This window comes from Calypte anna, chromosome 2 (genome assembly GCF_003957555.1).
Source record: "Calypte anna isolate BGI_N300 chromosome 2, bCalAnn1_v1.p, whole genome shotgun sequence".
In the NCBI taxonomy this organism is placed as follows: domain Eukaryota; kingdom Metazoa; phylum Chordata; class Aves; order Apodiformes; family Trochilidae; genus Calypte; species Calypte anna.
Genome location: NC_044245.1, coordinates 94,757,548 through 94,887,073, shown reverse-complemented (window position 1 = coordinate 94,887,073; position 129,526 = coordinate 94,757,548). Strand labels below are relative to the sequence as shown.

The 129,526-nt window shown below is 35.7% G+C and overlaps 1 protein-coding gene across 1 annotated transcript; it reads right to left on the bottom strand.

Moving 5' to 3' along the window:
* Window positions 1–15,319: 15,319 nt before the first annotated feature.
* RTTN (rotatin) lies at window positions 15,320–97,996 on the bottom strand. Its single transcript, XM_030445430.1, has 49 exons — window positions 97,923–97,996; window positions 96,922–97,109; window positions 96,212–96,410; window positions 94,560–94,637; window positions 93,348–93,426; window positions 90,817–90,931; window positions 90,155–90,305; window positions 89,250–89,415; window positions 86,921–87,102; window positions 83,258–83,373; window positions 80,451–80,621; window positions 78,898–79,110; window positions 77,537–77,649; window positions 76,462–76,588; window positions 75,035–75,160; window positions 73,020–73,136; window positions 71,103–71,242; window positions 70,698–70,869; window positions 69,585–69,684; window positions 65,701–65,789; window positions 64,770–64,887; window positions 64,384–64,480; window positions 63,526–63,594; window positions 62,947–63,135; window positions 61,629–61,868; window positions 59,158–59,302; window positions 57,353–57,507; window positions 55,946–56,165; window positions 53,574–53,702; window positions 51,047–51,154; window positions 50,272–50,430; window positions 48,362–48,433; window positions 45,090–45,282; window positions 43,321–43,403; window positions 36,936–37,048; window positions 35,557–35,748; window positions 34,484–34,574; window positions 33,392–33,545; window positions 33,054–33,191; window positions 31,896–32,107; window positions 28,563–28,668; window positions 26,168–26,262; window positions 22,586–22,663; window positions 20,909–21,035; window positions 19,543–19,742; window positions 18,978–19,245; window positions 17,724–17,827; window positions 17,299–17,368; window positions 15,320–15,664 (listed from the first exon to the last, which is right to left on the bottom strand). The coding sequence occupies exons 1-49, from the start codon at window positions 97,951–97,953 to the stop codon at window positions 15,582–15,584; spliced, it is 6,681 nt and encodes a 2,226-aa protein (XP_030301290.1). The 5' UTR covers window positions 97,954–97,996; the 3' UTR covers window positions 15,320–15,581.
* Between the last annotated feature and the right edge of the window lie 31,530 nt (window positions 97,997–129,526).

Genomic DNA, 129,526 nt, shown 5'->3' with positions numbered 1-129,526 from the left:
AGTAAGGTGTTAAAAAGCTCCTTAAAACTATAAATTCTTCTACTTTTATAACTGGAAGATAATACTAAATTTCTAGTCACATTTTTTTGATAATTAATCTATGCATTTTCATCCAGTAATAACACAGAAGACAGTATCTGAAAGCCATGAAAGAAACTGATTCACAAAGGAGGCAGTAAATTATATTTAATGTACTTATCCAGTGTGGTTGACCAAGCTTTCTTCTTTCAGCTTAGTTCTTGTCTTCCTCTTGAAGTTTCTGACTTCACTAGTTTCCAAAAAGTTTTATTACTTGCAGAAACTTGAAAGTTTCATTTTAATAAAAGGAAAAGAAATGCAGAAAGGCTTTCAAAGTTCTCATACAAATCCATTACTGGGACAGGAAAAAGACCCTTCCATTTCAGAGCACAGTCATTCTCATACACCAATTATTTTTCCTGAATTATTCTTTTTCTGGTTCAACTTTACTTTTCATGTTTACCATAAAAAGAAAAAAAAATGTTGAAAGTCAGTTTAGAGAAATGAAAGTTGTTGAATTTTTATCTTTTGGTGATGGAGTCTTACAGAACTCTTTTGTAAACAATACCCACAAATAGTCTGGATGTGAAAATATACTGCAAAAATGGTTCATGTAAGTTTGAAGCTATCCTTAATTATATGATGTTGTCAGTCCAATCATGCCTTCAAGAAAAATCTGTAACTTATATGGCAAAGAAGTTTATGAGTTTTAAAATGGCCTTCAAAATCCAGGGAAAAGCTAGAAAAAGCAAACAATGTATATGTATATATACATTTTGTATATGGCATCTTTAAACATTTTTGCTGATGCATCTGACCTGATGACCTGACACAGGCCACCTTTTTAGCAAAGGAAGTTATTTCATGTGTCTTCTTTATCTTAAGGCCTTTTTTATGCTCCCTTACTGGGGGGGGGGAGGTTGAGGAATGACCTTGGAAAGAAGGATTAAGAAGGGCAAAGAAACCAGGTAAAACAACTACATTCTACCAAATCTTTACATCTGTAATGAAATGGAAAAATCAACAAAACCAAAATAAATAATTAAAACCTGTTCAACTGTTATGAATTAAGGTTGGTTTTGGAGGTTTTTGAGGTTTTTTTGTTTTCACTCTACACCCCCATTTACTGGTACATAACCATTCCTCAGCTCAAAATCCTTTTCCTACTAAAATCTAGAACTAAAATCAGTGTTTTGAGTGTGCCATTTCTTTACAGAAGTTCATTTGCTTAGAAAAAGCCCAACAAAACAGCAGGGCTTTTTCAAGGAAGGTATCACAGCTAGCTCTAAATTAATGGAACCAAGAAATATCTGGTGTAATCATTTGTTTTAGTTGAAATAACATAATAGTACCGTAAACTCTTGCCTAACCCACTACAACATATTACATCTGTTTTATGCTAATGTAGTTCCAAGGAAATCAATGATATTTATACTGACATAAAGCAGTAGTGAGTACTATTCTTAATTAGGCTCCAGTTCAAGAAGGAATATCAGATATTTTTATTCATTTTCCAAAATTCAGCCTACAACCCTGTTCATAGATTTCTAAGGACCTGAAAGTCTAATTACTTCTATAGAGCTTCTGAACACCCACTACAAAATCATAATTTATTTTATGAGGGTTTATTTTTATAATTTAATTATTGTGACTGCATATTTCATGAATGTGTTCAAAAAAGAGGCACCGATCTCTGGCAGGTTTGTTTTTTTTTTAATTATGTGTGTGTTATATAGGAATCATGATATACCTGTAAAGTAGCATATCTGCTAAAAAAAGGCTTATCAAATATCCTAACAACTATCTCAACATATTGATTCGGGTTGACTGAATATCGATTGATCAGAAATAATCAGAGACCTCAATTTTGTGGGTAGTTCATCCCTAAAGAGCTAAAGGTGAGGGCTCCTCATGCACACACAGGACTGTCACACATACAACTACAGGTTTTGAATTATTCAAGCTAATAGCCTAGATCAAGATCTCCAAGGTCAGAATGGCATTTATCAACTCCTGTGCAGTAGCATTTACATCCATTATAAATTGTATTCATTTTGCAATGGGAAGCCTGTATATATAGCATTAACTTTTGGGTTGTTTTTTTTTCAAAACATAAAATGACAGATACAGAATATTGTTAAGAGCTGTGTTTTGTCCCTGACTGAGACTGAGAGCTTTGTTTCTGGCGTTTCTATCAGAGATTATGGCAAGTGATGTTCCTTGGATATTATGTTCCAGTCTCAATGTTTGTTATTTTTTTCCCAACTGAATCAACTGTATTTTCTATTAAGCCTGAGATGAATATATATGCGTCTCATGTGTCTCCCTTTCATTTAAGTAGAAATTCTATTTCTTAAAATAACATTAATAATAATAATAATAATAATATACAGAACATGGCATCTTGATTCATCAAATGATGAATAAATTCTTAAGAGAACAAAGCTAAAGATTTCCTGTCATTCTGATATTAGCCATTCTTTGTATAGGATGGGTAGCATCAAACGCATCTTAAATAGCTCTCAGTCTGCTTTCTGAAAAGAGTTTGACAGCATTAATTAGTTCTGCTAACAGAAATTTCTGACACTTATATGACCTGCTACATTTGAAAAGGCTGTCATGTCTGGTGTATTAATATATCTCATGAAAAACCCCAGGAAATTAAATTAAATTAAACCAAATTAAACATTTCTTTTTGCAAGAAATAACACAAGCACAGAACCCTACTCCTTTCCCCTTGAGGCAGCCAGCCTGGCTTCACACATGGGTGAGCTGCTCACGATTTGCCCAGGTTAGAACGTGGTGATGGGCTTGTGTACCACTTCACTCTCTTCTGGTCAGCATTGGATTCTAAAACAGACTGTGCTAGTCCCTGAGAAATCAGAGGAAAAAATAGTAAAATTCTGACTAAACCCAAAAAGAATTTCTATCAGAGTGCAGGAGAATGGCAGGATGGTGATGCTTTAAGCAGAATAAATATAGAACTGCCAAAGTAGATAATTGGATATTCTTCTTATTTTCCATGGACAAGATCATGGGCCTTGCTGTGCATGAAACTTGTACCTTTACACTGCCATGGTTAGAATAATGCCATAATCCTCGTACAGGTATATTTGTACCAATACAGAATCTTCTTTATTCATCACTTTTGGCTTCATGCACATATGAGAAGGTGAATATACTAATGGAAATCAACTATGTAGTATATTTTTAATATTTCTGAGACAGGCACCAATAATATTGTTAGACTGGATTAAACAAAACAAAACAAAACAAAACAATCATACTGTGCTTGTTAGTAGAAAAAGGTCCAACATATACGTCCTTGGCACAAAATCTGTTGATGGATTGCTAAATGCTTCCTTGGAATTCATAGGTAATTCAAAAAAAGTTTCTGCAGCTGCAGCAATGGAAAATATTTTAAATTAGTCATTGATTAAGAAAAAAAAGAAGCAAAAAAAAGCAAAAAAAAAAGCTATTTCTTTCTCTCGCTTTCTCTCTTCCCCTCTCTCTCTCTCTCTTTCTTTTAACACACAGGTTCCATTAGATTTCAAGCCCTTGGTTTCACACTTGTCACCCACTACATTTTACAGCTGGCCATTTTATCTCTTACTGGAAATAAAAGTATGCCAGAACGCTGGGGAGAAGACACAGAATATTTTAAAGAGTCATATGAAAAAGTGTGTAGGCTGTTAAGGATCTTTCTCTTGATACGTTATTGGAAATGTACTCCCAGCACAGGGTAAGGAGATTTATTACCATTAAGAGATGTTTCAGTTCAGAAGGAGAATAAAATAATCCATCCTGAAGAGCTATGTTCTGGGTGATTACATTTTGACCTCAAGTCCTGCTATATTCTCTTGTGGATTTGTCCATACAATAATTTTTCCCCTGCTAGGACCTAGTCAAACATCACCTAAAGTTAGATTTTCTGTTGATTTTTATGGTTTTGGCTTCTTAAAATCAGTTGTTGTTACATCCATAACCATTTTCCATGCTTACTATTCTGTCACGAAATACTTTTAAAAGTATACTGGAGAAACCCCACCATGTTAAACTGCTTGTTTAACTACATACAGACTCTGAATAACAGTCATGGAAGAATAGAAACTCTTAAAATTTATTGCTGTGCTGTATTTTTTTCCTCATTTTTATTCTTACAGGATGCAAACTTCCTGTATCTAAGAAAGTCAGCTTTAAACTTAATATTCAAAGGCATTTTTCTGATTCCAGTCTCAGTTATTTTGCCATTTAAAACTGCATAAAATAATTTCTTTATTCAAATCATGGTGGAGGTTCTTCCCTGTTGATGTATGATAAATGCAATAAGTGGGAACAATACAACACTAAATTACTGTCAAGAAACACGTAGAGTGAGCAAAAAAAGTTTTTATCCTACAAAACCTATATGCAAAAAAATTGTAATGGATGATTTTTCTAAGCCATCATTAGATTTGCACTGAATACCACCACTCATTTTCAAGTAATTTTTATTATTTTGGCTGCTGCTTGGTTGCTGACTTTGCCTCCCTCTAGCACAGGGCACAGACAGGGAGAGAGAGAGAGATGCTACTGAGGCAGCCACAGGCTTCACAGTGCCCAAAACCTCAAAACCCTCCCAACTATTGTTGCTCCAGCCATGCCTTGCCAAATGCCTCCACTTCGTCTCTTGCATTAACACACTTTTTGTAGAAATGCTTTGCAAGCCTTTAGTTATTGCATGGTAATGTCAGACAAGGCAAGATTTTTCTCTCAAGTGTAGTATTTTATTAGGTCAGAAACCAGCATGTAGGTGAATTTAATATGCCTTTTTAAAACTTATTCATATGCTGAGAAATGCACATCTTGCAGGTGTGATGCATTCACAACAAAGGGTATAAGATACAGTTTCCTGAGTTGTGGATTAACGAGCAGCTGATGTCTTAATTTATGCAAACAGATTAAAAATCACACAAAAAGTTTCACAAAAAATGTGAATTCCAATGAAACTGCTTCTACCTGCAGGGGAAACTTGTGCCAGCCCTTGAAAGCTCAGGGTTATTTGCCACTTATGAAAACCTTCACAGTGCAGAGAATGTAATCATAAAGTCACTAAAACGTGTGTGTAGCTTCAGGATTCACCGAATTCCATGCTCGGGAAGGCTCCGAAATTCAGGTAAAGTAGCTAAACTCAAAGTTTTTATTCAGGTGCAGTTATTCAGCTCTGGAAGACATCTTTCTGAAAAAAATCTTCTGATGGGCAAGAAAATCTGCACCTGATAAACAGTAGTCACTGCAAAATAGTCACACTCCAGCTGCCACATTGATGGGGAAAAGAACCCTCTGAAAATCTTCAGCTACAGAGTCCTAGAATGAAAACCAAGACGAAAGACAATATCACCTTCTCTGATTTTGTAAAATTCACTTTTGAAGAGGAAGCACTTTGAGCTTTTCTACAGCATCCTAAATTTGGATTTATGGGATGAATACTGGTGTTCTGATGCTAGTGTTTTGATTGCCATTGGCACAGTTGAGAGAGCATTTTTCTCAATTCACAGTTGTGTACAACTGTATTCTTTCAAAAGGGCTTTTAAAGAGGGGTTTGTGTTGCTTTTCTTATTTTGTTCTCAGTATTGTTCAGGCTTTAGTTTATCCTTTGGTTTAATGATTGGCTCTAACCCACACTAGCTGCTCTCTGAAGTCAGTAGCAGCCTGTGATGCAGACCCAAGGCAGGAAGTCAATCTGAGGAGACAACATCTTTTTCTTAAAGTCAGTCTGAGGAGACATCATCTTTTTCTTAAACTCAGCTAGCAGGCATCATCTAAATTGGGTCGCAAATTTTTAATAACACACATTTACTACTCCTGGATCTAAAACAAGGATACAAGTGATCTTGTGACTCCTGGTATGTGTAAGATACTGGGCCACAGGCAGTGCAGGCATCCCCTTCCTCCTGTTCTAACCCATCTCCATGAAGCTCTTCACTTCTACTTGGGGTTACTTGAAGGAGTGAGAATACAAAGTATTTGGTTTTAAAAGCCACTTCTCACTGATGACAATCTCATACATATTTTAGCTTCAGGCCAGTTGCCTTCTGAAAATATTCTCAATTAGGAAGCATTTTCTGAAACTGTCTTCTTAAAGAAAAACATGTGCCTTTGGAAGGGGGGGGGGCACAGGGGTGGCTCCTGTGAGAAGCTGCTGGGAGCTCTGCTGTTCCCAAACCTGGCCCTGCCGCTGGCCAAGGCTGAGCAGAGATGGGAAGCTGGATGTGACTCTGTAACATATTCAAGAAAGGGGAAATGATATTGCAAAAAATATTAAAAAAGACCTGCAGAACAGAAGAGAGGAGGAGGTGAGAGGGCAATGCCAGAGCAAAGACATCAAGGTCAATGTGGAAGGAGGGGTAAAGGAGAGGAGATTTACCCCCAGCCCATGGTGAGGTGGCAGCTGTGCCCCTACAACCCACAGAGCAGCACAGGGGATCAGTCCCTGAAGGAACACAGTAGAGCATTCTCAGAAGGACCTCGGTAGGGTAAATCTGGATTTGTAGCCCCTGAAGTGCCACAGGAGGACAGATTTGAAGAAGCAGCCGGTGCAGTGTCACAGAGAGGGGCAGATGTGGATCTGCAGCCATGTAGGACCCCGTGCCAGGGGAGGTGACTGCTCCCGCAGCAGCCGCGACCCTGTGTGCAGCCCAGACTGGAGCAGTCTGTGCCTGAGGGACTGCACCTGTGGGAGGGACTCATGTCGGAGGGGTTGTGAACGGCTCTGCCATGAGAGGGACCCCGCGTTGGAGCAGGGGAAGGCTGTGAGGAGTCCTCCCCCTGAGGAGGAAGGAGCGGCAGAAACACTGTGTGGGGAACTGACCCTAAACCCCCCCCTGCCCCTCCCCTGTGCCCTGAGGGGGAGGCAGCAGGGAAGGGATCAGGGACTGGGAAGAAGGAAGAGGTGGGGGGAATCTGGGGGATCTGGCCATGTTTTGTCTTCCCAAGTTGAACTTGTCTGGTTTTTGCCCCTTATTGTAACTGGGGAATGAAAACCTCCCTGATATTGTATTAAGGAGCCTTTGGGTGGATTTTCTCCATTCTGTCCCACAGCAGGGGTGGAGGGTGAGCGATTGGAGGCCCAATTGGTCCCAGCTGGGCCTAAACCATGACACCAGGCAACACCACTGCAAAATAAAAAACCTTGTATTAAATAATCTAGGGAAGAAAATCTTAACTACCTGAAGCACTGGGAGTTGCTAGCCTGTATTCTGATGGCATTGAATGCATCAAACATTTATCTCACTAGCAGCGTTTCTTGTGTTATGCTATCGTACAATTTGTGGTGTTTTTTAAAACTTATAAAAATATAAGTTTTACACGTCAGTGAAAAGTAAAAGTTTTTACAGAAGGTATGTAGGGGTAAGTATTGCTTGTGGTTTTAGATCTGGTTTTTATTGGTCATTAAAACCTGCTCTGACTTAGTCCTGCCTGGCTGATGAGAAATTGCACATACACAAAAATATTTTCCCCCCTAAATTTCCTACAAGTCTTTTCACTTTTAGAAATTAATTTTTTTCCCCTTACTTCTTTTTCTGCTGCTTTTGGAAAGTGGTATGTCAAAGACCATACTAAAATTCTGTTTTTAAACTGAAAGTTAGCTATAAGTAGAAACTAGTCATAATACTTGTGATTTGGGGTTGCTAACTTCCTGCTTTTCATGACAGAGCATCAGCTTTGACACTAAAGTCTAAAATTTCTATACAGTGACTGTTTTGAAAACAGGCATTATTTGGCCAGTATTAATTGTCAAAGGAAACACAGCACATTTTCTTGACTCTCTTACTGCATTTCCAAAAATTCTGTCCCGCTGAGCCCGTATTGCACTAAAATGGCTCACATATCAAAACTTACCTATCCCTGTCAGCAATGAACCAAGAATATTTAAGGTACACCTAAAGCAGCCTTTCCCTCATTTTCAGACAGAAGCAACAAAGAAATTGAAATTTTGTGACTTTTTTCCTTCTTATCAACAACGTTAGAGACTCCGTTAAACCTGAGCTTTCTTGGTATAAGTGAATAAATAGTCTTTGACCAATGTGTTCTCTTAAGAGATGTGGATGAAGGCAGAATCTCCTGTTGCTTTGAAGGTTCAGTTCTGTCTCCTTGCAGCTTGTGATCTCAGTGGTGCAAGAGTTGGGATGGTTCTCTCCTAGCATAACTTGACTGTGAAATAGCTACTGAGTTTTGAGGATATTGTTTATTTCAGTTCTGGATGTGGTTTGTTTCAGGTTTTTTTCCACCATACCTGCTAGAGTCTCACAGCATCTGAGTAAACAAAACCCCATGCATGAAATAGTAGAGGAGTGTTTCTAAGAATCGACATTAGCTTCCACATTTGGAAATGTTTTGTTTGCTACAAAATGCTCATTAAACAAATATTCCAATAAAAACAAAGAAATCTTGCTTACAGGTTTAAAAGCACTGCATGCAGCGCCGCATTGGGGTAAGCAATTAGAACACTGCACTATTGTTAATATGCATAGTTTAGCATTAATAAAATATTATAAAATGTTTGCACTTGTGATAACTATTTTACTTAGTCAAATTTATTTACTTTCATATTTTCTTGCACTGGATTTCCAAGAGAAGGAAGCAAGATTAGTGGTTTTAGTTTTTCACAGAAAAAAGTATGTTCTCTAAGTTGCAGTGTGCATCGATGATGGGTTAGAAATCCAAGAAGGGGCTTCAATGCATCACTCATGCTATGTAAAACCAGAGACCAGTGGACACCTACTAGAGCTGCTGAAAACTCACTAGCTGCATTAGTGGCAGGAATTACTGTTAACCTCTGGGATTTCAATAAAGTCCCATGAATTCTGGTCTTAAATTGAGGAAAACAGAACAACAGATGCTGGTTAGAAAAAATAGAGAGTGATAAAATAAATGTAATAATGCACACACTTCAATAAATCAAGAAGGAATACTGAAATTTTTTTAGTTCTGCTTTAAATTTAAAAAAAAAAAAACATATTTCACACTAGTTTGAAAACAATGGCTAATAATTTAAAATGTTCATGAATGAATAACTGTTCATATTGACAAGAATTAGAAATGCAAAGTAAAATTTAGGGTTCCTGTGTCTGATAGAATCACTGGCTAGAAGAATTTACATTTTTAGGTTCTATATAATGCCTTATTGTATTTAAAAGGTAGGTAACGTTGTGTCAGTAATCTGCAACAAAGGAAAATACAGAATAAAAACTGAAAAATATTGTGGAAGTTACTGAAAATGTATTAGTCTGAAAAAATATAAACCTCTAAAAGATTTATAAAATTTAAAAAAATATTAAAATTATATAATAACAAAATAATTATTATGAGTGTCCTAAGACTTTTTTATGAAGCTGGTTATTTTTCTTTTCAGTTCAAGTGGAAAAGAAATGATAAAACTTTGCACAACAGCAAAAGGAACCTCTTTTCAAACAGTTCCATCATATACTTATAAAAAGCTCTTCTAATTCCAACTCTCTCAACATTTCCATTTTGAATAAAATTATAGAATAGTATGCAAAAACCACATGTAGTAATGATTTCCATTAAAATTATATTTCTGCTCTGCAAAAACTTACACACATGTACTAAGCACTGATAAACAGGATCTAAAAATGTCATGCTTCATAGCACCATTGGCAAACAATCAAGAAGCTGGAAAAACAGTTTAACATCTGGATTGATCATAGAGTCATAGAATCTGAGGTTGGAAGGGACCTCTGAGATCATCAAGTCCAACCCTTGATCCACTACTGCTGCAGTTCCCAGCCCACGGCACTGAGTGTCACATCCAGTCTCTTTTAAAATATCTCCAGGGATGGAGAATCCACTACTTCCCTGGGCAGCCCATTCCAGTGCCTGATCACCCTGTCCGTAAAGAAATTCTTTCTAATGTCCAACCTAAACCTCCCCCAGCACAACTTGAGACCGTGCCCTCTTGTCTTGTTGAGAGTTGCCTGGGAAAAGAGACCAACCCCCCCCTGGCTACACCCTTCTTTCAGGGAGTTGTAGAGAGTGATGAGGTCTCCTCTGAGCCTCCTCTTCTCCAGGCTGAACAGCCCCAGCTCCCTCAGCCTCACCTCACAGGACTTGAGCTTGAGTCCCTTCACCAGCCTGGTTGCCCTCCTTTGGACCTGCTCCAGGACCTCAATCTCCTTCCTGAACTGAGGGGCCCAGAACTATACACAGGACTCGAGGTGTGGCCTCACCAGCACTGAGTACAGGGTCAGAATCCCTTCCCTGGACCTGCTGGCCACGCTTTTCCTGATACAGGCCAGGATGCCATTGGCCTTCTTGGCCACCTGGGCACACTGCTGGCTCATGTTCAGCTTCCTGTCAATCCAGACTCCCAGGTCCCTTTCTGCCTTGCTGCTCTCAGCCACTCTGTCCCCAGCCTGTAGCGCTGCATTGATCATTCGGAATTGGTCCATGTTGTAGCATCCCAAAGAATATTAGTTTCAAAAGAGCCTCCCTGACAAAGTGGACATTGCACTCAGGTGGAGGCCTCATTCAGGAGCCATCTGGACTCTCTTCTCTCAAGGAGAGACCCTCATTTGGGTACCCACCCTGAGAAACAGGATCCTGTTCTCACAGGAGCAGCCCCTCCTTTAGTGTTCATCCCGATGAGCTGAACCCTGTCCTTGCAAGGGGAGCTCTGTCTGATGCCACCCTGACAGGCAGGACACTGTCCTTACTCCACAAGGGACAGGTGCAGGCAAGCTGTGCCCTGCAGAGGCAGAGTGACGTCTTGTGTGTGCAGCAGGTAAAGGCACTGGAGAGGGGGCATGCACAGAAATAAGGGTTATTGCTGTGTCAGCCCATCTGGAGGGGCCCAAGTGAACATCTGGATGTCCAACATATGCCAAAGCCTCCCCCCAAAAGATGGGGACAGGTGGCATAAGAGACAAATGCAAAGTATTGGGTGTGTGCCCACCATCCAAGGACCACAACTTCCTACCAGATCATTGCTGGATCCAAGGGTGGTGGTATCTTTACTCTCTCTTCCTTTTCCTTTTTCTTTCTCTCTCTCTCTGTTTCTAACCCTGTCTCATCACATAAATGTACCATAGTTTCCAACTTTCACTATCCGTTGCTTTGTCAAGTTTTGCTAGTCGCAACCTGTTGTTTTGACAACTTCCTTAAACTTTGCTGTATGTAATCCATTGATTTGAAAGTACCGTAATTTCTAAATTTACTAATTGTAATCTGACGTTTTATATTCTTTTAATTAAAATAGTTTTTCGTACAAACTTCCTCTTAAGAGTACCACACTGAAATTAATCTCATCAAATGAATTGCTAAAAGAGAGTAATTAATAGAGGAGGATTGGGCCCAGCCACACCCAGGCTCCTCTCTGACAGAGTTTAGGAAGCAAGGGGGTCCAGTCCAAGTCTCCCTAGGTTGACCCCCCCCAACTCCAGAGAACTCTACCCATGGTCACACTGTGGGATGTGATATTTGGTTTGGGTCCCCACCTCTGGGAGCTGTGCTCACTGTGTGAGACGTGACCGTGCGGCACCCACGCTGTGGGTTGTGACACACGTTTATGAAGAATGGGCACATTTGTGAACCCGAGCACATTTGCTTGTTGTAAATCACTGGACACAGGCTGACATTCTATTTTGGATGCAGGAAAATGGGTGCTGTGAGAATCATCTTTTCCAGCGAAAACAGGGCCAGCTTTAACACCGTACACTGCTTTTCTTGTAAAGGTGTGGTGGTTGAGGTGGTTGGCAGGGGAAGCATGCAGCTGAATACCAAGCTGAATTGTAAAATCCCTGCTGTTAAGTCTTCAGCACAGAAAACAACCTTTAAAAAGGCATGCCCAAGAGTAGCTGGTACTGAGGCTAGAGGGCACAGACCGATTTTCATCAACGAGGTCAAACCTTTCTGGGCTACACGAGACTAATCAGTTGTTGGGATTTCCCAGGAGCCATGCAGAATTGCTAGATGAGGTTAGGGAAGCACCAAAACTGAGGTGCTGGTGATAAATGAATTCATATCTACAATTTGGGCTATGAGTGAAAAGTTGAGTTACAAAGGTCTGAGATGCTGTGAAATTATATTTACAAGTCTTGCTCTTCTGTGATTCTACAATAATTGTAGCATGCCTGCTATCACAAAGGCATAGCTGTAAATGATTACTCTAGGAGGCCATCTGGAGGAAAGATACGAAGGGATCACATTTATTTTTTTTAACAGCCATAGGAAAGCTGAAGTGAATTGCAGTGTCCCTAGACTCCCTAGAGACAGCTGTCTTCAGGTGTTTACTGATCAATTTTTTTTCCTTGGAAGGTAGTAAAACACTTCTATGAAAGGCAATCAGACTTCAAAAGCTGTCAGAGTAGCTTTTATTTCACTGTGAAGGGAAATCGTTCCATAAAGCTGGGTTAAAATCTCAGTCTAGAAAATTCCCCTCCCCATTCTCATCAGTACTGTTTCATCATTCCACTGAAGTCAGAAGCCTGGAATTGCTGTAATTTGCAAGTTTGACATGGAGAGGAACCAATGAAATACTCCATGAGGGGCTGTGTAGTTCCTATGAGGAAAATCCATACTTACAAATGGAAGTAAGAAAAGTAAAGTAGAAAAGTGAAAAACAGCACCTCTCTCAGAAATTAAACCTTTTCAGAGATTTTTCAAGTAGGCTTGAAAATCTATTACTCAAAGGTTTTAAAATTTCATCAGCAACTCATGACTTTTATGACTCCATTTGCATGAACACACACACACACACACAATCAAACCTCATTATTTAGGTTTGATCCACATTTTTTTAGCACTCAAGCAAAAATTATTTCTTTTAAAGTTTCGAACGTGCAAAAGATGACACATCAGTCTTGAAAAATCTGAAATCCTCATTTATAGTGGATTTTACGTACATACCTCTTTTGAATTTAAAATAACTTCTTTCTTGATTGCAATCTTATAATAAAAGAACAAAAACAAACAAGTAAGAGCATAATGTATCGGCAGCTAATGCTAATGGTAATTGTGTTCTCCTGGATAAGGATTTTCAAGAGACTCCTAGCTTTCATGGCTATGCCTTTTATTAGAGAAACAGATGCATGCTTAATATAAGCTTTAAAATTCTGCAGTCTATTCAGGGAATCCATCTCCACTTTAATTCCACTTTCCTCTGTAGGAAAAGAAATTATTTTACAGCTCTTAAAATTTGAGGATTATTTTAGATTACATTTTATTTGAAAACCAAAACATGATAAATAACACTTCACTGAAAATAACATGCCTCTCCAAAATTCTGAAATTAAGCTTAACTGTGAATGAGGTCTTAATATTTTGATTTTTCTTTCCTGAAAACTATTAAGACTAAAGGTTATTGTAAGGCTAATTGTGCTACTCTAAGTGCCAGTGAAAAAGAAATGATAGGGTCATTGCTGCTTTATAACCCACCTCTTTATTGACATGCAGGGAGACAGGATGCAGCTGTTCCATGTCCCTGATTGTTGAGGGAAAATGTGATGAAGACAGTCCTGTCCTGAAAGTAATTAAATTCCTCTTCTGTAATCTTGAAGGAGAAAAGGTTTAAGTATTCTTTGAAGACTTTGGACAGAGAGTGAATATAGACATTTGGTGTACATGAAGGACAAAAATGGCTTTGATTTTCCTGAGACGCAACACCAAGAAGAAATATTTACTTAGGCCATTGCTACAATTCCTACCCACAATTGTAAAATAATGCAAAATACTGAGAAAATAGGGTTAGATCTATGCCCATTTTGGGATAAACACAGCAGTTGCACTAAGGCTTACTATAAGTACAAATTCATCAGCAATTTATCAGGATTTTTAAGAATAATTTCTTCGAGAATTTGTACAGCTCAGTAAAATAGAAACGTTTAACAGAAATCAAGCATCCAGTTCTTCTATGTTCTTCTTATATTGTATTTGTATTAATGATGTCATTCAACTATGCAGCCCTATTTCACCTCACTAGATTCATGTGTATTTCTACACTTTGAAAGAGCCCTTGCCACCTTTGCTGAGTGGTTACTTCCACTAGAATTAATGTGGTATTGAGTGCTCTTATCTTTTGTCTCTCTGGAGAAGAAAGCAAACTGGCAAACAATCTGCATTTTGACTTACAACCTGATTTATGAGATAAGTCATCAGGGTCAAGAATGCTGAAACATCAATCTCTGAAGAGAACCAATACTTGCTAGTCTGAGGAGATGAGACACCACCAAGCCCAGACAGCAAGAAAATGCTGACTTGCAGAGCTGTCTGCTGTGGAGTGTGCTCCTGCCCTGCAGCTTTCTCTTCTTCAGCACTATGGGATGAGCATGACAGCACTTAATAAACACTTTGGAAGATGCAATAACTATGCAATGTATCAAATGGAAAAGAATCATGCCCTGGTGATCCTTGATTTTTGTTTGGTGGAGGAGCAGGAGGTAAGCTGATAATTACTTTTCTAGCAATGATGTAATCCAGGCACTATAAGCATAACACGTCAGCTGAATTATATCAAGTCACACATTACTGATAAGCACTGAAAAACAAACAAAAAAAATCCCCTCTGTCAGTGGAAAATACTTTCATCATCTAGTCAGGAAAAAAATATTAATTACAGGTAGACATGGCCTTGGTACAGCTCTCAGTGATATTAACCAAGTTTATGTATTGAGGGAAATTTAAACACCCTGCTAGGCATTTCAGAAGCACGTTCAGCAAAACTGGTATGTGTATGTGTTCAGGCATCAATGTATTTTTCTCCCAAACTTGTATAGAGAGAATACTGAAAAATTTATGACAACAGTTACATGGCAGCAGGTCAAGGAAAATGCAGGCCTGCATAACAGAATGGTTTTCCTCAAGGAAAAGATTTGAACTGTTTATAAAATGGGAACCAACAGATTGTGTCTCAAATACTTTCTATGATGATGTAACACAACTAAAACTGATGCATATACGTCATACCCTGAATAAACTATGTTAACATAAATGTCACCTGTAGTATCAGCAATTCAGAGCCCTCTTTCAATTGTTAGCATCTAAAAAACAAAAAAAATGTAGCAGTTTCAACTGAAAACTCCACAGAACTAAAATGCACACCTTGCTGTTCTATATCTAATATGTATAAGACACCATGACTACCAATATTTTCATTCTTGAAACTAAGTTGGATTTCAACCACATCAACAGCAGTACAAATTACAATCCACTGACAACAAATGCTGATCTCAATTAAAAACCTCTTTATTAAGATCAATCCAAAATAGCAATTCTAATACTTTATAGTAACAATTTCACATCCTTTTCCTCTGTATATTCCTTCTTCTGTGTACATACTTTACATAGTAGCATCATTACAATTTCCCATGGGGATTACACCACAAATAGTCTGAACTGCATTTAGTGCAATTTCTTTGGTTCAAAGTGATGAAACTCCTTCCTCAAAAGCTTCATAAATTTATTCCATAGAATGTGTGCTGCTGTCACATATCCATGAATTGGAAGTGTTTTCTTTAAAGTTCAGGCTCCCATTGAGTACGATGTCCAATATCAACATTTAAGGATCATTAAGAATCAAGAAGCTGCACTATATTCTCTAAGCATCTTAAATAGTAGGCATGTAGTTCATTTTCTTCTGGCTGTGGAGCAGCTAAAAGAAATTAAAAAAAGCAAGATTTGAAATTCTAGTTGATTCTTAATACAAAATAATTTTTCAAAGACTGCATCAAATTTCATGATATTTTATGATCTTAATTGATATGCCTGATATTTTATGATCTTAATCTCTACCTTATGAGAAGCAAACCAAGTACTAATACATTATGTTTCAAAGTTTGGATTTTTGGGAGTTTCTTGTTTGGTTTTTGTTGGTTTGGGTTGGTTTTGTTTTTGTGTTTAAAGCTTTTTAGCAGGTTTCCAAGCCCCTAATTAATTGTAACAAATAAAGTGAAAACTTTTGATTATGCTACGTTACAATGAGGACAAAGTGGAAAAATAGAAAATACCAACAGCCATTTTGAAAAATTCTCCTACTTGTACTGAGAAGAACATCAATTTTAGTCTAATTAGCACTGTAAAATGATCAAAGTTTTAATAGGGTAGGCTATTATTCCTTAATGCAGGAAACTATAGGTGACAACTTCACATAACTGTCCTGTAACAATTACAGTTTAATGAAATCTTTCACACTTGATATTTTGATATTTAAATGTTTATTGAATTAAAAATCAGTTGTTCAGTCTAGGACTTTATGTTCTAAAGCAGTACGTAAATGGAATCAAAGCTACGAAGTGTTAGTATGTAAAAGCTGTGTATTTCTACCTTGTTGAATCAACATAATAGTTTGAAAAGCAGTAGTTATGCTATGAAGAACAATATAAACATCTATTTATTAACACACTACCAGTATATAAAGTGTTGTCTTATGTAATGGTTAATAGTTGATTTAGTAAAAGATAAGTTTGAAACAACAAACTCCCCCTTATTAGGATCAGTTCTCAATGCAGGCAGAAATTTTGTGACAATTCTGGTGTGCAAAATACCATTGGAACTCAGTATAATAAGCTACCCAATTGATAAACCCATTTAAGTATAACTCTAAAGCAATTAAAATCAGTAGGAAACCTCAATGACTTAAAATGAAACATTTGCACGTTTTTGCAAGATCAGAGTCTTTACGTGACTAACAACCAACAAACCCCTTATTAGCTACTGAAGCTCCAGCTGCAGACCATCATTTGAACATCCTTCAGTATGAATGCTCTTGAGCTGAAGATAGCAACCTATCATATAAAAGCTATTTAAACAATAGCTAGTGTTCAGTTACTTGAGTAAAAAACCTCAAGTTTTCAGAAAGTGAGTTAACTCAAAGTACTGTGGTTTAAGACTGGCACAATGATCTATTCTGATCCCTTCAGAAGTGAAGTTTAGCACTATTAAGCAAAGTCAGTGCTAAATGAACAATTTTCCTTATCACTGAATTTAAGAACTAACATGGAAGCACATTGTGCAAAGAAAGCATTTTGCTGCAAGCAAAATCAGACTTATTCTTATACACTTAACCTTAGCAATTACCTGAGGTCTTATCTATAATTTCTTAATCAAGAGCCACTTTCCATCCGTATTTATAAGAGGCCTAACCATAAATAGCATTGCCACTCATGATTTAGTAGACAAAAGTATCCTTTCAAAAACTAGCACAAGAAGAACTTACTGCAGTTGTATAAATTGAAATGCATTCATGATCTGTCTGATTTAAAAAATGGCATTAGTTGGAAGACTTACTTTTCTTCACTAAAGAATATGCCTCATCTATTCTTCTCCTTATTGATGGATTCTTCAAAGTCACTTTTGCCTGTGGCACACAGAAAAACCAAATACAGTGACTTGACTTTCTCCTGCACGTGTTCACATTTTGACAGCAAAGTTTAGAAAATTGCAATCATTCAGTAGAACATGAGATGAAGGAATTTTAGAATTAGCATATGATTGTATTGTTGCACAGACTGCATTTATAGAATCAGGAGCAAATCAGAGAAGAAGCTACTTCCTTATCACGTTGCTTAACCTCTTAAGCTGAGCAGCTCTTATTTTAAATAATAAAATAGAACTGTTGCTGTAAAATTAATTTTTATTTAATTAAAGGGTATTGTATTTTTTATAGCACAATAAAAGTAACATTACATTTTTTACATTTATCAAATACTAACCTTCTGACAATTATGGAGCAAAGCCCAAAGCGAAGCTGCTCCTATTCTTTGAACAGCACAGCTATCACTTTCCAAACAGCCAGACAGTACTGCAATTGCTTCATCTAATGAGAAAAATTATTAAAAAAAAAAACAAAAAAAACCCCAGAAACCAAACACTTCATAGAAAATATCATCAAAAGCACACAGATATATTTAGACATCTCAATATTTTTGATGCTTGCACTATACTTATTTCTGTGACAAGTATTGATATAGTAGAGGGAGTACAGAAACTTATTATCAGATTAAATTTAAATACACTCACATTGAAAGAAGTGTTAAAAAGAACATAAAAAACCCAAACCAAGCAATGCTGAAAATTTAAGCCATCAAGTAATAAAACATGCATGTTATGTACAGCAATCAGCTATGTACAGGGACCAAGTAAGCCATGAAACTGTTTTATAACTCCCAGTAGCCACAATTAGAACCACATCAGGATGGAAATTAAGATGTTTCTATTTTCCTTAGTACTTATTATGTAGATGATTTGCAGCCATTGAGAACTATTTGCTGTATCACTGTAGGTGCCTTAATTTCCTAGCCTTGGTCTGAAGCCAGACTCTTCAAGTCTGCTTGTATACTTCATAATAAAAATTCACAGATTATGTGACTGAATAATGTATGCTTAATTAAGGCAGCAAATCAGCAGGTTGGGAAAAAAAGGGCTCTACAGAAAATCTGCTGAGAACTTTTAGCAAAGACAGGAACATTCTGCAGGTAAATGGGGAAAAGAAACATGCCTTTTACATACAACCAATGATAAGTTTTGTGCATTTATTACATTAAATATATATGCCAAAACAGAATTTCTTAAATAAATTATTTGACTGACACAAGGAATCCTTCAGCCTCCCATCCACTGCCCTCCTTCCTCCCATGCCCCCAAGCTGTTCAAAGCTAGCTGTATGAAAAAAACTGCAAAAATCTTTCACTCATAATGGGTTACTAGATTCAAATGATCAGTCTTACAAAAAAACTCAATCTTTTTAAGAAAATCTACAAATTTGCTTCTCCTATATGTTCTCATTTACTCACTCTTCTGACAATATATATGTTCTATAATTACTCTACAAAATATTTTTTATAAAAATGCTTTTCTAAACAATACTGAGTTCTTGGTCAGTAATCAAAATTGCAATAAAAATACAGTATTCTGGATGATGCAATATTCTCAGAATAAAATAGCTTACATATCCTCTAGCTACTTACCATTAGCTAATATTTTTGGTTTATTAGTTGGACTAAAACATATATTATGTAGAACGAGAAGTGCTAGATGTTGACTGTTCTTGTGCTTATATTTACACATTTCCACAATCTGGTCTAAAAACCCATTTATCTTCATAATCATCTGCTGTCCATCTTCTCCAAGAGATATGTTTAGTAGTAGCTTTAGCCAGAGAATAGACACAGCACCAGGATTTTTATGACTTCCTTTTGGTAATGAGAGAGACAAAAAGTTCTGCAGGAAGTTACTCTGTCAGAAAAAAGAAAATGAATGTTAGAATAATATTCTGTGGTTTGTTCATGGCCATTTGAACTTCTAATTTGCATACTTGACCAAAAACTAGTACTAGTGTTTCATTTACGTATTTCAGGGAACCCATTATAGGGATTTTTGAAATACAACTGAGAAGACATAATAGTTTTTATTCCTATGGAACCATCTCTTTATGAGTATGAACTCAAGAGAGGCCACATTGAAATCTGAAGGTTTATTAAAAAGGAAAATGTACCCAGCACATTGCTAAAATCAAGAATATTACCTACTTACCTTCTGAATAATTCCTTTACAGTCATGAGACAGAGCGAGGTTAGAAAGAAGACAGAAGACCACCTGCTGAATAGGGCTGTTATCATTTGACACTTGGGAAGCCAATTTCAAGATGTTATGCATTAAGGAGTTGCCAGCTGCACTTCGTGCAGATGGAAGTGATGATTGTCCACCACTGGCCCAACAAAGTGAAGCACAACCTTTAAGAAATGAAATGTTTTTTGTAGGAGAAATGCACATACACATCAAAAAATAAATAAATCTACAGAAAGAGCAGCCTAACAGCTCAAAGATTGAGACTGGACTTCTGAAATAATAGGAGGTTTTTTCTCTGAACCGCAGTGAACATGCTTTGAATAGAGCCATGCCTGAATGTGGCTGTTACAGGAACGTGTCTGCTGTTCAGAGAAGTTATTGCTCCATCTCAGAAAGTCTCTTCAAAACCAGAACATTAAAGTTATTACATAATTATTTGGCATCAGAATCTGAAGGGACTCTCTGAAACTGGTTCAGAGTTAAACCTGTCAAAGATCTCTCTTTGAAAGGTTTACCAAGTTTCCTAAAACATATTTTTCTGAGAAATAGAATTGCTGCCTGCATATGTCATTACCTTGTACAACAGTAGCATGCAAAATCCTAAGCTACAGAGCTACAAGCTCAAATTAATACAGTGCAGGGAACAAAGCTACCAACATGATGCTTATGCACAAATATGCATTTGTACCTTTTTACTTAGTGGCATTTGCCATCTACTACAATGATTAGTTTCTTACATGGCAAAAGTGAAAAAAACAAAAGAGATGGGTTTTAACTGTTAGAAAAATTTAGGTGCATTTCTTTGTCTGGACACATTAAGGTGAAGTGGTTAACCAGTGCAGAGTAGGTAAGTGTCAGTCACCTCATAAGTCAACCATTCTGAACAGAAAGAGAAAGCATACTTAAACTCATTAAATTAATTACTGAATACTTCCAAAACAAATCTTCTCAACAAAGGTTGAATTACAAACTGTACAATGGTACAGATAAAGTGTTCTCTGTGAGAATTCCTAGAGTAGTGTTTCTACATAACACTATTCTGTTTGGCAGGATTTTCAGTGTAACCTTCAAACATAATAGTTTGAATTAAATACTATTTAATCCTTTAATACACTTGTACTCTTGCTAAATCCAACAAAATGAAACAGGATCTGAAAAGAAGTCTTGAGTGCATTAAACTCAAAACTCTTGACAGACTTTGGTTATTACTACTACAAGAGAAAAATATAATAGCACTGGTCCATCATTCTTATCCCTTCATTATGCTTTTCTATTTTAATTATTCTGGTTAAATATTTTGATGTGTTACATCACAGAGTGAATCTCATACCTGCAGGATAGTTTGCAGTGTAGACACAAAGTAAATGAAGAGCTATTTGCATTGAAGAGTCGTCTAGTAAAAACCAAGGCCACAGTGAATGCAGAACAGGAACAAACTGAGTTTTGAGAGCTGCCATCTACAAGAGCATGAGGAACAATTTGAACTATTATACTATTAAATACTTTGAAAATTGAGTATTAAAAAAAGTCACATTTTTATCTTATTGCATCTCAGTGATTTGCTTCAAAAGATTGTAGGGAGAGAACTGACACACTCATTTCAACATGAATGAAATTAATTCCACCCCATTCAAAATCAATCCACATTTTAATTCTTGAGACACATGCAAACAAATAAAAGAACCCCATAAAGATTTATTCATTCCAACTATGAGTGTTCAAGAGTTTGCTATTCCAAAGTTTTATTCTACTCAAATTTATTATTGGAACTTAAAAAGCACAGAACTAGAAGAATTCAGTTCTACAGAACAAATGATAGAAAACTTTAGCTATCATCAGCAATTTCCTTCTCTCCTGCAAGCAATTGGTCTTGTAGACCCCTGATCAAAACAAAAAAATATTCCACAATTATCTGAGATTACGGCACAACCTAGTTAGGGATAACCAGATGGCTCATCCAGGCCCTTAATTTTTGTGGTCTTCTGTATAAAAAAAGCATGCTACCACATGCCCTTAGCAGGGGTACTTCTGGAAGGTCTGGAAAACTTTGGGTTCTACTACAAGAGGAGTGGTGCTTGAGTTAAGAGTTTGCTATGAGTAGCACAAGTTGTATCAGAATACCAACACAAGCTGCAAAAGAGAAAATGGAAATAAGTGTGCAAAAGGTATCAACAATTAGAGAGGATGAGTAGTGATCACAAAGAAAAGAATTCAGGAAGAATGACAAAAGTAATATAGTATTTTTCCCATGGAAAAGATGCAGGGAGAAGAACTGAAGTAGAAAATAATCTGAAAAGCACAGAGATAAGGACCAAAATGTGAAATGAGAGTTTAAGACATTCAAACCAAGATTCTAAGAAAGAAAAGTGATTAAAAAAAAGAATCAAGGTGGGGAAAAAAAAAAAAGGTACCTTGAAGGATTAGTGGAATTTAACTCAGATAAAAAAAAGGAAATGCTAAATTATTACTTAGGGTTTAGTTGTTGGGTTGGGGTTTTGGGATTTGGTTGTTCAGTTTTTTATGTCTTTCAGAAAGGAGAAGGAGGGGAAGAAAAGAGAGGGGGAGGAAGGAGAGGCACAGAAAAAAAAGAAGACAGGCAAAAAAAGGAGAGGGAAAACTACTTGCCAAGATTCAAAGTATCTCTTACACATCTTTCTTGCAGCCCCACACTTTTCTCCACATCCATTATTTAAATTATATGCTTTGAGAATCAGAATTACTGATTAAAGCAAAGCAGAAGTGGGTATAACAGATGATAGCCATCTGGAGCCTTTGGGAGATGATGTCTCAATGTGTACACTAAGTTCCTACATCACATATAAAATACTCTTAAAAGGTGGGAATAATAATGATATCTCAAGTACTTGTTGCTTGTTAATATGAATTTGTTGCTAAGTTAATATGAAGCTTAAATTAGCAAGATTGGAAAAAATTTCTAAGTAGAAAAAAAATTCTCTTAATTCTTTAACTGAATGTGCTCACATTATTTCAGTATAAGTATACTTACTTTGCATTCTTCATTTTGAAAGAGGCAGTTTCTGAGGAGCTGCATAGAATGCCTTAGCTGCTTGATAAGGTTATCCTCCTATCCAGAGAACAATATTTGAAGATCATCAACATAAGATGGAAATATTTTGTACAAGGAGGAAAGAAAAGAGGTTCAAATCTAAGGGTCACATCCCTTCAGCAGAGTTTCCTTCTGATCTCAGGTAGGATTCATAAGAGCTAGCTTTGAACATGTACAGAGAAAACAGTTATAACAAATACTCAGTCATCCTCATCTCTATAACCCAGAGATACTATTTTCTAGAAGCACTGATCTCACCACACGTAGAGCTCTGTAGTGAAGAGTTCCATTACTTTTACATCTAATGAATGGGCAGGAACACTTCCTGGGTATTTGTTAAATTCCAAAGCAGACTTATAAAACAGGTCAAATGAATCACTCCCTAAACCCATCTATTTTTCTTCCTTGGATAAAAACAAGGATAAACTAGCTCTGTCTTGCAGAACTCTACATTTGGTCACACCTATTCATCCTTATATCCCTAATGTCTTACTTCTCTATACTTAATAATGGCAATAGTTTTCAATGTGGTAAGAGTATTACAAGGATAAATGGACATCTGGACAGAGAGGTACTATACTAAGATCCAGTAACAAGTAAACACAGTCTCTATCTTCATGACTGTGCTATGACACTAAAAGGATAACAGTGGCTGACCAAACTGCTATAAGGTTGACACACTAAGCCACATCTGAAAGATTATCAAATTCCAATATGTTTGTTCACCACAGGAGACTATTTCTGTATTATAAAGCATAAAAGAACTAAAATGTAAAATAGGACTCATGCTTAATCTCAAACAGTGTGAAGCAACAATGCTTGATTATAAATCATATCATGTACACTTAATGACACTTAGAGAGGGACTAAAAGTCTATCTCAAAAAAGTTGATGCAATTCAGGTATAGTAGATGAAAAAGAAACACACAAGTCATGATTACAAATGCATTTTGAGTGGTTTGTCTCATTTTTAACTAAATTTAATACTAACCCTAAGAAGCTCCTTCAAGATCTTCTATACATACTAATGTATTTAATAAATACAAATAGCACAAAATCCCATAAAATGGTACAAGCTACAATCTACACTTACTATGTAAATTTCTAGGAGGCTGAAAAAGATAGATATGCTGATGGCATTGCCTGTATTTAATTTTTAATCTATCCTGATTTTTATTAAGATACTATTTGGAGGGTTGAGGTTTCTTTTTGAAAGCTTGGTTATTTGTAAATAATTCTCATGCCCCTTGTTAACATTACAGTAATTATTTTGAAAGAAAAGTAATCTCAGGTAAGAGTTTCCCTGAGGATGAAGCTAGGTTAAACACATTTTTCCCATTAGCTTAAAGAAAAGAAAGAAAAAAACCAGAACCTCTGATAACTGGACTTTGAGAGCTGTGGCCTGAGGGGCAGTCTTCTGAATGATCTGCTAAAACTGACTATGAAAGCAATGTTTCAGTTACCCTTATGTGAAACTACATTTCTTGTCCTCATGCACCACTTAAGATGAACAGCATGCCTACATATAATGTAGTAACCTGCAGTCCCAGCTTAGCAGGGAAATCTGCCACAAGGAGTTTTGCAAGTCTCTTTCAAAGAATTCTTAATTAAAACATAAACAGCATTTCTGATTTTCCTCAGAGGCTTCTTTCCTTTCAATTTCTTTGAATTCCTACTACATTTAGAAGAGGAGCAAATGTACCTAGCTTCCCCCTAAACCAAGAAATATAAAGAACTATCTGACTTCAACCTCACTGGACATGAACAGGGCAGGAGACCTTTCAGCCTCTACCCCTTGTAGAAAAGTACAAAAAATGTGTTTAGGAGATTAAGAAAAAATATTGTAGCCTTCAAATGCCAGGGTAAAACTCAAATTCTTTTAAGATCTCATTGCTATAAAACAAAGTTCCACACTCTCAAAAATCAAGGCTGATGTCTGTTTGTGCCAATGCCTCAGAGAAAAATACCACTGAGCTCAAAAAAGGCAGATATATCCTGCAGGAAGATGTTTTCTGCAATTTCTGCTTTATGTGGGAGTGGACAAGATATGAAAATTGACAGCAGAGGTTATTGTTTGTATTTTAACAATCCTCTTAGGTGAAAGTGGTAGAAAACAAGCAGATTGCAACAAAGATCTTATGAAACTGTTGTATGATGGTGAGAAATAATCTATGCCTAGAGGTAATAAGGAAGAGCTGGGTGAAGTTAAGAGGCTGAAATAACTGGAAGGTTAAAAAAAGGCTAAACAAAGCAATCGTGAATGTGGAGAAGAAACTAGGAGTACAGGCAGCAGAAGGAACACAAATATTAGGTTAAAAAAACCCAAAACCCTCTGATATTAAGTTAAAGCCAGGGACAACTGAGTCTGATGACAAGAGATTGAGATGTGCAGACCAAGCATGCAGGAGGATTGAAAAAGAATTAGAATTGGAACGCAGAAATATGAGAAGGTAGAGAATAAAGAAAAATGACTTACATGTGCAAGCTGACTGGAACTGGCTTTAGGGTGGTAGGGAGATGACTGGTACAGGAACAGAAAAAAATAAAATGGCTAGCACTAGCTTAAGGTCATTAAGAAAGAAAACATTAGAAACAGAAAAATTATTACTGTAGAAACAAGATGGAAAAATTAGCTGGATTGCATAAGAACATGATGTCAAGGCTGAAAGTCCAATCATGTCTGAAAATAATGCAGTACTTTTAAATATTGTTGTAGGATAAATAAATATCATAAATGTCACATACTGACAGGTAACAAGTGGATGAACATGCATGTGGGTGAATGTCCAAAACTGAACTTTTGAACTTTCAATCAGAAGCCTGCTAGTTGTTGGCTTCAACAAGAATGAGCTTGTTGCTGATCCTGATAACCTGAATTAAAAGTGTCAAACCTGGAATCCTTCAGTTAGCAAAAAGACATGAGACAGAACCACTAATTCAGAGGCTTAACCTGTGTTACTTCACACACATTATTTTGATTAAGTAAACAGGAGTTTAGAGTTCTGGAAAGAAAAACTAGTGATGAAAAGAAATGGGTTCCTGAAAAGAAATGGTCTCTGAAAGAAAGAAATGGGCCCAAAAAGAAGAATGTGAAGATCCTGGCTGCAAGAACAAGCCTGCAAGTGGGTGAAGATCCCAGAGACTAGAGAGATGCATGGAAACAAACACCAACACATGCCCAGGGGCTTTTGCCAGTACCACTGGAAACTGAGCAGCTGCAAAGTATGAACTCATGTAATTTTCTCTGATTTTTCTGAACCAGCAGTCATCTCCATGCTTAAAAAAGAAGGTGAGACCTATTGAACATAAGTCAGGGTGAGAGAATGAGTGTGTGAGACAATCAAGTTGGTAAAAGCTCTAAAATAATTGACTCTTGAAAGTAGTCCTGATATTCACAAGGATTTGCCATCTACTCTGTTTCATTTGTGACAAATACAAACATGGTCTGCCTCTAGAAAACAAGCCACAAAACCAGAGCTAGTTAGTTCCTTATTGTATCAGTCTCTAGGTTTTCATGGTTACCTTTTTTTTCTGTGCTTTCCCAGGCTTTAGGAAATCCAAATTCAGCTGTGCATAAATATGTTTCATGTCTTCTATACAGCTGTCTATCAGGTCAACTGGAAGACAAAAAATACAAATATTTAGATGTTCATTAACAATCAAAAATATTTTAGGAAACATAAAATATCTTCCTTGCAATGATCTTGATTACTGTTACCCTCCTGGACTCAGATTTAAGGATTTAGATGTCCAGATTCTATGAGTTCATAATATATTATATTCTTGATAACAGGAAGTAACTAACAGTCTAGGAGATGAAGTGTTTCCAGCTGACCAATTTTGAGAAGAATAGATTTGAGTGCTCTTGCAACAGAGTCCTGTGAGAGGAATGCCCAAAGGAAGGACTGATAATATGAAGAAAAGAGGATGATTTGGGAGGAAGAGCATAGCAGCTCATAACTCTTCAAGATATCTTAGAGATGCTGCCTAGAAGACTAAAGGCATTTATCTCACCCAGCTATTCCCTAACAGCAACATATTTGCTGCATCTGAGGTGAGACAAGAGAAAGCAAATTATTAGGTAGCTCAAAGTGCAAAATACTGACTTAGGCTCTTTTCTTGGTATCTAGAGTCTTTTATTTATTACAATATCAAAGGCTCATGAGACAACTGAAGTTGGAAGAGATGGCCTCCAGAGTCACATAGTCCAACCTCCTCCTCAGAGTTAACTATAAGATCAGATAAGGTTTACCTGCAGACTTATCCAGCTGGGTCTGTCCAAAGAGACTGCACAGTGTGTCTAGCCAACCTGATCTACTGCTTAAGTGCCTTCAAAGGGCAAACACGTCTTTACAGACAGTCTGAACCTTACCTTTCAATTTACGACCATTCTCTCCCATCCTCTTACACCATGCACTGTCGTGAAAAACTTCGCTTGATTTTCTTTGAAACATCATAGGTTTGAAAAGGCTGCTACAAGTCCTGCCCGAAACCTTATTTTCTTCAAGTTAAACAAGGTCAGTTTTCTCAGCCACTCCTCTAAGGACAGGTGGACACAACTACCTTGGTGGACCTCTGCTGAACTTGCTTCAGTTTTTTTGTCCTTCTTGTACTGGGCCAAAACTGATTGTATTATACCAGGTTTAATCTAACAAGTGCTAACTAGGTAGAGGAAAGACAAACCTTTTCTCTCAGGCAACTGGCTGTGTTCTTGTTAATTACAGCCCAAGATGCTGTCAGTCTTCTTACATTCAGCTTGCTGCCTACCTAAAGGTCCTTTTTGGCTTCCCAGTCAGCCTATACTGCTGTAAGAGCTCATTTCTGTCTAGGTACAGGACCATGCATTTGTATCATGAAAAGCAATTCTTAGGAGCTGAAAAGGTGATGTTTTTTCTCAGATTTCCTCAGAACATTGACTTGAGAACCCATCTTTCAACTCTCTAAGATTTGTGTTGCATCACAGCAAGAATGACTTGAAGAATGCTCTAGCACAGAACGTGATGCACCTCATGCACAGTGGCTTCACAGGGAGTCAGGTCCTAGATGATCTAGTGGGTCAGAACAGAAGAAGAACCCTGATAGAAGCGAAGGCTGAGACCACATGAGACCACTGGGGAAGAGCAGAAAGTAGGTATATAGCATAGGATTTGAAGTTTCCTATCACTGTGAGCATCAGACATTGAGTAGGAATGCCTAGGCTATTTCAGTGCAATGTAGGTTTAAAGGTACAAACCAAGAGTGATGCAAGTAACAAGAAAACACCCAAGGCACAGTGTACTTGGGCTGATCAGCAGATGTTAAATATGTGATGCATGAGAAATGCAAATAAAGCAAGTCTCCCTTGTGTTCTAGTGGGCACAAAATATTTGATTCTTTTTTCTTTTGTTTTACTACTTTGAAGTAAAAAACTTAGGTACAAAAGATGTTGTATTGCAAGGACAGAAGGTTCTACTTAAAATGTAAAGGGGCAAGAAAGAAACAGAGACGGGGAAGAACAAAGCTGAAAAGAAGTAGCCTTTTCTTGTCCAGATACAGCCAAAACTGACTACACAGGGCATACTTTTACCTACAAGCCTGCAGTGGCATAGCATGAAATGAGAAATGAAAGATATTACCAGTGCAGAATCTCCAGTTTAAAATGGATGAATATCCTACTAGCAGTAAAAACCTCCTAGGTCTCTTTTCCCTCTAACAGAAAGCTTTGACTTCACCACAAAAGTTTCGACTGGCTACAATGTACTATTTTATCTGTAGCTGAAAACATTATTAATAAGTTTTCTTTGTAAAAATCTGCAAAAAATGTCACTGAAAACTAGCTCTTTTCTTTTGGAAAAAAACCCCACCACATTAATTTAAAAACAAACACAACACCTGCAAGCCTTTGCTTTATAAAGCATATACATTTTTAAATGCTCACCTTCCAAAGCACATTTCTGGGCATTTTTACTGACAGCTAACAGAGACAGCAATGCATTTGTAGCCACTTCTTTCAGCACATCCTTTGAAGATGTTCTTTCACAAACCTACAAATAATGCAATTTCATTACTGAAATGAAAAAGTGACCATATTAAACGTATTATTCATAACTATAAACATGTTGTTATAGTCTACATTTTCATTTGGAGGATTCACTACTATATTCCTGTCTAGAGTCCTCCCTCTATGTATTAATATGTATAGTTTGTCAGCATTGAAGTGTTTCCTAATTTCTTTTCTAACTTAAATATGCTTTTTGGTTTGCTTTGTTTTTTTTTCTTCCAAGCCCACTTCTTTTACTCAAGAAAACATTCTACCTTCCTAAAACAGACTCCTAGCCCTGGCATTTCACATCTTTCCTAATGGCATAAAGCTGAATGGAGGGAGGTTGAGCTTAGATAGCAGGGAAAGGTTTTTAACCCCAAGGGCGGTCGGGCACTGGATCAAGTTCCCCAGGGACGTGGTCACAGCATGAAGCCTGCTTGAGTTCAAGAAATGTTTTGATAATGCTCACAGGCACATGGTGTGATTCTTGGGGTGCCCTACACAGGGATGGGAGTTGGACTCCCTGTTGGATCCTGATGGATCCCTTCAGACTCAGCTTATTCTGTAATTAATATTCAGCTTTGCTATCACAAATTCACTGACAGGCCTTTACTGCAATCTCACAGTGATACAGAAGAAACATTAAATACTGGTGAAATTCTTTAGAATAAAAATATCATTGACAGATGGGTAATATTTTTAGATACTCTTCCAACTGGAGAAAGCTGGTAGATTGTCTTATGTTTGTGAGGCCTTTGTGAGCATCACATTATTTCTAATAACATAAATATAATCTCTGAGCTTTCAACAGAATATGTATTTGGAATCATATAATAAGATAGCTGAAAGATGAGAAGCTTTCTGTGCTTTATATATTATGCACTAGAGAATTCTGCCCATCTTGCAATTTTCTCTAAAATAGCATTCCAATACTGACATCCAATATAACAGAAAATCGTACACAATTTAATCAGAAGAATATAGTAAAAAAAAAAAACCAAACTGTTCATAGAATCATAGTAGAAAGAAAAACATATCTTAAATTTAGCCAAAAATACAGCATCCTTAGAAATACTTAACACTTCAGACAGAAATCTCATGAGTGCTTAGCCACAGGGCCTCATAGATTTTACACCTCTACATACATGGCATCTATCACTTTTTATTTGCTTTAATCCTCCAGATAGTAATTGCCTAAGAAATTTTTCAAATTTCAATATGCAGTAAAACATCAACGTATGTTCTAGCGTTATCATTTATTGAAGTGTTCAGTGTAACCAGGACTAGGGATGAAGAGTAGTAAGTTAATAATTTAAAAAAAAAAAAAAAAGGCAACTGACACAAAATTAAAGCTCCAGAGCATGGATTACATTCTGAATTTATAGCTAACAAAAATTACACATTTAGGCTACAAATGGTTTTATTAGATCCCAGACAAAAACTTGAAGTTGTGAACAAAAGAATGTTCTAAGTAAATTAATTATTTTTCTCTATTGATAGGGGGTGGCTTCTTTTCAAATTTAAGAATAAAGATGTTTGAACAGTTAAAAGTTTTAAAAGCTTAAAGCTATTTTACACAAGCCAGGAAAAAAAAAAAGTTGAATTCTGTCAATCCTACACAACCTAAAACTTAGATTTTGTGATTTATCCTCTCAAAGGCTTTTGCCCTATTAATTTTCTAGATGTTTCTATTTTTTCTTAGTATTTAGTAATATTTTAATAATTAATTTTTTTTTTATCAATTGCTTGGGAACTTTACTTCAATTAAGTATCTTGTGGCTGATTAGAACTGATTAAATAATTAAGGTGAGTTGTCTTGTATTTGTATCCTTTTAAAAACATTTTCATTTCCTCTTACTATTTTCTAAATTTTATCTTCAAAAATAGCAAAATTCAATTCTTTCTTGAAATTCATTAATGAAGTTCATTTCATTCTTTCTTTTCTGTGTTATTCAGTTATTTGCTTGAGTGCTTCTCTAGATGAATGATGACATTTAAACCTTTTGGTTTTGTTGCTTGGTTGTTTTGGGTTTTTTTTTGTTCACTTACTTTTTTTAATAGCTCTTCCTTTCCTAATGCTGTTATCTTTTTTGAGGGGATCAGAGCAGCTGTATCCCTTTCACATATTTTCACATTTTTTCACATTTTAAAGCCTCAGTCATCATAGGTTAACTTTTGAGCTCTTTTATGAACAAAATGCAACGTATCTCTAGGTATCCAAACAGTTAAAAAGGAAATTAGAAGTATCTTATGATACCCAAACTATTATAGTTCTTTCATTGGCCTGGCTGCAGTTAATTCTTCACTGTACATTTTCTGCTGTCACCATAAAAATAATCACTTTCTGCTGCCAAATATTTGTAATCAGTTATGTATACTTGTACAAAGTACATGAATATTACTTATAACACATCTTTTCTGACATACTGTCATGCAATAGCTTTTTTTGTGCCAAAGCCAAGGATTTCAGTTTTAGACACATACTTCAAAGCTTTAAATACAAAATCCTAACAGGATATTTAGCAAATTATGGGATTTCAGTGAAGCTCCCTCGTTTTGTTGTCAGAGTGTCTGAAAATCATGGCCTCACAGGAAATCTTAATGCACTGAAATTAGTTGTCAAAGAGACAGGGCATTATATTTTTAGTGGGCTATAGAGCAACACCAAGAAAGATCCACGTAGGAAGATTCTCACCCCGAAAAGGCATCAGGTTTTCAGGGGTCAGAACTCTATGCCCCAATAAATAATAAAAATATAAAATATTAATAACTTGGGAGAGTACATAAAAAATAAATAAACACAATGACATTAAGTGAAGACAGAACATTCAGGATAAGTATGTAAAAAAAAACAAACTCATTTTGGTTCACAGTGTTTACAAAGACAGCTGTTAAGAATAACAATGCTGTCACTTACATCTCAAATTTTAAGTGCCTCACTATTTGTTGGAAAGGCAGAAAAAAAGGAAGTGTATCAGTATTTGGCCAAACATATTTTCATCTATGTATCATCTTTTCTACGTGGGATTGCCAGGCACTTCACAGTAGTTACTTCTTTTTGTAACTTTCCAGCTTATCACATGTCTTTCAAAAATGAATGTAATATGTCTCAAATAAAGATGTCTTGATTCATAACTAGAAAGAATTGATTTTTTCATTGCATACAAATGGAATGGTTTTTAGCAAAATACAATATATCAAGCAATCACACTATGAAATTTTAAATACCTGAATAATTAATGCAGTAAGTTTAGTTACTGATGCCTGGCATCCTTCAACGTGATCCAGAAGAAAGCTAATAGTTGGATTCTGACATTTATTATCTTTATCTTGGAGTTGTCTTCGTCCTTCTTCATTCAAAAGGGCAGAGAGAAACTGTAAACTAGCCATATATAAAGCAGGATATGTGGCTGATAGATGAATACACTCACAAATGGTATCTGAAAGGTTAAAGAGAATAAAAATTTCGATATTTCATTCTGAATAATGTGCTTCAGAACTTAGAAAGCCTTATAAAAGAAACTGTGTGAGTCAAAAAGCGATTATACCTGTGCACTGTACATGGAATTCTACAAAGTCTATTTGTAGACTTGTATGCTTTTAAAAATCTAAAAAAGAAAATTTTGAGCTTTATAGCTCAATTTGAATTTTAATGAATTAATGGCTCCGCATTAATTTGACTATAAAACAAAAAAGCAATTTCCATTTGCTAAACCACTGATTCGTTCAACAGCTTACATCAACCATACTAACAGTATCCATCAGTTGCCTTATAAGCAATACGAGTTAGATTTACCAGGTCATATAACATGAACTTGGCTGATTTCACAAGCTTGAATGGACTATTCTCATACTTCAGCATGGAAAGATGACAGAGAATCTTGGTGACCTAGACTCCTGACTGGGCAAGTAACTAATGAAGGCATATTAATAAAAAAAAATAAAAAAACAAACAAACCCCTCAAAAACCCTCTATATAATAATCTTGACATATTATATCTCTTATCTCCTCCCAAGACTTTACTTTCCATCTATTTAAGGTTTAAAAATCCCAAACACACAAGGAAAAAAATTAAATGCTAATGGGTCATTTCAGGCTCTGCTCATGGGTGCCATATTTGGTTAAGATTTACAATTAGAATAGGTGACCCATATAGTCAAACAAAACAATTCAGAAGTTTGTCTGGTGATAAAAGAAAGAGTTATAAAAATCCAATTAAAGATCTTTAAGGAAAAAAGTCTGTCAAATTCTGGACATATTTGGTTTTCATTCTGGATATGCCATTGGTAATTACGTAGTAGAATCTTTACAGGAATGTCTCTCTTCTATTTTTTAATGTATTTTATTAGTTGTGAGGTTAAAATACATCCAGGAATAATTATTACCAATCACTGCTGTACAATGATTTGCAAGGGCTGCTGTCACAGATGAAAAAGACACTTGGCCACTCTTCCACAACAACGTAGACAGAAGGCTGAAAAACTCTACCCATGTTTCATGAAGTGTAGATGTTAACTCAGTATCTGCAAAGACAACATAAGAAAAAAAAATTCAAAAATAATAATAAAAAATAATAATAATAAAAAAAAATCAAAGCATTGAAGCATTGATACATGCACAAGCCTGGACAGCTAAGTCTGACAACTGTCACTTTAAATGAAGGTGGTAGATAAATGAAGACCTGCCCCTGTCTGGCTATACTGGAAATAGAGTAATTCATTACCTAACTCATCTTTGGAGTTGATGGCAAGAATCATGAAGGTATTTCCCAGAAGAGGTTTCAACAGTTCATCCTGGGCTACAAGCTGAGAGTCCACCAACAAACATGAGTTCAGAAGCCTGGACACAGATGACAAGTACTGAAGTAGTAATAACACCTGTTAAACATTTAAAAAAAGATATGAAATAAAGCCTCCCACTTTTTTTTTTTTTTTTAATTTGAATACCCACATTACCTCAACTGTTCCATAACATTTTTAATTAATATACACCATTTAAAAGAAATAATAGGATGTAAATTTTAAAAGGCTGTCTTAGTTGTTACTGTAGAACATGAAACAGAATTCCTAGTTTGGGATCACGTGTGACATCAATTTTCTAGTGACAAAATAAAAAGGTCCTCGTGAGAAAGTCATGTTATACGTAAGCATCATTCTCTGGAAGGTCACAAAAAAAGACAAAGATAGCAACATTGATAAATATATGTGTATTTCCTGAAAACAAAAGCTCAATTTGAAGCTTTGGGGAAAAACAATACACATATATTTATTTATTCATTTTTTTCTAATATTGGTTTTCTTTATTATCTTATTTATAAAAACATTTATTCTCGAAACACTTCTGCAGAAACACTTTTTAAAACAGCCTAAATATCTTTCTTCAAAGTAGAACTGAATGCAAAGCAACAGAGGCTTTAAAATAGTGTTCTGTCATGAACACAGTATGTTCTTTATGCTGCATATACAGAGTTAAATTCAATACAAGAGTAGTTTCATGTTCAGTGACCCTGTATTTTTTGCATAGAACAAAATTAGCGGAGAACTATGTAACTGTCTGTCGGATAAGTGTCTGCACCCAGTTTTGTTGAAGAAAATAAATATAATACTCATACTTCATAATGCCTCATACTTCAATAATGTACAAAGAAATTCTATTACATGATTTCTGTAACTGCTAAATTTAATTCGAAAGCAGAGATAGACAAATGTAGCTTAAAGCAGTTTGTGTGTGGATTATGTTAATGCATATGTACTATGCAAACATAATTAATTTCATCATTTAAATACGTCAGAAAGTTAACAAATGCTTCTCTTACCTGAGCTTTTACATGTTCTTTATGACATGGGTGACCCAATGGAGCTTTCAGTTCCAAGATACACCTCTGAACCAAATTAGCACTTACAAGGCTAAAATAAAATAAAATAAATTGGTTAGAAATACACCTAAATCATGAAGTGTTCTATTAACTTCACATTCAATAGAAGAGAAAATTTTAAATAGAGTGAAAATAAATTATGAAGCACTTTCCCAAAATAGTGAAGTAGAGCAGTAAGTCCAGTGCAATGGCAACCATAGTAGCAGGAAGTTGTTTCAAAATAGGCTAACATGAATTCCAATGTCTGTTACTGCACTGGTAAAAACTGTTTATATTTATTTCATGGCTTATTTTATTTCCTGTAGAAGAATAAATAGCTCTGTAATTTAATAAACTATATTCAAACAAGGCTGGAGGTTTTCTTCATCAATTGCAGTGTGAAGAAAAACTACAAAAGCTCTGGAAAAACCTTAAAAAAAAACAACACTGAACTAATGTTCATGCTTCATTTCAGGACTTCCAAACACTTCCTACAGATGAAAGAATTTCTAACAATCTAAGTGGAAACATGGAATACAATCTGAAGACCATTTTGAAGCAGTTCTTCCTTTAAAAAAGAAACAAAATACTAGGGTCTATCATCCAACACTTTCCCAGATCTGGCAAGCATTATTTAGTCTTTTGTAGTGTGACAGCCCTTGGCTTATTCTCAAAATACTGCATACAATTCAAAGAAGAAAATCCTAAAATGCACTGTTCTACCAAAGAAAACGAAAAAAATCACACCTCCAAAAAAGATGACTAAACAGACACCTAAACAAAAACTCAAACCATTAATAGAGGACACAGTAAACCTATGCCTACATACTATGTGAAAATAAATCAACCAATCAATCCAAATGATTTTCTTTTCTTGACTGTATTTTTTTAAAAGGCATTTTTGAACACCTCAGAAGCTAGAAATGATCAATGTATTTAACAGTTTGGGTAAGAAACGCTGGTAGATCTCATTTCAAACTTTTCACTTCTACTGCTACACCTTGTTTATAGTTCAGCAGTTATTGATCTCCTACCTGCTAAGAGCTGTTAGCAAATGTGCTTGTTGAAGAGCAATTCCAGTGTCTTGTGGTGTGACAACCAGCAGGTTGTGCAGAAGGCTGCAAACAGCTGACAAAAGGGCAGGTGTGACTACAGCCTGCTGTTTAGACAGAGTAGCAGACATGGGAGAATGGTGTCGACTTGGAGATTCTGATGTGGTTGTATCGCTTTGACCTAGAACATGTTTAGTAAGAACACAGAAGATTAATTAGAACAGCTAAATAAAAAACAAAATTGCTTTTTCTTTTTCACAAACTACCCGAGCTCTGTCTACATTTAAAACAGTATAATCTGGTACAGGGAGAGAAAAAAAATCAACCGAGAAATTTGGAAAAAAATAAATTTCCACTTCTTTCCTTCACAGAAAAATACATTATGAACTAAAAGTTCTGAAAGGATGAATGGATGATAACAGATACAGAACCTGCTTAAAATGTAACTCAAGAATCAATCAACCATTTCCAATTACTTCTGTCAAACATATTTCACTGTTTCACTTCTAAGGAAGTTCTTCATGTTTGTTTTTCAAAACAACCACTAGAATCATAGAATCATAGAATTGGCTGGGTTGGAAGGGACCTCAGAGATCATCAAGTCCAACCCTTGGAACTAGAAGCATCAATGGTGGTTGCTCCAGCAATATACAAGCTTTACGTATGTGTACAAATACTTGGATATGGGCAGGCTAATACATGATAATCATCATATCATGGGAAAGCAATGTGCCTATGTGGCCAAGAAGGCCAATGGTTTCCTGGGGTAAATTAATAAGTGTGTCCATCAGATCAAGGGAGGTTCTCCTCCCCCACCTCTACTCTGCCCTAGTGAGACCTAACCTAGGATATTGCATCCAGTTCCAGGCTCCCAAGTTCAAGAGGGACAGGGATTTACTTGAGAGAGTACACTGGAGGGCTATGAGGATGATTAAGGGACTGGAATGCCTGCCTTACGAAGAAAGAGCACCTAGGGCTTTTTAGTCTAAAGAGGAGAAGACTGAGAGGGGATCTATTTAATGTGTATAAATATATCTGAGGGCTGGGCACCAAGAAGACAACCTCTTCTCAATTGTGCCCTGTGATAGGATGAGGGGCAATGGATAGAGCAAGATAGAGCACAGGAAGTTCCACCTCAACATGAGGAAGAACTTCTTTATGGTAAGGATTAGAGCCTTGGAACAGGCTCCCCAGAGAGATTGTGAAATCTCCTCCTCTGGAAGACTTTCCAGACGCATCTGGATGAAATTTGGGGTGCCCTGCGCTAGTTTTGGTCCTGTTCTGGCAGGGGGGTTGTACTTCATGATCTTCAGAGGTCCATTCTAACCCCCGACATTGTATAAACAAACACAAAGTCTGACTTACCTTGTGCCATAAGCCGATCAACTGCAATTTCAGGAATAAAGGTGGTTGAAGTGGGGGCTACTGCCTGAAGCTCAGCGACACTCCCCAGTGATGGTGTTGCAGACCGAATCTAGAAAGACAGAAAAAGAAATAATTTGATTCCAGCTTCTATAGAGCAGACTTCAATCTACATTTTGCTTGAAGGGGGGAAGAAAAAAAGCAAACCACCAACTCATGAAACCAAAAACGATGCAAAAATTACTGTTAAAAAATTTTTTCTCACTATATATGTGTGTGCATACATATACCATTTATAAACATCAAATAATGAAAACTATTGACAGACGTCCAACATGAACAGCCTGAAACATTTCAGTTAAAAACTGATCAATGGCTATGTTACTGGAAATTCCTCCTCTTCATTTTTTTTTCATCCATATAATTGACTCAGTCTATGTTTGAATTAAGACAGAAAGGAATTACTGAAGCATTTAAACTCAAATTTTTCATGGGCTATTTGCTCTACTAAGAACATCAGCACTTGTCCATTTGTACCAGGACACATACAGATAAAAATATCACAAGAGAATTAGTCATCAGACAAACCTGAAGTTTGAGAGTCTTTCCAACTCTGGGTACTTCTCTTTACCTTAGGACTGTGTTCCTTACATGTATTCATTTCATGGTGAAGATAGGAGATATTTACATGACAGTGGATAAATTTACTGTCATACTAACATGCTCCTTCTACAAATTCTACATTGCCATATTATTAATTTTGCATGCTTTCAAAAGTTCTTGATGCTGTTGCTACTCTGATTAAAACCAGAAGTCTGGGACCAGAGGACCTAGATGCTCCAGCTTAGTAATATATTTTCATGATACAACATGATCTGTTGCAGATTATGGGAGAAGCATCTCCCATGCCAGGTCACTTTTCACTGGTGATTTTTTAATTCTCTCTGGACAACTGACATCAGATAAATTTCCTTCAAGATTGTCACTATACAGTGTAAAATATTCAGAATGTTGGGGAATCCAATGAAAACCCAAGAGTCACAGCTTGGAGAAGGATGTTATTAGACTTTTGCTCACAATGAGCTTTCTAAGGAAGACTGAAATATATGAAAGGTTTTCTTTTTAAAGTTTTATTAGAACATTTTTTTACCTAAGTCAAAAAGACCTAATTGACAAAACAGATGGAAGGAAGAAAATCACAGATTAATTCAAAGCTATTGTATCCTTGCAGTTAGGTCACTGATTTCCAGGTTTGGCTTTGATTTACTCAGCAGCATTTCAAGCAATAGAAAGTCCCTAAGTAGTCTTTTCTAATCCCTTAGAAGATTTAACCCTACCTTGCACTCCCCATCTCTGCCAAATATTGTTAGGCTTCTACCAGAACATCAAGACCTGATTCCCTTCAGGAGTGAAGGCTCCATGCTGTAACTCCTTTCTCTCTCCTATTTTTTCCAGGCCTCTCACTACTGTCCATGCTACAGTCTTGAACCTTTCTCCTCAAGCATGCTCAGTTATTCCCAAAAAAAAGCCAGGTTACTCCAACACAGAAGATAAGATACCGTAAGATTTGAGGTGTGTGTCTGAAACCAGGCTTTCCATATAGTTTGGGTCACATAAACACTAGAACATGCTTGGGTTAGATAGTTTTCTTGTTAAAATGCAGCACAAAATTGTACTGACCAACTGAAATTCAAATTCTGTTTAGATTATACAAATAAAGCCCACAGTTGACAACTGAAATAAAGTTACATGCTTGCTAATTTAAATAATTATTAAAATAATTCACTTATATTAGACTAACTCAATCTACCTTGACAGGTGGTAAACTGCATTTATTCAGCATTATACTGCATTTTCAAGCATTCTAATAAATGTGAAAAATTAACCCTTTTTTAATGGAAAGTATAAATCCAAAATGCAACTTCTAACATTCCATAGGATTATTTGGGAACCATAAAGCTCTAAATTGGATTATTACTATGCTGAGAGTAATCTTAAAGATACCATTATGAACTTAAAATATATTATTTACTAATCTGTGATAGCTTATTAAAGTTGCACAGCAATTTTGCATCCATCTTCTGAAATTGTCAGAACACTTTTGAGAAATAAATAAAGCCAATATCTTAGATATGTTAAAAATTAATAAAAATAAAATCACAAATAAAAGGTTTATTTGTTAGGAAAACACCAGCTTCCTGCACTGGTGGAACATTTATTGGCAATTGTTTCACAGTGGGTCACAAGTTAAAACCAGATATTTTCTTCTATCTTAACAGAAAACATACAGTAACACAATGAAGTTGTTTCCACAATGCTCTGCCTTCCAAGAAAGAAGAGATATTACTGCTTTTATAAATCACCTTTGATAAGGATGAAATGGAGGTCTGAGACACTGTATCTAGTCTAGTAAAGGATATTTACTCCTACAACCATATTATTTCTGGGAGCAATGAAGCATTCTGTTGCTTAACAGTGGAAAAGGTTTAATTGGGGAAAAGAAAGGGTTGGTAGGAGATGACAGCTGCAGATTAAAACTAACACAAATGAATACAAAAATTGTCTGAGTAGAAGTACAGAAGAAATGTGAGGTTTTTGCCGTTTATCTACTAGAAATGAATAAAAGGTCTTTTCTTAACCTCTAGTATAAAAATCCCTCTGGCATTGCTTTAATAAGCTTGCAGTGATTAATTCTATTCAGTTCTCTTTTCAAAGATTTAAATCACTTAACTGTATAGCACTCTGGTAACCATGGTTCCAGAGGATAAGGCACACATTTTTATAAAATAGCATGATTTCATAGGAAAGAATGGCCATGACTTAAAGCTATCTGGGAAATGTCTGCAGAACTTGAACCTGCACCATTTTTAGCTCAAATTTTTTTAAAATAACTGATCATTTTGCTGAGCAGTCCTGGGCACAGAACAGCTTTAGTGTTCTTACGCAGTTTGAAGCAAATATATCCGTGCTGTTTTTCTGATTCGTATGTACTAAACACAAAATATGTTGGTTAAAATAAGGATAAGGATTTTTTCTCTGTAATGAGAACCTCAGTTATTACTTAAACTATGAATTCCATGAAAGACAAAGACTTTTATTCTTTTCAGAATTGGACTTCTTAAAGCATCCACATTCCAATTTACAGAATATAAAGATAAATTTCACAAAAATATCTGTAATACGTTGAGATTTTAAAGACACTAAGTAGAGGGCATATGAGTTCATAAAGTACAGACATCAAGCTCTGCTGCTGTCTTTTAGATGAACTTGAGTAATTTATTTTATCCCAACACTGGTATTTCTTACTATATAAAATGGGCAAAATTGTACTTACGACCTCTGCAAGAGCTCTATTTTATAGACTAAAGTAAAAAAAAATTCTGTTATTAATATAGTTGCTATTTAATTTTCCCAATTTTACTTTCTGAAAATTTGGGGAAAAATTTGGAGATAAGGGAAAAAGATTAAGCCAAAAAGTAATTTAGATACTATTTCACTTAAAGTTATGTGAACCCTGTGTGAAATCTGACTTTGATAATAGATTACTCAAGAATAGTATTGATTACTTGAAATATGAAAACAGAGAAAACTAATAATGCCTTTTTCTTTTTGTCAGAACTGCTTTAATATATACATATATAGTAAAAAAAGTCTAGCAGACCTTTTTTCTTCACACAAATCATAGAATTCATAAAAAAGACATCACTTTTGCTTCTGCAAAGATCTTCAGGAAGTAGCTTACTGAAACAAAAAGCCGTTTCAGCTTTCTAGTCTGACATTCGGTAAATTAATAGATTTGCACATTAGAACTTTTTTTTTTAATGTTATTAAAATAACAGAGGAGAGCTTCTGATAGAAACTATTCTGCTTTGTTTGATAACTGTTAACTCTCAATTATTTGTGGCTGTTGTCATCCAATCTGTAACACACAAAACCAGTTTTCCCTTCAGTAGGACCTGCAGACTCCATCTCATCTGTGATGGGGAAAGGCTGCCATCTCGTGGCCTTGGAACAACTACATCTTCCTGGAACCACCAATACATAAAATTTAGAAACAAATTCCTACAAGCTTTCGGGAATAACTTCATAAATGTATTTCTTTTTTTTAAATATCAAAATGAAAAGCTTTAGGAACATAAAAATTGCGAATTCCAAGTTTCAGGACAAAGTTGAGTTTACTAACTAGACACTTAATAGTCCTTAACTGCCCTCCAAAATAGTTTGTATTTAGCCTTGGTTCACTTGGTCTGTCTCTCTCCTCCTAACTCATCCTGGCACTGGCATATCAGACATCTGCATCTTGCCTTCTGGCTTGGAAACTCAGCACCTATCATGTTATCACTAGTATTTTTTAAAGGTAAGAAACTTAGTTAATAAAACATTTTACAACTGCTAAGAACGACTAAGAAGGAGAAGTGGAAATTAAATTAACGTCTGTAAATGACAACTCAAGTTTTTGTGTTAAACCTTTGTATGTACTGGGGAAAGATGGAAAACAAAATTAAACCTAAACTTGAATAAAACTCTTACTTCAGCCATATGAGCATAAGCCTAGCAAATATGAAGCCTATGACATCAGGAAATTAATATAAAGGAAAGTATCTCAGTATTACAGTATGCTTTCCATTTTGTTTAATTAATTGTCCACTTGTTAAATGGAATTTATGTTAAACTGTGATCCTACTTTATATACACAAATAAAAAAACACTAATTTGATCAAGCAGATTCCATTTTTTTTCTTTTTTTTTTCATAATACTGAAGCTGAAACAATCTCATGTGATGACCCCTTCATCTCATGAAAACTCCAACACAACTGTAAGTTCATTAGATACTCAAACTTGACAAGAATTGCTTAAATGTAGTTTTTCTCTCAAGTACCATGAACTAAACAAGACAATATTTGTTCAACTTTTATTCCTATAAGAAAGTGGCACTCAAGCTATTCAGTGAAAAGCAAATTGGGAAAAACTGCTTTTAAAAAACCCCAGATTCTTATGTTAATGTTTTTTAAGCAGTATTGATGTTAGCATCTTTGTGATTTAGACACACTTTTTGTTTGTTTCAAATATTCAAATTTTAGTATTTGTTCTTAAACCCATAACGTTTTAGGGGTTTTTAAAATTTGTTTTACATAAATGAAAGTACAGTTCATAAAATTTCTGAACTGAGAAATTTTAGCTTAAAACCAGAGTATAATTTTTCCTCAGTTATTGAAAGCATGACACATAGCAGCAGCAGTACTAGACAGCAACATATTTATAATAGAAAGTCAAAACAGCAAGGAAAAATTGTAACTGTGAAATATTGCAAACAAAATTTCAATACTGCCTTTTCTATGTTTTGATTTTTATCACAATCCACAGCAAAACTGAGAATAACAATTTTAGTCTAAACAAGGTAATATCTTTTGTGTCTTAACAGTCTTTGTCATATCAGCACACCTGTTTAGTAGAAAAGAAACTTCTGAGCAATTACATTATAATTTCCATCTTACTTTAAATGACTATTCATAAATCAAAAATTTTTGAATAAAATCTAGATTTATAAAAATGGATGTTAGTATAACATGTCAGTTTTCTTGAAGTTATGCTGCAGTCATTGAAAAATAGATTACTTTTATCAGGTAACTAACAAATGTTATAAAAGCATCCTCCATGGCTTGGTGCAACATTGCAAAGCTAGGCTGTAACAGTAAGAATGTACTTCAGTTTCTCTGCCTTTGCATTTGACATCTTTAAATACAGCATATGTTTACAGCCTTTCATTGCAGTAACCACCCTAGCCAGAAAAATTTTTTTCAAGCAGCCACCTGCTTTCATATATTTTCTCATGCCTATTCTGAGTTCTTGTAAACACTTGTGCCACTTTAATGTTTTATAAAAGCATTTTCAGAATCCAGTCTTTATGACACAGAATATAATTTTAAACCAGTGTATTTTATGGTTTTGATTTATCCAGTTCTGTAGCTGTGTGGTGTAAATGCAGGTTCAGTCTGAAAGGACAGTTTGGCTAAAAGCAGCAGAAGTGACAACTATAAATTGAGATGACTGCATTTTGTCAATAAAGCCAATTACAAAGTAATCTCTAAAGAATGTGTCTTGCTGTGAAAAGCTATAGAATTCTGCTGTTCCTTATGTATTTAACAACTCAAGGTAAGCTATTTTATTTATTTTTGCTCAGGTAAATAACCATAGAAGTTTCTTCAGTAAATTAAAGCTACCTCAGAGTAAGTATTTCAATTTAGTTTCTGCTTTTTAATATTTAGTTTAATTTCAGTTTTGTTTTGTTAGGTTTTTTTAGCATTTGTAAGAGTGCTAATTTTCTTCAAAGCATTTCCTGAACAACTTTATATTTAAAATAGATAGATTATTATGCAAGTTACCATAGTTTCAGATGTTGACTGAGAATGTGGAGATCGGCTTTGATTGGATGAAGCCTTCCAAAGATTAAGGGAATCATCAAAATCTGTAGTAAAGAAGAATCAAAATCAAACAAAAAATTTATTATTATTATTACAAGACCAGCAGAGTGTATAACAAGCTTTTCAAAGGATTGTTTAGGTGAAACAGAAAGCCAGCCAACCATTTATTCTTCTGAAGATCTCAGAATTTAAGTTTTCATAACTGTACCTATGAATTCCTGTGCAACAAATCCCTAGAAAAAACCCCAATAATTAAATAATACAATTTTCATCTGCAACATAAAATATTCTGGAAAAAGCTACACTTTTAGTACGGAAGTATTGAAGAATCCGAAGTCTCAAGGCACAAGCATAATGAACAGATGTCCTCGTGTTCAAATACTTCAAATTCACATTTGAAGAAAATCAGTTTCAAGAGAACCCATATTCATAAATATAATGAAGGCAGAATTACTTTGTAAATTGGTTTCAGAATAAAAAGTGCCAAAAATTTTATAGCACAAACCTGTCAATGAAAGGATAAAACAGCAAAGGATGAAACAGCAAAGAATAAGGAACTGGAGTAAAGAGATTTGGAGTGCAAAGATCAGAAAAATAAGTCCTATACATATTTTAGCTAATTATTAAACTAAAAAATGTGAAGGAAATTGACTGGAGAAAAAAACCAACAAAAATTATTTCTGTAAAAGCGAGATCTTCTATTAAGAGATGACAAGTGACTTACTAAAATGCAGAAAGAGGTCATTATAGATAAACAACACAATCCTGAATATAGGAATGAAATTTAACAATTTTTAAAATGACAGTTGTAGAGATGAAGCAAACATTGTCCTATTTAAAAAAAAAATCTGTTTCATGTTCTGGAAATATCATAGATAACTCGTCTCTTATTTCAAACCTCCTGGGAAAACATTTTTTTCAGATTTTCCTTTCAATGACCTGACAAAACATATTGTAACTGTTCACTGAAAAGGTCTACAATCCTGGGATTTGAGTTGCTTTTAGATATGACTTTGCATCAACCAACAGAACTACCAAGAGGCACAAGTTAGAGGACCACATGAGGAATGAAATGTGTTGGACTGAAAAAAAAAATACACACAGATAAATAAAACAGCCACAGAAGAAACTCAGAATTTTTATTGCTGGAATTTTGTATACTGCTGAGGTACTTCTCTGATAACTCAGCGAGTTAACTAAGAATATTTCTCTTTTTTGGGTCTGTCAAAGTCATAACTTGGCAGGGGTAATAACATTCTTCTTCTGTTCACACTTCCATAACATAAGTTTAACAGAAGCAGACTTAAATCACTGCTCAAATCTGTAGTCTTAGACAACAGAAATACAGAAACTTGGGCACATGAAAAAGAAAGAAACCAAAAAGGTTGAAATTAATAATTTTCCCTCCCTAGAACAATTTGTACTAATTGAGCTCTCTGAAGCATTGCCTTGATTTCTAAAGATCATAGTACATACTTGGAGAAGAATGTGGGTAAGAAGTATTTTACTCTCAAAATTATGCAAGAAAATATTTTGCAGAACCAAAATGTAAAGATGTAAATAACAGAAGTAAATACAGAGCAATATTTTGACTTAACATAACAAGTTCATTGCTTACATATTAATTTTCAGTTCCATTTTTAGTAAGAATTATTTGAGGTAAGTTACCCAAAACTATAAATTATTTAAGTAGGTTTGAAATACTAGAAGATTACCTTAACATCACTTACCCGTCATACCACCTTGCTCTGCAAAGAGATGGTCTTCCCTCGAAGAATTCAAATCAAACATGTAACATCCTAGGTAACAGTGTTTCACCATCTGATTCACATGTTCATAGAATTGGCAGTGATACAAAAGGGTCTTAAGCGCAGGTTTTCCTGTCTGGCACAGTCCAGAATCTTCATCGTGTACACAAGGACCCTGAAGACATGGAATTCACAAACATAATTTGTTTAAAGGAATATTTTACATAAAATAAATTGTACAAAAACCCCTGCCTTAAGCCTAACCCTTTGCATGTCTGTGTATAGGTAGACGATTTACAGGCTGTATCTAAGAGACTGTAAAAATCAAATGTAGATTTTATCAAGGCTGAATTTAATTGTAATTATAATATTTTACAAAAACTGTAAAGATTTAGCACAATGGAATTAGCTATTTAACTTCCATAAAATTTGTTAAGAGCCAAATTGAAAGGCATGGAAATCTGTAGCTGGGTGGTTTTAAGACAGCATATGTATCAGGAGACTAATTAAGATATCAACTAATGCAAACATTTTCTTTAGAACAAGAGTAAACTCATACTAAGATTCTCTTCTAAAGTTTACTGCCATTGTACTACAGCAATCCATGTTAATCTATTTAGAATACAAGACATAAAAATAAATTATTTGATAAATGGATTTCAGTCATTTCTTTCTAAATACTGACTTCAGGGAAAACTGTCTAGAGCAGTCAATTAAAACTGAAAAGAATGACTCAGTAGTATTATTTTAAATAAAACAGTTTAATTTGACTGACCATTACAGTATGTCTCCAGTGTTTTCTATAGTAGCAGAAGAAAACAGGAAGTTTTATTAAGCTACAACATAACCCATAAAAATTAGAAAAGTTAATTGGCAAAATAACTCAGACTGAGAAAAATTCAAGCCAATTACATTCTGCATGTCAGTTTTAGGATGCATCTTGCAGTTTTTCAAAAAGAAAGTAGTTCAAATTATGGTTAGAAAATTCATCAGTCCTAATTAGAAATTTTCTTTGGCAGCCAGGAGAGAGCAGAGGCAAGATAACTGCAAGTAAGTAATTTGAAAAACACTATTTCCACAGGAGGCTCTGTACCACTCCCAGCCCCTTCATTTACACTGAATAAAGCTTATTTTCCATAAAAATACCAAATGAAAACAAAAAAGATCAAGGAGAAGCAGTAAACTATTTTGGTTTACAGGGTAATTTATAAACACAGGGTATGGCTACTGCTCATTCTTTTTGGTTTCTGTAATATATAAACAGACTATTTTCTCTATTTGCCTTTTATGCCAATTAACTGAGCATCAACTATGACAAATAGTTTGAAGAAGTATTTAATGTGAACTCTTTACAATTAATTAAAAAGCCATACTCATACACTGTCAGCAGTATACTTGGACAGAAGCAACTCTGACCATTCATACTTGGGAAATTTTGTTAAATTCAGTCAAAATTTTCCTATCCAGAACTGTCTTTGCAAGTTTAAAAGGCTATTTCAGAAACTTTGCTGATGTCAGAGCACTTTAGAAGTGAAATTTATGTGTAACTCTTTCAGGGCCCTTGTTTTCAACAATCTTCATACAACACAGTGCATTTCAGTCTTAAGGCTATTTTACACAGACTAACTACACTCATGACTAAAAATTTCCTATGCTACTCTTTAAAGTAGCATACCAAAATGAACTATTATAAAGCAGGTGAACTAGATAACAGCAACACTATAGACATTCTTGGGAAGATACTGGCCTACAAATTCTATTAACAGCATTTCCTTTTCCAGCCCTATTTGCCTAAGGGATAAAATTATAATGTTGTATTTCAGCTATTCACTTCAGCTATTATACCTGCTATTCACCCAGATCCACTTTATAGGGCTTCTTCAAAGCTCCTTGCATTAAGGTCAGAAGATAAACTATCTTACTCAGTGGAAAGGAAAAAAACTCAGTAACTCTGAAATTTAGAATATTTTCCTCATAGCATTTAACAATTTTAGTTGTATTTTCAACAGTTTTTATATACTGGTTACCATATAAACTGTTGTCTGATAGTATTTTTCAGCATGAACACTTATTAAATGATGAGCAATTTCCATTAAATAGCATTTCTTAATAAGAATCACATTGACTTAAAGCTTCAATTAATTGCACTGGAATTCATCCAAAATGGATTAAATTTTCATCACCTCACTTAAGTCAGTGACCTCACCAGTCACTGAAATGCTTAAAAAAAGACAAGAAACTTTTAACAGAGTTTGTATGAACAAGTTGCAATGGCTGCCCCTTTTAAGTCCCCTGATAAAATATGAGTAATAAGCAGTAAGACTGTAAGATTTGTAAGATTACTCAAAGTTTCCTTTATAATCAGATGTAAAGAAAAGGCATACTGTAAAATGTGGCTCTGCAAGAAATACAATGAATTATTGATACAACTGAATCATAGATAACTTATCCTAGAAAAATAAAAGAAATATCTTCCAGCACTAACTTGGATCTTTTGCAGAAAGGAACAGAAAAAACAGGATATAGTTACACCTGTCAATTTCTTCAAAACAGAGCATACCCTGCTCTCATGTAAGCATGATCTCACATACTGAAAGGATCATGATAAACAAAGAACAGGCATTCTGACCACAAAAATATTGAAAAATGAGGAAGTAAGATGTAAGGATCATTATGCAAAATGAACCTTGATGCAACATGAAATGACCAACTCCAGAGCAGTACTGGAATCTTGCCAGTTTGTACAAATATCTGATGAGAGAAAACAAAGGGAGACAGACCCTTCCCACTGGTATCCAGTGACAGGAAAAAAAAAGACAATGAGCAAAACTGAAATACAGTAAACTATTTAAAATCAAGAAAAAAACCTGTTTCTCTGCGATGGCAGTCAACACTGGAATAGGTTACTCACAGAGGCTGCACAGTCTCCATCCTTGGAGACACTCAAAACTCAACTGGACACAGCCTCAAACCATGTTGCATTCCAAGTGTGGGCAAAAGAAATAACCAACTTCTCTCCCAAAATGTCCATAATACCACGCAAGTTAGTTTCCTAGGAGCCCAATGATACTATACACATCAAATGTAACATATACAAACTAAGAAAGAACTTTGTCTATTTGGCTTTTTTCCTTTTCCAAAATATTACCTTAGCCATGTAATTTTTTAAGTTTGTATTTTATAGGTATGATGACATAAGTTATTATCTCTGTGTGACATTAGGACCTCTCTCATCAAATGTAATAGTCACTCACTTGCCAAAGACAGTCTTTCAAATCTTCTTCAGGAATTGGAATCACAAGGAGATTTTGTAGAATAAAAGCAGCCTAAAAGAAATTAAAGCATCAATATTGTTATCTAGTCATCATGACTAAAAAACCCATCAGACTGAACAGCACTTTCTATATATTATTCCATTGCTTAAAACCTATGTTGAAATACAAGAATTCTTATGTTCAGCCTGGCAATAAAAAGAATTAGAAGGATATAAGGTAAAACCCCTCAAGCTTCACTTGCAACAGATGTCATTAGGTCACGACACAAGAGAAGGCTGGTAGGTTGATGAGAAAAAAAGACAAGGAAGAGATGGAATAGAAATCAGTGGAAAATAAATTTATTTGTTAATAAAATACTTTCATCACTGTTAACAGTACCCTCAATCCTGCTGAGTGAGCATTATGTAACAAAAAGTACTGGAAAAAATCCCTGAACAGGAAAACCTGGATAACTGCTTATGACCCTTCACAGTACTGTCCTCAAGTTTTGTTTTTCAATTATTACAGAATAATTGAAAATTATTCTGGGCCCCTCAGTTCAAGAAGGACAGGGAAGTGCTTGAAAGAGTCCAGCGCAGAGCTACTAAGATGATTAAGGGAGTGGAACATCTCCCTTATGAGGAAAGGCTGAGGGAGCTGGGTCTCTTTAGTTTGGAGAAAAGGAGACTGAGGGGTGACCTCATCAATGTTTTCAAATATGTAAGGAGTGAGTGTCAGGGAGATGGAGTTAGGCTCTTCTCAGTAGTGACCAGTGATAGGACAAGGGGTAATGGGTGTAAATTGGAGCACAGGAGGTTCAAGTTCGAATATTCGAAAAAATTCGAAAAAATTTTTTTACTGTAAGGGTGACAGAGCCCTGGAACAGGCTGCCCAGGGGGGTTGTGGAGTCTCCTTCACTGGAGACATTCAAAACCCGCTTGGACACGTTCCTGCACGATGTACTCTAGGTGGCCCTGCTCTGGCAGGAGGGGTTGGACTAGATGATCTTTCGAGGTCCCTTCTAACCCCTAGGATTCTATGATTCTGTGATAATTGGGACAATAAGGGCAACATTTTGGGACAGACTCATACTTTCTAAATACATGGCATGTGTGTAATTTATATAATACTCTAACATGGATATGACTGTTTTTTCCATATTTTGTCAAGAATTTTTCCATGTCTGTCAAGAATTTCAATGTTAATTTTGATGTTAACCAAAACAATGAAGTATACATTCTCAGAAGCATTTTCCAGAAATAAATTCAAAATTACTTTGAAATACATAATTAGTTGAATAACAGAGCTGGGAAGAAAACAACCTGCTATTTGTCACAGCTTGCTTTTTAGTCATTAGAAATAAAGAAAAACTTCACAACTACAGTTCATAGAAAGTTGCAAAAAACGCATACATAATTTAAGTATGTTATTACATCATTTTATGTGCTGTTCTACCAGAACGCAAACTTTCAGTTATCATAAAGAAACCTTAGTGCCAAGCCAAATTACATTGGTTCATGTCTGCAATGAAGAGATACTTCCTACCGATCAGGAGATGAGTTCACACCAAAGTGTTCATAAATGAAACAAAACAGCCATTAAAATCTGGGCTAATTCATCTTCCTTAAAAAGCCTATTTGTCTGCCTGAGTAAGCCTTAGGAGTTTTTATGCATTCACTTGTATTATTTTGATCATTGCCACTTTTTCAGTAGCCATCTGTATTTCTTTGTCCTTGAGTAATTCTGAAGAAGCTTAACATTTACTTCAAATAGGTAGTAATTAACTTACAAAGCAGTAGGTGTGGTGCTGCATCAGAGAACATATATACAATACAAAATATAAAAATATTTTCTCCTTAATGGGATAAAAAATGACAATCTAACACAGCAGAAGGAAACAAGAAACATACCTCCCTGCGTACCATGCTACATTCAGACTGGTCCAGAAGGATGTTTATCACCGTTGCCCACAGCCCTCCTGAGATGTTCTGGCAACTTTCTGTTAAAGCAATACATCCTGTTTCAAGGGATGTAAGAGCTGATCCTATTCCAAGTGCTGTAAATCTGACCTAATACATACAAGCACAAAACAAAGTGATATTTCTTACAGTAATGAGTAATACATTTTTTAAATAATTAAGCTGCGTCAACCGAATCTGGAGCTTAAGGGAATAATTGAAAAACTAACAACCTGTTTTCCTATACTTCTTTGGCCCTTTACTCATAATCATAATTAAGTCTATGTAAAAATGACAAAATTAATAAAATAGATTTTTGAATTCCTAAAAATACTGGAATAGTCTTCAATATTCTTCACATTTTACCCCTTAAAAATAGTTCCATTCGGCAAACTTGTATAATTTAACAGATTTGCATCAAATACATTTGCTTTAAATTTGTAATTAATGTAAATGCTTCTGTTTTGCAGCTAAGTAACAGCAACCTCAATGAAAAATGCTTATGAATGATGATAATGAGTGACTAATGAAAGCACAGAAGACAGAAGCTGTAGGTGCAGATTCTGCAGAAAATATTTATAGGTTACTTTTTTTTCCTGAAATTTAGGATCTAGTTAGTAACATTTTAAAAAATGCAAACCAGTAGTTGTTAAATAAATTAACTAAACAATTTTGCAGATACTTAAGGGACAAACCAAAATATCAACCTAGCATTTTATTTACAAACCTCAGGGTCTCTGTCTACCCATAAAGGAATCAGCCATGCCAGACCTAGCCGAGAAGCAGCTTGTTCTTCAATGTTATCATAAGGCAAAGACCAATGAGATATCCAGTCCTGATTAGACAACAGAAAATAATTACTGAATTATATAATTATTTTGCAATTCCTGCAATACCATAGCAGTCTATGTACAGCCTGAGGTAAAAATTACCTACCAGAAAACTTCAAATGTGTACTGCACTGATATTCCTAGAAAAAGATTCTGCCACTATAAGCATGTATTTAAGCTGCTTACTTCACCTACTGAACTGTAATTAATTCTTTTGCTTCACACACCTGCCACATGATTAAATAAAGCCACTCAGACTATCACATACTATTTAGCTGTAGATTCCATGAAATCATACTCGACTTTGCAAATTAATTCATTTGTTCAGGTTACAAAAAAGCCATACCTGCAAAGTGCTCTGTTTAACCATGGCACTGCACAGTACAATGCATTAAGTTTACAATGGCTCATGATACCTAAAATTCCACGTGTGTGTTTTCTGACCATCTTAGTCCTGTATATTTTTACAGGATATATGACTAATGTTTCATCTGAAGCAGTGTATTTTGCATGGATCTTCTCAATACACACAATATTAATTACAGAAAGCACAGTATTTTACAATTGTTGAATGTGGGTGGGGTGGACATTACGACAAAAAAAATTACAAAACATAGATCAGCAAAGCAAGACCAATGAGATGATAGTGTAGCAAACAAAGAAAACATTGCAGCACTTCTGCTACTCCTTAAGTATATTCTCTTTCTCATGTACTCCTACAAACATCTGGGAGTAACTTGTACTCACCAGTATGAACTAAAGCACCTTATCTCTGACTTCACAAATTTCTTCATTATTAGAACAACCACACAGGTTCATAATACTGCTAGGACCATGAAGATCATCAGAGGGCTGAACACCTCTCCCCTACAAAGACAGGCTCAGAGTTGGGGTTGTTCAGCCTGGAGAAGGGAAGACTCCAGGGAGACCTTATAGCAGCCTTCTAGTATCTGAAAAGGGCTTATAGGAAAGCTCAGGAAGGACCTTTTACAAGGGCATGTAGTGATAGGTTAATGGGAAACATGTAAAGCTGAAAGAGGGTAGGATTTAAATTGAATATGAGGAAGAAATCCCTCCTGTGAGCATGGTGAGACACTGGAACAGATTGGCTATGGAAGTTGTATATGGCAAGATTGGATGGGGCTTTGAGCAACCTGGTCTAGTAGGTGTCTCTGCCCACAGGCCCAGATCATCTTTGGAGGTTCCCTCCTACCCAAACCATTCTATAACAAGAAAAAAACATAACTTGCTTTAACTAGTTCTAATTTCAAATCACTGTACTGTGCATTTTAAGTTAGCAGGAATTTATTTTCTTTTAATCATAGTTACCCAGAGTACCTCTTGTATAACACTGCTTGCACAAAGGAAGAAGGCTAATTTTGCCTCTTTCAATAAGATTTGACATTAAATCACAGTAATAGACAAAAGCCAGGATTTAAAATTTTTAAAAGATATTTGTACAGTCTAGACAGTAACACTGTTGTACACAAAGATGATGATTTACACACACAAAAAAAGCTACAAATCATTTTGCCACTATACATATTACTCTAACGAAAAAAAAGTCCTGTTTCATCTACGTATATATGATTAATTCTTTGGAAGCTGTAAGCCTTCCAGACTATTAAATACTCTAAATACACAGGACTAAATAGTCCTCTGCAATTTCAATAAATTTTGTCAGGACTTATTATTTTGAAGGAATACAGAACTGAAGGAATAGATATCTCAAATTTGGAGAATGAGGTATACTACTATTTCTAGTTCCATTTGTACTTAAACTGAAAGGCTTTCACTTGTAGCTGTCACAGATATTAACAAGAGTGGATATTAATTCTAAAAAATTATTACTCTAAACAATTGAGTTTGCTTTAACTGCTTTGCATGAAGGCCATTTTTTCTGAACTGTCAGAAATTTAGATCTCAAAATACATGCATGGATACAAAACTGGTATAAATTTTACTAATACATAATTATAGTTCCTTTAAAACTCAGACATATGCATACACATGTGAGAATACACACATGTATGTAAACACGTTAGAAAGCCTGTTATCTATACAAAGCTTAAGAAATTATTCTGTTATAAATCCTTAAATTTTTTTTATAACAATAGAATTTTCCCTTGTTCTCATAGAAAGTCTTTCTAAATCCACAGAATTAATTAGATTTATGTCAGTAAGTCTAGAACTGATTCTTCATCTTTCTCATACACTATATTATTGTATAATACACTCCATTTACTAATGCATGTAACATGATGTACCAAGAGATCACTTCGATTTTTTCTTTAATTTTTACTATCTGTTGCAATATAAGACATCTTTCCCACTATATATGAAAATTCATCATTTAACTTAAGCAGTTAAAATATATCTGTGCTTAGCCCTCACAAACAACAAAGACAACTCTAATGCACTTACCATATCCTTTGCTTGAGCTATCATTTCATGAGATAAGTGAAGCAAGCAAAGAACTGTGCTTTTTGTAACACCTTTCCCCATGAAGGACATAGCATTTCCTCCCCATTCAACATAAAATGATGAAATGACCTAGGAGTAGGGGGTACAAATTCATAGTAGCATTACTGGAAGCCATATAAAGGTAAAGTACAAACTGTCCTATATACTAATAAATCATAACTTGTGAAAAGATGGCAGATTGAATTTTAAACTGAAGCTTATTGGGTTTTATTTGCTTCTTCTAATGAACAATGCTTAACAATAAAGCCCAATATTGAATAGAAACCTGAAAGTTTGTGGTTAAAACAGTCCATGTACCATACCCATCTTTATGTTATGTTTGAAATAATAATTTCTTTCAAAAGTCTGTGTTCAATAAAAAGGGTTATTTATATCTTTTGTGATTTCAATTAATATATTAGTTTTTTATATCAAATCCTAGTGAACAGAACAACAGGTCACCAGACCATAACAAAAAAATAACCTGTCTCTGATCAATATCTAACCAATATCCCCTCCGCAGAAAAGGACCTGGGGGTGCTGGTGGACACCAGGCTCAACACGAGCCAGCAGTGTGCTCAGGTGGCCAAGAAGCCCAACAGCATCCTGGCCTGTATCAGGAACAGTGTGGCCAGCAGGAGAGGGGAAGTGATTGTGCCTCTGTACTCGGTACTGGTGAGGCTGCACCTTGAGTCCTGTGTCCAGTTCTGGGCCCCTCACTACAAGAAGGGCACTGAGGAGCTGGAGTGTGTCCCGAGGAGCTGCCAAGCTGGGGAGAGGGCTAGAGAACAATGATGATGCTGAGGGAACGGGACACGTTTAGCTTGGAGAAGAAGAGTCTGAGGGGAGACCCTCATCGCCCCCTACAACTGCCTGAAAGGAGGTTGTAGAAAGGTGGGTGTTGGACTCTTCTTCCAAGTGAGTAATGATAGGACCCAAGGAAATGGCCTGAAGTTGCAGCAGGCAAGGCTTAAATTAGGAAGAATTTCTTTACTGAAAGAGTGGTCAGGCACTAGAACAGCCAGCTCAGGGAGGTGGCTGAGTCACCCTCCCTGGATGTATTTAAGAAATGTGTAAATGTGGCACTTCAGGGCATGCTCTAGTGGCTCAGATTGTAGAGGGTTTTTTTTTGTTGTTGCTGTTGTTGTTTTTTGAGTTTTTTTATTGGTTTCGTTTTGGGTTTTTTTTTTTGTTTTTTTGTTTTCTTGTTTGTTTGGTTTGGTTTTTTTTTTTTTTCTTGTTGTGTGTAGGTATCTCAGTGAATCCATGATTCTGTAACTACACATAACAATAAAAAGTATGCTGCTTTCAACAGAACACACCCAAAGGTATATATTAAAAATATATAATTTTAAGACCTACTCTTCTGGATGTATTTTTCTTCCTAAAGCACGTCAACCTCTCATTTTTTTCTGCTGTCTTTTCTTTCACTGTTCCACTCAACAGGTATTCCTTTTAGATTCATTTTCTCTCTTAAAAAGCTTAAATTTACTTTCATACCTAGGCTATGTAAAACTTCCTACTTATTCTGCATATAGAGCTTACATATTTCCAGTTGTTTTCATTCTTTAGTATTTATTATTTTTTTACAGTAATAAACCTTTTTTTACATGACAGCATCTATAACCTTAATGCCATTTTTAGTCTAGATTTCAAGTAGCAGAACTCATCTGAACAAATAGCTTTAAAATATTTATTGCTCCTCAAGAAAGCTGGGCAAGTTAAGACTTCTACTAGGACTCTTTTTTACATCTCAAACATCATTATCTGTATACAAACTTTCCTGACCCTTAAGTGGCTGCTGTTCATATCATTCAGAACAACAAATTAATTAAAATATTTTTTCATGCCTCTGTGAATGAAACAAAGCGTTTTAGTAATTGAAAAGAAAAAAAAACAACCCACTTTAAAATGTACCTACCTTATCATAATCAGAAAACTGATCTATACTTTTCCTACAGTTTAATAACCTGTCGGCCAAGTTACTTTTTGCCAGACCTCTTTCACATATGGAGTTTGCATATGGGAGATCTTGCACAAACAAAAAAATCCCAACTCATCCAACATCTTGCTTAAACCACAGTCACTTAATATGACCTCTTATAGAGAATGAAAGCACACACAGTACAACCAATCACCATAATCACAGACACACCACTCAATCTAGTCTCAATATTTTTATTATTTACGTAGCACAAAAAAACCCTTTCCCACACTTATTCCTACTAATGATATTCACTAAAAGTACATCCCGAAAAGTATATTGCCATTAGTTACATTAGCTCTTTACAAGTATTCAAACCAGAAGCTAAGTTATAACATAATCCACTTACCTCAAGAAGACCTGTTAAATATTTCTTACAAATTGTGAGAGGTTCAAATGCAGCAGAGTAAGTACTCCAGTCTGGAAGTGCAGTAACATGAACCATTCCTCGTAATGTTCTCTCCAGTGAAGGAAGGCCATAAAAATGTGGTGCATCTGTTAGCCTTAAGCACTGTAGCAGATTCAGAGCCAGCTCAGTTCTGAAACAGCCAGCAAGTTGCAAGCTCTCTCTAATTTAATGGTAAAAAAATTTAAAAATATTAAAAAAAAAAATTAAATCAACTGTCAACACGGAACTATTATAATGAATCACTCCACAAGAGGCTAAGGCATCACTGTTCTTACTTTTAGTCTATAAGTCTCAGCTTCTCAATTAGTTACTTTTGCCACATACACAGATTAATATGGAATTAAATTTGACGTTTCCAACTATACCCAAGTGACGCATAATATTGATTTTGATTATAACAGGGTTGCTTAACCAAAATAGTTAAAACCGGATATAATGCTAAACATTAAGGAACAATTTAAATAAAGAGCAAGAGACTGAAGATAGATAACATAACAAAAGAAGCTCCGGAAATTAGTAGCTATACTTATGTCTGTCTGGCTCTAGAGACAAGATTTAAATTATTTCCTACAAAATACCATCAATCTAGAAATCAGGAAGATAGAAAATGAAGGAGTGTGAGATGTAAGGGATTTCTATAATCCTCCCTCTTCCAGAAGTCAAATATTTTAGAAGACTAATAACTGCATGGGAAGAATGAAGAATATAACATTTGAAAGTATCTTTACAACAGTTACACTGTGACATTTAAATAAACAAATATTATCTTAAGCTGCAATTCTGGTACCTCTTAGAACACACTTTGACAGCAATTAGTATGGGAAAATGTATTCAAAACTCAGACAAAAAAACCTAACAGGAATTAATTTCTGCGTTTGCTTGATTAACAGAAAAAGGTTGGAACTCCATGCTGAAAAAAGCTGTGCTAAATAATCACTAATGTGCACTGATAGATGATCCTATGCCAAAAAAGGATTTCAGTGAGAATAAACATTTGTTGGCATTTCAAATTTTTCAGTGTTTTACTTTTCCATAAATAAATGCTACAAAACTAACCAAGTTATCACTTGCAGTGAAAAATAAAAAGCTTATCTTCTCCTTGAAATCAGTTTAATTCTCATTTGCTGAAAAAATGACCGCTAGTACATATTTTTACAAGTTACCCAGTTAATTTCCTAATTTCACTGTGAAACAGCCTATCAAATGTTGATGTTCAAGAGGAAAATAGTCAATTTTTACAGTTCAAAATGATTGAGTCATTCCATTCAAAGTCTGACCGAGATACAACAGGAGTAGGTATTATGATCCTCCATCAGAAATACACATGAAGGTCCATTTATACTGTACCTGTCAGTCACTGACATGGAACAAAATAACAATGTGTTAAAAAGATGAATGAGTTCTTTATCCAGTTGCTGCCTGACAGCAGTCTGTATTTCATCTATTTCATCCCGCACTTGGGATTCTGGTCGCACCAGGAGGCCCAAAAGCGATTTTGGGTTCTAAAAGAAAAGAATAAAAGTACAGTCTCATAGTACAGTGTTTAAATCCTATTTTAATACCCTCACTAAAGACATTTTTCTGTTGAGATCTTTTGAATCACACACATTACAAAGAAAAAACTGCATTATTTTACTAAAATGTATTTCTCTAAAAGGCATGGTTAAAAGTTCTTATTATTACCAATAATTTGAATCGACTAAATGTAATAAAAGAATCTACTCCTAAGACCTTTAAAAAATCCCAACATTAAGCAATGACACAGTGTATTTTGAAGCATCAAGTTAAATACAGCAACATCCTGCAATTAAAAAAAAATAAAAATCACAAAACCAAGAAAATACATAGTAGATGTATTAATTCAAAATGTTCTTGTATGTCTCATTTGCCTGAAGACTTAAATAATTTGCTAGAAAGATTTTTGTATTAATATCATGAATGAGGCATAACTGCAAAATTTTGTGATTCCCAGTTAGAGATAAAAATGAAGTACCTGAATTCTGTACATAATTGAAATGAAGTCTACTAGCATTTTTTTTCCTAAATACTTAGACTGTGTTTTAAAATGGGAAAATGCAAGTGCATGTAGACTTTACTTAACATATAATATCCCTTTTAATATCATGAATAATCTTGCATGTTGGCGGTATGCCCTTGTTTTGTCAAGGACAGTAACTTCGCAGATTTCTAAAACTACTGCCATCGCTTTTATTTTTGGCAATTTTTAAATTTTTTAAACAGCAAGACTGAATTATTATAGTTTGGCAACTACAATAACACTAATTTTATACTGCTTTATAGCGTTCCTTTCCTATTTGTTTTTCTACTTTCAAATTGTACACATCTTAAATGAATAGTATTGGATAGACCAGATATCTCAAATAGAAAGCAGAGGAAAAATTATATTCTTTCAATACTACACAAGCATTTTAACTACAGCACCTCATTTAATACCTTCATCATGCTTATTAAAACATTTTACAGAGACATATTATAACCAATTCAAATCAAAACTTAAGTGAGACACACTGAAAGCAAAAACTTCTGTTCCTAACTTTCAGTTCTTGTTCTTAATGCAAGACAATATTCACTTATATCTCTTTGCCAAACAAAATGTTCTAACACACTTGTATGGAACCTCATACTATGTTACAAATATAATACAGTTGTAGGTATGTAGCTAAGCATAGCTTACACAGCTGCATGTGTATGTTCATGCACTTGTATGTGTAGTTACATAGTTAACCATAATATATTAGTATATATAGTTACATGTACATACTGAACTCCACATAGAGCTACACATAGCTAACTATAGCTATATGGGTCTATACAACCAGATTACCAGTTTTACTGCACCAGAGCAAGGCACACAAAAGGTAGAAGTTTTTTCATTTGGCAAATAAAATATTAAGAGTTAAGAGAAACAAAGGAGAAAAGGAAATTTACTCTTGTTCGAAGTTAACTTCCCCAAAAAACTAAAACCATAGCACTGACTATAAAGCAGCAGACTTTGACACCACAAGATCTGCTATTTCTTGCTTTTGTTGAGAAGTCATTTTTCTAGATGAACCCACTAGAAACAAAACAGCCAACCAGTTCACGGTTGTAGCATTTCTTACAGTCTACAGTCTTCTTAGGTATATTCTTACATTTTTAAGGAATGATTTCAAGATCCACTTTAGATGATCTGACTCCAAACTTGACCTCTGCTCTCTAAACAATTTGTTTAAAAATTTTAAGACATCTACTAAAAGCTTCTCATCCTCTGCAGAAGCTGGAAGCACTTGCAGAAACCTGCAACACAAAAAAACAAAACAAAAAAAATTACTTCTATACTTGTAGCACACTAAATGAGAGTTTAAAATCTCAGCTTTACAGGACTTAAGTTACCTGTAAATGCAGAATTATATAGATCAAATATCTCTATTATATGTAATTTTAAAAGTATTCACACTCCATTCAGTTATTGCCAGTCCAGTGTTAAACCATGACAGAGGAGGCATCCACAGCTTTTCTGGGCAATCTGTTCCGGAGTCTCATCACCCACATACTGAAGTACTTTTTCCTAAGATCTAGTCTAAACTTATTCTTCTTCAGTTTAAAACCATTTCCTCTTCTGCTCTCACTGGACACTCTTAAGTCCCTCTACTCTGTTAAAAGCTGGGGGCTTAGTATTTTAACGCTGTGGAGAATGAAATAGAAGTTCTCGTCTAAACCTGAACTACACTTTGTAGAATGGCTTAGGTTGCAAGGGACCTTAGACATTATTTACTCTAACCTCCCTGCCATGGGCAGGGACACCTTTCAACTGGAACAGGTTGCTCAAAAACTCATCCAACCTGGCCTCAAATACCTCCAGTGACAGGGTACCCACAGAGTCTCTAGGCAATCTGTTCCAGAGTCTCACCACCCTTGTACTGAAGAACTTCCTAGAATCTAGTCTAAACCTATTCTCCCTTAGTATAAAACCATTTCCCCTTGTCCTATCACTGGACACTTGTATGAAAAGTCCCTCTCCAGCCTTCCTGTGGCTTCCCTTCAGGTATTGGAAGGCAGCTATAAGGTCCCCTCAGAATCTATCTCCTCTTCTTCAGGCTGAATAGTCCCAGGTGTGTCAGCTTTTCCTTGTGTTCCAGCCCCTGGATCATTCTTGTGGCCCTCCTCTGGACTTATTCCAACAGATCTCTGCCCTTCTTATGGTGGAGACACCAGAACTGGACACAGTATTCGAGGTGCAGAGTAGAGGGGGGGCTTGTGCAGCTTGCTATACACCTGGATCCCCTGATTTCCAGATAGGTGAACCCCAGCATATATTGCTGTATAGGGTCATTCCTCACCAGGTGCAGAACTGTGCACTCTCCCTACTTGAAATTCATGAGGTATCTGTGAGCCTACTTATTCAGCCTGTTTTGGTCCCTCTGGATGGCAGCATTTCCCTCTCAAGTGCCAGCCACCACCCTCAGTTTTGCAACATAAGCAGAACTGCTGAGGGTGCTCTCTGACTCATGATTCAAATCATTAATGATGATGTTGAAGATACTGATGCCTGGGGAACAATGCTAGTTACTGCTTTTACACTAGACTTCATACACAACCCTCTGACTTCAGATGTTCAGACAGTGTTGCATTCATCTCACTGTCTACTCATCCAACCTATACTTCAGCCTTTCTACAAGCATCTTAGTATCAGAAGAGTCAAAGCACACAATATCCATTATCCTCATTTACAAAATTAGACATTTCATTGTAGAAGGCAATCAAGCAGGCTGGCTAAGCATGACTTCCCCTTGGTGAATCCATAGAGACTACTCCTGATGACCTTCTTGTCATTCATGTTTCTAAAAATAGTTTCCAGGATTTGCTGCTCCATCACTTTCCCAGGGATTGAGCTGAGGCTGCCTGGACTGTAGTTCCCTGGGTCTTACTTTCTGCCTTTCCTGGAGATAGGAGGCACATTTAGTTTACTCCCATTCTCAGACACATCTCCAAATCACCTTGATTCAGGAAAGTGGACTTCAGCCAGGATACACTCATAGGTTGCATTCCATCAGGGCCCTTGTCAGTCTTGTTCATCCATGCAAGGACCCTGACAATTTTGCCTGCTCAGTGGCATGGATGGCTCTTGAGCCTGGAGGCAGCAATTATTGATTATATTAACCAGCTTTCTTAGGTCTCTCTTCCTCCAGGCCCTGATCCCATCACATACTAACAGTGAAGAGGTCAAAGTCAGTTCTCCTGAAATCCAGCACTGTAATCTTTATTTTTTGCCCTCTTCCCTACTCTTGGAATCCTGAACTCTACAAACTCATGGTCACTGAAACCAAAGTTGCCTTAGAATGGCACATCCTTAAAAAGCCTTTGCTTGTTTGTGACCATAAGGTCCAACTGAGTACCTTGTCTTAGGCTCCTCTATTGCTTCAGTCAGGAAGTTGTCACTGATGCTCTCCAGGAACCTCCTGGATCACTTACGCTCTGCATATATATATAAATATATATATATATATGTCAGAAGCAGAGGTGCATGGACAACCAATTCCATATATTTGAAAACATGAAAACTAGGAAATTTACAAATTAAGCACCACAATCTTTCATGGAGTTCTGTAGTCAACATGCTTACCTGTTTATTGCTTTTTGCCAAACAAGACTCTTCAAAATGGTTCCACATGACCCAGAACTGAATTTTAATGCAAGTCGGTCATTCAGAACGTAAAAACTAAGTCTAGTGAGAGCAATCCTGACATCCTTGTGGGATACTGCCTGTACGATTGAATTAAGACAGTCCTGCAGTCCATAGTTTGTGTGAGTTATTTTGAGTATAAGAATGTCTTCTAATGACAGTTTTAGTGAGTCTAAAAATCTGAAAAGGTAAAAGAGACAAATTATTAACACCCAGTACCTTTACAAATTACCTCAGAGACTGTTGATTCCTTCAGTTCTTGGTTCAAATGAGAAGATAAAACAAACTGCCCTAAAAATATATTTTTTGGTTAACCAATTATTTCTCCTCCTTCCTCTTCACTTACCTCCTACCAAACAAAATTAACAAACCCCCCACTGTGTTTAAATCCTGGACTGTTCGGGTTCCTTGGAAAAATGGTACCTCTCAAAAAGGTAAAAGATGCTTACTTTAAAAGGTGGTATTCACATTGTTTGTAATTAACTCCAATACTCCATACTACTGAAAATTTTTGCCACTATTTTCCTATTTTCTTTTTAAGAGATTGCTTTGTTTTTGCCTGAGGGAACTTAAAATGAAAATGATTTATCAAATCAGCAACTTCAAAGTTTCCACTGGCTTAGAACCACACAGCTTACTGCTAAGACTTGTAGTATCTCTAGGGGACAAAAGCAAAAACTGAAAAATTGCAAAGATGGACAGATACAAATAAGCATTAGAGTCCTATTAAATCAAGAATCTTCTGTGTTGTTAAATTCTGCATACAAACCAGTCTCAAAGAGAGAAATGATGCCTAATCAAGAGCTTACCAAAGAAGGTAAAGGGAATTTTCTTCTTTATCTACCCTAATTCTTAGTACTACCATCAAAAAGGATACATTTTTGAAATTTAAATCCCTGAGGAAAGACAAAAAGTAAGTCATGCAGCTCTAAAGGGGAAAAAAAGAAACACCTTAAAAAGCTCACAATGACCAAAAGAAAAACAGAGCCCACCTAAAATTGTTTGGAGTTACTCTGACCATCAGTAAAGGTTGGTTCAAGCTCTACACCTCATGTATAAATGCAGTTTAGGTAAGCATTAGCTGTGACAACATATCTGCAGTCTTGAGATGCAATCCTTTTTAATCCCATTTAAAAAGACAGCATTCTCAAACCAGTAAAAATGAACTGCTGTTTGAAGTTGAAAAACAATTCAACTTGATGGAATGTTAATTTAATTGAAATATATTAGGATTTAAAATCAAGATAAAATGGCTCACATTTCTGCTTCTTTCTCATAATTTACCAGTTGCAATATGTTTTCAGTCCCATGGAACCATGACAGATTCCAAGCCATCTTAAGCATATCTGACACAGGTTTCACTGCCAAGCACTCAGAAGACAATGGCACCACAACTGTGTTAGGGCTAACTACATGATGAGCAGTGATCCTGACTGGGAGATGATACCTAAAGGAAAAAAAAAAACAAAACACACACAAGTATTTTAAGAAGTGCTTGACTTTTTGGTTGTATTTTTGGGATTTTCTTTTTGTTTAGTTTATTTTTCATTAAATGCTCCTTTCCCTAAATACCTTCATGTTTTAAGAGGCAGACAACCTTGGATTTAACCTGAAATGTTTACTTTCATTCTTCCATCTCCATACTCAGAAAGGAGAACAAATGGAACAAAAAAAAACAAAACCAGAAAACCAACCAAACAAGCAAACAAAAAAATCCAAAACCCAAACGAACCAAAAAAACCCAAAAACCACCAAAAGCCAAAAAACAAACAAAAAAACCCCCAAAAAACCCCCCCAAACCAGAAAAAAAACAGGAAAACCAAACAACTCAGCATACCTTCTTACAACAGCAACAGGTAAACTGAAGACAGGTGGGCCAGTATCATTAATGGTTATGCCATCTGTCCTACAAGAATTGAAGTTGTAGTGAGTATTCTGGATTTTAAGCTTTGATGTTTGATTTTCTACTAATGCTACACTAATTACTTCTTATTTTTCAGATATAGTTGCATTTTATCCTCCAGCTAGCTCTTTAGTAACCCACAGATTATTAATTTGTATTAATAAATATTTCTTCATGATTATGCAATATTAAGATCACACACATACAGAACACCTGTTGCAGATGTACTGCACATAAAAATTAAATTAAACATACCATACCAAAGCACATGCTTGTTTCCTTTTTCTAATACAGAAAAAATATGCATTAGAATTCTTTTTGGTATATTTCATATCTGTGAATTCGAACAGCATATTTTTTCTGAAGTATATGCAAATTTCAAATAACCAAATAACATAAGTTAAGGTCTGTTGTTTTAAGGAAAAATGCTACACTTAAAAGCCAAAGTAAACAGAAGAAATCTAATTAAGGTAAAAAAAAACATGCCTAGATTTAGCTATTTGATTTCTGAAGTTTCCATTTATGGAAAAGATGGATTACAGATCAATCAGGGTTTTTTGAAAATTAAAGTAAACTTAAAATTAACACTGAGGTACAATGAACTGATACTGTGAAGACATGACATGTTATATAACATGTGACACAAATATGGAAACAATTAATTTGGTTTACAAATATGAAATTTTTGATACATAGAAATTGGGGGCCATCATTTGTCTGGAGAAACAAACTTATTTTCATCAAAACATTGCATTTTATTAAAAAATATGCCATTAAATAACTTTTTCATACCATGTTTCTGTTCTTGCCACTTCATCAAACAACAGAAGACAAAGCAATATTGCAGTTTCAGTTATAACATCAGGATCACTTTGGAATATCAACGAAACTGAATAAAGATCATTAAAATATGTTAGGAAAACATTGATATTTAATAATACATAGAAAGACTGGTTAAAAACAACTGATTTCTACAGTCATTTTAAACAGATGCCACAACACTAGCATCTGTTGCTACCCACTAGCATGGGTAACGCTAGCACACAATGATTTATCTTTTAAATATTAAAGACTCTGAGGTGATCCAAGGTTCTTAAGAAGGCTTTTGGTTAAACATGTAATCCTATTTCACACATTTTCTTTCCACACAAGTACTAATGTCAAAATAGAATCTTTACCTCTGAAGAGCAAAAGCAGCAGAGATGATTGCTGTGCCAGAGCCGTACGAGCAACTGGATCAGCAAATACAAGTTTGCGCAAGAGTGTGAGACATGGTAACACTATGGGTTCCATAAGCTGCAGGAACAAGAAAAAAAATTAAATGCAGATAAGTATTAGTATAATCTATTTTCTGATGCTTAATACAAATTGTTATGATGGAAGTAATTCATTCCATCATTTACAGTAGAGAAACCTGGAACTTTCTTATGCACGCACACTTCACTCAGACGATAACTGCGTTATCATTCCAAAATATTTATTCACTTCTGGGTTTATTTCATTAGCAATTGATGGGTCATTTTATTTATCTCTGGCATCACAATACAGCTAAGAGGTTTGCTTCTAAAATATGTATTTTGAAGAAGCATATATGTGAGTATATGAGCAGAAGTATTAAAAAAAAAGTTTAAATGTTTAATTTTCATTAATTTGACAAATAAAATGACTTCCATTAAGTATGAAGAAATTCCTTTCTTTCACACATTTTTGGGAAAAAAGTCATTACAACATGGCCTAATTTTTAACTCTAAATTGATTCAGGACTTAAATTCAGAGACTATAATGTACAATATAATTTATTGTTTTTTAAAGCAATTAAAAATTTTATTTCGGTGTCTACTGAGAAAACTTCAGGAAAGTTCTGGTGTATTTCTGAGCCATACCAAGCACAGTTCTCTGACTAACTATTCTCTAACTATATTGGTAGGCAAACCAATTTTCTTTCATCAAGAGAATCTTAGCATTATCAAAAATATAATAAAATATATATTGCAATTACAATTGTTACCAAACAATTGTGTTTTGTGCAGAAATAATGCACAAAGATTAGTGCAGAAAAAGGCAAATTCTACCTTGCAGAAGAAGAAGAACTTGAAACAATACTTTTACCTTGCCATCCACATGTATACATTCATTAAGGTAAGCTAAAATCCTTTCCATCACACCTAACTTTTTCAGAATGCCATGCGATTTGTTATCTGCAGGAAAAACAGAAGATAGTAAGAATCGGTGGTTGTGCACCAACTAATATTTAAATCTTTCTGCAAGAAAACTCTTAGAATCAAGTCCACCGCTGAGCTATTTCCTTAAGTGCCACATCTACACATCTTTTAAATATCTCCGGGGATGGTGACCCAGCCATTTCCCTGGGCTGTTTGTTCCAGTGCCTGACAATCCTTTCATTGAAGAATTTTCTAATATCCAATGTAAACCTCCCCTGGTGCAACTTGAAGCTATTTCTATTGCTTGGTACTTGGGAGAAAAGAACAACACTCACCTTGCTACACCTGCCTTTCAGGTAGTTGTAGAAAGCAATAAGGTCTCCCTTCAGTCTCCTTCTCTTCAGACTAAACAACCAATGTTCCCTCAGCCTCTCCTCATGAGATTTGTCCTACAGGCCCTTTACCAGCTTCACCACCCTGCTTTGGACACACTCCAGCACCTCAGTGTCCTTCTTGTAGTCAGTCAGTGGCCCACAGCTGACCACAGTATTCAAGGTTCAGCCACACTTGTGCCAAGTAGAAGGTGAAGATCACTTCCCTAGTCCTGCTGACCACACTCCTCATCCAAGCCAGGATGCTGTTGGCACACTGCTGGCTCATGTCCAGCGGGCTGTTAACCAGCACCCCCAGGTTCCTCTCTGCCAGGCAGCTTCCAGCCACTCTTACTCAAGTCAGTAGCATTTCATGGGGTTGTTGTGACCCAAGTGCCTTGTTGAAATTCAAACAGTTTACCTTAGCCCATCGATCCAGCCTGTCCTGATCTTTCTGTAGAGCTTTCTAACCTCAAGCAGATCAACACTCCTGCCCAAGACGGTGTCATCTGCAAACTGGCTGAGAGCAAACTCGATCCCCTCGTCCAGATCATTGATAAAGATATTAAGCAGAATTGTTCCCAGAGCTGAGCCCTGGGCAACTCCATTTGTGACCAGCCAGACCAGCCATCAACTGGATTTAACTCAGTTTGTCAGAAATCTTTGGACCTCCCCACACAGCCAGTTTTTTACCCAGAAAAGCACAGATCCATCCAATCTTGCTGTTGAGAACAAGTTTCCAAAACTGTTAATCAACAGAACAGGTACAGCTCTACCTGTACCAAGACAAATATCACCCAAGTTTTGTTATGTGACCATAACAGCCTCTTGAAGATTATCTTAAGTATATTACATAATTTACTGTAAGAATTTTATCTTTCAAAATTACATTGATCCCCAGTGCAACTCAATTTCAGTCAAACAAGTATTTCACTTGTAATATTTAAAGTCTTCAACAGTGTAATAAGGTATTCTCCACTGAACTCATCATGGTTTGGTTACATTTATTAGTTTTCTTTAAATAATTATAAAGTGATCCTTAATATGAAATCTGTCCTAATAATGCTGCATTGTTTCCTTTACAATTACTTCCTATGCTATATTTCATATTATGTTCTGAAATTTCAAAACTTTGGCAGCCACAACTGATTTATTCTTATTTTTGTGATAGTTTTTCTTACAGGAAAAATATTAACTTTAATATAATCTAAGATCTTATCCTCCCATGGCGCAAAAAACTTATGTTCTATTATTAGGATTTGAGTTCCTCGAATCAGTGTTTGAGTAGATACAATGCAAACAACAAGGTTTGAAACTCTGCAGTGATGACCTTGCACCAAGCTAAATAATGCCCTATGGGAGATTGCTTACTTGCATCTAAATTCAATCAGATCTTCTTTACCAGAAGTCATATTTTCACACTATGTGAGCAACTCAATTAAAAAAAACAAATACCTGTGATGCAAATTTATGAGTAGTCACTTAAATTATAAAGAGTAAAAAGAGTAACACTTTCCTTGCAAACTTTTCTGAAGAAATGCCAATGGGAGCCTGCCTCTTAGTATTGAAAGAGGATATAATCATGGAAACATATGGATGTTCACACAAATGACATTTCAATCCATTTTAACCGATGTTACTGCTTCACTGAATCACAGAATGTTAGGAGTTAGAAGGGACCTTGAAAGGTCCTACCAGAGCAGGATCACCTAAAGTAGGTCACACAGGAACACCTCCAGGAAGTTTCTGAATGTATCCAGAGAAGGAGACTCCACAACCTCACTGGGCAGCCTGTTCCAGAGCTCTGTCATTCTCAGAGTGAAAAAGCTTTTCCTTATGTTTATGTGGAACTTCCTATGCTCCAGCTTGTGCCCACTGCGTATCACTGGACATCACTGAGAAGAGCCTGGCTCCATCCTCCTGACACTTTCCCTTTATATATTTATAAACATTAATGAGGTCACCCCTCAGTCTCCTCCAAGCTATAGAGATCCATCAGCTCCTGCAGCCTTTCCTCATAAGGGAGATGTTACACTTTATTATCTTTGTGGCTCTGCACTGGACTCTTAAGAATTTCCCTGTCCTTGAACTGGACAAAAAATTCCAGACGCGGCCTCACCAGGGCAGAGTAGAGGGGGAGGACCTACTAACCAGACCCCTTTTGATACACCCAAGGATGTCATTGGCCTTCTTGGACACAATGGCACATTGCTGGCTCATAGGCTCCCTTCTGTCCAGCAGTACATTCGGATCCCTTTCCTTTACACTGCTCTCTAAAAGTCCCCAGCCTATACTGGTACATGGTATTGATCCTCTCCAGATGCAAGACTCCACACTTGCTCTTGTTGTATTTCATTAGATTTTTCCCTACCCAACCCTCCAGCCTCTCTAGGTCTCGCTGAATAGCAGCACAGCCTTCTGGGGCGTCAGCCACTCCTCCCAGTTTTGTGTCATCAGCAAACTTGCTGACAGTGCGCTCTATTCCCTCATCCAGGTCACTGATGAATATATTGAATAGTACTGGTCCCAGTACTAATCATTGAGGGACTCCACTAGATACAGGCCTCCAATGAGACTCTGTCCCATTGACCACAGCTTTCTGATTACTTTCCTTTAACCAGTTCACAATGCATCTCACTATCTGATCATCCAGACCACACTTCCTCCATTTAGCTGCAAGGTTGCTGTGGAAGACAGTGTCAAATGCATTACTGAAATCAAGGTAAATGATGTCTACTGCACTATCATCATCTATCCACCTGGTTATGTCTTCATAAAAGGCTATTAAGTTGATTAAACATGACTACCCCATGGAAAACCATGTTGAGTACTCCTAATGACCCTCTTATCCTTGATATGCCTTAGAGAAAGTACCAAGTTGTTCCATCAGCTTTACGAATGATGGAGGTAAGGCTGACCAGTCTATAGTTACCCAGGTCCTCCTTCTTACCTTTCTTGAAAACGGGAGTGACATTTGCTTATGAAGGAAGAAGTTCAGGATGATAAATGGAATTCCTCACTAAGTATAAAGTTCCTAGTTAAAACACAGCACTTAAAAGATTTATCTATTTTTTTACATTGACCACCATATTCCTTGTTCGAGTAGCAATACCAAAAAATCTGAAGCACCATTAGTTCTGAGACAGATCAACAACTTGACAAACAGTAAAAAGGAAAAGTAGAAAGAAAAGCTCTTACAGAGCTTAGAGTTCAGCTTACTCCTCTATTACACAAGGGAGCTGGTTTTTTACATGGTAAAACCCACTGTTTCTTGAGGGCAACAACAAGTACTTTTCTACTTGAATTGGTAGATTATTCACATGAGTGTTAAAATTCTGGTCCAACAATATACATCAAGATTACAAAAAGTATCCTCCGATGAAACATACAGAAATCCCAGCAAAACTGAAAGCTCATGCAATGATCTGCACATGAGTACAAATTTACTGAAGAATTTTACCTTCTAAAATGATAGCTAGCTGTTCAGCTGCAGATTTCCGTAAAACTAGGTCAACAGCATCAGAAGCCAAGATGTCATACAGCTTTTCAATAGTTTCTGCCTAAAAGTAAAACTGTATTAGATCTACATCCAGTACACTATTATGAAACAAGGTTACCTGCCAAATTTCCTAAAAAAAAAGTAGAAATTGAAAAAGCTCTACATTCCTTATTAAAATGTATTTGATTATATTCCACATGTATGTAATAAGAAACATTTAGGCTATAGTCTTGTTAAAACAAATCTCTAATAATAGATACAGAATATAACAAGACAGTAGTTTCTAGTGCACAATAGAAGCAGATTTCTAACAAATAATGCTAAATTTATGCAGGACTACAGAAAGCCCAGCACTACACAGAAATACTAGAATATGTTTCTAAGTCTGTGACAGGGACTGAATTTGTTATGGCAATGGGGCTAGAGAAATTTAAATAAACCTACATATCCATGCAAATTTCAAGTTCTAACTTTCTGAAGGGTGTAGGAATAAAGTATAAATCAAACATACAATGACTTTCAGAATACATTTTTCAGAGGGGAAGCATCTTAGCACTTGCTTAATATATTGTTATTAAGCTGAAAGCTCTGAGGGTAAAGAAGGAGAAGAATGGAAGGGAGATGATAAGAAAAACAAATAAAAGGATACAAGTTTTGCCATAGGTCAAATACCTGCAATTTGTTTTTCACTTTGTAAAAGCAGCAACATTAAGAAAACAGACATAAATTAGTAATCTCTTTTAGAATATTGCATATTAAAAACTATTTGTGCCTACTATAGTAATAATTTATTTTGTGCAGAAAAAAAGCTCTATGAGAGAAAGTTCTATCAGACTCTAAAAAAACACTCTTGTAGACAGAAAATAAAACAGATAGAAATAATTATTTTTACATATGTTAGCATAAAAACTACTGTTTAAATTTAAACTGAAAGAATATATGAACAGATTCCTTTATAGAAAACAAATCATTTGTAATGAAATACTGCAGCCTTCCAGAAAGCAGTAACTTGAGAGACTGGGCAGGTAGAAGAGCCAATCAATCAAATACAAGATTTAAACATAGTTTACTCACCTTAAATATTGATTCTGTTTTATCATCCAATTTTAACTCTATAGCTCTTTCTACAACAAATAAGTTTGAAATGCTGGAAAGCATACTACCATGCAAATGTGGGCGTTTCAGGTTTGCCCCTTCTTCATTCAAAAGGTGGAATGTTAAATGTTTAAGTGCTACGGAACGAACCCTATAGGAGTAAACAATTAAAATAAATACATAAAGTCCTCATACTGAAAAATTTAGCTGTATAGTTAAAAAATAATTATGAAATTAATACAGCTACAGGGAACTATTCACTCAACTCAATATTGATTAATCTGCCTTTCAAATCAACCCAGTGCATAAAAATCAATTGGTTTTCTAGATATTTTTGTCTTTAGCATTAGAGAGCATGCTGAAATGCTACAGGGTATTACTTACAATTGTTTTTTTGAAAAGAGGAGGCGCAGAGCAGCCTGTAGTCTAATAGTTCTAGAGAGAATACCATCTCCTTTGTCAGAGGTTGTTTCACTCAAAGCGAGGATACAGTTACCTAGGGTATCTTTTGTGTCAGCATAACCCTAAAACAAACAAAAAATTTTCCAAAATTAAAAAAAAAAATCAGCTTGCTAACATAGAAAATGAAAAAAGGTAATTCCCCTTCTTAAGGGCTAAAGGAGAGTGGGGAAAAGAGCAACTCCCCTTCAATAAAAGCAATAACTTTTAAGAAAGCATTCAATTTCTGCAGATTAACACTTCGCTGTTAAAGCAATTTTAAAAATAAATAAATGATCCTGTATACAAATCAAAGATTTTTACATGGCCAAGAGGTACGTTGACCTGAAGCTTTACCCTTCAATTTGTTAGCATGATGCTGCCCTTTAGAACCAGTTTCCATTTCAAATTCAGTCCTAACAGAGAAAATAGTTTCAAAACATATCCTATCTTTTTTCAGGTATTTAGTATCTTCACACAAAACCAAGACAAACCACAGTCCCTGGTGCCAAGTAATGACACTTCAAATGTTTTAACAGCATAGTAAAATAGAAAACATTTTATATAAATCAGGTAAATATAGGACTCTGGTATGCTCTGCTCAAGTATCTATTGCACATAGGTACTGCAGGCTATAATATAGAGGATAATTCTACTCACAAAAATGAGTTGTGTTAGTTCTTTCTCACATGTTCAGTCTACATCTTATATTAAATTCTCATCTACTTAATTTTTAATATTAATGGAAGATAGTTACATGAGTAATAAAAACTGACATTACTGGGAGAGAAGGTTCTGAAGTAAACTTTCTCCCTCTGCCTTTGATTTCTCAGTGTATTTCTTCTGCATATTTTTCTTTCTGACCCATCCGATTTGCAATTGCTCACAATTTTTTATTTTTGTATTCTATGTAAGGACTTCAGCTATATGCATTTTATTTTCAGATATATAAGCATTTTATTCAACTTATACCAAGGTGCAAATGAAAGAATTTATAGCAGTAGTAGGTATAATTAACATTTTTGGAAAAAAAAACCAAAAAGACAAAAAAGTATACTTGGATGTATTAGCTAAGTTAAACAAAAAACAGAAAAAAGGCAAAAAAAGACACTGGGAAAAGTGGATATCAAATAACTGCAGCAAAATACCTGACCTGTAAGACTATAGGCAGATAACAAAAGGGAAAATCTATAGCACAAAAATGAAAACAAAGAATTTGGCTAAACATCAGATTGAGAAAAAGATACCATTAGATCAAGCCAAGAGCAAAGAAAACAAAATTTGCACATTTTTACTGATATGTAGACAAAGGTCTAAGGGTAATACTGACTGTTGATACTTCTAGTAGCATTGGAAATAGACAAATCAAAACCAAACATCAATATATACCAAAAAAACCCAGCTTATACCTACTGTTATTTATTGAGTGCATACTTGGTCAGATAACAATACAACCATCATAGAGGGGTTATGTTTTTTTTTAATTTAAGATATGGGAGAATTCTAATAATAATTAACAATTTTAAAAAGTATGATGCTTCAATCTACACTTGGATTATCTAATCATATTTTCAAACAATTTAAGTACCAGTAAAGACTCACTCCTTACTTCTAAAACATCTTGAAGTTTCACATTCTAGTAATATAAGGCTAAAATTTGTCTACAAATTCAAAATAGTAATTCTGATTGGCATTAGGACCCCTATAAGACATTTGACATCTGACAAAAATAAGTCTATGGGTTTATTACTGGTAATTTATTTTTCACCTGCTACTTAAATGAATATTCTGTTATTTGACATGACACTGTTGCTGTTTACATGATTTCATACACCAAATTCAGATAAAAGCTCTTAGAAATACCTGTAAAACAGCAATGATTGGACAGAGAGCCTCAATAAACTTGTTCCAAGTCAATACTTCCATTAGTAATCGTCCCTGCAACAGATGCATCAGAATGGCCTTGGCTGTAGAGTTCACCTGTTCCACAACAAAGAAAAAGAACTAATGCAAACACTGGTATGTCTTCATCAGTTTGTCACTGATGTAATTGGAAACATTATTCAAAAACACCTTAAAGTGGATCTACAGTCAAAATATTGTCAATGCAGAATTGCTAACTTCTAAATTGCCAGACACACTAAATGTTAAGTTAATAATCAAGCCACTCAAAGAAAACACACAAATAGTTATGTCTAAATAACACCCAATCATTTTCCCCTTAGATCTCTGGTCTGACTTTTCTGAAATAAAACAAATCATTACCTCATATTATACACCTATTGGTCCCTCTACCTTGCAGGTAAAACAAATTTTGTTTATTTTCTTTCCTGACACTATACTTCTTGGGCATTTCATTCCCAGCCTCTGTGATATGCCTCTAAAGATACAGGAAGAAAAGAGATTTAAACCTTGCTGAATGGCCCTTTCACTTTCCTGAGGAAAACAGCCAAACTAAGAAGGCTACCAAATACTTTGAATTGTACACGAATTCATCTGAAGCTCTCAATGAAAAAGGAAAAGGTATATGATACAGCACTTACACTATAAATTTAGTCTGTTTAGCATGTAACATATACTATATGTATAATAACGAATTCACAAGCTAACTATTACAATGGGAACAACAGGAAAACAGGAACAACCACTTCTCAGAATTTACTGTTTCTTACAGTCTAAAAAACCCTGTCTTTAGCAGCTAAAAATTTGTATTTTATGCCAAATCTAAAAATCCTCACCCCAAGGTGAGGTGTAAAATCTCATGGCAAATATTAAACCCAACCTTGGAATACTAAGTTCTTCTCAATTTCTTCTCATTGTCACATACCTGAAAGACTACCCTGATGCTTTATGAAAACTGAATGTGTAGAAGATACACATCCAAGAACTATAAAAAAACAAAACCCAAACATGCTTGGATATGATTTTCATTGCATATTTTGTTAAAAGAAAAATTAAAAAGCATTATAAGGTAAAGAGAACAAAAGAAGGTAGTTTTGCAAATATGCATTCTCTGCCTCAACAATCTTTCAAAATTCAGTGTCAGGTGGAGTCTATTTGCTAATCTTGACCTATCACTGAATAAGAAAATTGACAGTCTTTAATAAAGCATCCATGGGAGAAGTGCAAGAAAAAAAATGTTTTGCTTGGAGAAGACTAATTACATGCAAAGTACAAATTCAAATACATAGCACATCATCAAAGACATTTTAGTTGTTCTTTCAAAATGCTAACATCTAAAAAAATCACTTATAAATGTAAATGTGGGCTGAAATGTGTTAAAAAAAAAAAAATCTAATTTCAGGAGACACACTGAAAGAAATAAACAAAAATTAGTCAGTGTTCTCTCCCTTTTGACCATAAGGACCTTACACTGAACTTTAAGCTTTCCTATGCTAAGAAATAGGCCATAAAATATTACTATAATACTCAAGTAGCTAAATTTAAACATAGATGTATTTGTAGCAATGAAATACATTTTTATAATAAAGACATTGCATATCTAAAATGTGTTTTTGCACTTCTCAGAAGTTGTCCCAGCCTTAAAAACACCTGAGCCTTAATGATTTCCATAAATGTAAAGCATGATAATACTATTTCTTTATGTGTACATTTCAAGTATGAGTCTATACAGGTAAAGTTCATTTTTCATTGGTACTTATTACATTTAATAGCATTCTATCTATAGAATATAATTCTGCTTCTGATTTAATAATAACAACAAAAAATAATCTATTTTATACAACTTCACTGTTTGTATGGTTTTTCTAATACAAGAAACAGTCAAAACTTGAGGTAAACCTCAGACCACCATTGAAAATACCAATGCCTACTTTGCACTGATGCCAACTTATAAATACAGCTTCTAAACACTGTACCTCATTGTTGGCTTCCTGAAGGCCAAAGGTACAGATCTCATAGAAGACTTTTGGATGAAGAAGAAAATGTATTCTGTGGCAGACTGAAGACACGGGCTTCACACTATTATGCATACCTAAGCAGTCCTTCAATAAAAATACAGTTGGTTAGTTTTAAAGTTCAAGATATTGTCTGCTACTACATCTTATCAACCAGTGAAAGGCTTTCTCCATGAAGTTTGCAAGACTACAGTTCTGAAAGCTGAAAGTTCACTGAGGTCCAGTGAACCTCATGAAGTTCAACAAAGCCAAGCACAACATCCTGAACCTGGATGAAGGCAAACCCCAGTATTAATACAGACTGTATGGTGAATGGATTAAGAGCAGCTGTACAGAAGACTTTGGGGTGCTGGTGGATGAACAGATGGATGTGAGCCAGCAATGGATGCTCACAGCCCAGAAAGCCACCTGCATCCCGGGCTGCATGAAAAGAAGCATGGCCAGCAGCTCACAGGAGGTGATGCTCACCCTCTGCTTTGCTCTTGTGAGACCCCATCTGGTACTGTGTCCAATTCTGAAGTACTCATGGACAGGAACCTGTTGGAGTGGGTCCCAAGGAAGGACATAAAGATGCTCAGAGGGCTGGAGCACCTCTCCTATTAGCAGAGACTGAATGAGTTGGGGTTGTAATGAGTTGGGGTTGTTCAGCCTGGAAAAGAGAATGTTCCAGAGGCACCTTACAGCAGGCCCTTCAATACCTAAAGAGGGCCCTATAAGAAAGATGGGGACAAACTTTTAACAGGGCCTGTAGCAACCTGTAATGGTTTTCAACTAAAATAGGATAGATTTAGACTAAATATAAGGAAGACATTATTTACAATAATGGTGGTGAAACACTGGAACAAGTTGTCCAGAGAAATGGTAGATGCCCCATCCTTGGAAATGTTGATAGTGAGGTTGGATGGGGCTCTGAGCAACCTGATGTAGTTAAAAGGGGAGCTGGACTAGATGATCTTTAAAGGTCCCAATCCAGAGGAGCCTGTGATTCTGTTAATCTCAATTCAGCAGACAAGCAAAACTGACAACTGAATTATTTTTCAAAGGAATGTATTATATTTAAACAGAAATATCTCTGTATAACAGCCATAAAAAAAAAGTGATCAGCACTGTTAAGAATCTCTTAAAAATAAATTTTTCAACCACTGCTTTTCCCCTTATAGACATCCTTTCATTCTGAAATGCAATACCTGAAGTAGAATCTAGACAAGTAAATTTAATACCAAAAATAACAGCAAACTGCAAGTGCATACCTACAGGCCTATAATAAATTTAACAGCATGTAACACAGGACATGGAATTAGCATTAAAAATGCTTGTAATGAGGAAAATCACGTAATATGCATTATTTAGCACAACACCAATAGCATTAGGTAAGCTTTAGTTCTAACCTTAATCATTTCCAAACAGCAGTGATAGGCTTTAGTTTTTATATTCAGCAAAGGATGAGACAATAGATGAAGAAGCACCTTTTGACCCTCAGCCTGAAGCAATGCATTAGACTCGTCAGACATCCAACTAAAAGGAAAAAAAAATTAATTTATGATTTTACACTACCCAAACATTTCTAGAAAAAAATTTCCTTTTAAATTTCATGATATCTCAAAAATATATCCTGAAGAGGTATATGTCCTGAAAAATGAGCTGGCAGACAAAAGTTCAGAAATAACAATATATTCACCAAAATCATATTATCACTCTTCACCTTTGAATATTTTCTTTTAAACATGTAGATAATCTGAAAAAAAAAATTCTACTGAACTTCAATAGGCTCCTCAGATTATGGTATACAATTATAAAAAATAAAATATGCTTTCAGAATTTCTTCCTTGCAGAGGGAAAGGTCCATCTCACTATCACAAAGTGAATTCAATTTAGTTTAAAAATTTAAGTGAATTTCTTGTTGCCTGAGACAGTAATCAAAAAATAATTGATTCTAAAAGCAATAGGACACTGAAAAGTGTGCTGATGTTTCATAATTTAAAAGCACACATTAGAGAGCTCTTAAATGTAGTTTCCCTGGAAAAAATCCCAAAGTCAAATTCTGAATCAGCATAAAATTAAGATTTTATATTTGTAACCAAGTTTTTAATATAGAACATTTTCAGGGACCACAAGGTAACTTAAATTCTCTAACTAGACATGAAAAATCTAAAAAGTAATTTGTACACGCTGTTCAATAAAAGAGATGCCATATTCTAATATATCATCTCCAGTAAAGTAAGACTTTTAGGACTTCTGAAAGTAAAGCATTTAGCATCTTTTTAGCATCTGAAATTCAATTTTCAAGAAATCCACCACAAAGTAACACAAATTATTTAGAAGTGACCTTTCAATTACCAAAAGAAAATGGTTGTTCAAATACAGGGAATTAAAAAGTTAAACTACTTGAGAAAGTTTATCCATAAAAAAAAAAAAAGAAAGGATTTTCTCAAGTCAGAGTTTTAAATAGTAGAGTGTACTCACAGAGTTGAGCATATGTTAATGCATTCCTGAACCAAAGGAAAGTGTTGATGGTAAGGTAGACTGCTCAAGGCCTGATCTGCTAATTCCACTAGTTCAGAAAGATTCTTGTCCTCCTTAGGAGTAAAATGAAGAGAAAGAAAATACCAGCATTATTAATGTTAAAAGTATTTTAATATTGTTACTGTTTACATTTTATTGTATAGTCTTGCAGAATTTATCGTTATTCAGTACTTCCAGTACCTAGGGTTTGCTTTAGCCTTTCACAAAGTTTTAATTAACTTCTGATAGACTAATTAAAAAATTTCTATAGATTTCAAACAAATACATTTTAGAACCTACTCCTAGGAGATTAGAATCCTTCAGCTGCTGAAGCCAAAAAAACTTCTACTAAACTCAGTGGAAATAGTCTCTAATATTTCAAAGCATGAACACTATTCAGAACGCTTTCTAAAATGCCCAAGAAAATAATCATCATTGTATACTTTGTTTTAAATTAAATTATTTTTCTTTTAATCAGTGTGAGAAAAGAGTCTGTGATAACAGTATAATGAAACATTTAAATATTCAACTTTTAACAATTCATTGTTAATATTAAAGAGCAAGTTTTGGTTTTGTTTTAAAATACACATCTTCATCCTTTTGGTTACCAAAAACATTAATGACAAGTCATTTAAATGTGATAGAGTTAATTTCATTGTAAACACTATTTTACAAACGAAGTGTTGTTTGTATTAAGTTCAGAACCTGCCTATATACTAACTCAGATTTAAGATATCACTACTTTCATATTGCACTATATTTCCAATTTTAGTATCAATGGAACAAGTATTTTGCACAACTACTTGTCCATCTGGATAATGGAGAGAAGTATTTTGGTACCATGCCAGAATCTCTTAAATAATAAAGCAAAGTATATTAGTTGTCTTCTTATCAAAGTGAAGCACACAAATCTCACAGTCTAAAAGTAATTTACTTAATAGAACTACAGTTGCAAGTTGGGAATTAAAATTTTCTCAACTATTTAAACATATACAGGCACATATACATACACTATACATTTAAATGGAGTATTTTCTTCTTTCTTATGTCTTTGCCTTTAAAAGGCCGTGTGCGCAATTCCAGTCTCCAAGTGTTTATTTCTTTGGTTTCACTTTTAATAAGATTTTTTACAAATATCATTATCATATTAAAAAAGAAAACAAAAACAAAACAAGAAATTGACTATATCTTGCATGGTACAGAATGCTCATATTTATGGATTTTCTTTCACTAAGCTAGATTATAGTTTTTACCACAGAGAAAGGGAAGTAGAAGAAAGAAATTTTCCTACAGGAAGTATTTTATATAATAAAATTCCCCACCTTCTTATGAACTTCAATCATAAAGCTACAAGTGCACTCGATTGAATACACAGCTTCTGAAGCTTGTTTATAAATACTGTAGTTTTCAGTACTCATTTGTTCCAGGTAAGCTGCAATGGATTCATGAATACTTGGGTATTCCAAAGAGAAGGACACGTCCAGAGAGAGAAGGAATAAAGCGTTCAGCAAACTCTTCTGTAAAATTTTACTCGCCTTTGAAAACAGGAAACAACTGTCAGAGTAACAGCCTGAAAATATAGAAAAACCATCAACAGCCTTTGCAGTCATTCAACAAGTACAATCACCATTGCTGCTACTTAAAAACTAGAGAAAAAAAAAATCAGCTAAATTATATATGAAAATTATTATTTAAAAAAAAAAACGGGAGAGTTTGTAGATGCCAGTCCTAAATTTCAGAGCCGTAACCAGTCACAAAAGTTGTGTCTGATCCAGCCACAGCACTCACCACCACACCCATCACTGGCCAAGGTAAATTTACTGTTTAACCAGTAGATGGCAGAGATTACCCAGACCACAGCTATTACTGTATTTAATAAAAAACTGTCTATAATTCCACTTAGGAATATCACATACTAAGAACTGGAATTTCTGTTGTTGTTGTTGTGTGGTTTTTTACTTCAAGCGTTCAGTATTCCCTCAACTGAATTATTTACCTCAAATATGGTAACTTTTTTCCAACTCCTGTTATACACAGAATTGAATTCTGTATTAGGTACATAAGAACATAAAGATAAAAACTATTAAAAGTCACAATATTAGTATGTCTACACTTATTTGCAAGCACAAAAGACTACTTATATTAATAGTAAAAAACTTCAAAAAGAGCCTGTAACCTATCTATCAATCTATCAATCTATCACTCAGATTGAAGCATGTGTAAAAAAAGAACTACAATGCAATAAATTAAAAAAAATATAAACTCATAAACGTTTAAATATCATCTAATACTTTCCATCTCACAAAAACTTCCAAATATTAGACCTCGCCACCTGAAATAAACATTAAAAAACCTCCAACCCAACAGCTAAAACAGAACTTCTTCTAAAGAGTAGCAAAAGCAAAGAATAATTTAAATCACTATGATGTACAAAATATAACTTTTAACTCTGTGTTCCATCATATTAAGAGTGATGATCTTAAAACTATGTATTTTGTGTCTTAGTCTTGTACACACATTATAAGAGTAGGGGGCAGCACAGCTTTGTAAATCATGCATCCTATCAGAAAAAAAACAAAACAAAAACCAAAACCACTATAGGAAGAAAAACCACTGAATTTCCAAAACTGGTCAAAAGGCTACATTAAAAATATTTTTGAAGACTTGCAACCTGCAGATGATCCTGCAGAACGCACTGGTAAGTGTAGAATGGACAACGTTGCCTTCTGTGATTACACATGAGCCCATTTAAATCTGGTTAACTTCTCCATTTAGTAGCTATTTTCCCACTATTAATCATCAAGGAAAGTATTGCTTTTTGTCCTCCAAATATGCAAAAACAGAACACAATCACTAAAAATTAGTGATGGAATACCTTTTCTACAGGGAGAAGTATTTGCAGCAATCTAACAGTAAAGAGTGAAATACTAATGAATGCCATTCTGTGATGCACCAACATGACCTCAGGCTGCTCTGCACTTATATTGGTTTTGTGATATAATATAGTTTCTCCAAGCAAATCCAAGACCAGAAGCAACTTGTCTCTCTGAAAACAAAAACAGAAATTCAATCATTAGAAAGTATTAAAACATTAATGTATCTTTATAGTATTTACACAGCATCCACAGCATTATTAATACAATCATACCAAATAATTTTAAAAATGCAGAAATGGTACCAAAATAAACAGCATTTTGTTCGTCATCTGAACAGTACTGTACATTAGTCTAGACCTCACTCTGCCTTCACTTGCAGTTCTGAATACTTTGTTCAGTATTCAACCTTTGTTCAACTTATTCAACCATTAGTGGTTATATTCTGTTCTCCCTCTTTTATTTCCCTCCTTAATGCCTGCTCACTACACTTTTGAACTTGTGTAATTTTAACTCTATAGAAGTACAATTTTACTGTGGAAATATTAGGAGACTTTTTGAATCTTCTAATAAAGTTTTACATTAAAATCAAATTTATAAATATTAAAATAATAATTTAAAACAACGATCCACAAACCAAGCTTTGAGAACACCAAATGATTTTTATAACTATTCATTCTCAAAGGAAACAGCGGGATATTTCCCAGACTATGCAAGATCCTTCTCAAGAATCAGTTTCATTTGGATAAATCATGTTCATTGACACCAGAGAAAACAAAGTTAGTTTATAGACTTTTTATCACCAGAGAAAGCCAGGTTTGTACTTAAGGACACTGGATCAAAGGTAGAATTAATGTCAGATGCCATTGGAATGCCTGGTAATGATTATGAGGGTAACAGCACATGAGATTTAGTTTATTAATTCCAGAATTTTATAAACACTTTTAAGCAATTAAGCACTATTTATTTGACTCAATGTAGTTGAAGAAAATTACAAGAAGCAATTGACTAAATCAAATCAGTCTTTTAAAGTAATCATCAAAACACATTATTCCACAGTAAATTGAAAAGGACTCATTTTCATCTTCAAGTCATTTTCATCTTCAAAAAAGTTTCTCTCTGCCCTGCTACACTTTGCAGAGGCAGAAAAAGACTCTGCTTCAAGATCTTGGAGTCTCAAATCAACAAATTGATTCAAAAAGTAGATTATTCCTTGAGATAGGAGTTACTATCACAAAGCTAGTGACCCAGAAACCTGAGGGGCTACAGCAATCTGCAGGATGTAACTTTTTGACACAGAAGAACCAAACTGCCCTTAAGTACATAGAACAAAACTGTAAAACAGTAAAAACTTTACTTGGGAGGAATAAAGAATCAAAATGTGTAAGGTAGATAGAGTTACAAACAAGGCTTTTTAATGGTATTTCCAAAATACATATTTTTCATAAAGATATTTCACTGTGGAGCTTCAAAATTGGACAAAGAGAGAAACATCAGGCAATAAAAGTTACGCAATAAATGTATTCAAGTTTCATGGAAAGAAGGCACATTACCTCATTCCCTTCCAGCTAATACAAAACAAAGAGGAAGCATGTTTTATAAGCACTGAAGCCTGACAACTCCAAAATCCAGTTTACTTCTAATAAATACTTTACTTCTAGAATACTTTACATTTTATTTTATAACAATAAATAATATAAAGGTAAGCTTAGCAGTTGTTCTCTAAAGTTGTCCAATCAGTTGTTTTCTGTTTACTCAAACACTAAGAAAGATGAAGATTCAGATCATGCAACAACTAGAAACAAGATTCTATTGAGATTCTTATATTAAATGTTTTGCAATGAATTTTCAGTACTGACTTGGCGTTTCAATTATAATAAGTTTTGACAGAAATGTACACTAAAATTAAAGAAAAAGGTTCTCATTCACTGCTAGGTCCTATAAAAAATAGAAATACTATAATTTGTAAAATTAATACTTTAATTATTTCTGCAATACAATTATTTCATATTCAGTAGTATTTTCATGAATGCTGCTTAAGTCACATGCATTTTAAGACTATTCTTAACTGAAACTTTTCGAGAAATTTCAGTCTTCAACTAAATGTGCTTGTTCTGTGTGTAAGTCAAGCAGGCTCATGTTTCAGCTTTCGGTTTTGCGCAAAGAAGCAAGTCATCCATTGTGATTTCATGGCATTTATTAATTTGATATTTCATGTATGTAACAAGCCTCAACTGTGCTCATGAATGCATTTCCAGTTGTTGGTCAACATCACCTTAGCACTTTGAACATCTACTGAGCCAAAATAATTTCTCCTTTCTTCCCCAGTTAAGCAAGAGTTAAGGATAGCTGCAATCTGTGTAGGGATGCATAGGTCCTCTATAGGAAATTAATACCATGTATCTTACAATTCCAGTTTCAGATATGAACAGTTAAGTCCCTAATTTTAAACAGATAGTTTGAAGCAGAGAAATGGAAAGTTCTCAGTTTCATCAAATTGATCTCTAATATTTCCCTCAGATCCTCTCCCCTGAACATTTCTCTCAATGGCTGCTTAACAAGCTTTCACTACAAGACAAAACTAATTACCTATTTTCTCAAGGTGAAACTTGAAGTATCATCTGGTACAAGAAATGACATTTAAAATAAGAAGAATGTGTACATGAGAGAACTAAGTAATAAACTACTTAAGATTTTAAAGGGTAGCTTAGCAGAACATTATACATGTACATGAATCACTACAGAAAATGTCAGAAGCTTATAAATGCAGACTGTTAAATACAGCTGATCAAAGCCTAAAGAATCTTACCAATTCCAATGCAAAAAGGCTATCATCTTCCCAAACATTTTCAGAAATAGCATCACCAATAAGGAACATGTCTTCAACAAGTAAGTCAAGAGCTTCCATCGTCATTCTCCTACTGCCTACGAATACAAATGAGAGGATGAATTGAAATACAAATTAAAAAAAAATTATTTAAAAAAATTATTTAAAAAAATATTATACTATGACATCCAGAAAAATTACAGTTTTGAGCAAGGGATTATTCCAAGTCTGAAATTCTGATACTATAATTTTCCTGTGAACTTTTACACTACACTAATGCTAACTGTCCTCAATGACCAAGAGCTCTGAACCCACAGAACACAGCAACAAGCCAAAATCACAACAGAAGAGATTAAACCAATCATACATCTAAAAAGAAAAAAGGCCACATCTCCTTAAATTCTTTGTTACTATATAAACATTTTTACAGCTGTAAATCTCATTACTGGACTTCTTTGAAGTTCAGAATAAAGTCACTTATTTCCCCCAGCCAGGTAGCTAAACTACAGATCACCCACCTATACTAGCTACTCCTGTTAATCTGAGTTTCTGGTATAGCAGAAGTGGCTTTCTTCCCAGATTATTTTGAGATCTTATTTTGAAAGGAAGAGATCTACTTGCTGTTTTCTCTCCAAGAGTTTTTCCCTCTTCATTTTAGGCTAATTTTTATTAATTTTCATTGCTCTGACTCATTAACTCTTAATAACAAGGTTAATCTATTAGTGACTTCTATACTTTGAACAGTGTCAGGCTTAAGACCTGACCACAAAGAAATCCAGCCTAAATTTAAACATTTACACCTTACATTCTCTACCAATAAAAACCTCCCCTTAATGTCTGCAGATAATGTGATAATAGAGGAGAAGCAGTCAAATGATAGAAGATTTCATTAAGTACAAGGCAGAATATCTGGAGCCAGACCAAGTCTTTTCAGTCTCTTAAAACGGAAGATACTAAAAGTGTCTGGCACCCTAGAAAACCACAAGGTGACAGTTTCCCTCAAACACTCAAATTAGTGTAACTGTTGGCTTAGTTACTTGTTGATGATACGTTTCTATTTAAAACCATGGATAGATTTTACACAATAGCATTGAATTTCCTTAAAAAGCTGTTTGTTTGGTTTTCTTTTAAAAGCAATCTCTACTGCTTTTCACGATTCAACATTAATTTCTTTTTCACTTTTTCTATCTCTTGTAGATATTATATGCTCTTGAAGCCTTGCTGATATACTTGAGGAAAAAAAAATTTAATGTGCATGTGTGAAAATATATGTGCAGTGACAATGACCAGAGCTCACAGCAAGTTTGTGTGGTCTCCTCTGGACACATTAAAAACCCACCTGGACATAATCATGTGTAATGAATGCACTCTAGCTGGTGCTGCTTTAGCAGGAGGGTTGGACTAGATAATCTCTAGAGGTGCCTTCCAGCTCCAATCATTCTGTTGAGATTCTGTGAATTTGCACATTATGGGATCTGCTGTGAGTAAGCATATGGCCCAGCATGGCACAGGGCCTTTTTGAAAACTTGTTTTTTCTATCTCACAAAAGTGTTCTCCATTTATTTTAGGCAAATATTGTCAACTTGAAGAGCATATGTCAAAAAACTCCACGGCAATTAGTATGTTCTAAGAGTTCATTATTACAAAATGCACAATAAGACAGGTATAATTAAGGATGTAAAACAAATATTTTGCTGTACAGATTGAAATAATTGTCTTAAAGACATGCAGTATTAGCATCAAACTTCAGACAAGTATGGTAGCTCAAAACCAATCACAAAAAAACCCAAAACCACCACAACCCCCCAAAAAATAACAACTCCCCCCCCAATACACACTAATAGTTATTTCTGAAATTATTTAATTCACAAGACAGGTGAATAGAAAGGAAGAAAAATTCCAATGAACATAGAATCATAGAATGGTTTCATTTGGAAGGGAGCTCAGAAATCATCTAGTTCCACCTGCATGAGCAGGGACACCTACCACTAGACCAGACAGGTTGCCCCAAGCCCCATCCAACCTGGCCTTGAGCATTTCTAGAGATGAGGCACCCACACTTTGCCCGGGCAACCTGTTCCAGTGTCTCACAAGGAACACAACTTGAGCTTAACTGAAATATGTGTAATACTGTAAAATACAACAGCAAATTTTACAGTAAGCTTGGTAGTTTTCCTTTATCCAGTAATTTAAACACTTAGAAGAAAGAAAGGAAACCTATATGATACCCAGTATATAAGAAGATAATATTAATAAAAGCATCTGCTGATTTTATTGAAAAAATAATTCAGAAAGTATAACTACATGAAAAAAAGTGTATCACAGCTTGTCACTCTTAAAGTATCACAGTGTGCCCTCAGATGACAGGATTTCAGATCAATGGGAACATGATAAAAATATCAGTTTGCTTACAATCTGTGTCTCATTAAAGCAAAGTAGAGGAAAAATAAATATGATCTAATTGAGTATAAAACGTGTGAAAAAACTAAGGGGAAGAGAAACAATCACAGACTGACTTATTCTGAAAATTATTTCATTCTACCATAACAGATAAAAAAGATGAAAAGATTAATAAAAATCACTACATTTTAACTCTTCAGATTTGAAGTTAGGTATCAGAAACGGTGAAGACAAAATAAATTTTCTGCAGTTTTACATTAAAATAAAAAAGATGTCAGAAGTCATAAATGTGTTTGTGAATTAATATTTAAATACCACTATTCTGAAAGGAGAAATTGAAACTTTTATTAATGTTAATTAGGATTGAATAATCTTCCTGTGGACACAGATTAATGCTGATGTTACTACGAAAGAATCAAGTAAATTACTATTATGTGACAGAACAAAGTCATAAAAAGTTATAAACAATCATGAAAACAGAAATAAATTGGAGTTTCATACATATTTCATACAATTTTAATAAGTTAAAGCTTTTACCCAGCTCAGGAAATGTTGACAGATATTAGAAAAAACAACTTTTAGTTTTCTAGGTACACATTTTCAGCTCCTATATTTGAAACCATCACTATGTTTTCCAATCCTTGCTTTGAATGACACTGTTTTACAACTAAATACTATTTTAGACAACCTAAGAGAAAAAATACTCTCCATGAAAAAGGTTCTGCAATTTTGAACCTCTGTAACTTTAAAATCATTAGTTGAAATTACAGCTATTATTACTTACGTTTCTTAAAACTTAATTAAAATGTTACTGCATTAATAAGAATAAAAACAAACCTTTTCCCAGAATTTTTGTTCCTTGTTTCTGAAACAGGAGGAAAATTCTATGCCCAACACAATTAGAACTTTTTGCTAATGTCATTGCTTTTTTCATCTTCTTGAATGGTATTTTATACAGCCTCACCACTTTTCCACCACACACTCACTTCTTCCTCCCACTGCTTCCCACCATCAGTAAAATGCAAGCGAGATTTCTGTAACAGTTATGGAAATCAACCAGAAGATTCAAGCTTTATGACCTGAATGAAGTCCCTAGAAAAGATCCTTTCAAACTAGCACAGTATTTCAGTAATCATCTGTACCTTACTTATTTGAGGCAATATCATCATACCAACTCAAGAGGTTTGTACATTCTAAAGATGAAAAGGATACATAAGTGAAATACTTAACTCAAAACTTTCTCACCTGTTCTTAGAAGAGGTATTGCATTTTCCAAGATGGAAACACAGAACTGAGGAAGGCTAAGCTGCTTCATCTGCAATTCCAAAGTGTCCTCGTTTTCAGTGTCTGGTAGGTCAGCGTGTCCTACAGGAAGCGGTGAATTCAGAGACATTCTGGAGTTTGCATTTGCTTGAGTACTAGCTCCACTGAAAACAACAAACAAAACAAAATAAACAAAAAAGAGACATTGTTAAAGTCTTTTGAAGAGAAAACTCACATATGTATAAATGTTAAAAACACCATCAAGCATTTTCAGGTCCTCCTTCCTTAATGCATCTTCTTCCTTCCATCCCAGTCTTTCTCTACTATCCACCAGGAGTGAGGAAGAGGTGGATTTTGGTTCATTGACTTTTTTTAAATGCCAGAAGGGGTGGCATTGCTAGTGAATGCCTACTGTTTGCCAGATATCTTCAAACACACTTAGAAATGTACACTAGAAGAAATACACAAGCAATGAAACAATACTGTAAGAGAAAAATAAGTTGCTAGAAGCAAACCACTTACTAACACAAATTCCAGCTTGAACTATACCTGTCACATTAAAACTATTCTATGTGGATAGCCACAAGAATGCTTAGATGGAAAATAAAGTGTGTCCTACAATTAAGCCTGTGGGACTTTTGTCCACTGTAAAACAAAATATTCCCTTGTCTAAGAAAGCCTTAAGTGAAACCAAGTATATATTACAAAATATACACAATTACATTATATAATTATTTGAAGTTATGAACTCTATACATAGTTCATAATAATATTATTTTCCAACTGCTTTCAAAAAGAATCTAATTCTACTGGCAGAATTATAATTAATACAATTCAGATGAAATGTTTCTTAATGCTTGTTTCATATCCTAAGCAACACTTAGCAACCCTGAATTGCTTTAAAGCTTGTATGACTTAGTTTTTCTGTTTGACTGATTTTTTTTATTATTAAACAAGCTGAAGAACTGAATTTTACCATGACTGTGAGATATTATACTGGCTAACTAAACATAAAATATGACAAAAGAATAGTAATTAAGAATTTAAAAACAAACTAATTTTAAGAGGTTGATAGAAAACTACAAGCAAAATTGAAGAGTTCACCAATATGTAGTGGTTTTCTGATTGCACTTACCAGACAGTAAGGAAGAAGAGGTATCAATCATAAAAATAATTCAGAAGAGGAAAGGTTAAGTTTCTAGGCAGAATTTGAAACAGACAGAGAGATTGAAGAGTCTCAAGATTTAAGAACAGGGAAAAAAAGAAAAAGAGTTACATACAGAATAACAATAAACAATTAATTTTGATTACTATTAATATGTTGAAAGAGACAAGATTCACTAAAAGCAGCTCTTCCATATCAAAACTGACAATGTCAGAGCAATATTATCCTTCTATCATATTTTCTATTCAACATCTTTTTTCTTATGCTTTGTCTGGGCTAAATTATATCTTTGTAAGAAATGGTATTCATGGGCAGTGAGCAGCTCTATTGGAGCACACAGGATGTAAGAAGTGTACTGTCATTAACAGCTCTTAATGTGGCCTTACACATTGAGTAAATCACGACTTCTTGGTTTATAGATGTCTTATCAAAGCCCTAACTGGTGTATACTCTTAGATAGATTTTTTTACTACACTGACAATCAGGCCATTCTCACCTCCTGAACAATATACACCAGCTACTGTTAAACTGTTCGACTGGAGAAAATGGTCAGGTCCTAAAATGCATAAAGCCTGGAGTTCATTTACACTGCCATATTAGTTACATAATAGAAAATGAAAAAACACTTAATAAAATGAACATTTTGGCCTTCAGATAAGTCAAAATAACCTTTTATATAATGACTCTCGAGATGCATTTACAGTTAACTATGTGAGCTATTCTCATTGATAATATCTCAGTCTATTTGAATACCTAGAAATTACTCAGTCACTAAGCCACAGAGTCTCAAAAGAACTACCAACAAGCACACCACAAGAACTTTTAAAATCCCCATATCAAAAGACACTGGTTCTTGAACAGCAGCTTTAAATCTGTTGTGTCAAAATGAGTAACAAATTCAAATAACAACTTCAACATTTTGAGGGTATACAGCCAATTCATAATAACATATTGTAGCTTAATCTTCAGATTATATACAACTGGTTTGCTGTCATATTTAACAACAGACCTTAAACAGACTTGAATGGAAATATTTAATTTTCACAGGCTAAAGAATCTCATCCAACACACTGAGAAGGAGCTGATCATATAATCCTCTATTAATATTTTTTAATTGAAGTCTAAGTTCTCTCTGATTTTATTCACCTGGAAGATGCTGCATCCCAATCTTGACCATCTCCTCGAGGACGCTGCACTGTCCGCCCGATCACAGATGGACGAGGGCTGCTACTTCCAGGTGATGGATTCTGAGAGCAAGGAGGACCTCTTGCTTCTTGACAGTAAGATATGGATGAATTCTGGGAAACTGTGCCTTTATGTAACACAAATCATATATTTTCCATTAGTGGAATTCATTGCCCTAAAAGATATTACATAGTGAAGCAATGGTAAAAGTAGCTAAGGTAGGACATGGAAAGCACTTTGTAAATTTTGGTGAGCTGGGACAACCTCTCACTGGCAAGTACCAGAATTTGATAACTCAATTCCAAGGTAAAATCACTGAAAATTACAGTTGAATCACAAATCTTGAGCTTTAAAAATACATAGTGTCTGACTAGGGTTATTGGTTTTGGAGATAACTGAATTAATTTATTAAGACACCAAATACAGTGGCAATTTTCTGAAGAGAACCAAGTTACCAATTTACTGAACAAAGTTGTTTAAATTCAAAAGACAAAAAGGAAACCTACATTACTAAATCTACAAAAATATAAGCATTAAGAACATTGTAAAACAGCCTTAATGACTGTAAAACCCAAAAACAATGACTGAATGATTTCCAGCCATGAGAATAGTAACAGCAAATTAACATAGTTCATAAAATTAGTACCTGAATTGTTAAACACTACTAGCTCTGAAACTTCAGTGAAACTCTGCCCCCTCTTATCTTATATATTTAATTTTTAGTTAAAAATCCCTCTCCTACTGACATACAGCTATAAAAATGCTTGCTATACATCTGTGGGTTGGCTTTTTTTTTTCATATCATCTTCTGAAATTTTACCTGTAATAAGAGCACTACAGTATTTCAAATATTTTAAAATACCTACCCTGGTCTGTGGAAGAAAAATTAGGATCTCTGTGGAAGTTAAGTCTGCTTCTCAAGAAAACACACAACTGTTTCAGGCATGACACAGCCTGCAAAGCTAAACGATGTCTTCCATCTCCTCCAAAAGCCAGGTTCAGCAGAGACAAAAGGCTCTGCAAACACAAAACCATCAACACTGGTAGGTGAACACTGAAGTGCCTTTATAAAAAAACAAGTGTCTTGCACTGAATATAGTTCACAAAGCTTTCAAAATATTTATCTTTTGTTAGTGATTTTTAAATAGCCTTAACGACTGTTTCCTTTCTGAATGAAGATTATCAATTCTGAAGAAAAAGCTAAGATGTGCATTGTACTTCCAATACTTTTCATGACAGAAGCTCATTAGAAGGTGTGCATGTGACAATTTTATCTTACCCAGAAGAAACAAAGTATTGCTTCACAACACACTTCATCACCCATTAGCAGTAAGCTATTACAACTAAAGAGCTTCCTACACACCATATACAGCTGATGTCCCCTTTCCTATGTACCTAGAGTTTACATAAAGGAATTTTTGGTTGGCAATGTTGCTTAGAAACAAATTGTATTATTTACAGCAATTCTTACTTGGTACAACTTATACCATATCACAATAAAATCCTTCAACTTTACATGAATTCTTGCCTGTACAATCTTTGGCCTTTGAAGGAAGATCTCAGCAGGAAAATCTTGCATAATCACATCTTGAAGAAGCTCACATGTACTCCAAATTAAACTTTGGTTGTTACTTCTCAAAGAGCTAAAAATGGAGTTCATATTTAAATGTGTATTAAAAAAAACAACAAAAAAAACCACAAACCCAATGAACAGTAAATTTTAGCTTGAATAAATCTTTACAAGAAAGTTGTGACCTCAACATTGAACAATCTAGTGGAAAAAATGCTTTTATTCTATTGTCATGCAACTTTTAAACTTGAATAATTTCTTATAAATTCTTTTTGTATACAAAAAGAACAAACTCAATACCAGCTGTAATCAAACCACACACATAATTAAGCTCCAAGAAGAGAAATAACTTTATTGATTTTAAATTTGATTTTAAATTAAGATAAGAAAGATTGGAAATGCCCTATGAATGCTGTGACTATCTCAGTGGTATACAGCAAGCAATTTAACTCCTACAGATAAGAAAGGTTTTTTTCATCACCGAAGTTCACATATAATTTAAAAGCACTTGAAGTAGCTATGTTGGAATTACACGATCAAATTTACTACCTATGCTCTACTGTTATTAGTGAATAATAAGAACCTTTTGGGTATTACACTTCATTTTTCTTTTTCTATTTTTATTTTTCTAAAATCATTGTAAAAGAAAATAAAATATGTCCAGTTCTAAGGATCTATATTTTTTTCCTAGGCTTAGGCATAAAGAAGACTAAATTTTAATGAGGTTTATTGGGCTTCAGAGAGCTTTCAAAAGCAAACAAGAAAACAAAAACAAAACAAAACAGAAAAAAAAACCCAAACCCACACCACCAACAAAAATCTACTACAGGAAAGCTTGCAGTTGGAGTAGTCGTAAAATACTGTTCAAAGACCAAAATACATTGTAAAATGTTCATGATGCTGTGTTGCTGGCTATGCTGGTAATCTAACACAGTTCTCTGTCAACTGATATGAAACCCCAGCTACAGAACTTTTCCTTGGGACATTTCAAACACTTTTTCTAAATAAAAGTGAAAAATGAACAAACAAACAAAAAAATCACTGCATAAGATAGATTTGAAAGTCTCAGTGTCTGGATACGGCACTATACCTAAAATTATTGTCCTAAAGCTAGTTAAGCTACTACTAAAGGTATTGATTTCTCTGCCAAGTGGCCATGGAGGTAAAGTAGAAGAATAAGCAGAGTTGGAAGGGACCCATTAGGATCATCGAGTCCAACTCCTAATCACACCATGTGCCTGTGAGCATTAACAAAACACTTCTTGAACTCAGGCAGGCTCAGTGCTGTGACTGCTTCCCTGAGGAGCCTGTTCCACTGCTCAACCACCCTCTGGGTGAAAAACTTTTTCTTAATATCTAATCTAAGCTTCCCCCAGCACATCTTCCTACCATTGCCTCTGGTCACCAAAGAGAAGAGTTCATGTCCCTAGTGAGGAAGCATTAAGCTGCAATGAGCTCTCCCCTCAGTCCCCTCTTCTCCAGGCTGAACAGACCAAGTGCCTTTAGTTGCTCCTCACACGGCTTCCCCACAAAACCCTTCACCAACCTTGTAGCCCTCCTCTGGACACTCTTGTAGCTCTGTATCCTTTTTGTACTGTGGAGCCCAAAACTGCACACAGTACTCAAGATGGGGCTGCAGCAACGCAGAGTAAAGTGGGACAATCACCTCCCCTAACTGCCTGGCAATGCCAGGATTGATGCTCCCCAGGACTTGGTTGTCTCTCCTGGATGCCAGAGCACACTCTTGGTTCCTGTTCAACTTGCCACCAACCAGAACCCCCAGATCCCTTTCTGCGGGGCTGCTCTCCTGCCTCTGGCTCCCCCGAGTGTACGTATATCATAGAATCAGAATGGTTTGGGTTGGAAGGGACCTTAAAGATTATCTAGTTCCAACCCACCTGCATGGGCAGGGACACCTCCCGCTAGATGAGGTTGCTCAAGGCCCCATTCAACCTGGTCTTGAACACTTCTAGGGAGGTCACAGCCACAACTTTCTTGGGCAACCTGTTCCACTGCCTCGCCTCACTCAAATTAAATAATTTCTTCCTAATGTCTAACCTATCCAGGGTTACTGTGTCCCAGGTGCAAGATCCAGTGCTTCTCCTTGATAAACTTCATATTATAAATAACTATATATGTATACACATAAAAATCATTAAATTTATTCCAGCTTTTATTAAAAGTAACTGAAAACTCTGGTTCCCTTGAGAAATTTAGAAGACAGACTGAAATACCATGAATAAAAAACATGTACCCCAAACACAAAGAATGAGTAGTTACAACAACAGAAAACATGTCCTGTTATACTTCACTATTTATATGCCCTGCCTCACTTCAGTGCAGCTTTGATGACTATTTAACAAAACGTAAAAAAGTAACTCATTAGGTTATTTACAGGAACATTCTAAGGATGCAGGACAGAAATGTAGAGCCACTCCTATCCAAGAAAAATAAAAACTCAGAAAACTATAATGTTCGTATTACTGTACCTTTCATTTGATGAGAGAACATGTCTATCTGTTGAAGTCAGCGTTAGCCAAGGAAATGTGGAAAATTTCAAGCATTTCACTTAAAAAAAAAACCGAAAAGAGTGGATCTTTTTGAGTACATTTTATAGAAGTATTACGCTGTGTATTTCCACGTAAAAGTCAAAAACTTATGAACTATACACTATCTGAAATAGAAATACCTATTACTAATTATAGACTCACACAAATTCAAGTGCTTATTCAAGAGTTTTCAGTAGTACTAAAAAAATAATAAAAGGTCATCTCAAATCAAAATGAAATGCGTTTATTACAAAAAGTATTAGCAAACAGAAAAAACAGCATCAGTGGAAGATTACTCAATTTCCCATATTAAGGCTCAATCAAATTATAATTTTTTTCTGCAACTAAAGAATATTTATTAGCATGATCTCTAAAATGAAAAACTGACCTCATGCTTTTCCACTTAAAACAGTAGAAAGTATAGTTGCTACTAAATTATGACACAATAATTTTTTAAGTAACACAATTTTAAAGTTTTTTAGTTAGAAGCTTGTAGTAGTTATGGTGCAATTCTAAAGATAGCTGATACACTGCTAAAAAAAGCAGTCTGGTGATTTACACCCACTAACACCAAAGTCATATTTTTAATTTAGTTCTCAGCATCATATTATATGTTATATTTAACACTTGTGTCAACCTCTACTTAATATATTAGTACAGACAAAGGTTTTCTAAAATAATTTTGGTCTTTGTTTGACAGTGAAACATTTTATATGATTTTACTAATAAAAAAATAGAAGTGTAACATTGGTTTTCATTAGATACAAGGTAAGTATTTCCAAAGCACTTAATCCAGTAGTCTGAAGTAACTTTTCCACTTTTCAGAAAAAGTTTTGTTGAAATAGAAGGGTACTTATCACAGAAACTTTTGATTATGGAACATAAATCTTGTGAAAAGCATTATCGATTTAAGTATTTTTTCTTAAATTAGATATTTTAACATACTTTACATATTCTAAAGAGTTATACTAATCATTTACTAGAAAGAGAAAGATCAGTGTCAAGCTTATAAGGATTATAACTGTAGGTTTTACGATAGTAGGTTTTACAGAATAACAACAGGAAAAAAAATTGTTAATAATATTTGCAGTGGAATTCAATCCAAATTACAAGTCTAAGCACTTTCTGTAATTATTTTATAATTTCACATACCAAGTGTTTTTTTCAGAGGTATTTCTAACTGTGGTAGATGACTTCTACCTTGATAAAAATATCCAGCGAGTAATTCCTCTTGAGGTAGAACTAAAACAAGTAAGGGGTAAGTTTAAAAAATGTACACACATACAGAAAAACAAACAAACAAACAAAACAACACAACCTCCCCCCAAAAAATACCCTCAAACACACACACACACTAGCAAAAGACAAATTCAGCTTATATTCATGCTTCTCCTGAGCTGCCTCCCTTTTACTCTTGTTTTAAACCTCTAAGGAAACTCACCTGAAACTTAAAATAGCCTCACATGATCAGGAAAGTGGTGTAAATCATACTGCATTACTGTAAAGGTTTTTTTATTTCCATTTTCTTACACTACCTCGCATACCACAGCAGAAATAGCATTATCAGTTACACAAAATGTATTGCCTGATGGGGAACTGGCAGACAAAAAATTGTTTTCCTTGAGTCTACCTTTGTGGTAATAAAATTAACTTTTTAAATTAACTATTTAAAACCTTTTCCTACCAAATTAGCTGCCTTTTCTATTACTAGATAGATGTAATTAATACACAAACTGTATAACAAAATATACACAAGATATGTAACATTGAAAGCAGTCTCTCCACAACATAGTATTTGGTTCAAAGTATGAACTAGATAACGCCCAGATTATTAGTTCATTTTTTTCACATAATTGAAGTTGAAATAGAAAGAAAAATAAAGTATTACTGTTATTAACCATTACAGTGTTTAATCCCCATGTATACAATGTACATACAGTAGCAATACAAATTATGTATAATAGGTCAACTCGGTAGTTTCAAAGAAATATAGCTTAAAAATTATGTGTAAAGAATTATTATATGGTCCCATAAAGTAGAAATCCTAAGTAAAAATCTAGCTAAGCCCTTATGTGGGCAAAAGGAAAAAAACAAAACAAAACACAAACCAAACAAGCAACCAAAGAAAAAAATTAATCACCAGACATCACATACTTGTAGAGAACTAGAACCTCAAGCACTACACATATATCAGGAACTACAGCAAAATGACTTTTATCTCTGAGATTGCACAGTATGAGTGACAAAGGTATGGTGATTACTAGGCCATGTAGGATAAAAGCAGTGTCTTTCCCACAGGTAGAGTGTGGCTCTAAACTTCTGAAGGAGAAAATAAGGACCTCTGTTGTATGTAATTTTCTCCAGATCACTTACTGTTTTCTTGGGGTTTTTTTTAGGAACTGTATTGCTCTCAGACTTAAAGTCAACGAAAAGAAAAGTAGCAAACCACACCAACTTAATTCCAGAGCTGTTAAAGGCTGCTATACAATGCAGTCTTCAGATGATATCCTGTGTCATGCCATTTTTATATTACAGCAAACAGATACTACATACTGAAGCAATGGACAGAGAAGGTCTGGTTAGACAAAAATGTCTTGTTCTTCTGCCTAGAATACCATTACAGGAATGGCATTATCTGATTTAGCCAAAATCATGCTTTCTCCTGCAAAATCTGCATACACTTAAGATATTTCAGGAAAAAATTGCCTACTACACCTGAATACCTCAACTTTTAATAGTCTAGATGCTTTTATTTTACTTTAATTTTCTTTTAAATAAATCACACACCAAAATATGTAATTTACCTGGTTGATCCACTGAAGGCTGAGACTGAGTTTGATAACATACTGATAAAGAACTAGAAGGAAGTTCAGAAGGAAGGAAGAACAGTCCATCCATAATCCCATCAATTATAGACTGCAAGTTTGGATCCACACTGGGACGAAGCTGAGAGAAGAACTCAACTGCACCAATTCCCAACAGTTTCTGGGCAGCAGGTGGATGCTACATTAGGACAAATAACTGACAAAGTTAGCCTGAAGAGTTTCAAGGTCTCTCGACCTTGAAGGAGAGGTAAGAAAGGAAAGAACCATAATCAAAACCTAATCTGGATTTTTGCCATTGCTTAGACAATCCACCAATTTCAAGGATGTGATTTTTTTTCTCTGCATAGCTGCTGTTCAGTGCTTAGAACATAAGAATGTATTACAAAATATCTGAAATTACTGCAACTCTCAACTCACTTTAAACCAAGTTACACCATTGTTCAAGTCTTCACTTTTGAGGCACAGTGCATGTGATTAGCTGCAAACCATGTCCCAAAGAAGCAATTGCAAGTTGTTAAAGTTGTTTTCATTTCTGCCTACAATCAGTGGCTTTATTACTCATATCTTTGTAAAAGACTCTTAAACTCTCATTACATGGAGCTACAAAACCAAACAATATCCAGTTATACTTATCTTTAGCATTCTAAAAGCATACAGTTTATACATAAATAAATGTTAATATGCCATACCTTGATCAAATTATTTACAAGATTTAGTACTTCCTCTTTCATTGGTACAACAGGAAAATTGAACCACTCCAAAAGACTGATGAACAGCACTTTTTCATGGACCAGATCAGCATATGAAATCAAGTTATGGTCTAATTTAAACAGAATAGTCTTCAGTGATCGTTCTCGTATCTCTGCCAGTTCATGACCTGCCCCCACAAAAACAAACAAACAAAAACATTCAAAAGCCCCATAGAACCACCTGATACAAGTTATTTCTTATTTGGAGAAACAGAATCCTGCCAAAGATTTTACGCTGTCAGTATTATGCATACTAGGAAAGCAAATGTGATTCCACCCACCAGTAAAAAGCTAATCAAGTATGTCTTCACGGTGTGAAACATGAAAAGAAACAAAACAAACCACAGATATAAACAGGTGCAAGAGGTAAATCATGAGCATGGCTTTTTTTTTCCTAGAAGCACACACCTAAATTCTGAAAAACTCTACAGCAATACACTTGGGATACTGAAAGCTGCCTCAGACCAAAACGATCGGACAAAAATCTGCCCAAGCCAACTGAATCCAAAGGCACGTTGGGATCCAGAAGGGGAAATTCCTTTGGCGTTTCTTAGGGAATCACCACCGTGTGCCACTGTCCCCTCGACGCCTGCAGCAGGCGGGAGGGAGCAGGAGGCGGCAAACCGGCGCGGCGTCCAGGGCTGGGGGCGACTGCTAGGGAGCGGGGTTCCGGTAGGTGCTACCGCGCTCCCCGAGTGCCGAGGAAGGAAGCAGCCCCCCCGAAATTAACCCTCCCCCCCTCCCGGACAAGCAGCAGCGCTCTCACACGCAACAAACGGGCCCGTTTCGCAGGTGAAACCCCTCAGAGCTGTAGGAAGGCAGGGGGCAGGCCCCTCGCTACACCCCCATCCCCCGCACACAGCCCAGCGGAGGGGTCGTGACAACAGCGGCGCCCCTTGGCAGCCGGTCCCGGTGTCCTGGGAGGGAGAGGAGAGCCGTACCCAGTTTCCTGACGAGCGACGACAACTCCATCGCGCCCCTCTCCCCGCCGGCATTCAACCTCCGCGCCGGTTCCGCCGCCAGCCCGCCCCGCCCGGCTAACGGCTGCCGCGGTGCACTCTGGGAAATGTAGTTCCTCTTGGGGCCGCCGCTCCGTCTACCGCCCTTTGCCGGGCGCGAAGCACGGTGGGAGTTCCCTTTCCCCTGCAGAAACGCCGGCAACGCCGGCGGGAGCACAGCAAACTACAACTCCCATGCGGCCCTGCGCCGAGCCCTCCCCTCTCGCCCCGCTGCGGGAGCCGACGGCTCTGATGTGCGCGGCGGCCGTCGGGGCTGGGTGGGTGTGGAGCGGCCTGGCCTGAGCGCGGCCGGGGATGGCAGCGATGGGGCAGCCGGTGCTCTCGGTGTTAGCCTTTTCGCCATAAATTGTGGACTGCGGTTGTCTCCCGCGGCGGCCCAGGGGTTGGTGCTGCCCGGGGTCGTCTTCTCAGCGGTGCCCGCCCTGCCTGAGGGAGAGCGCAACCGCCCGGGAGGCAGTGCCGCCGGGAGGGGCTTAGTGGGACCCTGATGTCAAGGAAGCTCTGTAGGGTTTAATCAGGTTTTCTTGGCAAAAATGAGTACACTCGGTGTTTATTTTCCTCAGCCTTCTCCAAACGATTCCGGGCTGGGGGTCGGGGGAGGGGTGAAGGCGGCGGGGAGGCTCAGTGAGCCAAATGTGTAACTTTAGAAGTCGCTGTAAGATTGCAAAAACTTAGGGAGGTGCTTTTCAGGTGGAAAAGGAGTGGTTGCAAAGAATGTTTGTGTTTCAATAACCGCAGCTGCGAGAAATAAAAGAATTAAGTGGAAACAAATGTGATTTGATCCTTTAAAGTAACCGGAGAAGCTTGAGGTAGATCCGTGCAGTCCCTGCCATCCTGCTTCCAGCTTGGTGTTAATTACCCATGCCTGGGAAATGCAAGACCTTTCCACCCGTGCTTTGTGGAATGCAGAAACCCAATCATACAATTTAAAAATCTGTGTATTCACAGACTTACGTCTCAGTTTGCTGAAGCTGAGCAGGCTGTCCATGCAGAGGCATCCAGAATAGTAAGCATTTTCTTAGCAATTGGCTGTTCTCAGACAGGAGATGTCACCTAGGTGTTCTGCTGGTAGCATGAGTATAAGCTCTGCATATGCTTCTAGGATGATGGCTTCTCATAAGTTCTGCCATCACTCTTCAATGCATATTTGCACCATCAGCTTCTGCAAAGGTGAGATTTTTTTTTTCTGAATCCAGATGTGAAATTAACAAGGAAGGGATGTGTTTCTTCATTCTTTAGTACTCACCTGGACATGATTTCAGATCCAGAGAGTGATTTATGCTAGTAATATCACAGAATCACAGAATTGTTATGGTTGGAAAAGACCTCTAAGATCATTGTATGAAACTGTATAGAATAGAAACTGTAATAGTCATGGAATATTTTGGGTTGGAAAGGACAAAGATGTAGTTCCATCCACTTGCCATGGGCAGGGACACCTCCGACTAGACTAGGTTGCTCAAAGCCCCATCCAACCTGGCCTTGGACATTTCAGGGAGAGGGCATCCACAGTTTCCTTGGGCAATCCATAACTGGGTATTTACTAATATTTCTGTAATGTGTCTGACTGCACTCTCGAAAGCTCTTGCTGAATTGTTTAAAGCAAAAAAATGAGGGGATGAAGTAGGAGGAGAGTCATAAAATGGCTTGAGTTTTCTTTTTCATGTAACATAGGCTCCAGAATAACATTGCTTTGTTTATACAGGAAGGCAATTTCACAGAGCAGAGTTTCTTAAATATTTAGTAAAGATGCTTAGTTCTTCATAGGTTATCTGACCAAAGGGCTGATAAAACTTTTAAAAATTGTGTTTGCCATCATAATATGAAAAAAAAATCACTGTACAAGTGGTGGACACTATTATCATTATGAAGTTTTTGCATGCAACTGCAGGTGCACAAAAGAATGTGACATTGTAATAGTCATACTTTACTTTTTATATCAAGTATTGCATAAGAAAGTACATTTTTATCAGTACCCCAAACAAAAAATTTCCGAAAGTGTGTATGTCACTGCCCTCTCAGTTTGTGTCTAATTCTTGCTATTCTTTTACAATATTATCCTCCATGTGCAGTTTGTGCAAAATCCTTAATTGCAACTCAGAACTCTCCATTGTTTTGCAAGACAGTATTCCTGTATCTGTGGAGCAATAAAACAAAGAGGCTGTATTAAGCTAATTATAGATGTACTATGATTGCTGCAGTGAGGCTTTTTTCCACTAGAGGCTGAACTCACATGGATCTGTCCGTGCTTTTCAACAGCAATTAAAAGGGAAGCGACAATGACCAAGGAAAAATTCTTTTTAGCTGTGTACAATATGCTCATGTAGTGAAATATGAAGAGCTCTGATCAGATCTGATCAGATTGCGCTCTGACAGCGCTGCTCAGATAGGACTGGTGGGAACTTTATGAGACCACAATCAGACCCATGGTAATAATGGAATGGATTTGTATATTATTTGTCCAGCAAGGAGAAGGAATTGCTGCAACAGTCTTTCTCAAAGTAGGCTAAATAAAAACATTTATTCAGGAGGAAGAGATGCATCATTCTCTCCTGTAGATGTGTTCAGTCCAGATCCTTCTCTTTAAGTATGGTCAATCTATATAGCATCAGAAAAACAGGTGTTTTCTTACATTATCTTCAGTGTCTGAATCAGTGACTAAACAATTCATCGAGCTGTTGCTAAGGCAAAAGTGATGCACACACTTTTCATTGCTAATATACTGCTTTGCATCACAAGAGTGGGCTTTCATTCAGATTTTCCTGACCAAAGACCTAATTAACTTCAACACCAAAAAAATCAGTTACCCTCGAAGATTAGCTTCAATTTTGCTGCTCTTATTTTAGACCAACAAAGGGGTTGTGTATATGCAAAGCAGTGATCTGAGAGCACACTGTATCAGATGGTGCAATATCTGTTTCTGCTGGGATGGCTCAAGACTGGAATTCAGGATGTACACCAGTAACTGGATTTTCATTGCTACAAGTAGAGGAGTGGTTATGTTAAGGGCAAAGTGGGTATTAAGAAAAATGGATAAAAAGGACGAAACTTTTGACTTGGTATTAAAAATGAAAGCAAGTGGTTGAGGGGTTCAGTAATTACTGTTGGTCTTGCACAATAAAGTAAATGGGAGAAGTCCAATCTCGTTACTGGGAGTGTGGTTTCCCTCTGGGAACATGGGATTCCTGTTTTGGAATCCCACTAGTGTCTCCTCTTTCCCTCCTACCTGCATGTTCCCTTAGCTTCCAGATTCCCATAATTGCTGCTGAAGCCAGTTTGACTTTTTCTTCTCCATTGGCATTATTTGACATGGATGTCTCTTCCACCATGTATATTCTTACTAATCTGCAAAGTGTGTAGGAGTTCCACCACTGGGGAAATTAGTCACAGAATCTCATTTACAATGTCCCTTGTTGCTTCCTTACTGCACTCTATGTAAGATGAACTTTAAAGAGCTGCCCACTCCTGTCTCCTCAACAGCTTGGTTTCTATAATTCAAGAAACTTCTTTTAATCTCTCCTATATACATTTGATTCCCAATAAAATGATGATAAGTGGACTAGTAGTGGACATTGTGTGTTTATGCTCGTGAAGCTTTTACATGACACTGCAGTTGCACAAATAAAAATGGCCTTATAATCTTCATGGTTTTATGAAGATTTTTTGTCAAAAGCCATCTTTTGGTACTTTGAATGTAGAATGCTTTGAAATTTCCTTTCAGTTAAATTTAGAGAGAGATGAACTTGGAAAAACTTTTTCTGAGTCTTTTTTAAAGAGTTTTCAGAGTCTTCTTTTATGTATCATTTCTATGATTCATTCAATGCAGAATAAAGTCTTATTATCTCCGCATTCTTTTTTCAAAACTGTCTATTCAAAACAATTGTTTTTTTCCTTTCCTTACTGCCTTTGATTTCCGTCCTCTTACGTTCCTAAAGTTTTATGAAGTTCACCATATCAAAGACTCTATCTGACAGGGTCTTGATTCAATTTCTTATAATATCCTTACTGTACTCCTGAGATTAACTGTTGCAACTTCTGATTCTCCATGAATTTTCTGCTGTCTGGTTCTTCACATACATCAAAAAGCAGCAATCTTATGAAGACGTATCAGGGCACGTGGGATGCAAAAAACTTGAATTCCAGGTGCCTCTCTGAAGGGAATGCCCAAGAGGGACTGTGACACTTAAGCCTCACTGACTGCTGTAGTTAAGGTGAATCTTACAATTTATGAGCTGAAAGAAGACTTGGGAAGAAAGCGAAAGAGGCTGAGAACACTGGGAATTGAAGGAGGTAAAAATGGCCAAGAGATTTTACATGAGGAATTCTCAAGCCAAGAAAGTTATATCTGCATATTAACTGTCCTGTCAACCTGCCTCATTATTAATTTCAGAGTCCACTTAGAGGTATTCAGAGTATTCTTCCTGCCCTAAAGACCTTCCTTGCTTGCTGTCACCACCATCTTTCTCATCCTTCTCTGTTCACAAGCTGCTATTAGTAAAAAGAGTATGCTGGTATCTAAATGTAAAAAAAAACCCAAAGCAAACCCAGGCTTTGGTAACCTCTGTATGCAGTCCATACTGACCTACTGCACATACACTAAAAAGGCAATGTGAACATAGGTGGTATTGGTGTGTTTATTGCTTTCAGTATTCAAGATCAGGAGGATGACGACAGGAAAACTTCTCCTTAAACATCAGTAGAACTGATGTGTAAAACCCCTTTCTTTTCTGCTTCCTGTGGCCAGGAATAGCATTTTATGATTGCGTTATCTCAAAGTTTGTGACAGGATCTCAACAGGTGCCTTAATGTAAATTTTGGAATTTTACTGCTTTCACTTTCCAAATGAGGTATGTAATACCCAGCCTAAGTACATGGTACAAATGTTCTCTTTTGCAGCAGTGCAGATGCAAATTTGAAAGCTCGTTTATGAAAATATTAATTTTTTTTTATATTTTCTTCCCTAGTGGGACTTTCTAATTTGTCAGTTTTCCTTTCTATGCTAAATTGCATATGCAGATAGGCAACTGAGTGTTGCAGAAAAAAACCCAGTTGCATCTAAGTAATAGCTAGACAACTTAATTTCATACAGATTACTGTATTTGGTGAGTCAGTCAGTCTCAATATGAATGGCTACCATTAAACTGCAAAACAAAAGGACTTCAAAAGCATAAGTGAGAAAATCTTTCTTCCATGATGTCTGCTTAAAACATATAACAGCCTATTTTTACACCACAGGTAATGAACTTCGGGAATTTGTTGGCAGGGGAGGTTATCAATGCAGGTAGTACCAGTAAGTTAAAAAAAAAAAAAAGCTTAAGCAAATTAGCAGAGAGTAGACCCAGACCTATAGAGAGGCACTCGAGGCAGAGGTAGGGATGTGGTCACTGACCTTGCAAGGCAGCAGCTGTAGTCTCTGGGCAGGATGGGGCAGATGGACAGGGAAAGCAGCTCTCTCCCAGCAGTATCTTGGCTCATTACATGGAGACAGCTGGATTGATCTTCCCAATAAGACATTCCTTACTCTCTTCAGGGGATGCAGAAGAATAGGATTATAGCCTTCATAACTATGAAAAGAGCCTTCTGCTTTTAGCATTTGTCATGTTCCAAACCATTCAAAACCGAAATATAGCCCACAAATTTTTAATGGCCTTTTCAGGGGCAGTATGTAACTTCTTCCTTCATAAATATAAAGCCAAATTAAACTGAATGTTGGCATGGGTTCTTATGGGTTTTTTTATTTGCCAAAATGAAAAGGCTGGATTAAACTGCCATGAATTGTATCTGCATCCACTTCACAGTAAGAGCTAGGAAGGTAATGCCTTACATATTTAACTACTTCACTTTATTTGAGGGCACAATGCTTTGCACATGCTTTCTGGCTCAAGTTGCATAATTACAACATACAATTTCCCTTTCATAAACAAATTATGGTTATATCAGTTAAAATTCATAAACCACTCTAATAAAACCCTTGATAATATGAAAACATCTAGAGTTTTAGTTTGTATCAATGTGCTTCTTTACTGCTTTTAGATAATGTAGCATGTTGTTTAGTGCCCTAACTTCATTTTATTCTTAAGGAAGCTTCTGTATTTTATTGGTTGGGTAATATTAAACATCTCACAATGGTGTACTATTCTAGAAAACCATGTATTCTTGAGAACTGTTAAACTGTTAAACTCTTTTCTGCTAATACTGCTAATCAGTATAATTATGGTTTGGGGTTGGAAGGGTATTTAAAGATCATCCAGTTCCAAATGCCCTGCATGGGCAGGGACACCTCCAACTGAACCAGGTTGCTCAAATCCCCATCCAACCTGGCCTTGAACAATTCCAGGGAGAATGCAGCCACAGTTTCCTTGGGCAATCTGTTGCAGTATCTCACAGCCTTCACAGGAGAGAATTTCTTCCTAATAATTATCTTAAATCTCCCTTCTTCTAGTTTAAAGACATTTCCCCTTGTCCTGTCACTACATACCCTTGTAAAAAGTCCCTCCCCAGCTCTCCTGCAGGCCCCCTTCAGGTACTGAAGGCCGCTATAAGGTCTTCCTGCAGTTTTCTCCAGGCTGAACAACCCCAACTCTGTCAGTCTGTCCTCACAAGGGCGATGCTTCAGCCTTCTTACCACCTTCATGTTCCTCCTCTGGACTTGGCCTAACAGCTCCATGTCCCTTCTGTGCTGGGGGCTCCAGAACTGAACATAGTACTCCATCTGGGGTCTCATGAGAGTGGATTAGAGGGGGAGAATCACCTCCCATGACCTAATGCTGTACATCATTGCAAAGAATAAAAACATTAAACTAATCTGTTCTCAGATTTGGAAGATATTACCTTTTGTATCTAACATTATGATATCTTTGTTTTTGTTCTGATGTAACTGTAATTAAATGACCAAGTCTAAGTCAAACCAGGAAATAATTCTTAAAATACTGCTGGAGTAATCATTTTGCATCATTTTAATTTATGAACTCATAAATCTTTGGGTGACATTAATAGAATCCAATATAATTTTGAGTATTATTGCTCTTAATTAGCAATAATAGTCTCTGCAAGCTATGTGATTCTCTTTTTTTTGCCTCAGTAAGTGAGTTTTCCAAAATTATGTCATTACCCCTATGCATCTCAGCCATATAGTCATATTCACAAGTTTGGCTATTACTTAGCTATCACACTTACTTCAGAGTCTCTGAGATTTAGAAGAAAAGATAAGTCAATGTTGAGTGCTTCCCATTTCATACTTAACTCCAGCGTTACCCTTCCCTTAGAATTAATAAATAAACAATAATGATGCAAGAGGAAATGAGGTTCAGTTTCCATTTGGTCTTTTCAAGAATCCACCAAGTTTCTCAAAGTTATGGTTCTCATCACACAAATAAGTGGTTATCTGCTGTTTGTGCAAAGGGACTGCATCCTCCCAACACCATAGATTCATATCAGGCAGAAAAGAGGGAGAAAATTACTGAGGCAGGTATTGTAGTGTAAGTTGTATCCTGGCTTAAGTAGGGCACGATTTCTAAGAAGAAAGATAGAAATACTTCTACAGAAGTGATTTGAGTTGAGATGAAATTGTATATTTCATGTTTCCTAACTTTTCTAGCTTTTGGAAAAATGTTGAGAATACAATAGTCATATGTGGAAATATTTGACAGCAGTTAGATGCTCTATCTCATGTTCAAGTGGAAAAAATCCAGGAGAAAAATTTTATGTCATCAGAATCTTCAAAATTATAAAAATCTTTTTATTTCTATCTTGAACACAGTTTCAAAGGGGTACATGCATTAATTTTAGGCTGAGATGTAAGTTTTCTGCCTAACACAGGACTGATGTCTTGATTTCTGGCATGACTTTCCTAGACTTTGAAACTGAATCTTGGACTCCAGGTATCTTGGCATTCCATTCTTTGTCCTCTAAACATACCTATTGTTGTTGCACTTGGTACCGAGTGCTTTTATATAGACACAGTAACTCCTAGAGGCTCTAAAACTACATACTCCTCAATTGCTGCCCACACATCTGACATCATGACATCTGCAAGAGCTGTAATTGCCTGAATGTTCTTCGACAGAAAAGTGAGCAATGTGATGCTTAATTTTTGGCAAGTTTCAGAGCTTGTTAAGGCAATTTAACAGTCTCAGAATAATATGTATATTTTTCTGACTACAGATCTTAAGGTATTTGTTTCTGATTATTTGAGCTAAATAATTTGACCAAAACAATTTTATATAATTGTTTTTGTGTTGTATTCCTTACTGTTTTTTGCTACTCAGCCTCACATCTCCTTCTGAATTGCTAAAAATTAAGATATCAGCTGGCATGTTTTGAATGGAAACTCTTACATATTTTTATTTTTATCCCATAAGCACTTTTTCAAAGGTATCATACTCAAATTCACCTGTCGAACTTATAAAAGATACAGTGAATGCAAGCAATCTGTTTTATGTGCAGAGCTTCAGTTCTGTCTTTAAAAACAGGCATTTTAAAAAATATCCTGAGAATGTTTTTCAGAAGTAATTTTCAAAATGTAAACATATGGATGCCTTCACTTAGTCATATTTTCTTACTGAACAGAGAAAAATAAACTTTAGCTAATGCCACCCTGCTAAGTCAAAGTAGATGCCAAACACCAAGCTGGATGGACCATATTTTGCCTCCAGAAGTTACCACAGGGCTGATTATTAGTAAGATTGAGTCTCTCCCATCTTTAGTGGCAGTAGGCAATGAGTGAGAGAGAGAGATATGGGTCATTTGCAGGCAGCTGGATGCACTCTCCTCATGCACTGGCATGTGTGGTCTGAGAGAATAAATGAGACATGGACAGGGAGACACCTAGCAGGGATTCCAGCTTGTCATTTTTATTAATTTTTCTGCTTATAATTTAATTTGGTTAACGTGCCAAATATAAAACACAGAAGTGTGAGTCACACTTGGAGAGGAAGAGGTCATATGCTGAAACACTGAAACTTGGATGTCAGTGCTACTTCAAAAGGCAGAAAAAACCCAATGCCCATGTTTCACCAGCACTTTGATTTTAGATCTCTCTGTATGTTTACATATGTGTGTAGATATATGTGTAAATAACACTAGAAGAATATTTCTGCTACATTTCTCTTCACCTGTCTCTGATTTTCACCTTCTTTTGCCTCTCATTTTGCCAGAGCTGCCTAAAAGAGTGAATTATCTGATGACATGCACTATAAGAGGATTTGTTTTCAAATGCAGGCACTTTTAAGGAACGTTAATAGTCTGAAGTATTCATATGCATGAAAATATGAAATGCTTTTGGCTATTATTGGTGAGTCAGTTTTCATTAGTTTTCAAAGTGTAAATGGCAAAGATTTATATTTCTGCAATCCCCAGCAATGCCTTTTTCTGGTTTCATATAGGAAAACTGTATTAATACCATCCTAAACATATGAGAGATATGACGCATGCTGGGCTAAAAATATTTTTATTCAGTGCGGAATTCTTAGCCATCTTGGTTCACACTTTTATCTTAATCCAACTAGTAGCAAATTTCGTACAAAATATGCATATTTGGATGTAGCAGTGAAAAAACTATAATACGTTTTAATTTTCAATTTTTCATAGGAAAGTCAATCTGTTTACAGGCAGTATCTAGGCATTCAAAAACCCTGTATTTAGTGAGGGAACAGGCACTGTGTTTTTTTTTAAATGCCTCGTATAGCGGTGGTCTTTTGGAGAGCTACCACTGTTTTGTTCAACAATGTTTCTTTTCTTCAGTTTACAGGACAAAAGTGTATTTTCTAACATAATGATATTTTTAAAGTTTTGTTTTAAAATATTTTCTTAGTGTTTTAAATTCTGTGTGTTGAATCTAGGCCACAACAGAAGGCCTACAAACAAAAGGCCACCGAGCTGTATATATATCCCTTCCAAGGGGCAGAGGAAACCTGTATTACCTGTAACCCATTATCTATCTATTGCTTTGCTCACTGCGTGGAAGGAAGGAAATGTGTACTCATCTATAAGAAAGAAATTTATTATAGAAACATTCTTTGAAATTATCTCCCAATTTGCACCAAGCAAATATCCACAGACACTGAAAAAACCCTGGATTATATGGCACAGGTCCAGCCAGCCTAAAGAAGTGGAAGAGTTCTTTTAATAAGAAGGCTGTAGGTGAAGGATGTGAATACTGTTTCCAGTGTCAGCAGGTCTCTCTTTACAATGTAATTAGCTCTACAGTTAGAATACAACTGATTTCATTAAGTTTGTTTGAACTGTGTCACCTTTTCAGAAAGCAGCCTGTAGATTAGCTGCTACTAATGGTAGATAATCATTTGTCCAATATGAAGCACAAATTACTTTGTTAGATCTCAGCCTTGTCATCCTCTGAAGTCAGAGCTCTATTAGTGACTCACACTTCAGCAGAAAGATGGCTACAGGTTCATATCACCTCGCTATGTACAGATTGGAGAGCATGTAGCTGGTGATGTTTCAAAATGAGAAGTTTGGTTCCAAGTTGTGGCTCCCCTGATTTCTCCTTTAGCTCCAAGCCACCCATTTAACTGTCTGAAAACTGTCACTATGTAGAGATCTCTCAGAGAGATGACAAGTTGTTGGCTAGCATCCCTCTCTAAGTGTGTGCGTAGAAATAAGGATAAAGAATAGCATATTCTGCTGCTTCCTTATTTTGATCTTTTCAGAACTTCATACATTTTATCAGGACCTGTCAAAAGTGATAACAGAAACCTTGTTAGTGATAGGTCATAGCCTTTATGCTGTTCAAGTGATGATGCTGTTGACACTCAGATGTCATCAGAGCTGGACTGGTGTAGGGCAGGGTGTGCACAGCTCTCTGTAAGGGCAGCAGCAGCTGCTGCTTGGGCAGTCCCAGCACATCAGGCATCATCGCTGGGTACAGTCATTAGAGTAAAGACCATCTTCCTCACTGCTAGCTTGGGGTCCAAACTGCAATATAGCCCCAAATTACTGCCCCATATGTTGTACACTCTAAAATTACATGATCCTTCTCTGCTTCAGCTGCAGCATATTTCTGTCTGAAGACCAGCTGCAGCCTCACTGATGTGTGTTTTTAGACACCCACTACTTGACACACTCTTTATAGTGCATGACTACTAATGAAAAAGGGTTTAATTAAATATTTTTCTTTTCTTTTTTTTTTAAATTGGTTTTGCTTTTAAAGGAAATGTTTTTAAAATGGAGAGATGTAAGGCACCACTCTGGGCAGCTTGAAGGACTGGTGATCCAGAAACACTGCTTTTCTTGGCCCTGAGGACTGATGTGCAGTAGCAGCACATCATGGGAAACTATGGTATAGATAGAAGAGTGATTTAGCAGTGACACTGGAAGATACTCAGAAGCACAGGAATATTAATTAAATTTTATTTGACCACTAGGTACATTCTCAAAACTGAAGGTCTTCAGTGAGGAGGAAAAAAAGAAAAAGTAAACAAAAAAGATGGTCATTGTCACTGAAAGACATTTTTCAGATCTCATACATTAATCTAGCAATTATCATAAATTCATCCTGCAACTTTTCAAAATAGCATTTCAAAATAAATGATGAATACTCAGGAGGATGTTGAATTCCTCCTTTTCCTTCTATACCCAGCCAACACTGACGCAAGTAGCAAAGCCTGGGACACCTGGTAAAGAGCAGAGTAGTATTTACTCACTGTCTCTAGGCAGTCAGAAGAAAAAGTGATTTCTCTGTGTCCCCCTGAGAAATATTAAGGGAAAACTTAATGAATTAAGTTATTTTATTGGTATAGTAACTGTCTTAAGACAAAGTACTGAAGAAAGCAATGCATGATCTGTAACAAGAACAGAGGAGAGGATTGAAACACCCTTCACCTCCTCAAAGGCTGTAGATTTTTTTACAAAATATCTTTTTAACCAAAATATGATAGATTAGGACTCAGAGTTTTTATAAGCAGGTAAGAGAGCTAGATACCCCATTTTTGTTAGCAATAATGCAAAAGCACACTCAGTGTTGCTAGGCAGCTTGACAACATCCACATCTAGAAACTAAAAATGAAGGATAGTTTAGAAAGTTGTACAGAACATTTCTGAATTGAAGGAAAGAATGTCCTTTCTAGTATTTATGAATGCTTTATTCAGCCTATTTAGACTGTTTCTGATGATTTCTTACTTTTAGCTTGTGTAATTATTCTGATATTTTTCTTTTACTTTATATATTTTTAACTGAAGACTAATCTTTTTCTGCATTCCCTTTTGCCTGCTTACATTTCCATTCCTGACAGAAAACAGACTCTTCAAACCCTTTTGATTCTAACAGCCTTTATGTGTTTATCAAATGTGAAACATGTCTCAAACTTTCTTCCTCCATTCAATTTCTGTACTTAGTCATTTAATACATCATATTTTACAAGTTTTTCCTTCTCTAAAGCAATTCAAGACTAGTAGATGTGATTTTCAAGCTGCTGTACATAAAAATGCAAACCCAATGCCATTCTTACAAGTTGAACACCAAGGTGTGTGCCTTGGTTGAAGCTTAAGTTGAAGCCCTGGTCCAGTTTAGTCACTGATGTTTTGTAGTCAATATTGACAAATTATGAACCTAAGGTGTGTAAATGCAGTATATTTTCCAAAGAGACCCTAGATCTTAATTCTTAAATCCTAATGGCAAATTACTATAACCCAGAACAGAGGGAAAAAAATGTCCCTTGACAGGCATCAACACTATTCAGTCCCAAAATATTTATGTTTTATTATTTATGCAGATCAAGTCAGAGCATATTTTACAATTAATTTTTAAAATGTTTTCCAGATCTGAGACCTTATGTGATAAACATTTATGCTGAAATTGTCTGACAATTACCAGCTTCAAAGCACTTTGTAACTTAAAAGGGCAACAGTGAGATAACCCCAAATATTCTACTGCTTCTAAGACAAAATGATTTATTACAGTAAAATATAGTTACATTTAAAATTCTTTCTGAGAAAATGGGCAATAATTCAGTACTAAAGAAATTCCACTGACTTCATAAGCTGTGAAGGCGTGAGTGCTTCGTAAAAAGAATACCACTAAAAATCCAAGATGATTCTGATACTTAAATAATTAATCCCAAGTTATTTGTTCTTGATGTGACAATTTTCATTGTTGGCACAGCAAGATATCTCATCCAGCAGCATTAAAATGTCCTGTTCCAGAAGAGCCCTTGCCCTGTCATGTCAGGGATATTCAGTACAGCATGCAGGCAGAAAGGCACACACACATGCAATTTTTGTAGCAACCTTCCACTTAATACCTCCTGTCTGGCATTTCATTAAGCTGCCTGTCTCTAGTTTTCACTTTTTTAAGGAATTATTTCCATAGTTCCCATTGCTTCAAGTTGCTTGAGAAGAGCCAAATATAGCTGTCAGCTGAGACATCCATGTGACAGGGAGGAAGTACAGGAGGGGATGGCAGGGAGCTTGGTCACCACAAGCTGCTTCTGGTCTCAGGCAGAGTCTTGTGCATTAAGGGAGCCTAGGGGCTCAGCTTAGTACTTGGACAATTTAGGGAATAGCTGCATCTCCTAAGCTCTCACAGCATTATATCATTATCTTGGTATTTGAGGGAGTAGCAAGACTTCCTCTTTAGATGAAGCATCCCACATTGGGCAAAGCTTGAAATAGATTACCGGGTTTAGATAGGATGTTGATCAGTTACTTGTCCTGTCTTTGTATCTTTCCATAACACAAATAAAGCTAGGCTTCTTTTTTTCCTCTCTCTCCATAATTCTTTGTTTAATCTGAGATGTTAACATTGCAAATTTTTTGACTTTGAAAAACTCTAAACAGTTTTGAAGTTTCAAGCTGCAGTTGTAAACCAGAGTTTTCAAAAGACGACACCCATTCTTTTGATAGCAGATGACTCAGAGGAGAACGTAGACACGGGCTTCTTGCCTGTAAACTTATATTAATAGAACTTCCTTGTTTGAGAAAATTGTTCATAACTTCAAAAAGAGACACTGGCCTAACTGAAATAAACACACTTATGTGCCCGGATACAACTAGTTTTGGAAAGAAAAGGTATTGCTATTAGAGACAGCCCAGTTCAGCAGTGCATCAGAACAGCTGCAAGGAACAGCGCTGTGCTTCAGGATGCTGAAGGACACTTTTAGGTTAGATATTAGAAAGAATTAGAAAGATATTATTAGAAAGATATTAGAAATAATTTCTTTATGGAGGGGGTGATAAAGCATTGGAATGAGTTGCCCAGGGAAGCAGTGGATTCTCTGTCCCTGGAGATATTTAAAAAGAGACTGGATGTGGCACTCAGTGCCATAGTCTAGCAACCGCAACGGTGGTTCAAGGGTTGGACTTGATGATCTCCGAGGTCCCTTCCAACCCAGCCAATTCTATGATTCCATGATTCTATGATTCTACTTCAATTCTTATTCTTGACAAATGGATACAGTTGTCACAAGATGTGGAAAAATACAATATGGTACTCTGGCTTGCCAGATGTATGATCTTTATGGATTATAACTTTCAGTTTGGCTAGAACATGATAATGAAAGCAAAACCAAAATACCCTGTTAAGGAATTAAGACCTGTCTGATAATAACTAAACCAGATAAAAAATGTCTACACTTAAATTGCTACCTCATTTGATACAGAGGATCAGGTCAAATTTGTAAAGGAGGACTGACTCTTGACTGGAGTAGAGACCTTCAATCAAGGCAAAAAATACAACGCTTTTATAGATCTACCAGAGCACTGAAATAGATTTATAACTGAGGTGAAAGCTAGTCTGGCCTGGCCATTAAACTTAAGATAAAGGAAAATGAGATAAATATATGGTCAATCATAGATGGAATTATAGACTTCCATATATTATTGGTTGTATATTGTACGAAAAAAATCTAACATACCTGTATTTGTGCTTCTTTTTTTCTGTTTTTAATAGGAATTAATACTCTACTCTAAGGCATTCCATGTGATTTTGTGGCTTGTAAAATCTCTGTTGGAAATCCTAAACATATGGCCAAGTCTTAAATAGAAAGCCCTAAGGACTATATTTAAATACATTTACATAACTGACACAGGAAAATTTTTCCCATCATTTTCAAGTTAAACTTTTCAAGGCAAAGAAAAAGGGATATAGAAACAGTGGTGGTAAGGAAACTGGTTATATGCCTTTCAGTAGAGCTCAACTGTCCTCAACTCCTTATGACATATAATAATTCCCAAACACATGTAGTGAAAAGACAATAAAGCACAGGAACAGGAAGAGCCAGGAATACTGATAAAGTTATCTTCGTTCTTTACTTTACAGGTTGCATAACTCATTTGTTTTTTTTTGTTGTGCCCAAGTGCTGCATGTCCCAGGTACATGCATACATAAGGTATAGAAGCGTACCACAAAATTTTGGAAATTTTCCCCTTTATGATTAACAATATAAAAGAGATTATTATTTTTTTTTTACAAGGAAATGACCATAACTGAAAGTCAAACTTTAGGTGAAAAGTGCTTTGGAGATGTTTGGCTCAGAGTTCATTATGTTTTAGATAATATAAACCTATTTGATAAGCAAACACTAAGTAAAAAAATTTATGTAAAATTATCTACAGAATGAGTTTTTAAGATCAAACAACCTACCTCTTGGCTGTTACAGGATTGTTCTGTACACTCTCCAGTACAATCCACTTCATTATCATCAAAAAGAGCAGTCACATTTTCAGCCACACTGAAATCGACCAATTCAATCGACCAAAGTGACCAAATGCTATCAAGCTATTCATATTTAATACCATTTAAAAATGTCTTGTGAGAAAATAAAACATGAATAAACATCTACAAACACTTATGGATTGAAATAAACTTGCTTCTCAATGTAAACTTTCTTTTTTTTTCTGTTTTTCTTTTCTTTCTCCTGGGGTTTCAACAGTCCAAAATGCTCTGATAAACTGGATTCACACCTTTTTCTCTGCGGGATTCTCTCCATTGTTTCTTGAGTCCAAGATCCTCATTCCTCCACCAAGGGCTGACTCATTTATTTTTAGATCTTCATGCTATAAATGCCAACAGATGTGGACAACTGGGGAAAACTGATCTTAACTTTGGTTGCTTTCTTTGTAACTCTGTCTATTGATTATTTGCATACATTGTCATGTCCTTGGGTTACAACAATGACTGCCCTAAATGGCACACTGCAGCAGATTTGCATGAATAACAATGAAGATCACTGAGGGCTCACAAATGGCTTTGTTTGCTAATTTGTAATGTGGAGGTCAAATATAATGGAATCTGACCTTTGAGGGTAAGAGGAATTGCCCATATGCTGTTCCCAGATCCCGAAACAAAAGCTCTACACATGAAGAGCAACTATTGTTAAACCGCTGTGACACAGAGAACACTTGATTCTTTATTTCTTTGTTTATTCTGTAAGCCATTTTCTCAAAACTTGGTTACATTGGTGCAAATTGCAACCAAGATCTGCTCTAACTCGGACAGCTCTGTCTCAGCTGAGATTAAAAAAAGACGAAATTGTTCTAGGAAATGCCAATTTTATTTTCAGTAGCTAAAAGTAGTCATGAATGGAAAATGTCACTTATCCAAGATAAAAATTAAATTCAAGTGCTACAAAAGCTATTAATATTTTGTTTGTTTCCTTCAAGGTGTATTATTAAGTACTGTTTCATTGGATAAATATTGTTTTATTTGGTATAGTTTCATTATTTGAGAAAAAGTAAGATTGCCCTTTGAAAGAAGTAACAAATGCATTAATATTACAGCTGCATAGGATTGTCCAGTTTATACAGAAAGGCTTTGTGAAAATATATTTTTGTTTGAATTCAGATTAACTGGAACCGTGAAGGTCAGATCATAGCCAAGTAGTTGCAGTGAATAGAATTGTGGATTTGGATATCAAAGGACATTATGCTCAGTGAAATAATAATTATCAGACAATATCAATATTGAGTAAAAATAAAAGTTTTACAAAGCCAAGCTAACTTTAATTCAATTCATAGTTAACAACAAAGCTGACTGAGTCACTTAAAATTCAGAACAACTTTAATAAAGATTTGCTTTTCCAAATATTTGTAAATGTGTTGACAAAGTACATTGAAGTTATGGTTCTTGATTTTTAATGCATTTTGTTACCCTAGCTTCAATGTATCTTCAAATAGGTTAATTTTTTTCATTATTTTTTAATAATTATCGCAATTGGAGACTCTTACTAGTTGTTAGAAAGAAATCAATGTTTATTAAAAAAATGGAGTCTGAATATCAAAACTTGTAAAACGTAAAATTTAAATTTTAACATGGTTGATTTAGTCCTTATTTTTTTGCTGCAGGTAAAATAGAGCACCATTTATCTAATAATCTTTATTTATATAGATTAGACTTTGGATTAAATATAATAAGTTCAGACCTCTGTTTCATATGAACTGGACAGTTTTTTTGTACATTAAATTTTTGTACATGTACGAAGATTTTCTCATTATTTTTTACTTAGGTCAGGGTATGTTAGGGTATCTGATTGTTCAAAATTTATGAGGGTATTAAAAAAATATGTAGACATAGCACTTCAGGAGATGATTTAGTGGTTACAGTTTTGTAGGACTGACTGTTGGATTTGATGAACTTGAAGGTCTTTTCCAACCATGCTGGAATGGTTGAGGTGGAATTGATGAGAATATGATTCTATGTTCCTTTCCTTAGTCTATGTTCTACATGGAATCTAGATTGGACAAAAAAAGAGAGAGATGTTACAGAATCATAGAATTGTTTAGGGTTGGAAAAGAACTTTAAGATCATGGAGTCCAATTGTTAACACTGCCAAATCCCCCACTTCACCACGTCCCAAAGTACCACATCTACCAGTCTTTTAATTAACTCCAGGGATGGTGACTCAATGATTTTCCTGGGCATCCTGTTCCAGTGCTTGCCAAGTCTATCCAGCGTTTGGATCACTTGGTATGAAAAATGCTTTCTCCAAGAAGCTTTTAAATTTATTTTGAATTTAGAGAGGATAACCACAGGGAGGTCCTACCTCAGCCTAGTATCAAAGAACACAAAAAACTTGTTGGTAGCTTTCAAGCATCAATGTCATTATCAAAAAAATATTTGGATGTAAGTGTGGGGAAGATGGAAATTCCATTGAAGACCTATATTTCATTTACATGTGATCCTAAGAAACAAGTAAAAGAGTTGTTGTATTTGTTTCGGTGTCTATTCTCACTCAGTTAATATACAGAAAACCATAGCTGAAGGGCACTGAAAGTGTCAGCTTGTGGCAGTAATTTTCAATAAAATGGGTGATGATGAAGGAGAAGCATTAAACATTTAGATAGTACCTTTGATAAAGGAAGAACATGGATAAATAAGATCATAACTTATACCAAATTTTGGAAGAAAAAAGCCTTGTGTTTTGTTCCCTAGACTGAAGGTAAGTTCAGAGGTACAGGATTTCTCCTGCCTAGCTGATGGCTCCTGTCTTGGGATTCTTACAAAGATTTATATGCAGCTTATGTCTTAGCTTCCTCATCAGCACAGCAAACAATACATTAACAAAATTACGTTGAAAACTTTTGAAAACTAAGATCCTATTTAAATTATTTTGTAATGACAGCAGAGAGCATTGAATACCTAGGAGAGTTTGAAGCTTCTGCTTTCTAGTAGCACTCAGCCTGACCCAGTGGCCAAACATCAGGCTATAGCAGATAATTGCAAAATGCCTCCCAAACACTGTGTTTTTAGTAGATACGTGTAGCAGAAGATGTGATAGCTGCTAACTCACACCTGGAATTTATCCAACTAGTGGTGTGTGGTTTCATGATGCAAACTCAGCATCATATATCCTAAATCACATTTGGCAACCAAAAGAGCTCCACAATTAATGCTTTTGGTGGGAATTTTAATTTTTTAAATTGTATTTTATTTGGGGTGTTTGTTTGTTTTTCTTTGCTTCAAATATCAAAGAAGATCAAACATTTCTGCTATTTCTTAAATCTAGCAAAAGCTTTTAGATATCTTAAGAAATTTAATAAGTACACTAATTTCTTTCACATGCTATGGCCAGACAATGTCTGTTCAGTAGAAGGCAATTTTCTCTAGCAATTTGAAGAAGCCATGCAAAGTTTTATTAGGAAAATTAAAAGGGTATAAATGGTCTGCTGATGAGAAGAGAACGCAGGTGGTCTCTGGGTAACTGCGGATTACCAAGACTTCTTTCCCATTCTCTGGTACTGCCAATTTCATGTTCATGCCTAATGCTTATTCTGAGCTTGCTTTTTACACTAATGTGCTTTCTCCAGGTGCCAGTCCTTCCAATGCTTAATGAAAAATTATCATCCCTGAAATGAAAAACTCTGCTCTGTAGTGATCATTCCCATGTGATGAGAATGACAGACTCTCCAGAAACTGAACAAAGCAACTTGCTCTATAACACACTGTCATCTGACAGAAAGTGACCTCTGCCAGAAAGCAGGCTGAGGACATTGGTTTTTCTTACTTTCATTACTCTTTTTACAGTGGGTGGGAAAGAGGATATTTATGGCTAAAACTAAGATATGATCTTGAATCTAGTCAGCTAACAATGCACTTAATATTACCATCTCAGCAATAAAATCAGCATCCTTTCCAAACAGATGGTAAAAATGCACAATTTTTCAGTTTCCTGGCTACAAAATTTGCAGTAATATAATACACAATTTTGCAAAATCTTTTTTTTTTTTTTTTTACTACCTATTTCTCCAAGATGGATGATATAAATTAATTTGTAATATGAATCAGAATTTCTGTAAGCTTCAAGAACTGCTCCCTCAACTTAAAACCCCCCAACCACTTAGTTTCTTCTCCTGCGTAGGACCTAACTTCAACCCTTGAAAGAATCTGTCATGGGGAAAGCAGATTTAGCTATTTAGAGACAAAAGAGCTGAGTAGCTTGTATCTGTATTTTATTCTGTGCTCCTAGACAGTTAAAAAAAAAAAATCAAACCTGATGCTTACACTGTTAAGCTTTTCCCACAGCTTTACAAGAGCTGACAAGGTCACAGCCTGAGGTAGTATGGTTGCCAGATGTCACACCATTAGTCACAATCTTAGACAGAATAGGTGTAAGTAGGGAAAGCAAGACTTAAAATAACTCTTCCTGTAATATTTTTACTGACAATGCTCTTCTAACAACTAAACACTATTTCTTATTTCATAGTACTAGGTGTATCTTAATACTTTTATTTAAGAGAAGCTAAACATTTAACTCACTTTATAATTGTTATTTGAGATAAGTGGAAATAAATGTAGCTATTTACTGAGTACAAACTGTGGTTTTAATTATTGAGTTTTTCATAGGAAAAAAGCCCTTAAACACATCAGATCCTACCAATGACCTACAATTTCTTTGAACTGAACATTTTCACAATCACTTTCAGATAAATTTGTTATCCATTTCACTTTAATATATTGTGTTCAATAGATAACAGGGGTTTTCAAGCAGAGCCAATATTTTTTCAAAACACTTCCCTTACCTTTGAAAGTCACTTTCTCATACTGGGATGCATACAAATATGTCATTGCCTCACTTCATTGGCTTTTGATGCAAGCATTCTTCACTGAATTAAAGCTATATATCCTTAGTAGCAAGCTTGGTGATATCAGGCTGATTGTGGGTAGTTGTTCTGAAAATTCCAGAGAGAAACTGAGAAATTGCAAGGCATTTTCTGCACTTTTGCTTTTGTTCAGCCTGTTCCTCCCATACTGTGAATTCTTACTTCTCAAATAAGAGTTACTAGGGTGACCTATTTTACCTGCTGAAAGTTTCTAGAAGTTACTCTTATAAAACAAAGCCATACTTATTAAAAGAAGTAGATGAAATTTTTCTACAAGAAAATCAGTGATGGAAGAAGAAAATAACTTGTACAAAATAATTAATGTATATGGAAATATATATATATAAGTAGGTACCTGCATTCTGTTGGCAAAAATATGCTGTTCTTTATAGCACTATATTCAAATCATTGTAAGCACCTGCATAGACATTTAAAGGGATTAAAAAAGCCAGAAACACCTAACAGCATCCTGCCATACAGCTATTATTTCCTCCTGTTTTGTGGGCGAATGATGGAGACAAAGGGCTTACACATTTGACAGCATGGCCAGTGCTTTTATGCCAGTGGACTCAGGAAAATACATACTCCCTTGTATGGATCCAATGCAGGAGGAATGGTAGACTGGAAAACAATCATTGTACCCAATCACCAAAACCACATCTAATTGTAGATTTTTAATCCAGGAAGGTCTATAAAGATATCCATTCATCTTACAACAAGTGCTGCAAATCAGGCTTCACCAGGCAAATGAGACACTTCCAGCACAGGAAATAATAAAAATTATGGCATTATTGAACAGTAAATCTGAATTTTGAAATAAGGAAATGAGCAAGACTGACTTCCTAAAAATTAAAAACTATTAAATATTGTTGCTCTTTGATGTGTTTAAGTCTAGTAAACTATACACAACAGTATCCTCTCCCCTTACACAGAGCACCGTGGTCAAAAATTCAGGGCAAATTATTAGAAGAAAAGCCTTGTATTAGAGTGCCCAACATTACATGTTCAGTGTCATGGTGAAGGACTTAGCCCATGTTCGAGACCCTACTAGACCACTGCATGTAAGTAAATAGTTGTTCTATGCCTGTTCTCATATGGTGTTCATTAGAAAAACAAAAGAAGTGCCTCCAGCAGTTTTGCCTTAGAAGCAGACAATGCAGCTTTTGTCTTTTGAATCTGCGTGAGAGTCACAGACTGGAGAAGGTCTAAAAGTCTAAGCCTCCTCTGTGAATTAATGATATCTAAAAATGCAAGAATGAAATACGGTTTGATTATTAGATGAATGCCCAAGTGTAAGTAATGCTCCATTCAGTTTCATTTTTAGACAAAAATGACCCCTTTCAGATGCATTATTTGCTCAGGGCAATCTTGTTAAGAAACCTAACAGTAACTTAGCTTATACAAATTAAACTTTGATATGAAGAAGGTCCTTAGAGAGCTGGTGCAAGCTACCTGCATATTAATAGTCACAATATGGTATGGAGGAATCCAGTGATTTAAAGGGTAGTGGTAGATGATGTACAAATTACTACAGAGAAATAAAGTCAGCATAGTGATTATCTTACATGCCAGGAACCTGAAAGTTTTCATGGCCAGGCTTACATTCACTTTCTATTGCACTAGTGACTGATTAGTAAATGATGGGCTAGAAAGACTCACTGCTAGTATCAATTACTGTAATTTCATGGAAATTAATCAATTTTCATGAAAGATCAGCCACTTAGCATAGCTCTGCAAGCAGACTGGAAAATCTGAAATCACTGAGCGTTCCCAGAAGACTCCTCCCCCCACATAAAGTGAGTGGCTAAAGTTATTTTGATGTTTATGAAAGAAGTTCCATCTACAATCTTTTACAGGATTTTTCGTGTAAATGCTTTAGAGCTCTTACTTGGTAGAGAAGATAAATCCAGAAACCAGAACAGCAATATTTGGCTGAAAAAATAGTCTGAAAAGCTGTGTGTCTGCTGCTGCTGAAGAGCTGTTGACCCTCAGTCAAAACACAGCACCTTCCACTCATCCTTTAGTTGTCTTGCCTAGTCACATCATAAAAGCTGTAAATTAGGGATTACACGCACTCAAGACCCAAGAGGGTGAAATCTTAATCTCAATTAGAGCTTCTGGGACTCAGCTCCTCACCAGGAATGACAGAGTAAAGGTATAAGGTCAGACTGATGGAGTCACAAATTTGCATCACTGCACACCAGTGACTCAGTTATTCTGCCCATAGCATAAGAGTGTAACTTCAGAAGAATTTGGATTGGTCAAAAATATCATTCTACTTTATGGAAAACATAGAGAAAAATATGTTGTTCAGTTTCCATCAGTGTACTTCATTAAAGGTATATTTTCACATTCACATTTGTGGGTGTGCTTCTTGGTGAGGAAATCCCATTTCATAGACTTGCAGAGAAACTGCTGCATAAAGTCATACTTTATCAAGTGATTTATGAAATTATTTACTAAGTGACTAAAAAGTGCCAACATTTTTTATTCTTCAGTTTAAAAGTTGTTTACAATTAAAGAATTTTTTAAAAGAAGTCAATACTGTCAAAAACCATTTTGAGGATGTTTGACCAGCTCTAGCTCTGATGAAAAACAAAACAAAAACAAAAACCTGCAGTGGTGTTCCTAAGAGATAAGTTGTGGTTTACAACTCATAGCCTGAATGTCATTGCTGCAGGCAGCAGATGCTGTTCCCTCCTCTTCTACCCATCAGGATCTGTAACAGCAGCAACAGTCTCTGTCAATTCTGTCTTGGCTTACCCCACCTCTGTCTTGGTCTTCCTCCTTTTATCACTGGAATATGGACTTCTGGACTTCTCTACCTAGTAGAGAAGGACAAGTCCAGTAATGGAACAGGAGAGGACAGGCAGAAAAGACAGACATGTGCCCATAGAAGGGAGAAGCCTCAGGAGAAGGGGCAGGACTGCTCAGCAGAGCAGCAGCAGAGCTGTCCCCTGGGGAACCTCAGCCTAAGGATGCAGTTTCAGCTCACACCTCACCTGGTGTGACTGTGGGCTGCTGATAAAAGGGTGATCCTGGTCTTTCCCTTTCCTGCCCAACCTTGTATCAGATCTAGCAATCACACATCGATTGAGTTGAATCAGCCTGTTGATCTGTCAGAAAACTAACCCACATCCTCCCCTGACAGACCCTGGGCATGGTTGAGGAAGGGATTGTGTGGATTCTCCCCTGCAGCAGCACAGTCTCCAGGCTCAGTTCAAGGGGAGCATCAGAAACATTTTCCTGGGAGCAGGGAGTGAAGAGATATTTGCAGATTAGACTGGTTTTAACGTAATAGGACTGGTTTCAAAATCACAGTCCTGCTTATGGGTGTTGATTTTGCAGAACACAGAGTAGACAATAGGGCAGGACGTTAAATTGACTGCATGTCCTTGTGGGTGCCCTCCCCCCCAGCATGACATTAGCAGGTTCAAGGAGGAGCTGCAGACCCCACAAGGACTGTGCAGGCACAATAAAAGTACTATCTTTATCAAATAAAAAAATATTACACACGGTTTTACTTAAACAGAAAATCCTGAAGTGCCTCCTGCATCACTCAAGTCCAAAAAGTGCCCTCCCACCACACATCCCCATCCACTGCCTCCCACATGCAGGTTAAGTATAATCATCCACAAAGTTTCCAGTAAGACTGGGGAAAAAGCCTAAAAAATTACTAGTCTAGGCTTTTTGGGTTTGTTTTGGTTTTGGTTTGTTTTTGTTGTTGCTTGTGGGTTTTGTTTTGTTTTGTTTTTTAATAATGAAGACTAACAATGAGGGAAATACAGTTAATTGTCAAACGTCGTATGTGGATGTGTCTCATCAAACTAAGCAAACTTTTTATGAGACTAAAGTTTGTCTGCTAAGTGAAACATTAGTATATAATGGATTGGCCCTAATCTAACTATGAAATAACTCTGATTAAAATTTAACATATGTAAAAAAAAAAAAAAAGCTGTGATAATAAGTAGATTAAATCACACAGAAATTATGTATTTGAGGACAGTTTTTAACTAATAATGCTGAACTTGACAGAGGAGTTGAATTGTAAAACAATTGGTATTTATAGATATCAATTCAATTAGACTGAAAACCAGCCATCAAATATTTGATGTAAGAATCAATAAGAGTATAGAATTCCTCAAATATTTTAGAGCATTAGTTAATCTAAGCATTTTTACAAGAGCAATTCCCTCTTCTAACATGACAAAAATTAGCCGCTTCTGTTTACATTAATTTGCTTTTGATCTTTACTTTAGATAATTCTGATGTTTTTAATAAAAAGAGTAGTCTGACTTGCTCTAAATCTGAAGCAGAAAGATTTTAACATGAAGTCCCTTTAGTTTTGTCTTTAGATTATTACAGAAAGGGTTTATTATTCAGTAGTACATATAATACCACCATTCTAGTTAGGCAAGTAAGAGGAAGCCACAATCCTCCTGAATGGCAATTTTGCTACGGATTTAAATGGAATAAAGACTTTGTTTCAAACTTCCCACTACAGAAAAAAATTATATGCTCATCGATAGTTAAACATCTACCTTTAGTTATCCTCATACTAAAATTGCTCCCACTAGGTATATCCTACAAGCTTTTAAAGAATTTTCTTCTTTTCAACAAAACATGGTTATGATTATGAAAAACATAGTATAATATATTCTATATTCACTTAATATTTTTAAAGTAACTTAGACTAAGTTAGACTTAGATTTTATTAGTGTAGTGAAAAAGTGCATTCAAATCCACTGGATTTGCAGTGGGAAAAAGTTGCTGCAATGTTATTTTACACTAGTAATAATTTCCAACTTTGGAACAATATATGGCATGTTCAGCACTGTTCTTCTCTTTCATAAAGTTGCTGACTGAAATGAATGAGAGCTGTGATGTTCTTCAGCATGTCAAGGTTGCAGTCATCAAGACATTTCTAATTTCTTCCTCCAAAAGATGCTTCCAGTCACTTCTATCCAGAGCAGAAAGATTAAAAAGAGTCTTGCTACTCTGTAATCACAGTGAAAAAATAAGAAGTGGAGAAATGTTTAAGGGATCTGCAAAGCTTTTGCAGAAGATGGCTTACTACTACAACTCTATCTTTGGTCATCAGGTAGCAGCCAGAGAAGCTGGCAGAATATTTCCTGGCTGTTTTGTATGCTAAGAACAACCTACAAAACCAATCATAATCTGAAGATTTTTTGCTTTTCTTTTTTTGCTTTTTTTTTTTTTTTCTGAAACTGTGAAACTTCATCTTGTCCTTTTTAAAAATTTTATTGTTTTAAATGTTAAAGATTCTTTTCATTATGGGTCTGACAAACTTATTTCTGAAGTACAACCCAGATTTCACCAATTAATCATAAAGCCTCCTTACACTAAAATGTAGACTACACTTCGGTGTGGCTTTAAACTTGCATAGATGTCTTCATAAATCTTATGGTTTTGGAAATGACTTAGAGAGGCACAGTAGAGTGTTTCCTAATGAATGTCATGCCATTTCAGGATCATACAGCCTTGCCAGTCAGCTTAACTGCTACTGATGGATCAGCACACAGGCAAGGAACTGTAGATGAAAGCCGTAACTTCAGTGAGAAAATATGCTTCAGGTACAACTGTGCTTTTAGTGTCAATATTTTATTATCTTTTTGGGAAACAATATAAAACAGTGTTTTGGGAAAAATGTACAAATTGGTACTCTTGACCCCTTTTTGAGAAGCAAGATTTTCCATTTTTGAAAATGTATTGAAATATGCATGTTTAAGAGTACACTTAGAAACAATTTCACAAATTATGTCTTCTGTGCTATCCACTTTAGAAAAAGAGAGTAGAAGCTTATTTTATATCAGCTATGTACCAGATGTGAGTTATTGATCATTTTAATTTGAAGGTAATGAAGACCATATTTGAACTTGTGACCTAAATGTGAAAAGTTCCATATGTGTCTCTGAAGTTATATTTTGGGCTTGGGGGGTTTTCTATTTGTTTGTTTGGGGTTTTTTTTGGTTGGTTGGCTTGGGTTTGGTTTTTTTTTAATAATAAATATGTGTTCAAATTATTTACAAACTGTGTCCAATTAAAACTAGCAGCTGCTGCTACAGACCCTAAAGATAAGGTCTTGAGAAATAAGAATTTTGATCTAGCTAAACTAAGCTAGATCTCACTCTTGATCTAGCTGAAAGAATACTGCACAATAGGAAGCCCCTGAGAAATGAGGATACCGGAGCAGCCCTGTACCTAGCTGAAGTCAGTGGGAGCTCAGAAATCAAGTGACATTGCTCATGACATTACAGACACAGCCTTACAGGTCTAAAGCAAATGTGGGTATTCCCTGTGAACTGGAAGGGAAGGATTATTAAGGCCAGGCAAGAACTGCTCAGCTGGCACTGTGAAATCTGCTGATTTCCTGCAACGATATATCCATTTTAGGGGGCAGGAGGCCTTTTTGTTTTTTTTTTTTTAAATATGCTTCTACCCATGAACTGAGTATTTTTTATGCTTTAATGAATGTTTTTAAAAGCATATTCTTAAGAAAAAGACTGAAAAGAACCCATTTGACCTTCTTTTTCATAACTAAGGAAATGACTGCAAAACTTAAAGCCAAGAGGAACAGTCAGTCAATAGAAAGTAGAGCAACATTGCTTTCTAGGCACACCTGCTACTACTGGTTTTAGACATTATTTAATTTAATATAACCCTTTGTAGTGAACATTCTGATGTGATATCTATATTTTACATTGCTCTCTTTTATGTGATCTACTGAATGAGTTATGATCTTGGTGTCTAACCAACTTTTATTTTCAGTTAGTTTAATAAAATCTCAGCTAAAGCTGTGTGCTCAGTCCTTATATAATCCTGGCAGGAGATGTCTGAAGAAAAAACTGCTGAAGTAATATTGCCTCGGGTTTTAAAAACTATTTTCCCAGTGAAAAAGTGTGAGTTATCTAACTCTTTTTCACCTTTTATTCCATCTTGTATTCCCCCTTAAAGATGAGAAAATAAACTACTGCTTTTTTTACTTTCAGGCAGTCTTGTTTAAGAACAATAAGCTTCCAAAAAATAGAGTTGTTTGTTTTAAAAAGACTGGTTTTGTATTTGAAAATTGCAGGGCACACTTTTGGAACGAGCTCTACCCTGAAAAAACATCTCAAGTGCAACATTTTCTTGACCAGCTTCACCCTCCATACAGGGAAATGAGGAAACAGAAACCCAGAGCAACACATGCTCTTGCTACAGTCAAATCACAGAAGTCTCATTTGATCTTCCAGACCTACAGCAAATCCATAACCAAAAGCATAGGTTTAAATATTGGGAGATGACATCTGGATTTGTTTTGGTTTGTGTTTGGCACTTGCTCTCCAAAATGATTGCCTGGTGATGAGCTCTGTGCTCCGTGGGCCAGTTGTGACTTAAGGGCTCCAAGGGCAAGGCCATGAGCTGCATTGGAAAGAATAATTAAAAGGTCAAATAGAATTAATTTGTCTACGGAGGTGAATATAATGTTCCAGCTGAAAATGTATATATTTGTTAAAAAAAGGTTAAACACCAGCACCCACAAAAATTCTTACTAGACATAAACTTTTACCTTTTAAGGGCATAAACTTGGGAAGTTGAAGAGGGAAGACTCTGTGAGGTTTCTGCTCTTCTGCTACAGAAAAATACATGACCATAGCCTTCTATATATATTATTTTGATGAACTAGTATGGGGAAACAGATGAAACAAACCTATATGTACTCCAGTGCAATGGCTTTGAGAGTACAGGTTTTATATATATATATTATAGATTTGTTAGCTATGTCCTACTCCAGGTTAAAATCCACTATGCCAGGAAATTCAGACTGGTTGTGCCAAGAGTTCTTGTACAGAAGGAACTTGAGCTGGTGTACAAGCAAACGTGCAGTCAGTAGGGACAATCAATGAATAAGATGCATAGGCTAACCTAACAGTACAGAGCTACTCACAGCAACCGTTGTAATGATTTATGGGGTGCCTTTGATTAAGAGAAAAGTTATATATTATTTGCCTGACTTTAACAGAAATCCATTTGAGAGGCCAAATTTACCCAGACTATTCAGCCTATGGTACATAGATTATTAAAATGCCTCCTCCCTTTCTCCATTACTTGGCAGATTATAAGTTAGTATTGCTGTGCTGTTACTGGAGATGTCATTTTGCTATGCTCTGTTGTCTACCATAATCTAATTGTTAGAGAACTTTGATGTAAGAAAATACTGAGCTGTACTATTACTAAAAAGGTGAACACTGCTATCTTCAAAAGAAAACCCCGTAAGGGATTAAAAAAATCTTAATTGCAGAAGTGCTTATCAACCATTTTAAAGTGTGTTGCCTCTTGAAATGAAACAGGTGAGAGTGGCACTCAAAAATAAGTGTAAATTAGAAAAATTTTACATAAATAAGCACTTTTTTAAGGCATAAACATTACATCTAAAGATACAGAATATCACAACACAGTACAAAGCAGAAAAAAATAGCACTGCTCTGATTAAAATGTGACACAATTTGTAAGTATATTATGAATAGCTTACCCTTAGTGAATGTAATGAGGTCTTAGTGCCATTTGTACCTTAAAATTATCTCAGCAGTGCCAGAAAACAATGCAAATTTAACTCTAATCTGAGACAAAGGGGGATGTGAAAGAACTTCCTGCATACTTCACATTGTTTTGGTGTTGGTTTGCTGTTTTTTTTTTTACAATACTATTAAACTGGGTGAAAACCCTCTGAAAAAAAAAAAAATCAACATTGAAAATATTTGCATAAATTAACTGCTATAATGGAAATGGAATTTACTAACAGAGAACATTCCAGAATCTATAAGAGAAAGAAGCAGAACAATCAACCTAGTGTCTACAAAGTGTAAATGATGATGTGATATATGAAAATTTCTAATATATACTATCATACAGGAATATAAATAGACAATATTATATAAAAATAAAATATGTGAATAAGTAAAATACATACAATCAAAAAGGAGTACAGGAATTTAAAAGATCATAAAATTAGGCCATAATGAGCAAAAATGACCAGCAATCTACAGTGATTATGTGTGCATTGCTTTCCCTAAAAGGCTACGATAATTTGAAAACTGTAGTGAAATGACAACAAATGCCCTTTCTGAATTATATATATAACAGAAATGGAAAATAATAAATTTGTGTCCTTACAGTGCAAGCACATAGAGTCACATGCCTTCAAAGAGCAGTGAGAAGACCTTCCTATTAATCTCCCACTGCATTCAGGCCAAAAAAGCCAGGAGGAGAGTAGCTGCTACAAGATTATGGTAACATATGTCAGGCAGGAAGGCAGCAGTAACATAAGAAGTGGATCCAGTGGATGGAGTATCAGCTTTGTATCAGCAATGGACACTCATACTTTCGGTTTCTGACCTGTTGCTCTGAGATAGAGATTTGTATAAAACCAGATCTGTCTCACAAGTTTCTTTTAGGAATTTGTAATCGCACTTTTGAGTATAAAGACAGAGGAAAAAAAGACATACACATATCGAAATAGGGAACTTACCAACGTGCAGACCTCAGTCAATGTAATTTATACTGGATCTGGAGCTCTGGATTTTAGACTCTCATGCATATAAGGATATCAGATGTTAAAGATCTAAACTCTGCATTACTAAAACAAAATTTCTCCTCATAATTCTGAACAAAAGCTAGCAACTGTGAGGCAAGTTCAATAGATGATAAATGCAGAGAGCATTAAAACAAGATGTCTGAATGTGTGAACTGCCCAATTTACTTCACTGTCAAAACCAAATTCAGTTGAGCAATCCCACTAACATCCTTCTCATCTACCATCTAAATTGCAGCACCAGCAGCACAGGTAGGTGAGCTCACCCTTGGTGATGAACTGCTGCTCTTACTGGGACACAACTCTTTGCTGACACATCTGGGTAGGAAAAAGTCTGTCCCAAACATGAAGCTGTGAAAAGCCATCAGCAAAGTGGTAGCCTATAAAGATTGCAATCCCTGATCCTCCTCCCCCCTTTTTTTTCCCTTCCACCACTCCAAATGCACAAATTACCTTTTTTATTTGTTTAGGCTGTGGTACTCACCTGGTAACAGGTTGAACTACATCACTACTAGTCCAGCTGGAAGGAACTGTTTGGTTTTGCTTATTCAGTTTGCATGTCTGCCTTGAAAGACCCTGACTTCTCATAAACTGCTTAATGCTAAAAATCAGAAACTGATTTTCTTGTGAAGTCTTACAGAAACCAATGACTGTTTCTAAATGATAGAAAAAATAAGGCACCTATTCTACTTGATGACATGATTTATTGTTAGGTAAATGAACTTAAAGGGATTTAGCTACCTGAGCTGGCTTAGACAGGTCCAGTGAGCACTGGAACCACTATAAAGACAATTAAAGGAGTGTATGGGCAGGGGGAAGGAAGGAGACACTACTTTTAGCAGCAATACTTATTTAAGCCATATTTAGCATCTTCCTTAGTAACAAGAAAGTTAAACTATGGTAAACCACCTGTAAAGTAAAAAGCTACAAAGTTTTTTGGATGATTTTCCTTCAAATATGAAAGACTGTTTATCAATGCCATTTCTGAAAAAAAAGGCTAAGACTTCTGTTTCATAAAAGTGACAAGGGGGCAGTTTCAGACGTGAAAAACTCTGGTCAACACACAGGATGGAAAACTTTAACATCCAAAACCAGTGTTGGTTTGGGTTTTGCTTTTGCTTTTTGTTTTTGTTTTGTTTTTTATTTTTAATAATAGTGTAAATGGGTGTAGAATAAGATTCTTAAGACAAGTTTTTTACTTTGTTTCACATGCAATATATTCTACCGCAAAAATCACCTGTGGTAAAAGCTGGTTGAAAAATATTTTTAGCCCACTTGGCTTCTTCACAAACAGCTGCTATTGTGCCACAGGTGTTGCTGAGGACACTGCTTAACTTCATACTACATACATAGTCAAGCAAGAATAACAGCTAGACCCTGAAAA

What these genes read in the sequence shown, in the direction of transcription:
- RTTN (XM_030445430.1), bottom strand. Translation starts at nt 97,953, where the DNA reads ATGGAGTTGTCGTCGCTCGTCAGGAAACTGG. An exon ending in GTATACATGTGGATGGCAAG is followed by an intron (nt 64,888 to 65,700) that starts GTAAAAGTATTG and finishes TTGTTCCTGCAG; the next exon opens with CTTATGGAACCCATAGTGTT. An exon ending in GGGTAGACAGAGACCCTGAG is followed by an intron (nt 50,431 to 51,046) that starts GTTTGTAAATAA and finishes TGTATGTATTAG; the next exon opens with GTCAGATTTACAGCACTTGG.